The sequence below is a fragment of the Moschus berezovskii genome, chromosome 9, assembly GCF_049115385.1.
Source record: "Moschus berezovskii isolate FMDL1 chromosome 9, NW_MosBer_1.0, whole genome shotgun sequence".
Lineage (NCBI taxonomy): Eukaryota > Metazoa > Chordata > Mammalia > Artiodactyla > Moschidae > Moschus > Moschus berezovskii.
In genome coordinates this window covers 91,765,833-91,887,728 of record NC_142468.1, presented here as the reverse complement: position 1 = coordinate 91,887,728, position 121,896 = coordinate 91,765,833, and the positions used below count along the sequence as shown (strand labels likewise).

The window sequence follows — 121,896 nt, the reverse complement described above, 5'->3', positions numbered from 1 at the left end:
AAAAGTAGACTTTTTCCTTTCTCCTAAAGGGAGAAGTTTGAGGAGAGAGACACTTTTAGAGTATGGCTTCAAGGTCAAGGTTTTGTAATTCAGACAATCCTGGGTTTAAATTCTGTGCACAGTGGCTCAGTCATGTCTGACCCCTTTGCGACACCATGGACTGTAGCCTGCCAGCCTCCTCTGTCCATGAAATTTTCCAAGCATGAATACTGGAGTGGATTGCCATTTCCTCCTCCAGTGTATCTTCCCGACCCAGAGATCAAAATTGTGTCTCTTGGATCTCATTGGTAGGTGGATTCTTTACCACTAGCACCACCTGGGAAGCCCCAGGTTTAAATTCTAATTCCTCTATTTAAAAGCTATGTGACATGTGGGCCAAATCTCATCTCTCCGAGATCATTGCCTTGTATGAAAAATGGGGATAATCATACTAACCTTCCAGGATTAAAGTGAGGCTCAAATGAAATAACGCAGGTTAAAACATACAGCGCAGAGCCAGACTGAGGGTCCTGGGACCACCACCACAACCTGTTCGGTGTGTGCACGGCAGGAGCAGCAAGGCCCAGGCTCCAGCTGTCAGTGGAGACCCAGGCGGCTGCAGCCTCCTGTACGTTCTCTTCTCTGGCACTACCTTAACTTTTACCTTCTTCCCGCTTGCTTTTCTGATGGCTCCAAGGCCTGTGGGAGAGATCCTGAGGACACCCATCTCAAGTCGGACACCCATCTCAAGTCAGCCACCCAAGCTTCTTTCAAGATTGCCCATCAGGCCACCTCCCCATCCGTTCTTCTTTCAGTTGATAGGTACCGAGTACCCACAGGTACCAAGCTCTGTTCTAGGCACTGAGGACAAGAAGCAAGTGAAACAGAAGAAAACTCCTGTCATCATGTGCCAACATAATGACTGAATCCTTTGATCAGCCAACCCATCTGACTGTGGGCAGGAGCCCTGCCAAAGAACCCTGTGAGCCCACTCCTGACCCAAATGAACTATGAGATGACTACGACTTTTAACTGTGAGGTCCAAGAGAATTGTATCATGGCAGCTCTCCAAGGGACCATAATCATGCCCTCATCAGGTCCCAAGGGGCTGAAGTCTAGAGGTGGATGGCGAGTTATCTAAGGAGCATGAGGTTGAGTCAAGGCTAGAACAGAACACAGTTCCAGAACTTAAAGTCGACCTGCAGATCTCAATGAACACCAACCAATTGAATTTCTCCTCTTACAGGGTAAAGGAGCCAGTTGGCTCTTGCCCTTCGAGAAATCCAGCCTCCCTGGAGAGAGAGAATACAGGGGCATGAAAAATCAGAACTTATATCATGTTCTCATAGGCTATTTTATTTATCCTCACACAGCTCTCAGTCAAGCATCATGAGCCCATTTTACAGACAGGAAGGTTGAAGACCAGAAGTTAAGTAGTAGGCCATTGCTAATTCTGCCTTTCCTCCACGTTACATGCAGAAGAGTAGAAAACTGAGATTCACTGTTCTTACTCGTGCACATCCTTACCCACACACTTTTGATTATTTTTTCATTTTTAACCTTCCATTGTAAGCATATTCCCATGTTTTTAACTATTCCTTGATACATGCTTTTAAAAATGTATTCTACAACATAAATATACCCTATTTTATCAATCTCTTCTTGCCATATGCTTCAATGACTTCCAATATTTAAGTTTGATAAATAATGTTGTGATGGGGACTTCCCCAGTGGTCCAGTGGTTATGGCTCTGAGCTCCCAATGCAGAGGGCCCAGGTTCAATCCCTGGTCAGGGAACTAAATCCCACGTGCTGCAACTAAGAGTTCACATGCTGCAACTAAGACCCCACACAGCCAAATAAATAAAACAATAATAATAATGTTGTGATGAGAATTCTGACTCATCACTGTTTTCTTATGACGAATTCCTAGAAATAGGACTATTGAGTCAAAAAATAGTAAGACTGTTGAAATTCTTCCAGACTGTGACAATTTATGTTCCAGTTTCATCACATGGTCACTAATATTTATTTCATCATCATCATCATCAATCTCAACAATTGAACAGGTGAAAATGGAATCTTGTTTTATTTTGCATTTTTTGACAAACAGTAAAATTAAACATTTTTTCATAACGTAAGTCATTTGCATGTATTATTCTGTGAATGTTTTTGCCAATTTTTCTACTGGGATTTTAGTTTTTTTAGACTTTGTAAGAGCTCTTTATATAAGAAGGCTGTTAACCTTTTGTCATATTTGTTGGCAATATTTTTTTCAATTTGTCATTTATGTTTTTATTTTTTAATGTCTTTTAAAATATATTTTTAGAAGTTTTGTGTAGGTAATTTCCTTTGCGATTTCTTCCATTTCTTTTAAGTTTAGATAGGTGTTTCCCACTCTAAGATGATTTAAATATTCACTTCTGTTTGCTTCTGTTGTGGTGGGATTCTTTGTGTTTAATGCCATAAATTTATCTGAAATTTACTTGAGGAAAATATCTAAAGTGATTGTCTAACAATTAAGTAAACTTTCTCAACATAATTGTTAATCTAACCCTTCCCCGTTGATTTGCAATGCTTCCTTTTATCTCATGTGACTTTTATACCCACAGAAGGGTTGTTTTTACAGCAATGGATTATGTACTATTGATACTGGCTTGCTCTGGAGCCAGTGCCTTGCTGTACAGTCACTGCAGCTTTGAAACACATTTGAATATTGTTAAACAAATCATGTTTTCTTGCTCTTTCAAATATTTCTTAGCTATTTTTAGCTTGTTATCCTATCAGGTTCATTACCAAATTGCCAAAAGTTTCCATTGAGATTTTGATTGTAATTTTGCTAGCTCTCATATTAATTCAGGAAGAAAGAATGTCTCCTTCTTGTTCCTTTTTCTCAGCCAAAAACATGTTACATTTCTCCATTTATTCAAATCTTCTCTTACACAAAACGAATCAAGTTTTGTGGCTTTCTGCATGAAAGTCCCACAGAATTCTGAGAATCATTCAAAGGCAAATGATGTTTTTGATTGCTTTTATCTTCAGACTGGTTATTGTGGGTATATAAGAAATTGATTTGTTTTTGTATATTCTAGCTTGCATATCAGGGGGGAGACTATATTCACTAGCAATGTCCCCAGTGATTATTCACAAGAAGATTAGTGAGAGCAAAGAAGGGTTATGCTCCCAAGGGATTCAGTCCTCCCTTCACTGTGGGTGTGGGGACAACCAGAAGACACAAGATGCCACTCCTCCAGCCATCTTCAAGTCTCAGACACGGGGCAGTGGGGTCCACTGGTAAAGGAGAAAATGTAGGTGGGAGAAGAGACCACAATGATGAAAGCACCAGCTGAATGGAGGGGTGCCAGGGGACGAACTGTCACCATGAAGGTGTAGCTTCTGGAAGAGGAAAGAACGTCTAGAGAATTTCTGGAAAACATTCTGTTTGTGTGGATGTGTAAGTCCTTTGGGCATAGCTAGCCCTCTTAAGAAATTCTGCAATAAAACTCTGCATGATTCTTCAGGGTTCCTGCAGTCAAACTTAGGTTTCCTTCGACTATAACTGTGTTCTGAGACTGAGCCACATGGACCCTGAGATTATTAATGTTACCATTCCTTTGGCCACTTTAGCAAACTCTATTATAAATTCTAAAGCGGTCTCTATTGATTCTCCATGTTTTCTAGATATATGATTATATACCCTAGAATCTATAATAATTTTCTCTTTTTCAATAGAGAAAAAGGTGCTTTCCACCACCACCACCACCACCACCCTTGCAACTTAATGAAATTTTGCCTTAATGAAATTTGTGCTAGGAAAATGTTTTAAACAATATTATTGATGGAGGATGTCTTTGTCTTATTCCTATCTTCAGATAGGTTTTCTTTATCAGATTAGAGAGCGATCTTCTCTCCTGGCTCTTTTGAGTTGTATGCATCTTGTATTTTTCCCCACTGAGAATGGATGCTTCCATGGTCATTTCAGTAGGAGAGGAAGGGAAGCAAGTCTCTGACAACTGCTGCAGCTTTGCCTCTGCAGGTTACAGAGGAAGCACGGAAGTGTTCTGATCCCCAGGGAGACCGTGCTGATGGACCAGAGGGAGAGGACCCCAGACAGCTGGTGCTTTGTCTCCCTGCAAACGTAGAAACAGCCATCTGGTGGTCTTCCCTGGTAGTCCAGTGGCTGGGACTCAGCTCCCAATTCAGGGTACCCAGGTTCCATCCTTGATCAGGAAACGGGATCCACATACAGCAAATTATCCCAACACTACCTAAAGATCCCATAGCCCTAACAAAAGACTTTGCATGCCACAGCTAAGACTTGGCACAGCCAAAATAAAAATAAATGTTAAGAAAGAAAGAGGCATCTGGAAAGGCAGTTGATTTTGTGATTAACCCTGGGAAGTTGGTCCTTCTGTGGCACTTTGATTCTGAGAGATCCAGATGTGTATCCCAAGTATTCGGGGTACATAGCCAAAGCTCTCAGGAGGATGAAGCAGAGGCCAGTGGCTTTTCACTCTCTTGATTCTCTGTTTTCTTTCCTTTTCTTGTTCTCCTTTCTCTCTTCTCTCTTTTCTTTTCTCTCTTCTCTCCCTCTTCTCCATTTCCTTCTGCCATCTCTCATCAGGCTTCCCAGGTGACTCAGTAGTAAAGAATCCACCTGCCAATACAGGAGATGCAGGTTCGATCTCTGGGTTGGGAAGATGCCCTGGAGGAGGAGATAGCAACCCACTCCAGTATTCCTGCCTGGGAAATCCCATGGACAGCAGAGCCTGGAGGGCTACAGTCCATGGAGTGGCAAAAAGTCGGATACAACCGAGCACGCACGCACATACGTACCCATCTCCTCTTCCTCCTTTCCCCTCATTTTTCCTTTTCTCCTGTCTCCCTCTTCCAGCCTCCCTGTTCCTGTATCACTTCTCTGCCCATTACTTTGTCTTCCCTCTACTTCAAGATCTTAACTTCTCCGTACGTCACCTGTTCCTTTTCCTCCCTTCTCCCCTCTCTTTCTCTCTGCTTCTTCACAGTTTTTTACTTTCTCTCTTTCCTACAGAAAAAAGAAAATTATAATGGAGAAAGAAAACAATTTGATAATGTGTAGACTGCCAAAGACTGAAAGAGGCCAAGGCCATTTTGTCACCCAAAGAGCAGCGCCCACATTTCTTGTCAAAGCTGGAGGGAAAATTACCAAACTGTTGCCTACTCACATTTCAGGTTCAAGGCCAAACAGTCAAGTGCAGAAGGGCCAGAGGCAGGTTCCAACACAATGTCCTGACCATTAACCTCCGCCTCCCCACCCCCTACCCATGCCTGCCCACTTGCTCACCTCTTCCCCTCACCCTCCCCACAATACCTGGCCCAGCCACCTCTCCAGAGCTCCACAAACATGTGCAAACCCTCACTCTTCTCCTACCATCCTTGGCCTATGCTCCCTCATCTTCATCTTCACAAATCCTCCCCAACCTCCCAAGCTGAGTTCAAATCCCACCTCTTCCAAGAAGCTATCCCTGACCACTCCAGCTGTCAGAAACTTCCTTTCTCTAAACTCCTGCTGAACCACAGGATCCCAGAACTGCAGGCACATAAAACTCAGCATCTTCCCTACCAAAACACACCTGGGACTTCAGGAACTTAATGACTTACAGAAGTCAGTAGCATCGATCAACCCTTAGTGGTAAGAACAAATGAAAATATATCCTCTGTGACTGGGAAATCGTGTATTATACTCTTTCCCATAGCTGCTCAGAGTTTAAGCTTCTCAAAGTCAAAAATCACAGTTTAGCATCTTTCTTATTTCCTGAAGCAGCCAAATTCAAGGACATGAATGAATGAATGAACTGCTAAATGATGGAATGAGCAACTGAATAAATGGAGTGAGTATGTAAGCAAAGGAGTGATTCAGAGAATGAGAGAATAAATGAATGTCTATCTATGGACGTGAGTTTGAGTGAACTCCAGGAGTTGGTGATGGACAGGGAGGCCTGGCGTGCTCATGGGGTCGCAGGGAGTCGGACACGACTGAGCGACTGAACTGAACTGATAGGAACAAATCATTAAACTGATGTGTTAATAACTCAGGCAGGATAAGAAACGCCAAGGAAACATCATCAGTAATGGTCCCCGTTTCAGCGAGGGAGAAGTATGAAATGAGGAGCAGACTGAGGTTGGGAGGTCTTGGAGTGGAGAGTGAAGAGTACTGGATTTAGACTCCAAAGACCTGGAGTGGTCTCTGCCTGCCTCCCTCCTAGTGTGGCATGAGATCATGGATAGGAAAGCATTGGGCAAACTCAGAAGTGTTGTACATAGACTTTATTGTGTCTTTTGATTGTGAAATGAGGCCAGAGGGAGCCAGTGATGGGCCAGGCCTTGTCTGCATGCGAGCAGGAGTCAGACGCACATCACTGACCAGGAGTGACCTTATCCACACAGGTGCTGCCTGTGTCCTGCCTTGGCTGCTCTCCAAACCTCAGACACTTGGGACAAGAAGAGACATGCAAGGGCCGCAGAGCACATGGACTGACCAGGGACATATTCCTAGGAAGCGTTGCAGGCAGGAAGGCTCTTCACCCAGAGCGTACTGCCCATGGTGGAAATGCTGGTGCCCACCCAGCCCTCCACTCTCGCCCACATCCCCTTTGGACTGTGGAACTTTTAGCATCTGCATTTCGCTGAAGCACACACCTATAACTTCTTATGAAAGAGCATATTGGGCAGAGGAAATGGAAATCCTGGGGTCTGATTCACACTTGCCAATACTCAGAAAGTCCCCAAGACAGCCTGAGACCCACTCACTCACCCAGCCAGCTGCCCCAACTACCTCGTGATGGAGGTCCCAATTTGCTAATGATGGCCCCACGAAAGGCACAACCATGTGGAGCTCTGCAGGATGGCTCTTTTCACTGTAGCCAGGAAGGCATATATTTCTCCAGAGCCCTGGACCCCAGACATCAGCTACACCAGAAGCTGTCAAGTACTTTTTAAGTAATGGAAATCATTCTTTGATTAGAAGCCTGTATGAAATCCCAGTCGTTAGAATGGATAGATGTAAGTGAAGCTGCTGCCACCTGGATTGGAGGAGAAAAGGCCTGAATCCCCTCCTCCCCACCCCTAAAGCCACACACATACTTGGAGTCAAGTATGCCACACCTTGAAGGTACCTGAGACATTTCTACAAATTTCTAGGACAGTGCCAAACACAGACCTGTTTTTCAGGGTGGGGCAACTGAGACCTGAAGGGAAGACGATTCTGGGTCAAGATCAAGCAGCATATTCATGAGTGGGAATCCTGGCCATCTGTCAGCCCAAGGGTGATGTGGAGGCGGGAGGGCTATGCCCATAAGAATGACCGGAGTCAGGGTGAGGGGATGATGAAGCACCCATAGGGGTCGCATCAGGCAGTCTGCTTGGACCACGTGATCTGACCTCACAGCCTGCTCCTAATTGCAATGCTTGTGAGTGCCTTGGCATCCTGAATTACTCAAGGGATCAATTAATCAACGGGAACATGGGAGCCAAGAGCCTATGTTCTAGCTTCTACTCTTCCTCTCACCTGCCAGAAACCTTGGGCCACTGCCTGCCTGATTTGAGTTTGACTCATCCTCTTCAGGATCCCTTCCAGCTTCCATTCTCCACACACAGGCAATGAGGCAAAGCTTTATCACCTACAGCGGGTACCAGAATTCCTCTAAGGAGCAGAAGGTCTCTATCTGAAGAGATACCTTAAAGAGCAGATGGTGAGGTCTGAAAAGCATGGGTATGTGCCAGATCCAAGGCCACGGGGGCACAGGTCAGCCTGTTCTGCAGGAAATGAGGTAAGGATTGAGGATTGCTTAAAACGGGGAAAGGGAGAGAGAATCAGAGATGGGAGGAATTGGGGAGCACAAGGTCCTACAAAAGCTGTGACTGACTAGAGTAAAAGGCAAGGGAGAAGCATCAGTGGTGGGATGGCCAGAGGGCATTTTAAGATCAGAAACACCTAATGTTCAACTTGAAGTTTTTTGCCTTGCCTGACCCCACAACTGCTTTGTGCCAGAGTTGTTCTATGGAACATGAGACGAGGCTCTTCCTTTCTGGGCCCATGAGCCGTGGGATAAAGAGAGTAGGTGTGAAATCAGGAGTCTTCGGGAAGCAAGAGCCAATCATATGATCTACCAGAGGATCTCAGGAATTTGGGGGTCACTGTATGCCCACAGGGCTTTGGAGGTCTAATCAATCTTAACTGGATCTCAAGAGGCAGAGAAGACCACATGTAACATACAACCTGATTTTAATCATAAGAAATATTTATGTTGTACCTTTTATGTGTCCAACTCAGAAGGGGAAGGCAGTGGCCATGACATTTTAGTGATTAATCGGGACCTTGGGGACTTGTTAAAGATGAAGCTTCCTAGGCTCCTCATCGTAGATCTCAATTCTATGGAACTTAGACAAACACTAGGATGAGATGGTGATATGATCCCAACCCTCGGGAGCTTGCAATGCCCTTGACTATTTTAGAGGCAGGATTCACCTGAAGGCCTCTGTCCATTCTCTGGCCAGTTTCTGTTGGTCAAGAGCCCCCAGGCCTAGCACAGAGCAACCAGCCTCCGCTGAGAGATACCACTTTGCTTTGGGATATGAGTTCCAGATGCCAGTGCTACTGTCATTGGCGTGGTGGTTCTTTGTCAATGATACCCCTTGGGAATGCTCTACCATCTAAATGGAAAAACCGATTGACTCCAGTTCTAAAATCCTGATCTTTCATGCCTGATCTCACAGCTCCAGTGTCCTGGCCTATTTCCAGCACCTGATTCCTTTCCTACCTGGACCAATGATGCCATCTGTCCTTCTCTGCCTCAGCTGGCCCCTCTGGAATAACCTTGGCCAGCCTTCCTTACAGCCCTTCTTCTTCTGCTGCTGCTGCTGCTAAGTCACTTCAGTCGTGTCCGACTCTGTGTGACCCCATAGACGGAAGCCCACCAGGCTCCCCCATCCCTGGGATTCTCCAGGCAAGAACACTGGAGTGGGTTGCCATTTCCTTCTCCGATGTGTGAAAGTGAAAAGTGAAAGTGAAGTCGCTCAGTCGTGTCCGACCCTTAGCGACCCCACAGACTGCAGCCTACCAGGCTCCTCCATCCATGGGATTTTCTAGGCAAGAGTACTGGAGTGGCTTGCCATTGCCTTCTCCGAGCCCTTCTTCTAGGACCAACTTAATTGGGGGAAATAAGACAAAGAGGGTTAAAAGAGAGGATTTCTCCAACATATCTAAGCACAGCCTGGGAGGCTGAAGCCAGGTAGAGATCAGAGCATCCAGAGGCACAACCAGGAGATCAGCCCAATGAGAGAGAGCCCAACTGGCTGGAGGGGTTTCTGAGAAGGAAGTTAAAAAGGAACTGAAATGCGGAAACATAAATTTTATTCATTCATTCATTCACACAACAACACGTGCTGAGGCCCTCTGCCTTAGAGTAACAAATGTAAACTAGTTCTCCCTTTGTCTTCAGGACTGTGCCATCTAGCAGGGGATGGAACTGGTCCTTGAAAGTCAACAAGATTCTGGATAGTCAAAAGTCGGCCAAAGTGCATTCCAAGCAGGAGGAACAGATGTATAGAACAGTCTTTTGGACTCTGTGGGAGAGGGCAAGGGTGGGATGATTTGGGAGAATGGCATTGAAACATGTATATTATCATATGTGAAATGAATCGCCAGTCCAGGTTCAATGCATGATACAGGATGCTCGGGGCTGGTGCACGGGGATGACCCAGAGGGATGGGATGGGGAGGGAGGTGGAAGGGGGGTTCAAGATGGGGAACACATGTACACCCGGGGTGGATTCATGTCAATGTAAGGCAAAACCAATACAATATTGTAAAGTAATTAGCCTCCAATTAAAAATTTTTTTTTAAAAAAAGAAATATTTTTAAAAAAGAAATAAACATTAAAAAAAGAAGAAGAAATATCCTTTTTCCAAATGCTAACCAATACAACAACAACAACAAAAAAGTGTGGAAGCAAAATGGCAGAGTTGAGAACCAGTGGGTTGACCACCTTAAGTGAAACAGAAGTGCAGGGAATTACATTCTTACTCAACAGATCTTTTCTGTGGGGCTGGGCCCAAACTAGGTGCTAGAGACATTAAGGTGAATAACACAATCTCTGCCCTGAATTGCTAGAACCTGTGTTAGCATTCCAGAAAGTACCAAGGAGCCACATGGCGGGTGCCTACTCTCACAAAGCATTGCAAGCTATCAGTGTGGGTGACACCACAGACCCAGGTAGCCTCATCTCCCAGCAGAAGGACAGATTGGCTGATGATCTAAATAGATCCAGGAGAGAGGGCTCGAGTGGACTGAAGAGAGATGAAATTTAGTTTGGGGAGATAAACAACCCTGAGCTACAATCAAGTTCCTGATTCTGCCTGGGGGAGGCAGAGCCTTAACGAAAATCACCCAAGAAAAACAAGTAGGAGGGCTGGCACACTTGAAGACAGTCTAACCTAAATAGACAAACATAAAGCACCTATGAAGGCAGGGTGGGGTGAGATCACCAGATGTGATGCTTTATCCTGCAGAGTGATCCTGGGCAGGGCAGCCGGTGGCGAAATGCCTCTCTCTGATTTGTACAGTAAAGACTGCTCAGGTCAGGGATGGAAATAACAGAGATTTTTATTACTTTCTGATTTTGTTGCTTTTCTGCTTCTTTTGTTCTCAGTGAGGTCTGAAAAGTCAAGGGAGTTCTAGAAGGTTTGGAGGAAAACACCCTGTCCTGAGAATCAGAGAAAGTCTGGCCCTGATAAACTGCGTGACCTTGGGCAAGTCCCTTCCCCTCTCTGGGCCCACTCCTCAGCTAACTGTCTACCTCACCATATTAAGTGAGGGTCCATAACTATAAGAATAAGACATTATTCCTTTCAAAGAAGTAGAGAGAGAGGAAGAGGGGCAGGAACAAAGCTCTAGGCAAAGTGGAAGCTTCTGGAAGCAGATCCTAATGCTTTGCCAGCTTAACTGAATGTTGTGAGAAAATGGGTCTATGGCAGGAGGAATTTTGAAGGGTAGTTACCCTAGAAACCAGCTGTGTGGGGTGAGGTGTGCATTTCATTTGGCTTGGGAGTAGAGCGTGATTTCTAGCTCCTCCCCACCAGCCCAGGCTGGAGGTGAAACAACACCCTCTGTGAGTGCTGACCAACCAGCTGAGGACCTCTAAGTGCCCCTGGTACCAAGTGCTATGGAAGTGGAAATCAGAAGGACAATTCAACAGCATTTCCTCCATGCGGAGGGAGGGGAGGTCCTAGAACTTTCTCTTTACTCTCTTGCCAGTAGATGTTTAAAATACACACACACACATCTCATCAACAAACAAATGGATAAATAAGATGTGCCGCATATATACAATGAAATATTACTCCACCAAAAAGAGTGAAATAATGCCATTTGCAGCAACATGGATGGACCTAGAGATTATCATACTAAGTGAAGTAAGAAAGAGGACAAGCATTGCATGGTATCACTTATACGTGGAATCTAAAATATGATACGAATGAGCTTCTTCACAAGACGGAAACAGACTCACAGACATAAAGAACAAACTTTTGGTTACGAAGTGAAGTGAAGCGAAGTCGCTCAGTCGTGTCCGACTCTTTGCAACCCCATGGACTGTAGCCTACCGTGCTCCTCCGTCCATGGGATTTTCCAGGCAAGAGTACTGGAGTGGGATGCCATTGCCTTCTCCAGAGGCTCTTCCCAACCCAGGGATCGAACCTGGGTCTCCCACATTGTAGGCAGACGCTTTACCATCTGAGCCAACAAAAGGGATAGATTAGGAGTTTGAGATAAAATACGTGCATAACAAGAATTTCCAGGAGATCAAACCAGTCAATCCTAAAGGAAATCTTCCCTGAATATTCATTGGAAGGACCGATGCTGACGCTGAAGCTCCAATACTTTGGCCACCTGATTTGAAGAGCCGACTCAGTGGAACAGAACTTCATGCTAGGAAAGATTGAAGGCAAAAGGAGAAGGGAGTGGCAGATAGAATCACCAACTCAACAAACATGAATTTAAGCAAACTCCAGGAGATACTGGAGGACAGAGGAGCCTGGAGTGCTTCAGTCCATGAAGTCATAAACAGTCAGACATGACTTAATGACTCAACAACAACAAAGAATTGTATTCAATATCTTGTAATAACCTGTAATGGAAAAGACTGAAGAAATATAGGTACAACTGAATCATTTTGCTGTATACCTGAAACTAACACAATATTAAAACTTAACTATACTTCCATTTAAAAAGATAAAAACCCATTATACCTTACTCTGGGGTTTCTGCAGTCACTCAAAGAGCTAGTGGAATGAAGCCTTCCCCACAGGCCCGCCTGCCCCTGCCCAGCAGTCAACACTCACTGACATTCCCTGAGCCCCTCAGCCTCAGCCTCAACCCCAAATCCACTTCAGGAATTAGATTCTCCCCAAAACAGAACATTCTCAAAGACTAGACGAAGGTCAAGAACGCTGGCTTTGGAAAGTCTCCCCGCAGTCTCTCTCCATTGCCTTGGTCTGGGTCCTTGACAGAGTCCAAATGAAGCCTTCATCTCCTGCTCCAAGGGGGTCTGGGTGACGGTCAAGCCTCGTGAAAACCAACAGTCACATATTAATATTTTCTAGCACCAGCTCTGTATTGAGGTTTCACATGGCCATCGCTCCATGAGGGACTTACCACAGAGTCTCTCCCCCATGGGGGATGTAGAACTCTGGACAGGGGGCCACAGTCAGGCGGGAAGGAACACAGTTGGCTGTGAGCACCCCTGCCAGATTCTGCATAGGGGAGACAGGACTGCCTTCCTGAGAGGGCCGTCCCACTCCCTGGGGAGAACAAAGCTGACCTGCAGCCCAAGGGAGCGTCTCTCCGGTGCAGACCATTAAGTAGCCCAAGTAGGGGTCTTTGAACTCAAAAGCATATTTAAAGGTAATGATGTACGTGGAACTAGCAGGCACTCAAAACATATCCAGAAGAGTGACAGAGTGATCAAGAAGAGGAGGGATGTAATAAGACATAAATAACTAATGAGAACCTACTGTATAGCACAGGGAACTCTACTCAATGTTCTGTGGTGACCTATAGAGAAGGAAACTCAAAACAGAGGTGATATATGTATGCTACCGCTGACTCACTTTGCTGTACAGTAGAAAAGGACACAATATCGTACAGCAGCTATACTCCAGTAAAAACTAAAATTAAAGAAAAGAGAGAAGAAGGAAGGAGGGGAGGGAAAGAAAGAGGGAGGGAGGGAAGGAGGGAAGGGGAGGGAAGGAGAGGAGGGAGGGAGGGAGGGGAGGAAGGAAGGAGAAAGTCACTTCGCTTCCAAAAAACTCAGTTTCACCATCTGTAAAATGGGAATACTATCACCCACATCAGGCTTGTTGTGAGAATAGAAGGTATAGCTTCTGTGAAACCTCAATACAGAGCTGGTGCTAGAAAATATTAAAGAGCTGAAGGACCTGCCCAGCTGACACCCAGCTCCTACTACAGCCAAGACTGGAGACCAGGGAAATCTGAGTCTAAAATCAGAACTTCCCACAGCAAACTGCCACACCCGACCTGCTTGGAGATAGTCACTGAATCTAACACTTAGTCAACATTGTCTTTTCAGACAATGGGTGGTGACTCCCACCCAGGGTAGTCAAAATTCCCCCACAGACCCAAATAATAACCCAGGGAAAAACAGCTCATGATGGGATTCACCAGAGGAAATAACCTGTTGAGAGGCTGGAGGAGGAGGTGGGGGGAAACCAGTGCACCCAGGTTTCTCTTCAGGCTAATGTCACTCACTTCAGGCTGCAGAGGAACTTGGAGTCACTGCCTCGGGAGCCTCCCAGTCTTCATCGCCACCCTCCCACTACCCCAGGACTAAAGGGGTTCTCACACATTGTTCTCTATCCTTTAAACCATCTCAGTGCCTTCCTCCCCGGTTCCATCATCCAGACGCTGGCAAGCAGACCATGTGGTCACCAGGGAGGTAGGGAGCCAGGATCCAACTCTGGGGGAGGCTGGGAGGTATGATGAGGTTTGGGAGTCTGTCCCTCTGCAGTTCTAGTTTATCTCAGTCAATTAAGGAAGAAATAAGAGACTTTCCAATCAAGGTAGAAATTAACATCAGTTGTGTAACTCCCAGGACACAACTTCAGTTTCCTTGAACATGTGTGGTGCAAACAATGAGTTCCTTCCCTTTCACTCACAGAAAGATCAGGGTGATCAGGAAGCTATCTGGAGTGGGAACAAGGCATGTTTACTGAGGGCATCCCTGTGTTATGGGTCCTAAATTCCCATTCAATCCTCAAGACTACCCACAGGGCAGGGAGGGCTTAGTCTCTTTCAGTTAAAGAACCTGAAATTCCAAGAGTACAAATGATTTCTCCAGGACATAGATTCTACTTTCTAGCTGCATGTAGTCAAAAGCCAGGCATGGTCTCACTGCTTCCTTTCTGAGTTTTTCAAGTCTCCTCAAGCAAGAGCTAGTCTCTTCCCTCTGCATCCAAGGTCATGGTTCTCCTTAAATCTCCTGGATTCTAGTCCTCTACCAGCTCTGCTCTTAATTAAAGACAAAGATCGAACGTTCCTGGATTTGTTTTCAAGACCCCCGTGGAGGCAAGAATGTTAAAGTCAATAATCAGGGCTGAAGAAATTATCAATGTTTTTATTACAGTTTATCAAAATTGATGTGCCAATTAACAACCAAGCGTCAGTCTGGGCTCATGCTAACTTGAAGCAGGATTCAAATGAAGCCCAAGATGATGTTCTTAGCAGCCTGGCTGGTTAGATAAGACATAGGAAATGGCAAAGAACAACGTGTGACAGTTTTAACCAAGAACACAGAAACAGCTTCACCACTGCGAACAGTTTCACCACTGCGTGACATCAGGCAAATGCTTTCATCTCTCTGAGGCTCCATTTCCTTATCTGCAAAATGGGAACAATGATGCTACCTGCCTACAGAGTTATTGTGCAGATTAAGCGAGACAATCACAATAAACTGTTTAGCACAGCGCCAGCAGAAACAGATCTTAATAAACGAAGCTCTTAACGATTTTAACAGCATTGTTGTCGCAAGGGAGGTTGGGAACTGAAATTTATTAAACAGCTCATGTAGCACATCTGACCTAAAGACAACTTTCAATCCTCAATCAAGTTCAGTTCAGTTCAGTCGCTCAGTCATGTCCGACTCTCCGCAACCCCATGAATCACAGCACGCCAGGCCTCCCTGTCCATCACCAACTCATGCAACGAGTTGACTCACTGGGAAAGACTCTGATGCTGGGAAAGTTTGGGGGCGAGAGGAGAAGGGGACGACAGAGAATGAGATGGCTGGATGGCATCAATCAAGTTAGTCCTCTATTATTATCTTAATTTTCTAGATGAAAAAACTCAAGACTCATCACGTGCTGACTCACTAGCAAAGTGAAGATTTGAAACCAGGTCTCTGTGATAGTAAGACAGATACGAACAGATCAAAGTAAACAAACAGATTTATGAGGGGTTGGCATTGTTGGGACCCTAAAATCTCCAGGACCCTCTGGAGTAGGCTGTACAATAGAATATTCTATGATGGTGAAAATGTTCTAACTTGCACTGAACAACACAGTAGAAGTACTTGAAATGTGTCTAATGAGACCAAGGAACTGAATTTTTAATTTTAGTAAAGTTTAGTTAATTTAAATGGAAATAGCCACACATGGCCAGTGGCTGCCATATTGAATATCAAGGTCTAGACTACAGCTCTGGCACCCTCTCTAAACTTGCATCCAAACCTCCTCCCCACCCCTCCTGATGTTGCCCTGATGGTGACTTGCTTGCTCAGGTCCCCCCTGGCCCTGTGTTCCCAACTCACATCCCATTTCAACCCCTCTCTCTGATCTCTGGCTTTTGGTGACACTCCCTGCCCCCCTCACACCAGCTGCTCCTCCTGAGTTCAACTTTAGCTTGTCTATCAATTGTTGTGCTCTGGTTTCCTGCTGTGTCTGGTGAAAGTTCCCCAAACCAGGCCCAGGACCCTCAGAATCTTCAGCCTTACCTGAATATCCACCAACATCCCAGGCCCAGGTCCAGATGCCCTGGGGAGGCAACAAAGGAAAAGAACACTCAAAACTGGCATGACCAAGAAATCCCAGGATGTTTGGTTGCTTCCATATGAGAAAAGCACAAAGGATAAGTGAAGGTGCCCATGTCAGGGAGTAAGTGAGGAGACAGGATACACTGAAAATACCAAAAGGTGTTCCAGTTCCTCCAGGGTCAAACGTGCTCCTGGGCAGGCGGGGACAAGAGAGCCACCTCCTGGCTTGGATTCCCTTGGGAGAGGGAGAGGGCACTCCCTGTCCAGTCTCCAGCCTCCTTCGCCCTGCTCTGACCTCTGAAGGCAGCATGGAGGACATGGTCTCCTCTACCACCAAGCTGCACCACTGCCAGGTCGAGCCACAGCAGAGCTGAAGAACAGAGCAGGTCCCCACGTTCCGCTGCTGGATAGAGCATTGGCAGTGACCAGCTTCCTCTAGTGAAGGTGTGAGTCGTGCTTGCAGCTGTGCTTCTCTCGTGCTTCTAGTAAACACTCCCTCCTCTCGCCCCTTCCAGCCAGGAATGGTAGCAGCTCCCAGCTGCCAGCACACCCTGAGGGCTGCAGTAGCTCTTGTTTTTCCCCTGAGCCCAAGCCACCCCCTTAAATGGTCCCTTCTCTAGAGCTCTTCAATTGTTCTGTCTGATGCATCATCTGTCAGTTTCTTGCCAGGACCCTGACTGATACAGGGTCTATGCTGTGTCTTAAAGGATAAGTAGGGTTAATGCAGCAGAGAAGAGAAACTCAGAAAACAGAAGACCAGACAGAGGAATAGAGGCAGAACAGTCAAGTCCTGCTCAGGATGGCGAGGCCCTGGAGAGGGACTCTGGGTCAGGGGAGTTGCAGCTGGAGCTGGAGCTTCTCCACCAGGCAAGGGAGGCTTTCATCATAGGAGTCAGAACTGTGAGAGTGGGAAACCAAGGGACCCATGTCAAACTAGGATAAGGCCCTATTTCAGGGTCCCTTGTGCTTTGAAAGTTTCCATAGAACCAGCCCTTTAAGAGTCTCATGATGTAGCTGGGTGACCGCACAACTGTGGCTTTTATATACACATGACACAACTGGTGAATAAACAAAGCTCTAGTTGAGTAGATTTCCTCTCTGGCTTCCATGACAATCAAATGAGAAAAATTCCATTAATATTCAAGCTTATCTATCCCGTTGCCAATTACCTATGGAGTCATAAATATATACCTCAGTCTGTTAGACAGGAACATTCAAATCCTGCCTCTTTGTATCTTATTGGCTAAGCAAATGCAAGAACACATTACATAGTACCCAAGTGTAGATATATCACCGTGATCACTGTACTTGTCAATTCTTCCCTGCATAATTCAGATCTACTTCAGTTTGGAAAGAAAATGTTTCTAATACATATTTTATACCAGATGCCATTTGAACAGAGTATGGCATGCCTGAAATGCTACATGTAATGAGACTAGGGCTATTCTTCTGCCATACTTAGCAGCTCCTGGGCTTCCCTGGTGGCTCAGATGGTAAAGAATCTGCCTGCAATGCAGCAGACCTGAGTTCAGTCCCTGGGTTGGGAAGTTCCCCTGGAGAAGGAAATGGCAACCCACTCCAGTATTCTTGCCAGGAGAATCCCATGGACAGAGGAGCCTGGCGAGCTACAACCCATGGGGTCACTGAGAGTCGAACACAAGTGAGTGACAAACACATTCACTTTCACAGCAGTTCCTAGGAAAGCATAGTGACCTCTGCTGCCTTCATACCTAAGAGAATGTGGGCACCTGAGTTGGCATTTGCAGAGACACAGCTAGCAGAGCTACCATTGCTCCCTTACCTGAAAGGACACAGAATTCTTTATTGGAATCATGAATTCATACATACAGAACTATGATAATATCTTAAAAGACAAGTGAAAATTCTGTATTTGTCAAATTTTAAAAACAAAGAAAGACTGCTTTGGCGGATATTGTGCCAAAATACCACGATAACAAGATTTTTGCATCATTTGCTTCTACCTGTTTATTTGCTGAGTGTTGTGATGAGGGTACTTTGATTGTCAGCAATGTTTTTTAAAGATCTTATAAGGCTTGGGCTTCCCTTGTGGCTCAGGTGGTAAAGAATCCACCTGCAATGCATGGGACCTGGGTTTAATCCCTGGGTTGGGAAGATCTCCTGGAGAAGGGAAAGGCTACCCACTCCTGTATTCTGGCCTGGAGAATTCCATGGGCTGTATAATCCACGGGGTCGCAAAGAGTTGGACACGACTGAGTGTGACTTTCACTTACTTATAAGGCTTATCCTTTTCCTACAAGTTAATTGATAAACTTAATTACCTAAATAGACCTAAAATTTCAGGGCTAAATGCAATGGCTGACTTATTTGCATTTTTTCTGCCATGCTAATTAATTCACATGGGTGAAAAGTCCACAGTGAAGAACACACAGAAGGTGAAAAGCAAATGTCCCAGTGATCCATTAGAAGCATTACCAATTAAACCACTGCTTTGTGAAAAATCATTAACCAGTGAAATCGATAAAACTGAAAATATCCATGTATTTACCAAGGGAGTATAAAGAATGGTACAGCACATCTACATGTTTTTCCATAGAATATTATCTGTTCCTTCTATTTTTGACAATCCCTGCCCCTGTATCTTAAGCAGAACATTCTTTCTCTAAATTAAAACCAATTAAAAACTATTTAAGGAACACTGTGACAACAAAGTTTAGCAGAAATAACAGCACTCACTGCAGATACAAAACAGCAGAAGTTGAGAAATTTGTCGATGGTTTTGCTAATGTCACAACGGAGACATTTGAAGTTTGCTTCTCATTTTCAGATTTGTCTGTATTGACTGAATATCTCGCGATCCTGACATGTTTTACTTTAAAGTATAAGTTTTGACATTTGTTTAAATAGTTATTTTTTTGTTCTACAGGAAAGAATGGTATTTAGTGCTTAATACAATTTCCTGTTTTATTGTATGTGGGTGAGGTGCCACATTAAACTACTTTGAACCCAGTTTTACAGATAATGCCATTGAATTGAAAGAGAATCTAAAATGGTTATGTTTGTGCAGTGAATAGCAAAAACTAAACCATTACAGTTTTCAGAAGGGCAAAAGGGGGAAATTGAGCATTCCATCTGCACTATGCCCCATATCATCCATTTTACTGCATTATTAATTTCCATCTTCCCAACAACTTTGCAAGGCGAGAATGTTTACCATCCTCTTCTAGCAAGTGAGAGGCCCTTCACTCAGGGAGGTTTAGCAACTTGCTCAAGGTCAAATAATATGGCTAGATTCCGACCTGGGTCTGTCTGGCTCCAAAACCCTCATAAGGTCAAAGAGGGCTCTTTCCCAGGAACCCAGGATCACGGGATGTTTCCTGCCAGCCTTAATGACCATCGAAAATGGTGGAGCCAGTGGTCACCGAGGCAGAACTTGGCTTTCTGATGTGATCTGAGGGCACATTTGGCATCAGGCCAATACCCTAGCACAGCTCCAAGAGCTGCCCCATTTGAGTTGAGGGCGCTCGCACCATTAGTCCTACGATTCCATTTCTGTGTTAGGTCCTCAAAGGGCCAGGTAGGTGCAGGGGTGAGTCCCAGCTCTGCCGTGTATAGACCCTGGGCTAAGCAGTAAAACCCACAGCACCTGCAAAATAGCTTAAAACTCAAAAAAAAAAAAAAAATGGGTAGTGGGTGGGAAATAATCTATCCAACATGAAAAGACTGTCTGAAGGAATAAATTAAATGATCTGTGAAAAATCCTTGGAAAGGCGCATATACACAGAAGGTGCTTAATGAACGTTGGCTGCACGTGGAAGCCATTAAGGCTGCAGTGAAGGGGCGCGGCCGCAGGTCCAGAGCGCTGCCTTGGATCCACTGTTCAAAGTGCAGCCCCCAGACCAGTAGTTTCGCCATCACCCGGGAGATGTAGGCCCTACCCTAGACCTACGGATTCCTTTCTAACAAGATTCAAGTGTACACATTCAAGTTTGAGGAGCACTGCTTTAGGCCTCGTAGTCTGGCTCTCTAGATCTCAGCCTCCAGAGAGAGAGGTTAGCAATTACTCCTTATCACAAAAATAGAATCAAAGGTCCTCTGAAGCTCATCCAATCCAGGAATGGTGAATACCTGGCATGGGTGCTGCCATTCCATTCCCAGCAACCAGGGCAGACATTGCTAATCAGTCAGGGAGTGCTTTGTCACTGAGTTCAGAAGGAGCTGCTTCGTCTTTCACAATGCACTCCAGGAACTCACTCTTTCTCTTGGAGTTAATATGAACACGAAACCTACTTCCTACCCACTCCCACCATGCTTTATTCATAGGTGGGCCTTATCTTCCTTTTAAGGCTGTTTTCCCAATTTTCCAACCAATTTAACATTTACGCCCTACAAAAATACACAATTATCTAGTCACACTGATTCAGCAGAACCTGAACGCCACCAAGGTTAAATGACATTCCCAAAGTGGAGAGTCCTATTCCTCTGGGTCAACTCTTCTCTTTTCGTCCAGGTCCATCTCCGTTCCACCATTCACATCAGTGCTTCAGACCAAGGGAAGGAAAACTTGAAACCTCACAAAGAACCTAGGACATCATGCTGAGGCACTCAAAAACTAAGACAGAAAGACAACCGGAAGTTTTTTTAAGGCTTTGAGACCTTGAACCTCTCCTACATGCCCTGGCAACTCCGCCCTGTCTCCTGCTGAGAGCTGGAGCCAGCAACTTCGCTAAAAGGAAAGGATGGTGGGCCAAGTCAGGCTCGGTCTCACGGCCTTCACCCAGTTTCCCCAGTCGCATGCCTCAAATCAATTTGCAAGAAGCTCTGAAATAGGAGCAATTTGCTGAACTTCATTTTTGTTCACATGGAATAGGAGACGGATGCCCCCACTAAGTTGTGGTGCCAATCAGCCAGTGGGAAGCAGCCCATGTTTTAGGAAGGCAAATCATTAAGAACTGGAATAAAGGGTAGGCATACATACCAGCTGGATCCAATTTTAAGTGAAAATTAATGGCAAATTCTTGTAAACCACATTAAGGGCCATTGTCGTTCATTTGAAATCAGTTAAACATGGAAACAATATGAAAACCATCTTGAGTTCATGGAATATAAATATTTGTCTATGTTTTTTCGCCAGTGCCCCAGAGAGACTAGGAGAGGTTGGCAGATCAGTATTCTGTAAACACGTTTACAAAGACAAAAAAAAAATAGGAACCTGAGTCTTGTTGGGTTAAACTATTTGTCAACTTTTCCATTTCCTCAGTCAGAAGATAATTAAACAGTAAGCAGATGTCAGAATCTAATTGTTTCAAGGAAAGATTGCTTAACGACTTACGTTGCTTATAATTTCTGTGTATTGTCTGCAAACAACACTTTGGTGGGTACAAGAAGCAGAAAGGCACCCAGTTAGTTGCTCTCTCCCTGGAAGCAGAGGGTCTGCCAATAAATAGATCCACGTAGCCACTCTTAATATTAAGAAACAAGCAAGAAAGTCCCTGAAACAATGCTTTGGGTGTATCAGACTGGAGAGAAGTTTGGCTTTTCAGAAAAAGGAGAGAGGGGGAGATGGGGATGAGAGGGTGGAGAGGAGGAGAAGGAAGAGCTGGAGAAGGAGGGAGAGGAAAAATAGGAGAAGATACGGAAAAGAGCAGTGTTTGTGGAGGGAGGGGACCAGACATGGTACCATCCAAAGGGCCTGGTCTGCAGAGTCAAGCCCGCTGTTTGGTTCCATCACTTTCCACATTTGGGAGCTTGGACCATTTATTTGACCTCCCTGAATTCATTTCCTCATCAGACAATTGGGTGGATGCAATAATCCCTGCCCTGGCTCTATCACAAGCATGTTGTGTAAAAAAGTAATATGTATGAATGTCTCAAAATTGTGAAACACTACAATTACTTTAATTTTTCATTAAAAAGTAGAGGGAAATTGGGTGGAGAGTTAAAACAAAGTGAGGTGTGTTGGGGTAAAGGAGGGTCTTCTCTCTGTTTTATGGGGTGCACTCTTGTAGGGGTCCCACTGCAGCACTGCTTGGGATCCAAGGTGTCTCAGAATTTAATAGTACAGCTCCATCACATTCTACTGCAGATCCCTCCCCTTAAAATACACACACACACACACACACACGCCTACTATCCTCCATGGGACTCAAGTATGTGTCCGGGGAACAAGGTATGGCACAGGCTTGAGAAACCAGGCCCCACTCTGCATTCCTAACCTCTGATCAGTTACAGCTGGGTCAAAGGCATTGCTAATGACCACTCCCTTCATGATGAATCTCTTCCCTGGGAGCTGTCAACCACCCCTTAAAAATAGACCCCGCTCAACTAGGGCATCTCACTGGTTACCAAGCATGGCCATTGAGGCCAGTAAGACTTCAACTCAGAATCCTATAATGTAATTTATTATGTAGTGATTTCAAGGAACCAACTTATTAATGAACTGTGAGGCTCACACTCACTCTGAGCTCATCCCTGACACTCCCTTACTGTGTGGTCCCAGACCAGCATCAATCCTCTCTGGGCTTCCGTGTTCCCATCTGTAAAATGAAGCTGAACAGCTTGATCTTAAGAAACTTTCTCTTTGTAACTTTCAGCATTCTCACCACTTACCCATTGGAAGTCTAAGGTATAAAGCATGTCCAGGCTCCTGTCTGCCCTCCCACACTCAGTGGTCTGTCCTGGGGGGAGGGTTATGGGGACTACAGAATGGGCGCCCCTGCCCTCCAGATTCTTCATGGCCTCAGCCAACAGCAAGCCCCAGCAGGAGCCGGAAAATGGAGGCTGAGGTCCAGGTGTTCCATCTCCTCCTCACTCCCCAAGAGCTCTCCCCCAGCAGACTGCCTCTCTTCTGGAAACTCACAACCCCTTTTTCTCCACGGGACTCTCCCCTTGCAATTGTTGTGAGCAGCTTTTTCCCCTCATTTCTGCAGGCCTAGGAGTGGCAATAGCCCTACTGTGACTAGCCCCGGGTAACTGTATAACCCGCTGTGGTTCTCCCATCCCTGACAGCACCTTGGCAAATGGCCCCTTTGTAAATAACCCTCCTCAGTGGGGGAAGTCACAGGTGGTCAGACTGACCCATGGAAGGCATGGGTGGTCCAGTGGGGCCAGGAGTGAATGAGTAAAGGGACCAAGGAAGGAGTGGGCAGGACCAAAGTTTGAGGTCTGGGAAAACAAGAAGTTTAGACAGATAAGGAGGGGATGGGAGAGGGCCTTTTAACCACAGTTTGCTGTGGGTAGAGCTGTGATGCCGGCGCCCTCTGTGAAAGGAGGCAGACCTGTCTGCCTGGAGGTACGACGTTGGTGGACAAGGAATGAGCGATATGGTTGGAAAAGCTGATGAAGGCCAAATTGTAGGGAGGTTGAAGGTGAAACTGAAGCCAGGGACGTTATTCCAAGGGTGACAAGAGATTTTGGATTGTTTTAGAGCCAAGGAATGGCCCAACAGCACCGAGCCATTTTAGGAATAATAATCTAGCTGAGGGGAGCAGACCATAATGTTTCCAGTGGGGCAGCCCTAAGCAAAGGGCAAAAAGGATGAGGCCAAAAGTGACTCAGCCACCCCCCACCTCCAGTGAGCAGTGAGGGCGGAAGCAGCCCGGGTGTTACCCCGACTCCCCCAAGCCTCACACTCACGTCAGCCTCAAAAGAGCAGGGAGTGAAGTGCATCGCGTCCTGAAGATGAAAGGGAAAACACATTCTTGGAAGAGAGCCACTCTCAAAGCCGTCCACCCACAGCCCCCAAAATAAGGGGTAGGCAATCTGCTTCTCCTGGCGTCTGATGCATCGTGCTCCTGAGGCCAAGAGGCCCTAAAAGCAGACCTCTGCTCGTCGGCATGAGAACAGCCCAACGGGGACCATCTGTCTCAGGATAGGGCCAACGTGTGGGTGGAAACAGTAGCCCCCCAAGGGGTGCTATTTCAGAGCTTCCAGGAAAGAGCCCTGGTGATTATCCCCAGCCACTAATTGGGGGTCTCTCTTTAGCTCTCCGCTGAGTTCTCTGCTAAATGGGAAGCTCTGCCCCCTGGATGGTGGGGACCACTTTCTAAGGGGTTCTGTCCCTGGCATCTCAGGGTGGACATGTCTTGGGGAGGAAGGAGCCCAAGGGCTCTGATCTCCTGAGACAATGCATACCGAATGAACAAGAAAAGTCAAAAGGATGCAGATTTGAGAGGCGGAGGCCCCTCAAACTACCCACAAACATTTCTGCTCAGGATTAGCCCTACATCTCCCCCTTGAGAAGGTTCCTTTTAGTCCTGATGGACCCGGGAAGGGGCCTTCCTTCCTCAGAGGGGCTCCACAGCCTACCCTAGGGTCCACTTCCTTGGCCATCCCCTGATGATGTGAGGGTCATTGTAGTGTTCCCCAGGGGGTCACGATGGTTGCATGGACCAGGGAGGAAGCAGTTGAAGAGTTTCGATGAAGACAGTAGGGGGCTTAGATCCAAGCTTTGGAACATTCAAACATTTAGAGGTCCAGTAGAAGAGATGGAGCCAGCCAAAGAGGGAGGAATCGGTGAGTTAGAAGGAAAACCAAGAAGTGAGTGTCATAAAAGCTAGGAGAAGCAAAGGAGGAGGAAGTGGTCAGTTGCCTTCTATTCCCCAGCGGGGGTGAGTATCGTGATGACAGCTGCGGAGGTCAGTGATGATCTCAACAAGACCAGTTTCAGTAGGATGCAGGAAACAGAAGACTGATGTTAGCATCTCTCCTACCTTCCAAGGGAAATACGATTATCCCATTTTATGGATAAGGAAGTTGAAGCTGAGAGAGATGATATGATTTCCCCAAAGCCTAGTTACCCATCAGACTGCTCCCCAGCTGCCAGTGAGCACGGGGCCCCTGGCGGGACGCCGTAGATGAGGCAGACAGAGACTTCAGTGCTGCTGAAGGTGGTAACGATGCTCATGCTCTTGGTAACGTGGATGGTGATGATGCCAGGGATGTTGCTGGTGGCTGTTCAGATGGGGAAGTTGATAATGACAGTGATGTGAAAGTTGACTGGTCTGTGGAATCAGACAAGTCCAGATCTATACCCCAAACAGTCAGAAGCACGTAAGCTTTTCACCTTCAGAGCTTTAGTGTTCCTGGCTGTGAAATGGAGATAATATTTCCTGCCTCAGAGAACTGTTGTGAGAATGACATTTTTGGGAAACCACCTTGAAGCACCGGTCCCCTAGCAGGCTTTCGATAAACGCTTGTTTGTTTCATTTGTCTCCAGGACAAATTTACAGTGAACAGTGCTGTCTGAACCTTACCTTTCCAGCTGGACCCTTCCCTCTCAGGGTTAACTCCACTCCCCCATCAGAGTTAACTCTACCCTCAAGGTGAACCGTAGCCATCTCGGTGGCTACCTACTTCCCTTCCCCCCCACTTTTTGCCCACACCTTTCTCTAAGGATGAGTCCTGCCCTCATGTCTGCCAACTCCCCACCTCCTCAAGTGGATGAGTGCCCAGAAGACCCTAAAAGGAAGAAGGATGGGAGTGAAACACGCAAACACCAAGCACTATCATGCATCCAACACCTGGTCTCATTCATCTGGGAGTGTAGGCTTATGAGTTTGGGCTTTGGAATCAAACATGCCTTGAATTAAGCACCTCTCCTACTTCAAGTCCTTACTTAAATTTCAGTTTCCCCAGGAGGCCTGCCCTGACTACCCTGTTTATACTGCAATTCCCCTCTATAAGACCTTCCTCTTATCCTGCTTGATTTTTCAGCTCTCTTTTCACTTGCTACGTATTTTTCTTATGTTTTATGTTTGCCTGACTTCTTCAACTGGAACGTTGTTCCAAGGGCAGAGATCATTAACAAGAAGCTTACCCGTAACTCAAGTTCACCAGATCTGTCTGGCTCTAGACCCAGGGCCCTTGCACACCCACCAATTTCATTTTCTTCCTGGTCACAGCCCATCCACCCAACCCCACCCATCATCTCTAGAACACTTTCATCTTGAAGTCTCTCTCTTACCTCAGTCCACTGAGGTATTACATGGTCAGGCTGCTATTTGAAGAAGATGGAACGCTTCCTAACCCCAAGAGGTCCCCAGGCCCAGCTCAGGCACCTCATACAGAGATAGGAACACGTGCTTTGAGGTGAACCAGCAAGAACGGCCTGACCCATGCCGGCCTGTCTTGAGGGAAGCCCTTTCCCTTTAAACGATATAAACACTCACACTCCACGGTCAACTCAGGTCCAAGGGGCAAGAGGAAAAGCTACTCCATGTTTGCTCCAAGGGGTCCACCTACTGGGAAAACGCAGGTAAGTCAAACAAGCCTGTTTGTTCTCCCAGTACAGCAAACAAAAACCAGGACTAATTCTCCTCCAAGGCCTCCCTGCTGGACCAGGGAGGCATGATTAAAGTAATGGGAAGATAAATATTTTCTTGGAGAAAATGATAGAAGTGAAGGCAGGAAAACCAAACAGCATCTTCAAAAGGGCAGCTGTGGAGGTGGTGCGGAGCTGCTCCAGGAGCAGTTAGAGAAGGTTCTAGAAGCGGGGGAAGTGTGTGGCCTGTGGGCTCCTGGCTCAGAGGAATGGACTGAGGAAAGAGACGGCTTTTCTGAAAGCAACTGACATATCCAGCACAGGGGAAAGTAGTAGAATTTATCCTCCCATCGTTAGGATTTTATTATTCTTTTGGAGGTGGAGAGAATTCAGATGACCCGGTTCAGGACCAACCAGAGCTTGAGCTGAGAAACAGACATGTTGGGTTTAAATTCTATCATTCATTCACTCACTCACTTATTCACTCCTGTGGTCAGTCATCAGCCCTTTATTTCCTCCACACAGAGTACCTACTGTGCCCCAGGCTCTGACCAGTGCTGTGTGGCCTTCAGTGAGTCCTCCATCCTCTTAGAGCTCCCTGTTCTCATCTGTAAAACAAGCTGCTGCAGGATTGTTGGGAACCCTCCTGCGTGTCCCAGTTTGCTTTGTTTCCTCAGGACTGTAGCTGGGAAAACATCTTCCTCCTTTCCTTTCTGGTCTCATGTTTCCTGTATGTGCATGTGTGCTCAGTTTTGTCCAACTCTTTGCAAACCTGTGGACTGTAGCCTGCCAGGCTTCTCTGTCAATGGAACTCTCCAGACAAGAATGATCATTCAATAATCATGTATCCTACCAAGATCTTAAAACTCCACTTCAACACTTCTTCTTCCAGGAAGCCCTCCTTGACTACCTGTCTTCCCTGTGCTGCATCCCAGAGCACCCAGGCTTAACTTGGCCAGCACAGCACTCCATCTGACCTGATCCTGCCTCTCAATCTCATGGTAAACTCCTCCAGACCCAGGAAGGTGGTGCATTGATCTCTGTGTCCTCAAGGTCAAGAATAGGGCTTGGAGGATTCAAGAAAGACTTGTGACTCACAACTCAAGGCTAGGCCCTAGAGCTGAGACAAGAGGTGGGGCTCTGACAACATGTGACAAGGGGACTCACTCCCATCAACTGGGGCGAGAGTGGGGAGAAGGGTATCAAGGACAACTGCTGAGAGGAGGAAATGCTCTCGGAGTGGAAGGAAAGGAAAGAATTAGCCAGAAACAGGGAGTGGGGAGGGGGCCCCAGGCAGAGGGAAAAGCATGTGCAAATGCCCAGAGGAAGCTCTGATGGCCCCTCAAGCATTGTGGGCGACTGTGGCCAACAGACTTCTGAAGGTCTCTCTGGACCTTATCTTCCAGGAATGAAAAGACCCTGGGGATCCTGAAATAGGGTGGAGCCTGATCACACTGAGTTTTAGAAAAACCCCATAGCTCTGTGGATGGACATGGGGGTCAGGAGCTGTCACACTCTTACCTTGTTGTCATATTAGCTCCAACCATGTAATCCACGGTCCTAACAAATGTCAATGCCTGCATTTGGGTTCAAAGTGATGAACAACCCCAGGAGCATCATGACTTGGCTGCAGTCCATGTGAAAAAGACCCAAGGGTTTTAGGCAGCCTCAGAGAATCACATGAGCCCACGCAGGGATGCTTCAGAAGTGAATGTCATCCTGGGATGGAAGTGAGAGGAATAGAGTTCCGGCCAACAGAGGTGATAAGTCTGGGCTATGGACTTCGTTTGGAAAATCGCCATTTCACTAGGAGCACAGACTGAGTGTGTCCCCAGAGAGGTGAGAGGTCAGAGCGCTACTGACTAGGGTTCTGGCCTTCCCCGGTCCACGGAAATCAACCATAGGCCAGACAGGAAATTCAGGCAAGGCTTTCCCGGGGCGCCTGCTGCAGCAGGGCAGACTGAGAATAAACAGATTTCCTCACTGGTTTGCTCTCCGAGTAGGGCGTGAGCTGGTTCCTTATATGGGATGAGGATAGGGGTATGTCCAAGGGTCAGGCCAGAGGGGTGACTTAAGTGCTTTGCCCATCCCTTAGAGAGTATTGCGAGCAGAGGACATGCTCAGTACCCAGCTTTTGCTCCAGGCTCTTTGAAAGTGGCAGCTGGTTTTTTGGTCTCTTTGTATGTGTTACACAGAAATTGCCCTAATTGCCCATGCCTGTGTGCTAAATTGCTTCAGTCATGGCCGACTCTTTGCCACCCTATGGGTTGTAGCCCTCCAGGATCCTCTGTCCATGGGATTCTCCAGGCAAGAATACTGGACTGGGTTGCCATCGCTCCTCCAGGGAATCTTTCCAACCCAGAGATCAAACAGGTGTCTCCTGCGTCTCCTGCATTGCAAGTGGATTCTTTACCACTGAGCCACTGTGGAAGCCCCTTGCAGACAGCTGTTTTTAGTCCCATATAGTTTCTTTGTATTTTGTTGCCAGAGAAGAGGTGTGTACAAGTATGAGCATTTCAGCACTGTAGCAAAGGGTCCCGGGGCCCAGGTCTCAGCCTGTCTCATGAGAACCTGGCTTCTTAAAAAGGTAGCTAGAGAAAATTTGATCACAGGCCCAGACAGGGAAAGGAAAAGCATGGTTCAATGTGGGGTGTGTGCGCGTGTGCTCAGTCATGTCCAGCTCTTTGCAACGCTATGGACTGTAGCCTGTCAGGCGCCTCTGTCCCTGGAATTTTCCAGGCAAGAACACTGGAGTGGGTGGCCATTCCTACTTCAGGGGACTCTTTCCCCCCCAGGGATTGAACCCGCATCTCTTGTGTCTCCTGCATTAGCAGGAAGATACTTTTACCACTGTGCCACCTGGGAAGCCCAAAAAAATACTAGAGTGGGTTGCCATTTCCTTTTTCAGGGGATCTTCCCAACCCAGGGGTAAAACCTGTGTCCCTTGCGTCAGCAGGCAGGTTCTTTACCACCGAGCCACCTGCAAAGCCCCTGAGTGTGAGTGCCATCTTCAAATACCCGTCATGGGCCTGAGCCAGCCTAGAGAGGCCAACCCACGTCCACATGCCAGCCCCACCCCTACTGAGCCAGAGGACCTCCGCAGGTTACTCAATTTCCCTGAGCCTCAGTTTCTCCATTTGCAATATGGAATACAGAGTTGTTGTGAAAGTGAAGAGACGGCAGAGCTGGACCCACAGCAGTGCTCGATACAGCGTACCCTCCTTGCTTCTTTAAGACGTTGAAGGCCTGTGTTGAGAGGAAGAGCAGGACTGTGGGGCAGGTGGGGAAAGGGTAGCCAGTATCTGCTTATCAGTACGTTTGCGGAGGGCACGTTTGTCCCAGGGAAACGTCCACCAGGATTGAGGGGCCCCAGAAGCTCTGCAGGAGGGACACAGGGTACAAGTACCAAGGACTGGATGCTGCAGGTGAGGAGGGGGGACCCAGGGAGTCAGGGTTCACTGAAGACAAATCTGCTTCAGAACCCCCTCAAGGGCCCATCGCTCCTCCCCATCCACTCTGCCATCACCCTCAGATCAACCCTATGGCCCCATTGAAACAGTCACCTCCAACAGTTTTGGTTTGCGTCCCCCTAAGAAACAGACCAGAGATTCCCTGGTGGCTCAGTGGTAAAGAATCTGCCTGCAATGCCAGAGATGCAGGAGACACAGGTTTGATCCCTGGGTCGGGAAGATCCCCTGGAAAAGGGAATGGCAACCCACTCCAGCATTGTTGCCTGGAGAATCCCATGGACAGAGGAGCCTGGTGGGCTACAGTCCACGGGGTCACAAGGAGTCGGACACGACTGAGTGACTAAGCACACAGCACACACAGGAGCAGATCCTGAACAAGGAGACAGGTACACAATTCGGAAGTGATCCCATGAAGTGAGGATGGGAGTGAGGGGTTTCGGAGGAATGGGACAGGGAAGGAAGAAAAGCCAAACAATTAAGGAGTTGGTCACCACCATGGTCCACTGAGAGCCATCCTGTGAGTCCCTTCTGGGGAACTGAGTGTACTAAACTCCAAGGGGTGAGGAGGCTGGGACACCGAACCCCCACAGCATTCCCCAGTGGTGGGAGTTGCCTGCGGACATTCCCTGCATCTCCAGGTTGTACCTGCCTGCAGTCAATCTATGTTACGAACAGCCCTCGGGCAGAGAAGCAGAGACTTGCCGGGCTATCACCGTTCTCCAGGAACAGCCTACAGTGGCAGGACGACTGCGGAGACCCCAGAGAGGGTCTGGTAAGGAGTCTACCATTTGGCCAGGGTCACCACTGACCCCAGATGGCAACCAATGGTCTCTTCTCTATGTGCCCCTACAGCTCCTCACTGAACTGCCACCCCACGAGACCCCTGTGATACCACCCCAGGCCCATCTTCCTCCTGCTCATCTGTCCCTTCTCGGATGTGTTTGCTGGCTTCTGTCTTCCCTCACCCTTAGTGTTGAGATCCCTGGGGCCGGCCCCTGGACCCTCTCCCCACTTCACCCTCCTTCAGTGTGTGTCACAGGTCTCACTGTGTGAGACCCTGCAGGGGAGCATGTCAAAATGCAGGTTCCCAGACCCTGCCCTCCCTCAGACCTACTGAACCAGACTCTCTGAAAATGGAGCCCATGAAAATGCCTGTTAACAAGGTTTCAAAGCTGAGTTGCAAGTTAAAATTTAGGATGTCCAAAGGTGCATGCCACATCTGGAGACATACTAAAAAAATTCCTTGTTGATCATCTGAAATTCACATTTAATGGGGTATCCTGTGTTTTCATTTGCTAAATCCACCAACCCTATCCCAAGAGGATTCTGCTGCTGCTGCTGCTGCTGCTAAGTCGCTTTAGTCATGTCCAATTCTGTGTGACCCCATAGACAGCAGCCCACCAGGCTCCCCCATCCCTGGGATTCTCCAGGGAAGAACACTGGAGTGAGTTGCCATTTCCTTCTCCAATGCATGAAAGTGAAAAGTGAAAGTGAAGTCGTTCAGTCGTGTCCAACTCAGCAACCCCATGGACTGCAGCCTACCAGGCTCCTCCATCCATGGGATTTTCCAGGCAAGAGTACTCTGATGTACCATAAAGTTCAAAGACATTTCTTTCTGTGTTCTTCCTGAGTTACTGTATCCATGTCCCCAATTTCAATTACCAACTACATGTTAGTGACTAGGGTTTCTTTCTTGCCCAGACCCCTGTCCTGAATTCCATAGATCTGAAAGCCCAGAGAACATCTCAAATTTGATGTGTTCAACATAGCACTCATTGCTTTCCACCTCTCCTACACCTGCTCCCCAAGTCTGCATTTCTTCCTCCTCTCTCTCAGGCAGTTGCCCCGCAATCTACTTGCCCAAGCCAGTAATCAAGGGGTTATCTCAACCACTCCTTTCTCGCTCCCCTCATGCCCTTGTCAGTCTCCAAATGTACGGTCTACATCTCACAAAATCCCTTGCATCCTGTGGTGGGCTGCCTTCCAAATATATCCACCTCCTAATCCTTGGAACCTGTGAATGTTAATTGATATGGTAAAAGAGAATGTGCATATGTGACTAAATTAAGGCCTTGAGATAAGAGATAATCCTGGATTGTAGGATATCCACTGTCCTTGTAAGCAGGATGTAGGAGGCTCAGAGTCAGACAGAAGATGAAGTGATGATGGAAGCAAAGACTGAAATGATGTGGAGTGATTTGTTACAGCAGCAAAAAGAATCTAATACAGTCCATCAGCTTTCTCCTTTCACATTGCCCCTGCCCATCAGGTTTCTCCTTTCACATTGCCCCTGCCTGGCTTCTGTCCTCCATCCACTGCAATCTTTCCATGAGAGTCTCCTGCCACAAGACCAACAAAGTGGTCTTTCCCCTCCTTCATGCCCTTGGATGCCCCCCTTCATGAAGGTAAAGTCCTGACCCATCACTAGCTCAGCTTTCTGGGTTGGACCCCACCCCTGTTTCTCCTCATCTACCTCAATACCTTTAGACTGCTGGCTTCTGAACTCATCTCCAAGTTTAATAAACCCTTGTTCTCCTTCTTTCTGACAGGAGTGTTTTCCCCTACTTTTTTCTTTTTTGCCAAACTCCTATTAATATAGCAAAACCCAATGCAGATATAACTTGCTCCAGGAAGCCTTCCTTGACTTTCTCCCCAACCACAAGAGGATTAATGAGAGCCCACTCTAACTTCATACAACATATGTTCCTTGACCAAATTCCCACTGTGTAATTTCCCCAATAATCCTTCTCCCTACAAGACTCTGAGCTCCTTGAGGACTGAAGCAGTTTCTTGTTTGCTTTTGAATCCCCAGGACCTAGGAAATACTCCATGCATGTTTGTTGAATGAGAGCAAATAAACGTTTCTCTCAATTTCAACATCCTGTGATTTTATGCTACTGTTTCTTAGACTTTTCTCCAAATCAGCTGTTCCCTACAAAGGAGCAGAAAGACAATTATTTTTTTTCCATTGCTAGTTCCTGTTAATTCACTCAAGATAAATAAAAATTAATAGGCACTCATTTGTCATGTGGACTTAATAATCCAAAATTACATTTGTCTTGGCCCAGAGTGTTAATACATCGCATAATATTTGTAATTTATGAAGAAAAATTTATGATCCAGTGTCTCTCTCACTTGAATGAATACACACATGCACACAGATCCTGGTTGGGGTCTGCAGGAGCTAGAGCAGGAACACAGCACCAAAGTGTGGACTCCAAGAATCCCTAAGGAAGGCCCCTCCCTCACCAGAACACGGGTCATCAGCAATGTCCCCAGTCCTCAGGCCAAAGCTATTCGAGGAAAAGATGTAGCCAAAGGAACAAAGCTGTTTTTAGCTCCATTCCTAGATATTACACCTCGAGGCCGCACTCCTTTCCAAAGACGTATGGTCACTGCCCTAGAAAAAGGTTTTTTTGTTGGTACTTCTCTCCCACAGTCCCCTGCCACTTGCCAGGATTCTCTGGGCTGATAGGAAGCATCTTGCCCCCACCCCCACCACACTTCTGCTTGCTGTTTTCCAGAACCTGTTGTTACCCACCCCTGCCCAGAGAGGATAGAAGAGGGGCGGTCAGCATGGTGCCCAGCAGTCCCTCAGGACCCTCTGTGTAGAGTGGGACTATGTATAATGTTTGAATGAAGGATTCTGCTTCTAAAAGAACCTCAAAAACCACAGATTGGAAACTGACACTTCTGATGTTTTAGTCTGATCCTATAGTGAGTGTTCTTTCAGAAGAAGGAAAGGGCATGAAGGTTTCATCCACAGTCAGTGGCCCACAGCCTTTCACATCCTCTGATGGTTGCAAGGATTTCAGACGATTCTCAAGAGGCAGGGGCAAGAAAGACACAAGTTCTTTACCAGGATGTTGGACAGGGGTCAGTGTGATTTGGGAAATGAAGCAGAGGATGTGCAGGCCTGCAGATCTAAGTTCAGACCCCAGCCTTGCCCCGCAGCAGACACACTGGACTGACGGTTATCACTTAGACATTCTGCCACCCTGATGCACAGTCTCCCCCAGGAACAGGGAGCTCCCAGGTTCCCCTTCTGCACCGGGTCTTGATGAGATGCTCTGCCAATGATATCCTCATGTGCTTTTTCGGAAGCGAAGGAGGGGAGAGGACATTCTTCCCTGGAGGCGCTGGAGGCAGACCCGCTGGTGATGTGAGCATTGCAGACGCTTCCTAGCCAGCGCCACCCCGACCTGCTCATAGCTAAAGGGTCAGCACGAGCCTCCAGAAAGTTCCACCCAGCTTCTAGACAGGCTCTGGAGAACCATCCATTCTGGAACCTGCAGGATGACCTTCAGGGATGGCATTGCTACCTCGGCCTCTAATGCCCTGAATGAACACCCTTCACACTTGGAATACATGGCATGAGTACAGCAATTCTGCTCTGACCTGGCCTATCCTCCCCTACCAGGCTCCTGTTCTCTGCCCTTTTACCTGCTCCCCCCCCAAGCCCACCCCACCCACAAAGGTAAATAGCCATAATTTTATTTATGGCTGGTTCTTTGTGAGGGACTTCCCTGGTGGCTCAGATGGTAAAGAATATGCCTGCAATTCAGGAGACTGGAGTTCGATCCCTGGATCAGGAAGATCCCCTGGCTAAGTGAATGGCTACTGACTCCAGTATTCTTGCCTGGAGAATCCCATGGACAGAGGAGCCCGGCAGACTACAGTCCATGGGGTCACAAAGAGCTGGACATAACAGTGACTAATACTTTCACTTTGCTTTTTTCTTTGTGAGTAATCTTGTTCATGAGACTGACCTGCATGAGGTTCAGCAAACAGTTAATATTATGACCAATCAAAAAAATGGAAGAGATGGAGCCGAAAGGGATGAGGCAATGAAAAAGAAGAGGTTGGACTTTTGAGAGAGGACCTGATCCCTGACAGGCCTGGCAGGGAAGGGGAGATCCAGGAGGCAGGGGAGGGAGAGTGTGATGGTAAAGGAGGAAGGGCTCCTCCTCCAGCAAGGAAACAAACAAGGAGGCCAGGGCTGGCCCCGCAGGTGTGCAAACAGAGTGGGGCTGGTTGTTGAAAGCAGTTTCCACCTAATGGCTTCATTTTCCTGCAAGGCAGGCAGCCAAGCGTTGCACTTGGCCTTCTCACAACCAGAGACTGATGATGATCGCTGGTCTGCTCCTCACTTTAGGCCTCTGTAGGGCAAGGGCCCTGTCTGACTTGCTCAGGACACAGTGGGTGCACAAGGTGTGGGGTGCTGGCATGGAGGTTGAAGGTCACACTGGAAGCTAGAAATGGCTGTGGAGGGGACTAGGAGATGGGGGTGACAACTCAGGAGAGGACTGCCAGGCAGCCCAAAGAAGCCAAGGGGGTGTGGATTCCTTGCATGTTTGTGATGCAGCAGTTCCAGGGGATTGTAAGAGTGGAGAGGGCTGCCCTTTGGCTGCATTGACAGGGGCAGTGAGAAGCAAGCGGGGATAAAGGACCAGGGTATGGGCTCCCACAGTCCAGGCTGATGCAACAGGCATTTAGTAAGAGAGGAGGAAACTGAGGGGCGAGAAGAAAACTGAGGATCAGAAGCCTGGACAACTGGGTGAGGAGGCTGAGTGCGGCCAGGAAGGGGCCTGGAGGCGGCCCATGGGGCAGCGGATAGGCTGCTGTCAGGCTGAATTCCAGAAAGCACCACAAAAGAGGGTGGCAAAACCCAGGGGTCCCTAACCTGGCGGATTGTCAGCATGCCAAGTCAAATCCAGTGTCCCATTTCTGGAGTTTCTGGTTCCTGGGAATCTACATTTTATAACCTTTAAGTGGTGCTGATGGCAGCCAGCTTTGGGATCCCTGGCATTTAGGGTAGAACTGGAGGTGTGAGTGGTGGCATGAAGTGGAGATGGTGGCCATCAGATCTGAGAAGGTTTAGGAGGCCCAGGAGGTGTGCTGATGTCACACACAAGGAGGCCGAAGGCCCCTGGGATGACGGCAGGCCCTTGGGAGGAGAAAGACTGTGATCAGGTGCCAAAGCCCTAGATGAATCCAGGGGCACATAATCACAGGGATGGTGGAGATGAGAAGTGTCATTGCAGCCTGAGCCTCCATATAAAGATGGAACTGAGAGGAAGCAAAGAGCATCATGCAGAGCTGCCCATCCCCTCAGAGTTACAGCCAGTCCCACAAGGCCATACAAGGCAGAGACTCTGCACCAGCCCTTGTGAGATCCCACGGAACTTCAGGAAGGGAGCACGTGGGCACTGCATTGGAGGCGATGCATCTAGTGGGGAAGGGACGGCATCTGTGTCCTGTCCAGTCCTTGGGCAATTTTCAGCTCCAGTAGCATAAGGTGTCCGCCAGAGGCCTTGAGGAGCTTTTAGCCTGAGGTCCTCCCTAGCACTTTGTGCACTTTTAGGGCCCAGTGGCAACTGTAAAACCAAGCTGTGCAGAGCAGCCGCCCCATGTTCTCCCTGGGATCTCACCCCCACCTGACACGGCTTAGTGGCAGACATACCCCGGGCAATACCCTCGTCACAGGCGATGGCTGCAACCACGGACAAGATGGGGTGGGGCAGGAGGAACTGAGTGGTGACTGCAGTGTGATGTCTCCACAGGGGGAGACCCCAGTCACGCCTGAGAAGACTCTGCCGGCTGCTCTGCCTGAGCGCATAGACAGAAGGGCGGGGTGCCATGTGGGATCCTCATGGGTACCACTTGGTGAGGGCCCTGGGACGCTGAGGCCCCACACACACTATGTCATTTCTCAGTGGGTTGTCCATGTCACAAGCCCTCACCTGCTTACCTAGAATGCAGATTCTCAGGCTCCACTCAGACCAACGGCTTCAGGAGCTCTGGGCAGAAGAGCCAAGAAATCTGCACCATTATGCCAGCCTCTCTAAAGCACTGCTTTGCCCTGAGGTCTTGTTACCTCTGAGGAAAGTATCATTGGACCCATTCTACAGATGAAGACACAAAAGCTCAGAGAGGTTACCTGACCTGATGTCTTACAGCTATTAAGTGCCTGAGTTGAAATTCAAAGCCGAGTCTTTTGATCTCATGTTCTTTCTATTAGTCTCTATCTCTCAAAGAAGGAAGAGTTGATTGAGGGCTGGAGAAGGGAAACTCCCTGTAGAGCTGAACATAGGCTGGGCCGTGAAGCCGGGCAGGGTCAGGCGGGTGACGCATGAGGGGCCTGGAGGATGGACGTTTACTGAGCACCTGTGGCATTTTGCACAGCACCATTACCAGACACACAGGCCACCTCATTGCATTCTCATAACAACGTGGTGGACTGAATGTTACTACTCTCACATTGCAAGCAGGACAACTAATGCTCAGAACACTTAGATCACCTTAGGGAATACGGCCAGTAAGTGGAGGGACATGGATGAGAACTCAGTTACCCCTGGCTTGAGAGTCAAATCATTTTCTACTACAACTACAACTGCTCTTTTTTAAACAGAAGCCTCTACTCAGCTGAAACCTAACGCGGAATCTCGGGATGCAAGAGAGAGAGCAGCAAGGGTCTCTGGCTGGAGCCATCATGCCGAACCCAGAGCCGCCTTCCCCATCCCCCTTGCTACCTGCCCCGAGCTTTTCCATCCACAACCACAGTGCCACCTGCCCTCTTGTTCTTGGCCACACTGAGTGGCACAAGAGATGTTAGTTCTCTGATCAGTGATCAAACTGGTGCCCCCTGCAGTGGAAGCACAAAATCTTAACCAGTGGATTACTAAGGAAGTCCCAAAACAGCCCCTCTGCACACCACCTTCCCAACAGGAAGAGAAAAACACCAGCAGGGAGTCAGAAACAGGCCAAACTGTCTCCAGCCAAGTTTATAAAGAAATCAGGCAGTGGGTCTGAGAAATTCTGAAGGACTTCCATGGCCCTGTGAGACATCACCCTTTGGGATGTCCATGTATTCAGCAAGATTCTCACACCCCTTCTCCTGTCCCGTCTAAGGGGGCAGGAGATGAGAGTGAGGCCCCCTCTCTTGGGGTGCTTCAAGGAGAAGTGTGTGTGTTGACTTTGGAAAAAGAAAAAAAGCCAAAACAAAACCTTTCTTCTCTTCTGTAGCTGCTTAAACACACTGAAACTGCTCAACTCCGGCTCTGCTCTAAATGCCCATGTCTTCCTTCCTAACTAAAAATATTTCCTTCCTTCGAAATATCTGAGCACATAGGAGCCTTCCCTCCTCCTGAGATGCCACTTCCCTGGAGCCAAAACCAATGAGTACGGTGGGCAGGCCCCACATCATCCTTGCTGCCCAGGGATGGCCTTCTGCCTCCTGCTCCCATCCCAGTAAAGGGACCAACATGCAGGAAAGGAATGTCCCCCCAGGCTCACTTAATGGCAGATGTCATCATTGTCATTGCCCACCCACCCCAGCCATGCCATATTGAGACCCCAGCCTGGAGAAGAAGGCTCCAGGCTGGGTTGCATGGCCAGATGTGGCCAGAGCTGTTCTGCGCGGGCTCTCTGGCCATCTTTCTGCCCTAAGGGCCAGCAGCAAGAACAGTGGTTATGACAGAAAGCCCCCACAGCCCATGCGAGCCCCAGGCTCTAAACACTTCCTCTCTCAACCTCCGAAGGGAGAACCAAAGGTGAGCCTGGAGGTGACTCTGCAGAGCAGCCTGTGCCCAGGGAGGCCCCTGTAGCCAGCGTGCCCTTCCCCAGGGCCCCAACCTTGGCTTCTTGCAGGACTCAAAAGCCCACAGGTCAACTCCTGGGTGTCAAAGAGCAGGACAGGGAGAAAGAGATGGAGTGTTATAAATAGGCGGGTGTGACTGAGAAGGTCCCCGGCCAGAGTGAAACATGCCAGAAACTCTATGAGAGGGAGACAGATGTAAAGTAACTGAGTGTCCAACAACCTCTCTCTCAGGGTGGAAAACTGAGGGTTCCAAGACAGGACAAGGGTGAGGAGGTGACCACAGACACCCAGCCAGTGGCTGAAAGGCCTCTTGCACTGAAGAGGCACTTGGACGTGGCGTTTATTTCTTAAAGAAGCTGGCTTTGGGGGGCACTCACGAGAGACTGGCCACCCGAGATGGAGAAGGGCAGGACCTCACCCTTCACCCCCTCCCGTTCCTCCACTGGGTCTCTGCGCAAGGAGATGGCTCCTCAGGGACATTTGGCAACGTCTAGAGACATTTCTGTTTGTCACGTCTGAGGAGGGGGAGCTACCGGCATCCAGAGAGTGGAGGCTGGGGATGCTGCTCAACGCCCTATAACACACAGGACAGGCAACCCACAGCAAAGAAGGATCCAGCCCCAACTGTCAATAGCTCTGGCCTAGCCCTCCCCGCCAACCCCTCCGCCTCCAGACACCACCTCCTTTCTCGTTCATTTCCAAGGGCCCTGTCGAGGCAGCCGGAGCCACAAGTACGCATAGCTACGCAAATAGCAACTCCTTACTCACCCTGTTTGCTCAGCCAATATTGACTTTGCAGCCTAACACTGGTGCTATTGAGCCGGGGTTATTCTCAATATTGTTTGAGCAGCATTAGAACAGCCTGTGATAACCGGCAGCAGAACAGGAAGCTGCAGGCACCCCCTCCACCCCCCTGCCTCCCGCAGCCCCCCTTCCCAGCCGCGCCCCCTCCGGAGGACACTCCTGTGCAGGCAGAGGAACCTGTGTGCTCGCGGAGTCAAGCGGACCTAATGCCTGCTCCTCTGCTGAGCAAACACACAGAGGTTAGAGAGGGAGCACGCTCTCCGCTCTCCGCCTAAGTCAACACTCCAGGGAAGCTGGAGCAACTGAAAAGGTTACAGGGGAGGCTGACCTTTGAAGAGGGCAGTGAAAAATGATGGTGAGGCAGCCTCGGGCTTTATGCCAAAGCCTGTGGTTGGAAAAGGCCCACAGGGACTTTCAAGGCCCAAGGTTCTTCAGTTCTGGTGACGAAGCAGAATGTTGGTGAATCCATCCATCAACAAAGCTCCCATTAGGTAAAGGCCTACTAGGTGTCAGACGTTGTACAGATTAGGACCGGAAGCTTGGAATGAGAGGGCCCTTGTGAACAAGCTAATGCAGCCGCCGTGTTGGAATGATGAAGGCCTAGGCAAACAGCCACCATCTTGGGGCTGGTCTTTGTAGGGGAACAACCAGCCACTGGGCATGAGTTCAGAACTGAGAACAACCTGGTCCTCAGAAAACAGTCTCCTTGCCAGCTGGATTCAAGTCCCCTTAACAGGAGCCAACAGTGAATATACTGGACTTCCCAGGTGGCGCTGGTAGTAAAGAACCTGCCTGCCAATGCAGGAGATAGAAGAGATGCAGGTTCAATCCCTGAGTTGGGAAGATCCCCTGGAGAAGGAAATGGCAACCCACTCCAGTATTGCCTGGAGAATTCCATGGACTGAGGAGCCTAGCACACTCTGGTCCACAGGGTCGCAAAGAGTCGGACGTGACTGAAGCGACTTAGCAATATCACTAGCACTAACGGTGAAAATGCCATAGTGACAGGCCTTAAACCAAGTCCAGGAGAGGAGCTACAGTCGTCTCTGTTTGAATATATCTGGGTGTAAGGAGATAGTTGCTAGGTTCTTCCTGAGAGCTGTCTTGGAGGGGCAGAGGGAACACGGGAGAGAAACCAGTAGCCAGGTCTGCACAAACCACGTGGATGATAGAAGAGGAAGGCATGTCTCCGGCATTCCAGAGGGGAATAAAACTAAACTATGAAACTGATGTGGCATCAGGGCTCCTGAGGGATTTTAATGAGAATCATGACCACGGCCACCTCATATGGTTTTGTACCACCTGCCCAACAGCAACCAACAGCTCCACATAAGAACAGACAAGCCAGAGAATGTTCACAGATGAGAAATCCACATGGAGTAAATGGGGCAGCTTTTCCTTGTCCACAGTAAAGCAAATCTAGGCTTAGCCGTACGTCTGGATCGGCGCCCATGGCATGTCTCTAGGTCAACATTAAGCAAGTTGCCAGAATCATCAAGGGGGCATTCTGAAAATTAGCTCTGGCTGGCCCTAGTGGCCTGGGAGCACCAAAATGGTCATTTGCTAAAATTAGTCATTAACATTTTCTACTAACTGCTCTCTCCAAAGACTTAGAAAATGAAGAGGGAAACTCCTCAAAAATCAGTTATCATGTAGCCCTTAAGATGACCCCAACTCTAAGCTTCAGAAACTATTCATTTTTTTTAAAGTGCATGCTGGGCCTATCCTGCACATGGTGGAATATTTTCTTCAATAGCCAAGTCATTCCACTCTTTCCCTAAAGCAGGCATGTTAGCCAATGTGCCTGCCAGGTCTGTGCCCCCCTCTCTGAGGAACACCTTCCCACACGTGGGAGCCGCCTCTGTTGCCATATTTATCACCTGAATGCATTCTGTTGGAACAGAGGCAGATACCTGACTAAACAGAGACACCTCATTGGCTGGCCACTGACCAATCAGATTCCTTCCTCTGGGACTTAGGATTTAGACTCTTGATATCAGGTCGGTGAGCTGAGAGATCACGTCCCTTTTTGGACCTAGAGAAGGCCAGTCTGCAGAGAAAAAAAAATAAAACAGACCAAATGAGAGAGACTAGGTAAAAGACCACAAGGTGCCAGAGAACGAGGGACACCGAGTACAGGCAAGCAGCTGTCTGGGGCTCTGGTAACTTTCCAGTAGTTCCACCTTGAGCTTCTCATGGGGACTGGTGTCATCCCTACCCTTGGGTTCACTGAGATTCCTCACAGCCTTCCAAAAAAATTATTTTTATCATTACTATTACTGAGAGCTAATTCCATAATAACTCTGTTTCTTGCAGCAAACAGTTATTGACCAAGTCACCTGTTAAGAAATGGCTTGTTTTCTGGACTAAATGTGCTCATCACTGAGCATTTCACCCCATCTTCTTCCCCACCCTTGTTCTAATTTGATTCCTTCCTCTCCTAGGATTTCCATGGAGATTTCTCATGCTTCCTTTGAGTGTCTTGGGTTATGATAACCCACAGTGTGCCCCGGTGATCAGCAGATGAATAAGCTGTGTAACCTAGACACCACGTTCCACTCAGTGGTTTGTTTGCTCAGCCTGCTTCAACAGAGGCTGTTAGACTACCAGTCAATAATTAGTCACTCAACAAATATCCATGAAGCTATAGCCCAGCCCCACCAAAGACATGCTGAAAACACAAACTTTTAAAGACCACAGAGCAAATGTAAGCACATTTTTCTATTTTCCTGTCACAGAAGAGGAAAATTTTGATGTGCTATCAGCCCTAATGTGGCTAAAAGCTATGTTACAGCAACCATCCGATCGGAATAAGATGTGACAACACAGGCACAGCTTTTTCTTTGCTAACTCTGCAGGGGTATTAGCTGTTGTTGCCCGTGAAGAGAAACAAATCATGGCCAGTTAATCCTCAAGATCAGTGGAAATATAGCTGGACCACCTGAAGTATCAGGGTGTCCCTCAGGGTCTGCCCACTGCCTTGACCTCCGCCAACAGGAGAAGACCTACAGGGCATTCATCCATCCTATTTTTATTGGGTATCCTTTTATTACGTGATAAGGAATCTCAAGGAAACATCTCCCTTCTCTACAAGTTTTAGTATTGTTCTACGTCTCAATTGTATTATTATTATAAGATTATAACCGTTAACATAGTAAGATAAAACCACCTAACAAATCATCAGTCTTGCCCTTAATGCAATAAAATCTTTTTATATATATATTACCTTCTACAGGTACTTTTACACAGCTATGACCCTAGCAAACATATCAGGTTGTGATTTGCTGTTTGGTCTTACCTGCCACTTTTCTACGAGTAAGCGATGTTTCCCAGGCTTGTGTTCCCCATACGTGACCTCGCAACCCACTGAAATCTCCATCCAGTCATGCCTACGTGGGGTGCCCGTCTTCCCCTCTGCTTCCCCAGCTCCTGTTTGGTGCCTCTGCTCTTGCAGAGCTGCAGGATGGCACTGCACTGCTTCTCCCAGGGCCTTCTCCCAGGGCCAAGAAGACTTCTCCTAGCAGGGAGCGATTCTCCCTGCTGCCTGCTGCCCACCATCCCTCCTGCCTGCATGCTTTACCCATGCCCATCAGCTACCACTGCCTTCCTGCTGCTGCTGCTGCTAAGTCACTTCAGTCGTGTCCGACTCTGTGCGACCCCATAGACGGCAGCCAACAGGCTCCACTTCCCTGGGATTCTCCAGGCAAGAACACTGGAGTGGGTTGCCATTTCCTTCTCCAATGCATGGAAGTGAATAGTGAAAGTGAAGCCGCTCAGTCGTGTCCCAACATTTCCCCAGAGTGCTCTAGCCTTTGCAGGGGCCATCTCTGTCTTTTCTATCTTTGAACACCCAGCACCTGACACAGAACATAACGCAGAACAGATTTCAAAAATCCTGGGTGAAAAAACTGAGTGAATAAATGAATGAGCGGTTTGTGACGAACTGATGAGCAACTGGGGCCCCCGCTTCCTCCTTCGGCCCTCCTTCCCCTCTCAGTCTGGCCAAAGTGTGTCCTTTGAAAGCTCATTCCTCAGACACCCATGCCCAGATCCTGTAACTTGCACTCACAAGAAGGGTCAGCCTGCAGGGAATTGGGGCTGGTTCAGTTCACATGGCCTTGACAGAGAAAGGAGCATCCCAGGGCTCTTCCCACAGTCGCTTGTTCCCTCTCCTCCTTCCAGTCCCAGTTCTAGCTTCCTTTCCCATCTTGCTAAGAACTCCTCCTATCACATCTGGGCATTTCCCTTCCCTCATCCTCACTGCAGGCAGATTCTTTACCATCTGAGCCACCAGGAAAGTCTGTCTTCAAAGGTGAATCCTCACCTGCATAGGAGACCCCACACAGGCTCTCAAACCCAATGGGAATTGGAAGCTCTCCTCTCTCCCAAGAAGGGTCAAGGTTGCAATAAAGTACATGCTTGCTGGGAGTTCAGGAAAAGTACAAAGGTAAGGAAGACACAGAAAAGGAACCTGAAAGTTCCAGTGACACGCTTTCACAGGCAGGATCAGCTCCAGGGGGGATGAGCAGAGGTGCTGGCTGATACATCCAGATCTCTGCCTCCCACCCCATCTCATGACCTTGTGCCCTGAACGAAGTCAAAGGCCTCATCCCCGACCATCAGTAGAACTCTCATCCTGTAAGGGGATCTGGAGCCCTGGAGTCTGACCTGCTCAGTTTACAGCTGGAGAAACTCAGCTTAAAGAAAAGCCAAAGGACTGAGTCTCTCTTTCTCTTTAATTTTACACTGACTCCTGTTTTGCAAGGGGCCACTGGGACATATTTATCTCCCCCGATCAAATAATTCCATTTCTGAGACTCTCCTTTGAGGAACTAGTCATCCTAAGCACAGGAAATTTTGGGCTCAAAGATGGTCATCATAGCATCATTCTACCTAAAAATGCCAGACAAGGGGGCAGGCAAGTGATTCCCCTGTATGGAAAACAGGTTGTGGATGATCCACTAAAAATGATAGTTCAGTCCAGCTTTTAATAAATGGGAAGATTCTGTTATGATATTGGAGGGGAAGAAAAGATACCAATTTTTATATGAGCCAAACTATGTGAGAAAAGCAGCTAGCTGCAGAGAAGCAAGATCAAGAAAGGAAAAAAAATGGTTTTCTTGTGTATTTTGTACCTGGTGTATTTTTAAGTCGCTATCTAGTATAGGTAATGAGTTATAGGAGAGTCCCCTCAAAGAGACAGAGTGGGAAAAAAAGGTAAATTATATATATATATTTTTTTTTTTTTTACTTTTTACTTGTTTTTATTTTTTCACTTTATTTCAATATCTAGTACAGTTTCTTGCTCTTTGTAAGCCCCTAAGGCTATTTTTTTTTCTTTTTTCATGTTTTAATAAACACTTCGTCTTTTTGTATTGTTTTCTTTTTCATCACAAATAGAAATATAACACCATATATCACTGTAAAACACATTTCCACATAAATGCTGATAAGCACAAAATATTTTTCATCATTTACATTTTAACTGTAATAATATATGGCAGGATTAAAGCTGCATCCATCATGTGTCTAACTAACCCTGCTGTAATGAATTTTTTTTTTAAACTTTTAACAATATATAAAAGACTGTGCTGTTTATTTTTTATTTTTTTTAAATCAAATAATCCAATTTTATTTATTTTTTTCAAGTTGAACAGACTAAATTTCTTTAAACAAACTTACTTATACTCCAGAGTCCTTTAAAAACTTAATAGCATTTATACATTGAAGGTATTTGATTTTCTTGTAACTAGCACTTCAAATGCAACAAGCATTTGAAGCAACAAGCATTTGACCCAACAAGTAAAACTTCCTACAGTTCATAACTTTAATAAATAAAATAAATTAAATGTACAGTGAATAAGTTCTCTGAAATATTTCAATATTTCTGCAGGTTTAGTAACATCGTAAAATACATTTCAATTAAAATTCACAAATCTAAAAACCTGTTAGGCATTTTTAGGCGTTTTAAGTTGGAAATGAAGACCAATGTTACATTGTAATATGCCAATTACAAATAGTACTTCAAATAGCAAATACTACAGTTTGTCCCAAACTTTAAAAACTATTCATGAACTCAACACTGAACTATTGATGGCTATGAGAATTGTTTCCTAGCCTTTTTGAAAATATCAACCCATTTACGTTTAAGGTAATTATTGATAAGTACGATCCCGTAGCCATTTTCTTTATTGCTTTGGGTTCAAGTTTATACACTCTTTCTGTGTTTCCTATCTATAGAAGATCCTTTAGCATTTGTTGGAGAGCTGGTTTGGTGATGCTGAATTCCCTCAGCTTTTGCTTGTCTGTAAAGCTTTTGATTTCTCCTTCATATTTGAATGAGATCCTTGCTGGGTATAGTAATCTGGGCTGTAGGGTATTTTCTTTCATCACGTTAAGTATGTCTTGCCACTCCCTTCTGGCCTGAAGAGTTTCTGTTGAAAGATCAGCTGTTATCCTTATGGGAATCCCCTTATGTGTTATTTGCTGCTTTTCCCTTGCTGCTTTTAATATTTGTTCTTTGTGTTTGATCTTTGTTAATTTGATTAATATGTGTCTTGGAGTATTTCGCCTTGGGTTTATCCTGTTGGGGACTCTCTGGGTTTCTTGGACTTGGGTGATTATTTCTTTCTCCATTTTAGGGAAGTTTTCAACTATTATCTCCTCAAATATTCTCTCATGGTCTTTCTTTTTGTCTTCTTCTTCTGGGACTCCTATGATTCAAATGTTGGAGCGTTTAACATTGTCCCAGAGGGCTCTAATATTGTCCTCATTTCTTTTAATTCGTTTTTCTTTTTTCCTCTCTGTTTCATTTATTTCTACAATTCTATCTTCTAGTTCGCTTATCCTGTCTTCTGCCTCTGTTATTCTACTGTTTGTTCCCTCCAGAGTGTTTCTGATCTCATCTATTGCATTATTCATTGTATATTGACTCTTTTTTATTTCTTCTAAGTCCTTATTAAATCTTTCTTCCATCTTCTCAATCCTTTTCTCCAGGTTATTTATCTGTAACTCCATTTTGCTTTCAAGATTTTGAATCATTTTCACCATCAAAATTTGAAATTCTTTATCAGGTAAATTCCCTATATCTTCTTCTTTTGTTTGTGTTGGTGGGCAATTATCTTGTTCCTTTACTTGCTGGATATTTCTCTGCCTCTTCATCTTGCTTATATTGCTTTGCTTGGGGTGGCCTTTCCCTCTTCTTGCAGTTTGTGGAGTTCTCTTTATTATGTAGTTTCTTCGCTGTGTGTGGGGTTGGACGGGTGACTTGTCCGGGTTCCCTGGTTAGGGAAGCATGTGTCAGTGTTCTGGTGGGTGCAGCTGGATTTCTTCTCTCTCCTTTAGAAGACAATGGGCTGCTTTTCTGGGAGCCTGATGTCCTCTGCCAGTATTCAGAAGTTGTTTTGTGGACTTTACTCCGCGTTCAAATGTTCTTTTGATGAATTTGTGGGGGAGAAAGTGGTCTTGCCATCTTATCCCTCCGCCATCTTGTTCCTTCCTCCCCAGAACACTGGATTCTTATATTCCACTTGGTCGTGAAGTATCTCTTCCCAGCTGCTCCAGCAAGGCGCAGCCGCTGTACCTTACCTTGGACGAGGGGTATCTCCTCAAGGCCGCCCCTCCTGCTTTGAATGTGGATCAGCTCCTCTCGGCCCTCCAGTGCCCAAGCAGCCACCGCCTCCTGGACGTGGTACAGCTCCTCTTGGCCACCGCCCTAACCCTGGGCGCGGGGTAGCTCATCTCAGCCACGATTCTGCACGTGGTCGGTTACGCTGGAGCCGGGCGTCTCCCGCGTCTGCGCCTGCGCCGCCGGAGCCAGGCGTCTCCCGCGTCTGCGCCTGCGCCGCCGGAGCCGGGCGTCTCCCGCGTCTGCGCCTGCGCCGCCGGAGCCGGGCGTCTCCCGCGTCTGCGCCTGCGCCGCCGGAGCCGGGCGTCTCCCACGTCTGCGCCGTCGGACTAAATTATATTTTTAAATGATGATGTTGGATAGCCAGTTTACTAGGAAAAGTAGTCGCTGGCAACCTGAGCAATTAAAGTTGCTTATCATAATTATTGCAAAGGCCACTGTCAGAGCCGCTCTTTCCTCTAATCACCCTGTAGGACCCTCGCTAGACACCACATCCTCATTGGAATGTATTCATGCAAGAAAACTAAGTCCCTACTGGCACAGTGTCAGGCACTGTGTTGGTTGCTGGGAATACAGGAGTAAACAAGGCAGATGGGGTCTCTGCCCTCATCAAGCATACTGTCTAATGATCAAGATATTAAAAAGGTCTGCACATAACTAGCATCAACTATGATAAGCACAACAAAGAACGTTCTATCAATCGGGATTGAGTTTGGCTGCCGGGAATAGAAATTCAACAATAGTGATGAAAGCAAATGAAGGTTTTACCTCTTACATAAAACAAGTCCAGAAGTAGGCAGCCCAGGGCTGGAGTGATGGCTTCCATAAAGCCCTCAGGGACCCAAACTCTTGCTATGCTTCTGATCTAACATATGAGCATCCTTAATATTCTTAACCTAAAGGTCCAAGATAGCTGCTAGAGCTCTAATCATTACATCTCTGTTCCCAAAATAATAAAGCAAAGACACAAATTGCAAAATGCAAAGGAAAACATAGTCAGCTGTTTCTCGATTTCTCAGAAGCCCTACCCAGCAATTTCCTGTCGGGAAGGCTATGAGAAGTAGTCTTTTAACTGTACATATTGCTTCCCTGTTAAATTGGGATTTGATAAAACAAGAAGGTAATCATGTACATCAGGAAAAGACCAGCAATCTCTGCCCCAGATGACGTTGTGAGAGCAAAACACAGAAAGATTCCACCTGGTCAAGGAGGGAACTTAAAGCCATAATGTTTAAGCTGAGGCCCAAAGAATACAGGGGAGCAAAATAAGCAAAGGGTAGGAGAAGAATTCCAAGCAGAGGGCCAGAAGCTCAACCTAATGAACAATTCTGCTGTAAAATCAGCAAGGCCGCAGGGAGAGCCTGAAGTGAGATCAGAAGACATGACTTTACGTCCTGACTCTGGAAAACAGCACATCCCCCTCTGAGCCTCTCCAGCTGTAAAGTGAGCACTCTGAACTAGGATGCTATGAAATATTGATCAGGCCACTGCTGGGTTATACTAGGGCAGGAAGAGGACACACCACTTCCGTAGCCCCATTCTCTCTCTCGGGGCCTTCGGACAAGACGGACAGAGGAAACTCATACAATCTGAAAGCTGTCAGGGGAGAACTGGATCAGGCAAAGAAACCCAGCCTCACTGGAGGGTTCAGAGGAGTTCACATCTGAGCAACGTCAGGCTCACATCAACTCTGGGACCTCCCACTGCAGAGACCACAGTTCTGTTTGCAGGGGGGCCGGGAAGGCTGCAGGCCCCACCGAGGGCCTCCAATTGAGTGAATTCTAGATGATGCCACATGCTGGGGTGGGCAGTAGTGGCGGCACGGGGAGGACCGCCACTTCCTAAGCATGCTCTTCAGGCTGCGCGCTGGGCAACTTTGCATTTGTTACATCCTTCCAATCGAGCTGCTGGATCATATGAGCTATTTCCATTGCACAAATGAGAAAGCCGAGGCTTCCAGAAGTCATTTGTTCACATGATGATTCAGAGTGATGGGAAACACTGGTGAAGTCACAGTGGGGAGAGTCCTTTGAAAACCCAGCTCTCTTCCCAGGACCATGTGACTTCAGTTAAGCTTCCCCTTGGGGTTCAGTTTCCTCATCTGTAGCACAGGGTCAGTTTCCTTTCCTACTTACAGCTGTCGCAGCTCTGGCGCCTCTGGTGTCTGCCACGTGCAACCACCCTCCCCTTGGCATTTCATTGCATGTCCATGATGGCCCTTCCAGGTATGTGCTGTTCACCCCGGGCCACGGACGAGGATCTGACTGGGCTCCTCTCAGCTCTCTCCACCATGACGGGCTGCCCCGTGGCAATCCAGAAAAGACAGTTCCCTGTGCTAGGTGGACGCTGCCCCTTGCTTGACCTTTGTCCTCGCGAACATCTGGAGCAGGGTGGGGATGCACAGACAGGCCCATGGCTCATGGGCCAGCCGTGGGAAGACACTAAAGGAGGCCCGTCACAGTGTTGCTATTCAGGTCAAAACACCTCCCTGTGTTTAAACAATTACAATCCATAATTAGTTGCCATCACAGTGGAACAAGCCCACTGTGGCTTCAAAATCACAGTGACTGCTTTATTTAGCTGAATCGACCGCAGCTGGGGACCACTGGATTCTTTGTTAAAGAAAGTGTCTCGGCTTTGGCTTACCAACCTTCTCTTAGCCCGTCTCTCCTGGTCCCGCAGGCACACACCCAGCCCTCCCACGCCCCCCACTACACCACTGTCTCAAACTGGGCTCCTCACACCCATCCTTGAGCTCTTCCTTAGCTTATCCCTCTTCCTCAATGTTTCTTCATTCTCTGTCCATCCTTTAAAGCCCAACCTGGGGCCTCCCCCTCCAGGAAGGCTGCTTTGACTACTGGAGCCCCATTGGCCTCTCCCCCAAGCCCACTCCCATTGCTTCTTCACACATTAGTTGGCTCACTGATCTCCCGGGGGTCGGGGAGGGGGCGCTGGGAGGAGAGAAAGATGTGCCACGATGCAGGCCTTAGTACCACACGCCTGTCTCCTATGCTACAGGGATAGGGAGCCAGGCTGGGTGGGAGGGGGAGGCTGATAGAGCCAGGCCAATGGGTCCTTCAGATGTCCTAGGGGTGTCAGCAGGACTCAAGCTATCTCTGAAGGAAGAGATGATCAGGGCAGATATATGATCACGGAGGAGAGGCTGGAGATGGGGCACAGCTAGGTTCGCCCTTAGTGATGCTGAGTGAAGACGGGGTTTTTCTCTCAAAGGCCAGGACTTACAAGACATCAGGGGTGAGGACAACAGATTCCCATGGTGCTGAGAAACATCCAGTCACTCCCTCACTCCCTCACCAAATGTTAGAGGAAATGTGGAATTTTTCTCGAGAGAGAACAGCTCAGTGTGTTTCCTCCCAGTAGGGCTTTTCTAACAGGAATCTAGTGATGGAGTTGGACATCAGGGCTTGGAATCCTTGTTACTCTGAGTGAGAGGTGGAAACACAAATAGTCAGCCTGGCCCAGGGAGGCTGGGATAGGCGGCCAGTCAGAGAGGGGCCCAAGAGAAGCTGATGTCTCTCCCCCTTGCCCAGGGGGCGACCCCTCCCACACTGCTCACTTTTGGATGCCTTTAAGAGCCTCCCATTACTTCCCTCCCAGGCTCCAAAGCAGACACACCTAAAATTACAGGCTGACTTCAGAAATCAGGCAGCTCAGCCCTCATCTCATCATGAAACCCTTCACAGCCTCCCTGATGAGTAGTGGTCCAGGGACAAGACTATTATCCCATTCAACAGATGAGGAAACTGAGGCTCTGAAAGGGAGGACAACTCTTAGAAGGTTGTGAGGAGTCCCATGCTGTTTTGATTTTTGGCTGTGCCCCACTTCTCATTCCTGTGGGGTCTGAAGCTCAGCTGCTAGCCCATTGACCATACCTGCCCCCCAAAATATGACACCTAACAATGGCTTAAGGCATCAGGGCCAATATTTCTGAACCAAAGGCATGCACCACTAATGTATGATGTGTGGGTCAGGGATCTCAGTTTACCGCGTGGGGTCTGAGCCTCCTTCTCTTGTAACTATCAGGTTAAACTAGTCTCATTTCAGCTCCAGTCTTTTCTGGTTCTCTGAAATATTTTTTAAGGGGGTGGGGGAGGGGAACATAACCAGTTCTATACATTATCCACTTACTTTTTACATGTTTCATATTCTTTTAAATTTTTATATCCAGGGACACAGGGGTGGGGAGGGAGCTGATGTGGAGTCAGCTTACTGCCCTCTGAAGCAGCTGAAGGCCAGGAATTGGATTAAAGAGGTGAGGGGCCTATAAGAAACCAGAGGATGAGGTCTTCCTCCTTCCCAGTCCTCGGGGGGTCTGCAGCTGGAGACTCATAGGGCTTCAGTCCACTCCCTACCCACCTCACCCACCAGTCCTCACGTACTGGCAGGAGGTCTCTCGGGTTCAGGAAGCCCTTCTCCCTGAAGGGCCAGGTTAACTGCAGGCTCTGCCAAGCTAGGGGGCTTGCTCCCCCAGGCTGCCCTGTCCTGAACCAGCCATCATGCTGACTGTGAACGGGACAGGGTGAGGTCCTCGTGAGGCTGCTGACCGAGCCAGTCAGCCTCCCCCTGAGCTTCATTCACTCAGACTGCAAGTCCCAGATGGTTCGTGTGGCCCTCCCAATGAGCCCGCTGCCCAGAGCTGCCCTCTTCTCAGAGAACCTTATATTATGTGTCCCCCCAGGCTGCCCGCTGTTCCGCCTCATGGCATGTTTGCTGATAGGCACACTTAGACCCCAGAGTAGAGGCCAAGACCTGAACTGGGGACAGACCTAAGAGAGAAATTAAACCAAGCTCCACTGGGCAGTGCCAGGATGAGTCAAAAAGAGAAGCATCCCGCAGACATTCATCCTCCCCTGCCCTGCTATCCCAATCTCATTCATTCATTCATTCAAAAGTGCTTACCTAACACCCTCTATGTACCAAGCTCAATGCTAAATGCTGGGCCACCACAGAGAACAAGACACAGCCTCTGACTTCATAGTGTTTATAGATCAGTCAAAAGGGCAGACGTTAAACAAATAATTACACAATGAGTTAATTAAGTGCTGTTGTAACTGATTCTGTGACGAATAAGTAAGGGCAGGTGCTAAGAGAGAACACTTGCCAGGAGGAGTTTACCTGTGGGAGGGTCACAGAAAGTTCACAGAAGAAGCGATATCTTAGCAAAGCCCTAAAGATGGTCTTTAGAGGGGAGAGGGCAAAACAGAACCAAACTGTGCAAAGGCCCCGAGGCAGGAAGGAGGAGGGCACAGTCTAGAAATCTGTGGAGAGTCAGTGTGGCTGGAGCTCAGAGCCATGCGGGGAAGAAGGGGCGCTGTGATGAGGTTGGAAGAGCAACAAAGAATCGGGTGTGGGTGGATGAGGAGCCCATGAAGAATCTTAACAAAGAAAGAGCTCTCTGCTTTTGAACTTGGCCATGGCAAATTTTCCTCCTGGCCTAAACCATCTCTCTTCTAAAAGGCAACAGACATTGGGACTTGCTCTTCCCAACCTGAAATCAAACCACATTAACAGCCTACATCTGCATCACTCCATCAATGATTACAGCACTTTGCCACCCATTATTTCTTTCCATACTCACAGAAACCTCATCAAGGAAGCATTCTTAGCCCTACTTTGCAGATGAAGACGTTAAGACTTGGTGAAATTAATGAACATGCCCAGAGGTCACCTGCACAGTGTTCTGCTTAAGAGAACTACCAAATGTTACCAAGCAATAGAAAGTGTCAGGCATTCCAAAACAAATGAAAATATTCAGGATTAATCTGCTTTCCTGAATTTCCCACTAATAAATATAGGTATAGGAACAGATGTAGAAACAGAAAATAGCTGTAGAATACCAAGAGTTGAAAGAACTTTTTCTTTCCCTATAACTCTAGATCTTGTTGTTGTTTAGTTGCTAAGTCATATCTGACTCTTTTGTGATGCCATGGACTGTAGACCAACAAGATCCTTTGTCAATGGGATTTTCCTTGAAAGGGTTGCCATTTCCTTCTCCAGGGGATCTTCCTGACTCAGGGATCAAATCCAAGTCTCCTGCATTGGCAGGTAGATTCTTTACCACTGAGTCACCTGGGAAACCAAACACTAGATCTTAAGCTGCTCATTTTGGGTGATGAGCGAATTTTATGATCCTATGTGCAAGCAATGAGCAGGTTCTAAACTAAATTTCAATTCTTAGATTTAATAAATAAATAGGTTAGGGGCTTCTCTGGTGGGCCAGTGGTTAAGATACACCTTCCAATGCAGGGACACACATTTGAACTCTGGTTGGGGACCTAAAACCCCACATGCCAAGGGACAACTAAGCCCATGTACCACAACTACCAAGCCTGAGCACCATAGCTAAGACCCAATGCAGCCAAAAATAAGTAAATAATATATACATACAAACAAGGTTAAAGCTCTTCACTTAGAAATACTACCTCAATGTCTGTTGCAACGTGAATTAAAATGATAATAAGTAATAACAAAGGCATGAATCCTAAATCAGAAACCGACGTGTGCAAGAGGTGCCACTTTCTTCCATTCTTCTAATGACCCCAGTCCAGGATCCTGAGCCTCCTCAGAGGAAGGGTTTGAGCCTCCACTCTATCGTGGATCCACTCTTACTGCCCATGTTCAAGGGCAGACATGGAGGAGGCTTGAAAAAAAGAGAGAAACAGACACTGTGTTGGAAAAGAAACCCCCTCCCCGCAGAAAGCAAAGCAGGCGGAGATAGGTTTGGAGGCAGGGGTAGGGGCTGGGCAAGCCTATCCTTTCCACATAAAACCCTGGGCACTGGGGTCAGGCTCAGCGTTAAATATCTTACACTCATGCAAAATTCTGCTGCCAAAACTGCTGTGCAAAGGCACAGGGAACCTGAAATTTAAAAACTAAATCCTCAGTCCTACGGCAAATGAGTCATTCAACAAATTGGAGTCATTTGGCAAACTGACTTTTAGTAAATTGATTTCGGAAGGCTGTCCACTGGCCAGTAGAGTGTGCAGAATCTGGTGGAGGAGAACACAGCTCCCAGGGAGCAGACCTCTTCCCTCTACCCGCCCCCCAACAGGAGATACCTCCAGGTGCCGCAGAGGCCCCCAAGGAGACGTAATGTCAGGGGATGTGGGCAAGCCTGGCTGCCTTTCAGGGCAGCCTTATGTCTGAGCCCATGAGAAGCACCTCTCCCACCCACAAAATGGACCTTGAAGTCATTTATGGATAGTTAAACCTCAGAACTTAATCTGTGAAACCCACTGATCCTCTGCACCTCTTAAACTTCTGCTGGTCCACCCGAATCTGAACATCTGCTTGGCTGCCAGCTGATGGATGGGGTGCACCTCTGCAGGGTCCATCTCTTGGCCCACACCCACCTTGGTTCCCCAGAGTCATTCAGTGCAGAAGGTTGGCAAAGCCTACTCACACTCAAGGGGAATCATCTAAGCAATCATTGATCCACCTGATCTTTACACCCAGAGTGCATGCTCTCCAAGGCTTCCTCCTGCTCTGATGTTTTGAGATTCTGAGGCAACAAATCCTTTCCTTTGGGTTATAACCTTCAGTTTCTTTTATTTTAGTCCCTCAGTCATGTCCGACTCTTTGCGACCTCATGGACTGGGGCCCACCAGGCTCCTCATTCCACGGAGAAATGAGGCAAGACTATTGGAGTATGTTGCCATTCCCTTCTCCAGGGATCTTCCTGACCCAGGAACTGAACTAGGTCTCCTGCATTGCCAGTGTATTCTTTACCATCTGAGCCACCAGGGAAGCCTCCATAAATTACAATAAAATAGTCATGGCATTAAGTCAGCAAATCTTGCCCAGCCAGCCACTCAGCGGTCATTTAGATCCACAGCGTGATAAGTGGGGGACACATATTAATGAAGGTCCTACTGAGTGGACACACTACAGAGGGTCCATCAGAAGAAGGGAAGAACCGCATGGAGCCCAGAACGGTGGGCCAGTGATGACAACGGTGATGAACTGATGTTAATGGAAGATGAGGCCATAGAGGAAGAGGCCTCTTTGCAATACTCAAAATTCTCTCACAACCTCACCTTAACTTCACAAGGCACATAGGGAAGGTATTGAGTCCCATATTACGGAAGGCGGGGGTGAGTCCCATCAAGGTAAATAACACCTTGTCCAAGTTCACCTACCCAATTTGAACCCAAGTCTTTCACATTCATATCCAGGAGCCATCTAGGTCCACCCAGTTGCCTCTGATGACCACCTTCTACCCTGGAATCCTTTCACATGCAGAAAGGACAGTGACTTGGCCCATGTCAAAGACCAAAGTGCCTTTGCTACCAGATAACAAAGGAGGCATCCTCTGGTGTCAAGATGACAAAGCAGGAAAACGATCCTAGACCCTATTTAGTACAAACTCTTCCCCACAACAACAGAGAGAGAAAGAGTTCCCAGCCTCACAGAGTCCCATGCAACAGAGCCTATGGACTCTAGTGCAGGATCAGGGCTGGTGCCCCCTCCCTGGTCTGGAACACTGATGCCCGCCGACCCAATCAGCTCCATCCTTCCCTTTCTGCTGCAGACAGTGAGAAACTGGCATAAATACGGCCAGAGACAGGCTCTTATCACAAACTCTGCCTGCTTGTTCTACCCCCAAACGTAGCATTTCATAATCGTAGCAGCCAGTGATCCTCGTCACTCTTTGTTGAATGAATGCATGCATGTATCCATGAATGAATGAAGAAAACTCTGGCCTACATACAGCATGTCCTCCTTTTCACAGCACCTTTGCATCCATTATCCCACCTTACCCTCAGGCTACCCAGGTGAATACAGTATTGGAATCCCTGCTATACAGATGGGACAACGGAGGCTCAGAGCACGAGCCTGGCAGAGCCTGGCCTAGAATCCCAGCCAGGGTTCCCTATGCTGGCTGCTGACCTGGGCTACAATCTCCAAAGAGAGGAGTTTTGCCTCCAGAGCCCAGCACGCTGCAGCATCCCTGGTCACCCAGCTCACCACCAGAGGTCACCCAGGAGGCTAGAACTACAGGAAAACCCCCAAAGAAAAGGAGTTCTCACCTCTTGGCCAGGGAGCACTTGTGACTTTCCAAACAGTCCTCCATGTTTTCCCCAAGTTAGCTCATAATTTCCGGATCCAGAGGAGGACCGGAAATCCCCCACCCCATCCATTACCTCCCTCATCCTGACTCAGTCTGGGGGCAAGGAAGTGGGAGGGGTAAGATGTCCAAATTTCAAGTCTCACCAGCCTTTGGGGTTTTCTTTTCCTGATGGTCTTATATTTTTTAAAACAGTTGTATTGAGATATAATTCATAGACCACACAACTCATCCATGTAAAGTACATAATTTGGGACTTCCCTGGCAGTTCACTGGGTTAAGACCCTGTATTTCCAATGTAGGGAGTGCAGGTTCGATCCCTGATTGGGGAAAGAAGATCCTGCATGCTGCTCAGTGCATCCAAAATAATAATAAACATTTTAAAAACAAATAAACAAAAATAAAGAGTACATTTAGCAGAAACCAATCCAATATTGTAGAGCAATTACCCTTCAGTTAAAAATACATAAATTTAATTATAAAAAAGAAAAAAAGAAAGTGTACAATTCAGTGTCTTTCAATATCTTCACAGTCAATTTTAATCGTTCAATGACCCCAAAAAGAAACCCCACACTCCTTAATGTCCCAGCCGATGACCCAGCCTTATATGACCACTCATCTACATTTTGTTCCATAGATTTGCCCGTTCAATTCTCATCAATCTTTAAAACAAAAAGCCTCTTCTTAGACCCCACAGTCATTCATTCATCAAAGCTTTCCTGACCACACGCTCCCCCAGGAACTGATTGCCCAGTGCTGTGTTCAGAGCCATGCAGGCAGGGTGGACATGGCAGCCCGACATGTAGGGGTCAGCCCGAAGCTGACATCCTCTCCTGCCACTCCACTGCCTTGCTCAGGCCAGGCGTGCCAATGACCTTCCTGCCAGGGCTCCACCCCAGCTTCTCTGCCTTAGTCTTGGACATGTTAATTCTCCTTCACCTTGACCTCCATCACACCATCCTCAGACTCCATGGCCCCCCTCTTCCTTGCATACTCATGCTTAATCCCTCAGTTGTGTCAGACTCTTTGTGACCCCATGGGCTGCAGCCCACCAGACTCCTCTGTCCATGAGGATGCTCCAGATGAGAATACTGGAGTGGGCTGCCATGCCCTCCTTCAGGGGATCTTCCCTACCCAGGGATGGAACCCAGGTCTCCTGCATTGTAGGCAGATTCTTTACCATCTGAGCCACAGGGAAGCCCACTTGCATCCTCTGTCCCCTCGTTAAATGCCAGTGTTCCTCAGAGCTTGCCCTGGCTCTTTTCTTTTATCTCCCTTTATTCATCCCCTTTTAATCATCTCACTGACCCTGTAGGGATTCAGACACTTCCCAGATGCTGAGGATACCCATGTCAGTTCTCCAAACTCTAAACCAAATGCTTGTTGGTGTAGAGGTGGCCTCTCCTGAGATGGCCACCGGAATCCCAAATTCAGGGTATCCATACCTGAATCCCCCCTTAGGTCCCACACCCAACCTGCTGCTCTTCTCCCCAGTCTGGTGAGGGAGGCGTAGCCCGCAAACATCAGCCACTAGAGTCAGGAACCTGGAGGCCAGCCTCAGCTGCTCCTTATTCCACACCACCTTGTCCAAAAGGGCATCTGGTTGGTTGGCTTCTACCTACCCAGTGTCTCTCAGAGCTGTTCCTCAGCTCCACCCCTGCCCGCCTCAAACGACCTCCTCCTCCTCCTCCCTTCTGAGCTAGAACACTCATCTCTATATGGCCTACCAGCCACAGCTAGGCTGCCTGCTCTAGTCTGCACCCCAAGGCCCTCCCTAATCCGAGGTCCACCTTCTTCTCAGCCTCATCCTTACTCACATGCATTTGCTCCAGCAGCACTGAAGGCTTCAGTCCCGGAACACACCCAAGTTGGTTGTGTATTTCACCGCCCTCCTGGAAAATTCTCTCCCAGCCCTCAACCGCCAACTCTTACTACTTTTCCCTCAACAACCAATCCAAACCTCACCTTCTTGTGAGAGCCCCACCCGCAGGCCCCTCACATGCAGGGCACCCTGAATCGCAAGACCCACTCAACTCAACCCCTTCAAGGACTGTGTTCTGCTCCTTCATCTCTATGTGTCTAGTCCCTGGTAATGTTATGTCCATGCCGCCTCCACGAATGTCTGAAAGAATGAGTGAATGAGTAATCCAGGTGGGTGGACTTGATGGGACACAGAGCTATTCACCAGGGACAGAGCATGACAGCACCCGCAAGTCAGGAGAAGGGAGAAATGCCCAAACCGTCTGCCTCGCCCTAAGCAGTTTACAACCAGCTCGTGGGAGACCAGATTCTCAACACAGCTGATGCACCAGAATAGCTTACAGGTAGCACTGAGCTTCGGAGAAGGCAATGGGAAGCCACTCCAGTACTCTTGCCTAGAAAATCGCATGGACAGAGGAGCCTGGTGGGCTGCAGTCCATGGGGTCGCTACTAGTCAGACACAACTGAGCGACTTCACTGTCACTTTTCACTTTCACACATTGGAGAAGGAAATGGCAACCCATGGCAACCCACTCCAGTGTTCTTGCCTGGAGAATCCCAGGGACGGGGGAGCCTGCTAGGCTGCCGTCTCTGGGGTCGCACAGAGTCGGACACGACTAAAGCGACTTAGCAGCAGCAGCAGCACTGAGCTTACAGGCAGTGCACTCAATCCCCCTAGAGCTCAGAGGAGCCAGATACTGGGGAGAGTGGAAGAAGTCTTCAGAAGTGGCCTGTCTCTGGGCCTCGCCCCAGCCTTCTAGGATCTGAACCGAATGAAGGTTGAAGGGTTGAAGGAGACAGTGCTTCTCCAGGGAAATCCCACCCAGAAGGCACTTTCCAGAGCTCCAGGACTCTTGCTGGGAAAAGCTTAGCGCCTCCTTTTCACCCGGAAGCCTGACTAGCTAGTAAGAGTCAGGAAAGGAGCAAAAAGGCATTTCAAAGCATAATGGGGATGTTCCCTATCCCATTATTCCCCTCGAGGTCATGGCTTGGAGTTCATCTGCTTGACCTTCTAGAAGACAGGCCTGACTAGGGTTCCAGAGACCAGGCCAGATCCCCTGTCCAAGTGGGAGGGAAGCAGCCCCAGGAGACTCAGGAGGTAGAAGCAGCGCCTAAAGGAGACTAGGGACTTCCCTGGTTGTCCAGTGGTTAGGACTCCCTGCTTCCAATGCAGAGGACACACAGATTCAATCCCTAGTTGGGGAACGAAGATCCCACATACCACATAGCACAGAAACGGGGGTAGGGGGGAGCGGGTGGAATTTAATAAATAAAAGTTAAGAAAGGAGGCTGGGAGGAAGGCTGGAGACTTAGGTGCCACTGGCAACCTCTTCTGTTTGACTTCGGCCAGCCAAGGTGAGATGTAATGGTCTGACCTGACTTCAGTCTTTATATCTGGAGGAATGTAAACATGGAAACACGCCAACACAAAAGGAAAGCACGTGGACACAGGCAATCCAACCGCTCCTGGAAAATGTCCCATCCAGCCAGTGACTCTCAGTGGCCCAGGTTCCCTCTCCCACCCCCGTCTGCAGCCTTTGCCTTCCTGGTAGCTCTCTCTTCTCTCCCTCCCACCCCTTCCACAGTGCTGGGCTTTGTCCCCATTCCTGAGTGGCAAAACTTGCTCCCAGAAGCATAGTTTCCTGGCCCCAATCTCTTTCTTACAGCCAAGGAAACTGAGGCCCAGGGAGGGACTTGGAGGCACCACACAGCTGCCTGCCCACCCCCGCAGGATAAAGTTCTTTGTACCGATCAGGTTCCCAGGTCCTCCCCTCGCTGTGCTGCGAGTCTAGGAACAGCTGCTCTTCGCCCTGCCCTCTCCAACCTCCACTGCCTCCTTCCACCAAAAAGAGAAACAGGGCTGCATTTGAGCACAAACAAAAGCTGTGTGATGAAGAGACGGAAGTCTAGCTTGAGAATTCAAGGCTTGGAGAGCAGCAGCCTCAGGGAAGGCCTGGTGCACCCTGCCCTGTGCCATGTGGGCGGCTGTGTGTAAGCCGAGCCCAGCACACTCCGTCCTTCTCCCAGCTGCCCCTTCCAGCCTGATGCCGGGCCTGATGTCCAACAACGAAAGCAGAGTCTGGGCCAAGAGGTGAGTGGAAGACTTGCTCTCCAGAAGCCTCAGGGAGTGAGGCCCCTTCCCTGCTGTTCCCTGGTGTTCTCTGAAGCCTCCTGGGGGGTGAGGCTGCCTCGTGCAGACACCTGCCCACAACTGCAGTGCCGTGAAAGAGGAGCAGGCCCTGAGATCGCCCCTGCTTAGGCCCAAGTCCCACCTGCCTCCAGGGCCAACTCCCCCGACACCAGCACCCTGGATGGCACCAAGATGAGAGAGCAGGCACAGGTCTCTGGTGCCCTCTGCTGTTCAGCACTCCTGTCCCACAGTCTGAGGGACAGCCCTGAGGCTGGTGGGGAGACACTCAAGGAATGTCATCAGTCCCTGAGGTAGCCCTAGCTCACAGCAGCCCGTCCATCTACCTTCCCAAAAGAAGCCAGGACAAACGCCATGCATAAGCCCTGGAAAAAGCAACGTTATTAGTCAGAATGCACCAGGGTGCATCATGGTAACAAACACTCCCCAATGTGGAACAGCTTGTAACAATTTCTATTTCTTGGAACTGGGTTGTCTGGGGGTGATGCTCCTTATTTCTTCCTCCAGGATCCAGAACATGGAACAGCCATTGTCTTTAATGTTGCCAGTGAGAGAAGGCAGGAGACTGAGATCTTTAAAACTTCCGCTCATAATTCATTGTCCAGATCAGGTCTCATGGCCCTGCCCTACCCCAGGGGCCTGGACGTGCAGCCCTAGCAGGTTGCAGTAACCTGCAGAAGTCCAAAGCTGGAACTATTCAGAGAACAATGTGATGACTAGCGGTCAGTTTCCTCTCAGGGTCATCAAACATTTGGCTCGTCCTCCCTCCGTGCGGCCCCAAATTCCCTTCCGGCATACCAGCAGCACCATCAGCGCTGTCAGGGCGGCACGTCGGGGCGTCCTCGTCAGCGGTGAGATGCCGTAACTCCTTTATCACTCACACATGGGGCCTCTATCGATTTCAGGTTGTTACCTGAAAATTAAAGTTATCTGCCTCCCTTAAATTCAACATTCAGTGAAATAGCAAGGACAAGGTACCATCAACGATACACCCAGTTAGAAAGAGTGTAATTGGGAGTCGCATCCTGGCAGATGGTGCTCCACGGTTATCCTGACATCCCACGGGCAGACATTTTAAGGGTCCCTGCCCTGGATTGGGGTATCTTCCTTGCTCAGGGATCGGACCTGTTCCTTGGGTATCTCTCCCCGGGGTTCTTTGTGCCTCTGCTCCCTTCTCCTCTGGCTGACTGGCTCCCTGGGTTTCTTCTTACTCAGAAACTTGGGGTGTTTATAGCCCTGTAATGGCCACACCACCCTTGAGTCTACTGGACCTCTGAGTTCCAGTGTGACCCAGTTGCAATGTCCCTTAGGTCTCAGTTTGAATTCCAGAGAGAGAGAGCCTGATTGGCCTAGTTATATTTTTTAGAACCAGGCAAAGGAGTCATGATTACCCTCCAGCTTATGCATGGATGTGCTTGAGAAGGGACCACATGCTGCCCTCATAGGCTGGGTTGCCCGAAAGGTAAGAACAGGCAAGACAATGGATGCTTATTTTCTCTGAGACAAATTGCTTGGAGTTGCCTTTGAATGACTCTGAAGAAAACACACAATAAGGGGTGAGAAAGCGGGGTTTGGCCTTCTCCCACCTCAGACTGCTAATTGTTTTCTTTATTTCTCCAAGTCTCAGTTTCCTCATCTGGAAAATGGGACAACAATCTCTGTTTCCCCACTCACCCCTTTTGTTCCCTCAGGTACCCAGTGGAAACAATTGCGTCTGGGATTGCCTGAACTGGAACACAGTCTGGATTTACCTGTCACCTCTCTCAGGAAGTTTTGCATTTGTAACAGAAAACTCTCAGAGACTGAATAACCAGAGAAAGGCACTTCTCTCTCTCTCTTGTTTTTTGGTGACACCCCGGGGCACGTGGATCTTAGTTCCCCAACCAGGGATCGAACCTGCACCCCGTGCATTGAAAGGCAGAGTCTGGACCCCTGGGGAAGTCCAGAATTCATCTCTAATAGTGAAATTAGCTGAAGAGGTGAAAGGGGGAAATAGTTCAGTAGAAGGGAGGGAGGAGAGATGGGGCACTCAAGATCACCTAGATATGAAGTCTGTTCTCTCTTGCTGACTTTCCATTTCCTTCTTTGTGGGAGAAATGAGTCAAGGCTGATCTTGAATGACAACTCTTTTTACCAGAATCCTTGGGTCATTTTCGGTGGTAAACTTGCGTTTGGACCATGTGTGGGGGCGTGGTGCCCACCGCACTCTCCTCCTCCATCCCCTGTCTTCTAAATTCTACCCAGAAGTGATTCCGGCATAGTGTTGATGATAGCAGAACTATTACAGCCCACATTTCTCAACCTCAGGGAACGTGATTGCTGGGGGTTTTCTTCGAGAAACTCATTCCTTCCCTGGTCTGTGATAGTCTGAAGATCTGCTGTGTATGTTTATTTCACCCTATTTCCAAAGCAGAAGTCACATACAAGGGATGATGAGCACCGTCTGTGTGTCCTTGCACTCAGAGCCCCAACACGGGTTTTAGCAAATATCTTTTGTAGGGCGTATCAAAAAATAACAACAGGGCTTCCCTGGTGGCTCATTGGTAAAGAATCCACTTACCAATGCAGGAGACCTGGGTTCAATCACTGGTCTAGGAAAATCCCACATGCCGTGGCTCAACTAAGACCATACACAACTATTGAGACTGTCCTAGAGCCTGGGAACGGCAACTACTGAAGCCCTAGAGCCCTAGAGCCTGTTTTCTGCAACAGGAGAAGCCACTACAATGAGAAGCCTGCACATGACAACAAAGAGTAGCCCCCCACTTGACACAACTAGAGAAAAGCCCATGCAGCAAAGAAGACCCAGCACAGCCAAAATAAATAAATAAATAAAATTATTTTTTAAATAGCAGTAACTAATATTGGTACAATGCTTTTCAGTCTATGAAACATGCCCACACTTATTATTTTATTTAAGACTACTGATAACTCCAAAAGAGTAATTATTTCACAGAAGCATAAACCGAGGTTCAGAGAGGTTAGGTGACTTGTCTAAGATCACACAGCTAGTAATATAAATAATAATTGAGGTTAAAATTCAGGTAGTCAGACCAAGTTCCCCTTCCACCTAATCAGATGGTGTCTCTCCCTTACCCCCAGTTTGATGGCCACAATCCTTATTCCCCAGGAAGAGCATCTTTTATGCCAGAATCAGTAAGAATAGACTTAGGGCATAACTTCCCCTCACTTCCCTGGGAAAGGGGACAGAGAGTCACAGCATCACCACAAAATGAGTCACCTGGATTTTATTGAACTGGGGGAAAAAGGGGGGAAAAAGATTTTAAAGCCTGTCCACATGCTCTCCTATCACTGGCCTGGCTGCCTTTGGAGCAGCTGGACTGGTTCTACTTTGCAAGGCCAGGCTAAGTGGTACTCTGTCCACCCACAGTGGCAGAACCTCCCTGGGACCAATGCCTACAGACCTCTCCTCTCTGCACTCCAGTTTGGCACTGTCAGGAGCTAGCTGCACCTTCTCTACACCTCTCCACACCCTTCTCTATCTGTAAAACGGGAATCATCTCCACTTTCCCGCCACCATTCTCCACGGGGAATGCAGAGGAAGACAAAAGGACACAAGCCACAGTTTCTTAAAGAATTTGGTCTTTTTACAGAGGTGATGACTGAATGAAAGCTGAGAGCAAGGGTGGCCTCAGTGCCGTGTGGCAAGAGGACTCCAGAGGAGAAATTAATTCCATGGGATATTCTAGGAAACCAGGTCTTCTCCTTTTTTAGTTTCTGGCCATACCTCGCAGCATGCAGGATCCTAGTCCCTGACCAGGAATCAAACTCATGCTCCCTGCATTGGATAGCAAAGTCCTAACCACTGGACTTCCAGGGAAGTCCCATGGGGAACCAAGTCTTCTAAATGATTCGAAGCTCTTTTGATTACAACTCTTGTGGCTACAAACCCTTCTATTCCGGAAAGAGAGCCTTTCTAGGGTCATGACTGGAGACGACTTTGCTCTTGTGGATTCTGCCCAGGGCCCCCTTCCCAGGGTGAGACCAGGGGTGACTGTGGGAGACAGTGCCACGTGGACCTGGAGCTCAGATAGATTCCATGGTAGCTAGTTCTGAGTCCATAGTTCCTTAGTTCCTTTGGTGTCTTTCTCAAAATGGTCAAGTATGGTAAAATCTCAGTTGCATAGAGGCAGTATTTCATTGTATCACAGCCATAGAAAAATGTACTGAAATGTGTATGAATAACTGCCATTATTTCTGTGGATACATCTTACCAGTCACCATGATCTGGTACCTTTGTCACTTTGATAAAAAGCTCTCAGAGACATGGTTTCCCTATCTGAACAATGAAAGAGTTGCATTTCATTGTCTTTGAGGCCCCCTCCAGAGTGAATACTTGCTTGGAATGATAAAACATCAGAGCCTTTAAGACTCAGGGGGGAAAAAATTCACCACCACTCATCCAGGTTTAGTGGGAATAGATGATGTTGTGTGGATGAACCATCTTTGCCTGTTTCCCTCCCTATTGTCCTTCCTTTGAGAGTCCTAACACATAACCCAACGTTGCCACTGCTTACACAAAAACTGGCCATCATATTGAAACCCTAGGCTGTTTCCTATTATTGTCTGCTTCTCTGCTGATGATCCCCCAGGAACTTGCTAACATGTGAGCTTCCTGAGGCCAGGAGTCGCATCTACATCTGTATTAGGGCTTTCTAGAAAATGAATTAAAGGCAATAGGATAGATAGATAGATAGGCACATATGCATATATGTGTGCATATGTGTATCTGTACACATACTGGGGGCTGGGGATGTGAGGGAGGGAGAGAGAGATAAGTTTATTTTAAGGAATTGGTTTATATAGAAACAGGCTGGCAGGTCCAAAATCCATAGAGTACGCTGACAGGCCAGACATTTAGGTAAGAGTTAATGTTGCAATCTCCCATTTAAATTCCACAGGCTATCAGGCTGGCAACTTGGGCAGCAATTCTACAGTGAGTCTTGAGAATTCCTTCTGGGAAACTCAACTTTTGCTCTAAGGCCTTCAACTGATTAGATAAGACCCACCCATTGGATGAAGGGTATTCTGCTTCACTCATTAACTTAAAGGTTAATTACACTAATAAATAATTACAGCAACATCTAGACTGATGTTTGATCAAATGGCTAGTCGTCATAACCTGGCCAAGTTGACATAAAATTAACCATCCATACCACCTCTTGTTCACCTTTGTGTGCCCACTTGGCTCTAAGGGGTGGCCAAGCCTGAGCAGATAAACAATGAGGAGTCCTCAGGGGGCCAGGATATGTCCTGACTTCTCTCTGCTCTAATATTTCTTACCTTCCCATTTTTAATAACTCAGGTCTCCTGAGTCAAAGACTCAGCCCCATTCAGCACCACCCACTGCTCATCCCTTGACCACAATCAGTGGAGGTTGCAGAAAGAGGTGTTAAGCCTGGACTTCATCCTTGGCTCCACCACTCATTAGCCCAGGGACCCTAAGCAGGGAGTTTAATCCCTTAGAGCGTGAGTTCCATATCTGTGAAGTGGGGCATGTGACACCCAGGATGTGGTGGGATTTTTGTGAAACTCAACGGTACGACGCGCATGACATCCTAGTTCAGTGTCTGCCATGAATGAAGCACCCCATCATCTTAGTAATGATTATTTTATTGCTTCTTCACACACAATTAAAACTCACTAATTCAGACCTATCAGAGAGGGCAGTCAATGGCTGGAAAGTCCACATTAAAAAATAATTTAAAAATAATGTCATTTTATTACTTTAAAATATATTACTCAATCCAGGCTAATAAAGTGTTGCATGGTGAGCCCTTGGGGGACTCATGTTAATGAACAAATAAGAACAATTTGAGGTTACTCTATCAATTATTGGTGTGGAAAAAGGTGTCTTGGAAAGTACTTGAAAACAGTGTACTATCCTCTGTAGATTAAGTGTTTCTCTTGCAATCATCTTAATGCATTTTATTAATTCAACAGCTTCTCCCAACCTTGAGAGCCCTCCAGGCAATTTGGGTGCAGGACTGACTGGGTTTCTACAAATTCTGACTCGGCAGTAACTGAGTATAAGTTATTTCACTAAGTTAGATCAAGACCTTTATTTTACGTTCTTGCTTTTTCTTAGAATTCTATAGATGACCATCTTCGTCTACAACTCCCAGAGGTAGAACAGTTTTTATCAACTAGCAAAGATGCTAGACCTGCAAACCTGGACACTGGACTCGGACAGATCTGGGCTCAAATCCCAGCTCTGGCTTTTGTAAGCTGTGTGAGCTCAGGCAAGCCACTTACCTTCTCTGAGCCACAGTAAAGTGGAGATAAGGTGACCTCCCTCACAGGGATGCTTTGGAATTCAATTGAGTGATACAACCAAAGTTGCTGAAATATTGGCCCTGGTACAGGTGCCAGTCTAAAGATGAGTCAGGGATTATGGGCGTAGTCTGAATGAGGCTCTAGGGATAAGGAATGTTGAATTATTCATCTGCATGCTGGGCCAGTCCTTGGGTGAATGACTAAAGTTACCTGTAGACGGACTATGATCCTAGGGCAGAAGCCCAGGAATTATTGTTATTATTATTAGCAATAAAAATGACAATTTATAGCTTATAAGAGCTATCCAGCTTCTCCCCAAAGTTCCACTGAGACGATTTATATTTGAGGAAGCTGTACAAGGGCCATGGCATTTGTCTGTTCCTCTAGGCATTCCAAGTCTGGATTAGTTTCACTCCCAGAGACGCACGTGCCCCAGGTCAACTCAGTCCCTGCAGAAAGGCTCTCTCTGAGTGCAGGTAAGGGTTGAGCCTTTGATTGTACCATGCATCAGGGTCAAGAACCACCAGCAAAGGGGAGTCTCACGGAGACCTGGGAACAGGACATCAGTACTTCCTCTGGGGAGGGGCGGGAGCTCTACAATCACCTTAGTCTGTCCCCACTTCATCTGGCCAGGAAGTTGGGTTAGAATCCCCTGCCTTGGTTTCTCAGGGGAGGGAACTCTGAGTGCTAGAATGCAAGGGGACCTGTTCAAGGTCACACAGCTGATGAGCACAGCGTGTCAGCCTCCAAAGGTTCTCTTCCTGTCTCAGATTGTGCAAAGGCTCCCAGCTTTCTGTGAGACCCTTCGGGCCAAGTTCTCTCACCCTCCTTTAACAGCCCAGACCATTGCCACTGGCCTCTCTCTTGGAACTGCCTCTGCCCTTTCTCTGATTCCTGTCACGCTCCTGAATGTCATAGCGCCCCACGAAGGCAGTCCTGGATCTTGTCTGCTTTTGCTGATCCTTGGTCAGCACAGGACTGGGCCTAAAGAATGGACTTAATAGCTGTCTGTTGAGTGTGTTGACAAAGTTAATAAGAATTTCCCAGAGACTTCACTGGTTGTCCAGTGGCTATGAATCCACCTTCCAATGCAGGGGACATGGATTCCATCCCTGGTCAGGGAACTAAGATCCTACATGCCATGGGGTAACTAAGCCCATGCACTGCAATTACTGAGCCCGCGTTACACAACTAGAGAGCCCGTGTGCCACAGTTAAAACCTGATGCAGCCACATAAATAAATAATTTTTTTTTAAATGTCCCAGGGGCCTATGGAGAAGCAGTGGATCTGTTTGCCTCTGTTAGATGACTCCATTCTAAACACAGCTGACTAAAGGTGGACGGAGGGGCTACTTCGAGCTGGGCAACCCCAGGGACAGGTGACACCCCCCCTCCCAGGTCTCCCTGCCCTGTCCCCTCAGGGCCAGGCCGCAGGAGAAGAGAGGATATTGAGCAGCCAAGTACCACTGATTTGAGCCAGGCTACATGGGTGCTGCTCCTTATAACAAAAGAGCCCCAAAAGAGGTTCTTCTCAAGGGAGTTGGAGCCAGTTAAGGAAGAGGGTTTCATGGTAACTGACTTTGCCCCTCCTTGGCCCCTGACTAAGGACACCTCCCGCCCCCATGCAGCCCAAGTAGTCCAAACAGAGAGGGCAAATCAGTGCTGTAACTAGACTGCTTGACATCCGATCATGTTTTTAACTCGAATCTCTTCCATACAACATAATTATTTCCCATAAGAAACATGAAATGCAATGAATAACAATAACATAGGTGCACTAGATAGGCCCATTAGCATTTCTTCAGAATTTTGTTAACTACACATGATTTTGAAAGCAGTACCTACTTTTAGTATCTCCAGACATGGTTTCAATTGCCTCCTCTTTGGCTCTTTTCATTTTTCTTAGTTGAGCTCCACTGAATTCATATCATTTATGGCTGGCACAGGTGCCCCACTTGAAATTTCTTTAGACCCTCAGAAAAATGATGAACCAGTTGCCATTTTCCCAGGAATGCAAGACATTGCAAGTTACCCCAAATTCCTGAGACAAAATGGCACGATTATTTACACAGTGGTTTTTATACATGCCTACCAGCTTGAACTTTAATCCTTTGGTTGCTGATGTAATAATAACAATTTATGTAAACAATTACCCAGTTACCGATAAGAGCATTTTAATAAAGCTAAAATGTCAACAAAAGGTACAGTTTATTGATAAATCCACTTTCTGGATTTTGTTCTGTCTTTTTAAAATAATTAAAAAATAAGCTTCAGTTTAAAAGATCTTATCAAAACTCAGTAAAATATTTCCAGCATGAGCTGGAAAATCTACTGGAAATATCTACTTACTAAACAAAAACATGACACCTCACAGTTCACACTGTTGTACTGTTCAAATTTTCAGCAAAAATAAACCAGTGATCACCTAGTTGAAGTAAAGAACTCAGGTTACCTTTTTCTATCTTTACAATCACTGCATCATCATTGTTCATTTCTGATCTACTTCTTAAGCACAGGAATGGGCAATACCACAGGAGGCTGGAGGTACAAACTGTACCCGCAGAGAAAGCAAACAATTCTGTAGCCTGACTCTCAGAACAAATGCATATGGGTGGGTCCACGTTTGGAGAGCCAGTTCTATAACCAGTTCTCCAAATTAACTTCTGTGTACAATAAAATGTTTGTTAAGGGACAAGGAATAAAACTGTCCTAACGTGAAGGATTTATTATTATTATTATTAAACTCCACCATACTACGATTGTTTACAGCTTAGGCCAAGGAAAGAGTTTTCACGGAGGAGAATTTCATCACTGACGTTGGTTACAATGGCCAGTGTTCAATGGCAATGAAGGCAGACCAAATTTCAGTCAAACGTGTTGGTTTCTTTAAACTCCTCTGTACCTGCCCATCGCCTGCTCTAGAGGACGGTGCCGCTCGCCCCCCGCTCAGTGCACAGACCAAGATGCCCTAAATAAAGCCCCCCAAGGTGTCTTTCCGAGCTGGCTAGCAGGAACTGCTATGTATTTTTCCTTCGTAAACAGTGGAAAGCGTGAAACTGATTGTGTTGCCCTTACTACTTTGGCACCAAGAAGCTCAGAACCAAATTTATGACACACCTTGTGGGACCTTATGGAATTTTAACTTCTCCCCTTTAATGCCACCCCCCAAGTGCTTAGATGTCAACCTAATGTATACCTTTCCAGTTCTAATATTCAACTTACTATTGTGTTTCCAAGTTTTCAAAATGACTTCCCACACAGCCTCATTACCGCGCAGCCCCCTTCTGTTTAGACTTTTCCTTTTGCACTTCAGCGGCTTTAGACGGGGTTCGCAGCCTCCAGGTGACCACAGTCCCCACCACTCGCCCTGTCCTGCCCTGTAGCCCGTCTCGTTCACATCTTCTCTGCTTGGCCTCTTGACAGCCTCTGACTTCACAACCCATGTGTGTGTTCTTGTTTATAGATTTTTTCAGGTCAATTCCTCTCCTCTGTGGAGTGGAGAGGGAACTTAGTCCAGCCAGTCTGGTGTGAGCCATGCCGAGATCTGGAAAGAGGGGCCCTGTGTATCTGGCACCATGCCAGGCTCTTTTGCATCCTCTCATTTAACCCCTCAATAACTTGTGAGAAAAGCACTGGTACCATTCTTTAAGTGAGGCATCCAGGCTCCAAGGAGTGAAGCACCTCATCCCAAGTCACAGAAACAGGACAGAAAGCCAGGGGGTCTGGAGCCTGCTCTGATGAGGGCGGAAGAGGACTGGAATTCTCCCGGAGGGAGCAGGAATGCCTAGGGAAGAGGAGCCCCCACCACTTCCTGGCTCCACACAGCTCCTGCAGAGATACCCACCAGGAGGCCCAACAGTGCCCGCCCCAGGGTCACTGCACAGCCAGCAATCTCTGCAGTCTCTCAGGCCCTGTCCTCAGAGGGACGCCTGCTGGGCTTAACACTCTGCTGTTGACATCCGGAATTTCTTAATTTTTGGATAAGGAGCCACATCACCCCCACCTAGACTGTCAAATGACAGCAGCAAGATGGCCCTGCCACCACCAGGCTCCCCTGTTCATGGCGTACGGAGGACCCCTTGCACAAGCAAAGGCTTCTGAGAAGCACCACTCATAGACCCCAGGTCCTCATCCTCCTAGACTGTTTACAGCCAGAGTGCCTTGGTGTCACTGATACCCTAAGCTGTCTGCGCTTTGCTCTAGATGGTCACCACGGCAACCAGAGGTTAGCCTCGGCCACCGAATGAATCAGCAAATATTTATCAAGCACTGTGCTAACTCTATGGGGGAAGACGAGCAGCTCCACTGGACAGTCCAGTTTTTTAAAGTACTTTTTATAATAAATGCCCTAGAAGCAAGGGGGATGGTAACGTTTGTAAGACTCTTTCTCTCCCACCCTGGAAGCCATGAGGGTCACACAATGGATAGTTTTACAGGCCCAGACCTTGAAGCCAGAGACTTTGGGGTTCATGCCCCAGCCCCCCATCAACGGCAGCTGTGCATACTCTCTAAGCCTCAGTTTCCCCTTTACAATGCGAGGACACTCACCCCGCCACCTCACATGGCTCTCTCTTTAAGGACAAAGTGAGCTCATGTATAACAAAGAGCTTTGTTGACTGTGCAAATGTTAGGTTGTTCTTTCAATAAACATTTATTAAGCATTTTCTCTGAGCCAAAGCCTGAGTTAGGCATTGCTGCTTCTCAAATGTAAACATTCTGGGATCACTGGGATTCACTCTCTTTTTTTCCACTGAGGTGAAAGGTCACGTCACATAAAAGTAACCAATATAAAGTGAGCACTTCGGAGGCGTTTAGTGTGTCCACACACTTAGCAAGTTCTAAAATGGGAGACGCCTGTGCCCATTACACACCCCCCTCTTAAGGGTGTGTTTTCTCTCTATTACTTTTTATTTTATATTGGAGTATAGAATCCTCCTGCCAAGCAGGAGATGCAGGTTCGATCCCTGGGTCGGGAAGACCCCCTGGAAAAAGAAACGGCAACCCATTCCAGTATTCTTGCCTGGGAAATCCCATGGACAGAAAAACCTGGAGGGCTACTCTCCATGGGGTGGCAAAGAGTTGGACACAACTTAGCAACTAAGCCACAGAAACAATAGTCAATTAACAATGTTGTGATAGTTTCAAGGGCACAGCATAGTGACTCAGCCATGCATATACATGTATCCTTTCTCTTCGAAACTCCCCTCCCATCCAGGCTGCACATAACCTTGAGCAGAGTTCCCTGTGCTGTACAGTAGGACCTCGTTGGCCATCCACTTTAAATATAGCAGCATGTACCTATGATCCCAAACTCCCTGATCATCCCTTCCCTCATCCTTCCCTCATCCTTCCCTCAGGATTTATTTTCTCTTGCTATCATTTTGTTCTTCTTGGGAGTTGATTTCCTGTGCTTGATAATATCCTGATGTCCCTCTGATCACCTATGACTCCAAGTCAACCCCTGGATCCAACCTGAAGCTTCATAAGATAAAACCCAGTTTCCTTTGCCTGGGCTGGGGAAAACAGAGCCCCAAGCTGGCCATTTTTAATTACACCAGAGCTGGATGAGCAGGTAATCGCTGTGTACGGCAGTAAATTACCTCTCATAAAAAAGCTATCATGTTTGCTCATGTGCCCTGCTTTCCTGGAATCAGTTCCCTGCCTGCTGCCATCACCTCTTCCCAGTATCCTGTGCTCTTGGCGAATGTCCGTCTTGTCAAACCAAGGAGAGTCAGGTGCAGCGGGAGGGGGAGGCATTTGGGCAAATATTGGACTTGGCCACACTTGCTGTCCGTATCAGGAACCCGATTGGCCGTATTGATTGACAGATGCGGGGACCAACTGTTTGGAAAGCTGAGCCCCCTCGGATTGGGGTAGGTGTTTCGGCAAACAGCCCTAATACTGGGCAAACAGGCCTGTTGGAAGAAGTGCCCGGCATGTTAGCAGAGCAAACCCAACGCTGAGCAAACAGCTTAAAAGAATGTGACCACCTCCACGTAACCTCAGCCAAGGTATTGATCCCACTGGAGGCAGAAGAGGGGCTGAGCAGGGAACAGAGAGACACAAACCCCGGCAGAATGTAAATGTTATCTTTAAGCTGCGGTTGTTAGGGCCCTAATGGGCATCTGTTTGGAATTTGTCTTCCTGCAAATCTTTAAATCCAGGTCAGGGCCACGCGCAGAATTTAATAACAACTTTTCAGAGAGATCGGGGCTTGGGACTGATTTCATTTTTCATAAGCCCAACTGGGACTTTCTGCTCTTCTTGGAGGTAACAGCCTCACACAGAAACTTTCTAGGTGCAAGTTCCAAGCCAGGTAGAGGCAGATCTTCTGAACATTAGTCTGTAGGTTACCAGAGAGGAGAAAATCCAGAAATAAAGGTTCTTTCTCTGACCCATGGACTGGCCATGCATGGGAGCTGATCGAATGGAAAGAATCATGGAATCGGTACAAAAGAAACGAGGACTGGCTATAGCTGCTAGCTCCACCTGGCTGGGCCTTCTATCATCACCTCCTGAGGCCTCAGCTCCTGCATCTTCCAAGTGGAGGAAGCAGACCTTGCTAGGGATACAGGAGGGCTCAGGTTAGACAAGACCACTCTGAGGACACTCTTGCCTGAAAACACTTCCTCCATGTAAGGTATTGGGCTGTTTGCTGTGAGACTCTGAAGGATGCACTTCCTGGACCCAAGACCCTCTGAGATCACCATGTAACAATGAAATGGACCACAGCCTTGGCTATCATCTGTTGTTTTAGACAAGTGGCTACTTGGGGGTCAATCCTAGAAGCTGGGCAGGAAGAAGGAAATATACAATGTTTGCACATTCCTTGAAAATCTAAAAACCGTGCTTGCTTGTTTTTTAATATTTCTATAAAAGAGCACAGTGGGCAGTACCTGCTCCTCAGTGTCCAAATGACATAAGAGGGCTGGAATCACATGTCACTATTGTTCCACAATTTCTAAGAATAGTCACAGAAAGAATAAAACCTTACCCTCCATCTCCATTCCCAGACTGGTCTGGTCCCCCTGAAACTGGGCCTACCTCAGCTATGCATATTCAAACAAGGAGAGGACATACCTGTGCTGGGTCTTAGCCTATTCAGAGGACTCACTCCTGTCTTCAGTAGAGGCCTTGAGCAGTGTGGGTATCCCAGGGTATTACTTTTCACTGCATTGACTACGAAAGAGTAAAAGGAGCTTATAAACCATTTTGCCATCTCTGACTTCTGGCATTTAGCTTTACGGTGATGAGAAGAATCAAAGAAGGCCGTGGCTCAGAGAAAGGAGCGTTACTAATGGATCTCTAAGCAGACACTTACTGAAAGGCTGTAGGATGCCAACTGGTTAAGTGCGAGCGTGGGCCTCAAAATAGAGTGCCTGGGCTAGGACCCCCAGCTCTGCCACTCACTAGCTGTGTGGTCTTGGGCAAGTCACCTACTTTCTCTGAATGTAATATTCCTCCCTGTAAAATGGAAATACTAATCAAACTGACCAGAGTTCTTGATCTTCCTCAATCAACAGAGATTGATGGGAAGCCAGACAAGAAATTCAGGCAAGGCTTAACTGAGGCTCCTGCTGCAGCACGGGGGGCAGTGAAAACAAATAGATTCCCTTGCTGGCTTTCTCCCCAGGGCATGCTGGGGATGAGCTGGTTCCTTATTGGGGTGAGGATAATGGTGTGTCCAGGGGTCGAGTTGGAGGGGTGGCTTAGGTGGTTTGCCCATACTTTAGGTGGTGTTGTTCCGGGTGAGGTTGGGGGGCATAGGCAGTACCCTGTTTTCACTCCTGGCTCTTCCAAAGTGGAAGTTGGGTTTTTCAATCTCTTTGTATCTTTTGTCCAGAATTTGTCCCAACTGTGCATACACGCAGTTATTTTTAGTCCCATATGGTTTCTCTGTATTTTGTTGCTGGAGGAGAGGTGTGTCCAGGTAAAAGCATTGCAGCACTGCAGCAAAGGGTCCAGGTCGCAGCCTGTCTCACTAATACACCCCCGAAAGGATTGTTGTGAGGATTCAATGGGTACCTGTGTATTGGCTCCTTGGTGCAGCCCCTCACCTATGTAACCCCTCAGGAAACAGTAGGGACTCATTATTTCCATGACACGAGCATGACAGGCCGTAAGGAGAACACCCTGTTACTGTCCATATGCGACTGTGGGAGGACATCCTTTTCTCAGTGAGGAAGCCCACCAGTCTTGCCTGGAAAACCGACTGTCCGCCTGGGGTAAGCATGGAGATTGCACCAGGAGAGTCGGGAAAGTCACTAAGTTTCTAAGAGCATAGCCTGTGAGAGCTTTTCAGATGCACTTGCTCCCCAGAGAGATACTCCAAGGCCTCCTGCTCCTGCACGCTCAGCCCCACCTGGACTCTAGGCAGCCAGAAGGCTGCTTGCAGTGGAGGCTAAATGTGCTTGAGAGAAACGAGCCGCTCTGCTATCCTCTGATTAGAGATGCGGCAGAGGAAGCCCCCAGCAAGGAAGGGACTTGCCCAAAGGTCTATGCAGCTAAGCAGCTGCCCAACAAGTTCTCTGTGACAATAAGGAAACAGGTGATTAGACTGGGTCTCCTAAGGCAGGAGCGCTGGCAGGTTATCAGGGAGAAAGGAGAGCTGGCCTTCAGAGAGGACCAGATGGTGACCTAATTGACTCCCCTCTCCAGAAAGTTCTGAATTCATCAGAGTTCCCTCACTGCAAGTAGAAACAAATAAGTAAGCTGCCCGTGTTGACACTCCTGCCTGGTGATTAAGCCGCCCTCGGTGACACGTGTGTACCCACGAGCTTGTCTCCAGACCATTCACCCTGGGGACAGAGAGTATAACACAGGTAAACACTAAGGTAGGGGCATATTCCTTCAGTAGTGACAACAGGGCTTCCCAGATCTGCACGGCCTGACGTCTGACATCAACACAGTGAGTGCGTGAGTGAGAGTCGCTCAGTCATGTCCAGTTCTTTGCGACACCATGGACTGTAGCCCACCAGGTTCCTCTGCCCATGGGCTTCTGCTAAGAATAGAGGAGTGGGTTACCATTCCCTTCTCTAGGAGATCTTCCCGACCTAGGGATTGAATCCGGATCTCCTGCATTGCAGGCAGATTCTCTACCATCTGAGCCACCAGAAAGCCCAAATACAGAAGATCCTTCCCCCACCACCCCCCGTTAAGGAGAAAGCTCTTAGCCAAGGTCATGAATTTGGCCAAAATCCACCATGGCCATCCCGCCTCCCAGACCTCAGGTGCCTGGATTGCCCTAGTGGCCCTGGAGCTCAGGCAGAGGCTGCAAGGTTCCAGGCCCGTCGGACGCCCACTGTCCCTCCCTTCCCGCTCTCCCCTCAGCTCTTCAGAACCATGACATGATTAAAGGTAAAAAGGGGAATATTTGTTCAGTGAAACCACTGCTGTTTTCAAGGTCCAGGAAGCATCCCTCACTGGCCTAGAGGTAGGGAACCAGGGTACACGCCCATCACCCCCGACCCCTTGCCCTAACCATCCTCAGGTTCCAGGCCTTACTCTCACTTCTGCTGGACAAAGTCCTCTTTTCCTGAATGGGGAGATGTCAGCTGCTGTGCAGACCTGGCAGAGCTTCTTTTTGGAGGCGGAAGGCCAGCTGAGCATGAACTTGGTAAGGGTTTCTGGGCACTTCAGCCCAGATTGGATTAAGGAAAAGATAGGGACAGTTCAGGGGCTTCCCCAGTGGCTCAGCAGTAAAGAATCCACTTGCAATGCAGGAGACACAGGTTCCATCCCTGGGTCAGAAAGATCTCCTGGAGAAGAAAATGGCAACCCACTCCAGTATTCCTGGGAAATCCCAGGGACAGAGGAGCCTGATGGGTTACAGTCCATGGGGTTGCAGAGAGTCAGACATGACATAGCTACTAAAGAGCAACAACAGAGACAATTCAGAGTGAGTCTTTAACCCAGCGGTCCCCAACCTTTTCGGCACCAGGGACCTGATTCATAGAAGGCAATTTTTCCAAGGACCAGGGGAAGGGGAGATGGTTTCGGGATGCTTCAAGTGCATTGCATTTACTGTGAGCTCTGTGCCAGTGCCAAGTCACTCTCTTTGCCACCCTGTGGACTGCAGCCCGCCAGGCTCCTCTATCCATTGGGTTCTCCAGGCAAGAATACTGGAGTGGGCTGCCATGCCCTCTTTATTTCTCATGTAATGCCACCACTGATATGACAGGAGGTACTGGTCCACGGCTGGCCAGTTGGGGACCCCTGTTCTAAACCCTCCTCCATCCACGTTTGGTCACAGGAGCCTAGAAAGTCTTTATCTGGTGCCTGCTTTGTCTCACCTGCAGGGACCACCCCCTCTGAAAGAGGAAGGGAAAACCTCGCCCCCTGATTCTGCTGCTGCCGCGGTCTCCAGGCACAAACCACATTCCTGCAGCTGCTGAAGATGCAGGCTTGAAATCAGGAGCCATGTTTCCCTTCTACGTCCCCACCATCTCCTGCCATCGCTGTACTCATAATTACCAAATGTTTACAGCAAAGGCAATTAGACTGAATCCCCTGATAGAAGGGGTTAATTGTTACGAGCCAGGAAAAGAGGGACTTATTGTAAGCGGACCCCCATCTACCTGAACACATAGTAACTAGCACGGCTTTTAAAGCACCCAGGTTAGAAGAGGGTTTTCGTTTGAGAAGCCCCAGCTAATTACAACCATAATGTGAACTACACAGCAGAAACACTGTTGATGAATCATTGAAAAGGCTGGAATGATGCTGAGAATGTTCAATTAATGATTCACTTCTGTAAAAACGTACTCCACAGCTCAGTGTCCATCTCTGGTGCGTTATACTAAACTCACAATCTTGCCTTAAACCACTGAACCTTCCGTACAGATTCCAAATATCTTCGGAACTTGGAACTTTGGAATAAGTAAATACAAATATTCACTGAACCAGGACCGACCTCGTGAGTCATGGGTCTGTGATCCGTACAGCCACTCAGGGCTGGAGCTCAGGAAGGGCCCCTCACATGGTTTAACACTCTGCTGTCACTCTCGTGACATTCTTAATAATTTCTGAGAAGGGAAATTATTTTCCCCCAGCATTTTCACTTTAAATGGGGACCTGCAAAATGATGTCACCAGTCTTGCATCAAACTCTTATTGAAGAAAAAAAAAGACGACCCTAAGAAAAAGCGAAACATGGGAATCCATACATCAAGCCCCTTTGCTATCATTTGAATCAAAATGCTCCATTCTTTGACATTTCTGAGCAAGAGAACATCTGAGCTGCAGAATCCCTTTTTGAAGAAAAGAATTTATTACATTAAAAATTCCTAATGAGCAAGTCTGACCCTGTCCTCCAAACTAAGCCCTTTCCTCCTGAACAGCTGCTGTCAGGAAAGCACCTTTCTGACCTGTTGTATCTGCAAGTCGAAGTCAGGGAGAGTCAGCCTTTGCCAGCCTGCTTCTCAGTTGTTCAAAAATATCCACCCAGGGTTTCCCTGGTGGCTCAGTGATAAAGAATCTGCATATAATGCAGGAGACTCACATTCAATCCCTGATCTGGGAAGATCCTACAGGCTGAGGAGCATTTAAGCCCCTGTGCCACAACTATTGAGCCTGTGCTCTAGAGCCCAGGAGCAACAAATGCAGAGCCCACGTGCCTCAATTATAAAAACCCACACCCCCTGGAACCTGCACTCCACGAGAGAAGGCACTGCAATGAGAAACCCAAGCACTACAACTAGAGAAAAGCCTGTATAGCAATGAAGACCCAGCACAGCCAAAAATAAATGCAATTTTTAAAAAATATTCACCCAGAATCTCTATAGCAAAACAACTTTTGGAAACTCTAGGTCAAAGAAAGTTAATGTTCTGAATTGCAAGACTTCTCAGAACCTTTAAAGGGTTACCAGGATTCTCCACGGCTACACAGACAGCACTTCCCAAGCTTATTTGACTACATCAGTCCACACACCCACCCACCCACTCAGGGGACTATTTACCATCAGATTCATGGAACTTAAACTTCAGAGTCTCTCATCTGCCTAGGTCATTCCTAGGCTCTAGAAGGATCCTATCAAAGTGTTCATCGTGTCATCTGTTTATGTAACCTTCGAAGAAGTAAGATCTTGCTGTCTCTATCTTCTTAGAGAGCATTCCCAAAACTGTACACGTTTTGGACCCCACAAAATGTGCATCCTCCTCTGAGCTCATTCCCACATCCAGAGGCCCCATCCCTATATTATGTCAAACATCTTAAAATGCACTCACATCCTTCCCCGCTTTGATGTAATTTATTTTTTTTATTTTTTACTTTGAGGTAATTTATAAGTAACTCTAGGAGTTGAGTCAGAGATAGCATAATGTCATTTGCTTCCGTTCCGTTCCGTCGCTCAGTCGTGTCCGACTCTATGCGACCCCGTGGACTGTAGCCTACCAGGCTTCTCCATCCATGGGATTCTCCAGGCAAGAGTACTGGAGTGGGTTACCGTTTCCTTCTTAGTAGACTTTTAATTAAACACTCTTTCAAATTGGTTTTGCTCAGTTGCAAGGAATGTTAATTTTGGAGGCAACATTTTTTGCATTTCCATGTGGCAATCATTTTCTCAGGCCCTGGGGAAGGTAGGGGCCCTGAGTACCAGGCCTATAATACACAATGCATAAGATGGTGCTGTATTAGACTTCCCTGGTAGTCCAGTGGTTAAGACTTTATCTTCCAATGCAGGGGGTATTGGTTTGAGCCCTGGTGGAGGAGCTAAGAGTCCACGTGTTTAATAGCCAAAAAAAAAATATATAAGTAGAAGCGATAATCTAATAAATCCAATGAAGACTTTAAAAAATATTTTTTTAAAAAGTTCCATATTATAAAAAAAAAATTTTAATGGTGTTGTACTTACCAGTCTCAACAATTTGAGAAATGCTGCCTTAGATTATTTTCATAGTCTTTCCAATTCAGAGGAAATATCTATCTAGCATCTAATTCAGACTAGAGGGAGATTAGAGTGGTGAGGAGAGAGGAGTCTGGATTATAGAAATGGAATTTTTTATTGTCAAGAATCAGCAGGTTTCCTTGAACTGGGTTAACAAGGTGCTATCTAACGAGACCTGAGGGGCTGCTTTAACATTAGGACAAGATTGTTGTGCAATTAGCTTCTCAAGTCTGTATATGGAAATGAAGGCTTTTAAAATTCTTGAAAACGGCTCTTGCTCTTAAGTAATTGAACTGTTTCCCCTTGTTGCAATTCAGTCTCTCCTGCTTGGACACTGCTTCCTTTAACTAAACATTAACAGAAATCCACCTTGTGAGAAGCACTCTACCCAGGGGGTAAAATATGAATAAGACCCAGTCCCTACCCTCTACCAACCAACTGTCTAATCAAGAATTGGCACCCTTTCTCTGCAAAGGGCCAGATAGTAACTGTGTATGGCTTTACAGACCGTCTCCGTGGCAAGAACCCAGCTGGGCCCTTCTAGCACAAAGGCAGCCCGAGACCACGGACAAATGAATGAGTGGAGCTATGCTCCATTAAACTTTCATTTCACAAAAACTACCTGGGCTATAGCGTGCTGACCCGTGGTCTACTACGGAGACAGACACATAAAGAATTTACTATATGAAGGTAAAACCTGAGTCTGTGCTAGCCAGGGACTGTGGATTGCAGATGGGAGGGAAGAAGCAACTGATTGCCAGGGGAAGGAAGGACAGAGGCTTCCTGGAAGAGGTGTCTGAGTTTATGGAGCCATCGTGTCTCAGTTTTGGCCTTTATTCTCTGGTTGCTTTGTTCTTGCCTGATTTTTCTCCCCAGCAAGGCTGGCATTTCTGAGAGCTGGTATCTTCTCTTATCATTCAAGAGGCTTAAATAAAATGGGTGCATGTGTCCTGCCTACAAAGTCAGCATCCAGTCACATAAAGTCAATGTCGTAAAAAGGAAACCCTGACACCAGGCTCTGTCCCCCAGGCTTCAGATAACCATTTCTTGTTTGGGAAACCTAACCACCTGTGCCTTTGAGGGAAATTAAGCAATGCAACCTCCTCCTGTACTGCAACCTTGGCTGTAATTCCTTTATTGTTCTAGAGACACTTTCTCTTTGCATTCTCAATATCCACATGTCATGTAGTTTATTGGGACTTGTTCGCTCAAGGCTGTGCAAACACAAGAACAAAGGCGGCTCTGAGTGTCACCCCAGTCTTTGCCATCACTTCTCTCGCTGTGAGCTCAGCGGTCTTCAGCACCCCATCCCCTTCCAGCCTGTGGTGATTGAGAAGTGGGGCCATCAGGACTGGACAGGAGATGAGGCATTCTCTGAATAGGCCTCCTGAGAGCATATCTTAAATCCACCAGGAACTGGGAAAATGATGACACCCTGGCCATAACAGCAGGTAAATGATTTCTGCACCCATTACAATGGATGGAACTGATAACAGCAAGACCCAGTGGTGGTTGGGTCAGAGATCTCAGCAAGAGACAGCTAAGGAGTTTGGTCCCTGCATCACCGTCGTCAGCCCCTCTGCAAAGCCTCTCCGTATTAACATCTAATCTACCTGTGAATGCAGCGTGTGAGGTATACCTTCCCTGAGCTCCTTCTTCAGAGACAGTCTGGAGCCCCCAGTGTCCATTCACGCCTGGTATACACTCCCTGGGGAAACAACCCTCACTTGGGTGACTCCTCGCCAACACACAGGGGACTCTCCAGGAAGCAAGAGGAGGTCAAATGCAAAAATGCTGGATCTCAAATGCACTTCCTTTCAGGGTTTCAAAAGCAGTTAGCACATGCGAGCATCCTGTCCCTCCCCTCCTAACCAGCTAGCACCCCGAGCTGCAGTTTTCTCATCTGCAAGAGAAAGCAAGTATCCGACAGGACTGACCAACTAAGCACACACAGCACACATCTGTGACAAGCAGTTCTCCAGTTTCGAACCCCAGACCCTGGGTTGTGGCAAGATGTAGCTGAGCAGTCAGCACAGCCCCTGACTGAACCCAGCTCCTTCTCCTTCTAACACCGGCCAGGGTAGTCAGACGTCCACAGAGGAATCTCCCTACCAAGATGGCCCTCCTGCTTCCTCTCCACCTTCACAGGGGTTGCCCACCCTTCAAGCTCTGGTTCCAGGCTGCCTCTTCCAGGAAGCCTTCCCATTACCCTAGCTCTCCCACACCACCTCCCTCTGAATAACCTTTTCTCACTTTCAGGCAGGCTCACACAACTTCAAACTTAATAACACCCTGTCCAAGCCTGCAGTCTCATTACTCTGCATGTGTTCATTATCTCCCCAGAGTGTGAGTTCGTTGACTGGAAACTATGCCTTCTCTTTTAACCCCCTAAATGCACTGCACAGAGCCAGACAAACAGCAGGTGCCCAATATAAAGATTTGCTAATATAAATCCCAGGGATTTTAAAAAGATCTGATCTCAATTTCCTCCTCTTTTAAAAGACATGATCATAGCTGTAACCAATACCTATAAGGCATTGCATATTTAAAAGATATGCCACATGCATTATCTCACTTAATCCACAACCCAGGGAGGTAAGTGAAATTAATCCCACAAGGCAGATGTGAAAACTGACAGCCAGTGCGTGATTTGCCTGAGAGCACAGCCAGTAAGTGACAATGTCAAAATATGAACCTAGATCTTATGACTTCACAAGCCCACTCCTTTTTTTTTTTTCCCCATCATATGGGGTTGTGAGCCTTCAAAACCAAGAGAGGGTTCAAGGGATGACCACCAGTTCTGCTATAGAGGAATGACAACCGTCTTTACAGGGACCTCAGAGAAGGCAAGTTTTCCACCAGACTTCAAAAAAAATGTTGGAATCTGGATCAAAAGAGAAGTCAGAGGCGAAGCAGCAGGAGCAAAGGCATAGAGGGAGCAAGCAGGGGCATTCGAGGCAGATGGTGGATACCACCCAGCTCCATGGCTGGAGCTGGGCTTGTGGAGGAGCTGTAAGTAAAAGACAAAGCCAGAGGGGAGTAATGCACAGTCAAACCATAAGCATCCCTGGTGGTTCAGTGGTTAAGACTCCGGTTTGCAATGCTGGGGGCACGGGTTCGATCCCTGGTCGGGGAACTAAGATCCCACATGCCGTGCAGCATGGCCAAAAGATAAAGAATAAAAACTCAGACTGTCTCAAATCCCAAGTAGAAGATTGTGAGGATGAGATGAGCAGAGAGGAGACAGAAGGTGGGAGGCACTGGTGAGCAACCACTCTTCAGGACTCGAGAGGGACTAGTTGGGGAGAGAAGCAAGTAAGAATAAGCCAAGGTCATTCCAAGCTCCCAGGGCAGAGAGATTGCTAAAGTGTAGGTGCCATTAGCTGACATGAGGGTGGCAAAAATTGCCACTGATTTTGACTGGGAAGGAAACAGGCAGTATCACACAATGTCAAATTTAATAATATACTGTCGCCAGGCACTATCTCATTATTCCACACATGTTCATTATCTCCCCAGATTGTGTGCTAGCTGGCTTTTAGAAACTGTGTCTTCTCTTTTAGCCTCCACAGCTCCTTGTGCAGGGCTGAGCAGATAGCAGGGACCCAAGGAATACCAGCAGACATACATTTCCAGACCACAAAATAGACCGAAACCCCAAGGTCACGAGAGGGCATTACAGAGAGACAAAAACCCAATATATTCTTAAAAGAGCTTTGCAGTAGCAACCAGAAGCATCCAACAAAGCCCAGTGATGAAATGCCGCCCATCGAGGTAGAAAGCTCCCCTTCATGTGTGGTATCCAAGTAGAAACTAGACAATCATCAGCGGTTTCATGAAAGGAATCCCTGCATGGGGAGGGAGACCAGACAGAACAGCTCCTTCAGCCCCCTCCATCTCTCAGACGCGATCGTTCAAAAATGCTGTGAATTTGATCTCCGGTTTCTTTGGCATGTCCCATTCAGAAATAGCCAGACTGATTTAAAAAAAGAAATCTCCATGCCTCTTTCTATTTCTTTCAAACCCTTTAAATGTCAAGTTCCAGACCACTGCTCTGCCTTGCCGGGTGGTTGGATACCAAACGCATGAGTGCTGGGCTTAGAATAGCACGCCTGGCGTGGCCAGAGGAGGGGTCTGACTTCATGCATTCCTAATGCATGTCTATTTTTACCTCCATGAGACATGTCGCCTTCCTTCGCTGTTCACATCAATATCACACAGGGACGCTGACACAGGGCCATCTGTCCCCGCAGACACATTTTTGCGGGAGAGGAGGCAGAGGGAACCAGAGAGAGATAGATACACGTTTTTGCTCAAGTCTGAAAATTGATTGGGGATATGATAGCTCCAGACTCGAGCTGGCCAGAGACGCCTTCTGTAGATACCTCTTGGGAATAGAATGTCTTGTTTTTTCACTTCCTCCTGAAGTTTAGCGCAGTCAGTCAGTCCACCTACCCACCCATTTATTCATTCTTTCCCTTATTCACTCATTCACTCGCCTAGGCTTCCAGCTCTGAGCCACACATAGCTCTCATCATGCTTGACTTTTCTGGAAGACGATCTAGGGATGACTTTAAAGAGCCACAGTGGGAGCCTGCATATGTGAGGCTTCTTATGGACTCCAGTTCTTAAAGCCTTTGAGGACCCCTCCCACTTTCCTATCTCCCTTCTCTGATAATGCGGCCACCTTTCCCTTGATGTGCTGCTCCCCGATCCCTGGGGGTCCTGGTGGACCTGTCAATCATATGAATCCACCTTCCCTTGGTAATGATGAGGTTCCAGGCCCAGTCAATCAGAATAGCCCTCCACAAGGCACTACTGTGATTAATCCAAGGAGGCACAAATGCTCCTGGTATGGTCAGTTAGAGGCTGCCCCTGGGACGTTTCTGCCAGAGCTAACAAGGAAAATAAACCGTCTCAATTGTTGTTGCTAAATTGAGAGAATGTGAGTCTGAAACCACCCGTCACCCTCTTGCCTGCTCCATAGTGAAGGGACTTGTATGTGGAATAGAACCAGTCACAGAGCACACAGGCCAGGAAGGAGGAGGAGAGAGAGAGTCCTGATGATTCAACGGGCCCCTGGGTCCCCTCTGCAGAAGTCAACCCAAACACAGCTATTTACATAAGCCAGTACATTCTTTTCCCCCTTGTCCTCAAATGAATTTGATTTGAACTTGCAACAGACAACTTCCTCATTGATTTGCATTGACAATGTCCCTGGCCAGATGAGGCATTAAAGAATAGAACCACAGGATGACTGCACTAGCCCTCTTTGCATCCAGAACTCTGATCTGGAAGGTTCCCTGGGTCAGGACACAGTACCAGGGTTCTTGGTCCAGTCTCAGGCAATGCTCCTCAGCCCTGTCACAGGCACCACACTCCAGCAAGGCAGCTGCAGCCCACAGAGCATCTTCTTAGACCCCGCCCCAGACTGCAGCTGTCCTTGACTTGAAGAGAGCCTGGGTGGTACTGCAGTTTTTAGATGCCTGGAGCATCTTTTGGCCCTTTTGTGCCAGATCTGAGAGTGGACTGGCCTGGCCCCTTGTAAGGCTAGGGGATGCCCAGACATTTGAGAGAAGGGAATCTGAGAAGCAGGGCTCCTGGTCACCTGAGCTTGTGGAGACCAAAACCTTGCTCTTTTGGCCATTCCTGGGAAGGGCATTACTTTGGCTCTGAAGTTAGTTACCTCATCAGATCCGCCGGACCACAAGGAAGAGGTCAAGCCTCCAGGCTGTGAGTTGGACCTCTTACAACATTTAGGAACGGGGAGGTAACTGAAAGCCACAGGACATATATAGATGAAAACAAGACAAGATAGTCTTGCCCTCTAGGAGCCCATGACCCTTGGTTAGAAGACCCTCTTCCAAACAGAAAACTACAATGCAGTGTGGACTGAGGCACATCTTTTTATTTACTTTTATTTACTTTTTATTTTACTTTATTTATTTTGTGGTAAAATATACATAAACATAAAATTTACTATTTTAACCATTTTTGTGGGGGTTTTTTGGGGGAGGGGTGGGGATATACTGTGCATCGTATAGGATCTTAGTTCCCTGACCAGGGATTGAACCCACGTTTCTGCATTGGAAGAGCAGAGACTTAACCACTAGACTTCCAGGGAAGTCCTTATTTTATTTTAACCATTTTAAAGTGTTCTGGCATTAAGTATATTCAGAATGTTGTATATCGCTCACCACTATATATATCCAGAAGTTTTTCATCATAGATATGGCAACAGGCCTGAGTACAGAGAGCACTAGGGGTCAAATAACCTGGGCAGACGTGGCCCACAGTAGCTGGGTGACATTGGGCAAGTTACTCTTCAATAACTCTGTTATCACAAGTACTATTCAACCTGAGGGTCATTAGGGGATATTGCAATGAGAATATATTATTGCTGTTATGTGTGAGTTAGCTGTTCTGGCCCGTCTGTCCTCAGTGGGAACTCTGTAATGTCTTTTGAATAAAACTTGTAAAATGAAACACAACTGAAAATGGAAAAATCCCTGGCTGGAGCAGCTCAATTTCCAATGGCCTGGGACATCAAAGTGGCCCCAGTGTCTGGGGATTGCTAAAGTACTCTAAATAAAATAGACATTGAACTCCAGCAGCTCATTTCCTTAACAAAGATTGGAGCGAACAGAGAAATGACACTGCAGGAATCTATTTTACAGACCAAGATTGGAAAAATAAGAGAAAATGAAATTCCATCCCTTCAATCTGCAAATTGAAGTTTTTCAACAACCTGGCCAAGAGTAATTGCACTGTGTCTGCTTATCATGCAGCCAGGTCTAGTTAGCTGAGCTCCCCTCCAGAAAGGTCAGCTCACCCCAGGAGCCTCCAGGCTCTTGCTGGCCCAGCCAGGGTCTGGAGTGCTTTGACCCACAACAGATAGTCCCCTGGGGCAATCCTTTGAAATTTCTCCAGAAATGCTGGCCCCTGGCACAGACAATCTTCCCCCAATGGCTTTCACAATCTGACGCCATTCTAGGGCCGTATGCCTAAGGGACTCTATTCACCTACTCCCTATCACCCAAATGGAAAAGGGTTGGACACATAATAGCCAGCTCCATGACAGTCTTTAAAACATATTGATTCTCTGAACTATGCATATGATCTAAACCTGTATGCTGCTGCTGCTGCTGCTGCTAAGTCGCTTCAGTCGTGTCCGACTCTGTGTGACCCCATAGACGGCAGCCCACGAGGCTCCACCATCCCTGGGATTCTGCAGGCAAGAACACTGGAGTGGGTTGCCATTTCCTTCACCCTATGAGCCAGCAAGTCCTTCCTGGGTTTTGTTAGTGTGTATTAGTTAGCTACTGCTGCATAACAAACTGCCTCAAAATTTAATGGTTTAAAACAATGATAAACATCCTTGATCTCAGTTTCTGTAGGTCAGGGTAGTTTTGTGCAGTTTTGTTGGATGCTTCTAGCTTATGTGAGTTTGCAGTCAAGACATTAGTTGAGGCTCAGTCATCTGAAGGCTAGACTGAGGCTGAAGGACCCAGTGCAAGGCATTTCACTCACACAAAGAGCAAGCCAATGCTGGCTGTTGACAGGATGCCTGCTTCTCTCCAGATGCATGTGCAGCTAGTGCCTTCACAGCATAGCGGCTGCTGTCCTCCAAGTGAGTGATCCAAGAGTGAAGCATGTTTGTAGTATCATTTATGACTTCACCTTGGAAGTCACATTCCAGCTTTTCTGCAAAACCCTACTGGTACACAGGCCAGCCCTGTTCAAAGTGGGAGGGTGTGAATTTCAGGAGGCAAGAAACACTGGGTCGTCTTGGAGGATGACAGCGACGCAGACACACATCCCACAAAAGTCCTCACCAGGATTGTAAGTTGACGTGTGCAAGAGATGCGGAGGACACACATGATGGGTACTGTGTAGCAAGTCAAAGAAAGGGGTTCAGTGAGCACATGGCAACATGGATGCACCTTAAAAACACGGTACTTTGTTAAAAAAAGGAAAGTAAACTACAGAGTGAGTTCTATAGCGCCATTCCATTTAACATCAGTTAAAACAACAAAACATTTTGCAGGGACACACACAGACTACAACATACAAATTAAACCTATTAAAAATAGCTACCTGGAGCACAGGTAGAAAAGAGAAATGGAAGGTTTTTTTGTCATGCTGCACAGCATGTGGGCTCTTAGTTCCCCCACCAGGCATAGAATCTGTGCTCTCTGTAGTGGAAGCACAAAGTCTTAACCACTGGACTGCCAGGGAAGTCCTGGAGATGGAGATTAACGGGACTAAATAGCAAATGCAAACAAATGGATAGGGCTTTATGGGGACTGGTAAGAGGTGTGACATTCAGTTCAGTTCAGTTCAGTTGCTCAGTCGTGTCCGACTCTCTGTGACCCCATGAGTCACAGCACTCCAGGCCTCCCTGTCTATCACCAACTCCCGGAGTTCACTCAAACTCATGTCCATCGAGTCGGTGATGCCATCCAGCCATCTCATTCTCTGTCGTCCCCTTCTCCTCCTGCCCCCAATCCCTCCCAGTATCAGAGTCTTTTCCAATGAGTCAACTCGTCGCATGAGGTGGCCAAAGTATTGGAGTTTCAGCTTTAGCATCAGTCCTTCCAATGAACACCTAGGATTGATCTCCTTTACAATGGACTGATTGGATCTCCTTGCAGTCCAAGGGACTCTCAAGAGTCTTCTCCAGCACCACCTCTGCCCCTGAGACTCAAAAGTTTTCCTTGGGTCCCTCGCACAAGGAAAGATACCCCTTTCCCTACAGCTGAGTGACCTGGAATGACCCTGTCTACTACACAGCTCCCTTCAGAGTAGCTGATTTGTTGCTGTTGGTTGGTTGGTTTTGCTTTGCATCCAAACCTTTGTCTCCAATCCACGTTTCCCTTAAAATTCCAAACTCCATTCCCACCTGGGCATTACACAAACCAGTTCTCTCTCAGGGCAGGGCCCCACCATCCTCCCAGCCACGCCATCAGAAACCATGCTAGCCTCCATTCTCCTGCCCTCTCACTCAGCCCCATGTCTCGTGGGGCACCCTGTACATAGCAGTTCAAACTGGCATCATCCCTTGCTTAACAGATAGAACCTTTCTGTCTGCAACATGGAAACATGACTGATACTTGTCTTTTTATCAGCTAAGACACTTTGAGTTGCACGTAACATACAAATAAACTGGTTCCAGCAAAAACAAGCAAACGGGTCACCAGGCTTTGGTTTCTACCTTCAGACTGTGCTCTGAGCTCCCCCTTGGGAAGATATCACCTACCCAGAGCTCTCAGAGAGGCTCTCTGCTCATGGTCACAAGCTCGAGGCAGAAACTCCTGGTCTATCCTTTCAACCTCTCATCCTTGAGGGAAGAGTCAGATCTTGTTCCCAAGAATCATTGGCTCTCCTTGGGTCATGTGACCATCCCTGAAACAACCACCATGGCCAGGGAAATGCTCTGATTGGCCACGTCTGAGTCATATGTCACACCTCTGCACTGGGGTAGAGTCACCTCCTAAAACACAAGGAATGAGAATTGGGGAGGATGGCAGGACACATTGACCAGCTAAGTGGCAGATGGATCCTGGGTGGCTCCAGAGTTGACAATCACCACGACCTCGTGGAGTGTCATGAGGATGCAAGGAGAACATGTGCCTTGCACATAGAACATTCTCAGCAAATGTGACTCTCGCCAGAACCTACCTCAGTATCAGCATTATTAACTTCAGTTAATATTTGAGCATACTGATATTTTTAAAAGCTAGAAATTCGAAAATTTGGCAGCCCAAGTATATACAAACCCTCAATGTCTTTAAAACTTTTCAGCAACTTTAGATAACGGCCAATCAGTACCACCCATAATTCTATTTTGCTTCCATAAATTAAAAAGCTTTTACATGTCACAGCTTTCTAATGAGTACATGCAGTATCCCAGAAAGCATCTCTGTTTTCAGTGTAAAACACTGTACTAAAGTGAATCAAAGTCTTGGGAAGAAGAAATATTCCCATTTATCAGAACTCCTGTAGCTCTTCTGGTTGGTTCCACAGGCATAAGTCAGGCCCAAAATTTTATCCAGGATCTTGTCTTGTTCTTCAAGTTTTTCTATGTCAAAATCTTCCCACTTCAACTAAAACCTGAGCTCCAAGAAGCTGAGAGCTTATCTACGCTTACCCCAAGTCCCCTGAAACAGTCTTCCTGGGTGAATGTTCTGATTTGGCCGGCTGGCTGACTGGTAGTCTGGCTGGCCAGCCCACTGTCTGGCCGTTCGGCTGACTGACAGTGCAGCCTGGATCCCGGTAGCTGGCAGAATTCCCATCTGTCTGCACAGCCCACACCCCCCCAGCCCCCTGCCAACCAGGGCTTAGGCTCCGGCCTTTAGAGACTCCATTTGTGCCATTAACGGCAACTTCAGCGACAGCTGCCGGCAGCAGGTGCAAAGCCAAACAGAGCCCGGCTCTGGAGAGAAATCTTTCACTCGTCAAGCCAGCTGTAGAGACAGTGAAGAGAAGTGGGAGGGGGAACAGTTCTTCCTGAAAGCCAGCTCAGAGCAGGGAAAGTTTGGTCTGGGCCTTTTTCATCACTACGTCAACCAGTCGGATGGGCCAGCTGGATGGCCACCCAGCCACACCAGAGCCAAACACCCCTCATCACGGGAACTAGGATCATCCCACCTGCTCCTCTCACTGCCAAGGAGCCCTTGTCCCACCTCCAAATCCAGATCACCCTCCTTATAGAGAGAGGAGGGGACACCTGAGACTGAAGCAAAAGGACAAGCATTTAGAGCCTCCAGCCATTACCTGAAGCCTTGCACATGAGAAATGCAGAGTCCCAGTCTCCACCCCAGACCTCTTGAGTCAGAATCTGCAGTTTAACAATTTCCCCAGAGGATACATATGCACATCCAAGTCTGAGAAGCACTGATTTGGAGACTCAGGCAGTTATTTAATCCTTAAAAAAAATTTTTTTAAAGTATTTGTTTATTTGGCTGCACTGAATCTTAGTTACAGCCTTCAGGATCCTTCGTTGTGGCATGCCAGGTGATGCAAGTGGTAAAGAACCCGTCTGCCAATGCAGGAGACATAAAACACACGAGTTCAACCCCTGGGTCAGGAAGCTCCCTGGGGGAGGGCATGGCAACCCATGCCTGGAGAATCCCATGGACAGAGGAGCCTGGTGGGCTACAGTCTATAGGATCTCAAAAAGTCGGACATGACTGCAGTGACTTGCCACCACGCACATGAATTCTTAGTTGAGGCATGTGGGATCTAGTACCCTGACCGGGGATTGAACCCTGGCCCCCTGCATTGGGATTGTGAAGTTTTAGCCACTGGACCACCAGGGAAGACCCTAATGCTTCAGACTTTTTATGGAGCTTCCGCTCTGTACCTGGCAGTGTTGTAGGCTCCATGGGTACCTTAGTGACAAGAGAAAATGCCTCAGCTCTGTGCAGCTTACTTTCTAGTGGAGAGAAACACAACCAATGAGGTAAATATATAAAAGAGACAGCATGCCAGTGGGTGATAACTTTTAAGAGGAAAAACCAACAGGAAGAGCAACAAGCAGAGGATGCAAGCTGGGAAGGGAGCAGTTGTCAGGAGAATGCCTTGCTGAGAGGTGGTGATGGAGGGAGGACCCAGCAGGAAGTCAGTCCAAGAGGAGGGCTGGGGAGCGACCAGATAGTTGCAGGGAGGGAATTCCCAAGAGTAGGACTTCCTATTTTAAAATCAAAGCAGGGGCTTCCCTCGTGGCTCAGTAATAAAGAATCAGCCTGCCAATGTAGGAATCACAGGTTCAATCTCTGATCCAGGAAGTTCCCATGTGCAGTGCCACAGAGCAACTGACCCCCTGCAGAACTACTGAGCCCAGGAACCACAACTACTGAAGCCAGTGCGCCCTGGAGCCCATGCTCCGCAACAAGAGAAGCCACCGCAGTGAGAAGCCCGCGCACCACAGCTATATAATAGCCCCTACTCTCTGCGACTAGAGAAAAGCCCTGAAGCAATAAAGACCCAGTGGAGCTATAAATAAATAAGTACAATTTGAAAGTAAATAAGTAAATAAAACCAAGGCAGTCCCGGGCAAACAGGGACAGATGGTTACCCTGGAATGAGGGAAAGGGTACTAGATGCACTCAGAATAGGGGGCACCTTCCTGGAGACTTACTGCTCACAGTGTGGTCCTCGTCTGCACAGCATCACATCCATGGGGGATAGGGGTGTCTTATTGTTAGAAATGCAGAATCTCAAGCCTTGCCCCAGACCTCCTGAATCAGAATCTGAATTTCCTAGGACCCCCCCAGGGAGTCCAGTTGCATGTAAGCTCCTTCTAGACATCTTTTCTAGTTAGTTTGAATTGAAATATAGTTGCTTTACAATGAGGTGTTTGTTTCTACTGTACAGAAAAGTGAATCGGCTATAGGTACACATATACCCCCTCCTTTTTGGATTTCCTTCCCATTTATGTCACCACAGAGCACTGAGTTCCCTGAGATATACAGTAGGTTCTCATTAGCTATCCATTTTATCAATGGTATCAATAGTGTATGGACCTCCCTATAGCTCAGACGGTAAAGAATCTGCCTGCAATGCAGGAGGCCTGGGTTTGATCCCTGGGTCAGGAAGATCCTCTGGAGAAGGGACTGGCAACCCACTCCAGTATTCTGGCCTGGAGAATCCCATGAACAGAGGAGCCTGGCGGGCTACAGTCTGTGGAGTCTCAAAGAGTCAGATACCACCGAGCGACTAACACTACTGTCGATAATGTATATGTGTCAATCTTAAAATCCTAATCTCCCAATTCACCCCTTCCCCCACTTATAAAAAGTCTAGAAATCTAGAAGATAAAGCTCTTCTAGACTTCTTATAAGGACTTTGACACTTCTTTTGAGCTGGGAAACCATCACCCATGATATGATTTAGCATTTAACAGGCTGCTGAGTTGAAAATAGACTGAGAGGGGAGGGGGGCCAATTAAGAGAGGCCTGAATCATGCATCGAACCTGGACTAGCGATTCGTTTCACATATGATAATATACATGTTTCAGTGTCATTCTCCCAGATCATCCCACCCTCGCCCTCTCCCACAGAGCCCAAAAGACTGTTATATACATCTGTGTCTCTTTTGCTGTCTCGTATAAATAAATTTTTAAAAAAATAAAAAAGAACTTGAATAGCAAAAATAAAAAGGCCTGATTACAATCCAGGTGAACACATGGCGACTGCTGTTCTCCAGCCGGTCATGATAGAGGTTGTGAAAGCAGTCGGATTCTAAACGTATTTTTAAAGGTGAGTGTGGGTTTAGCATGTGGAAACCAAGTCTCTGAGGAGATAAGTACATGAGCTACTTTTCACAACATGCTTTCTCTTAAGTTCACCTCCCTTGTATTTCTTGCAGTAATTTCCTTCCTTTGCCAACATTTGGCAGGGGCCGGGGAGAAGACTGGTTGCTGAAAATCCCCGTGTTGCTGGAATGAGGCCGGGTTCATGTGATATGCTCTCTGGAGAAGAAAACCCCAGGGACTCCAGAAGTCCAAGGGAAAAACCACTCAGTCTGGGTAGGGGTGGGGTTCAGGGAAATGTTCTCCCAAAGGACTTGTTTTCACAGCAAAGCTAAATCTCAAGGAACCTGAGGTGAAGGATGTTGCAGATGCAGGAAGCAGCCCCTGCAAGTCCCCAAGGGCAGGAGAGAAGAACATTCCCAGATGTGGGATCAATGGGGTCACTCTGGCTCTGGGTCCTCAAGTCCCCGCAGCCTCCCCAGTGTCCATAGAAACAAATGCAATCTCTGTAGCCTGAAGTTCAGTGCCATCCTCATTCAAGACTAAATATATTTTCAATTTTATTTCCCAGCTCTCCCTTCCAGATCTAACTCACCTCTGTGACCCCACGTGGACATTCACTCCTGGCTCCCCGCCAGTACCAGACCTCCACCTGGGCAAGAAGACCACTGCCCTGGACTCAGCTCTTCCTGTGGCCCCTCTCTGCCCATACCCCTCTCCTTGGAGTGGGCAGTCTGTGGGGTCACAAGGAAGTGTCCACCTGAGCCCACATGCCCCCTCAATGCTGTTACCAACCCAGGTCCTTGGGCTCTTTAATCAATAGCAATTGATAAGAGGCCAGACAAGAAATTCAGGCTCGGCTTTCCTGGGACTCGTGCTGCAGATGGGGCAAAAACAGGTAACAGGTGCCCTTGCTTGCTCTCTACTCTCTGAGGAAGGCGGCCTCCTTCCTTAAGTGGCATAAAGGTGGGGTGAATTGGTGGGTCTGGGTCGGGTGAAGGGGCAGCTTAGGTGGTCTGCCCACCCCCATGGTGGTGCTGAGTGCAGGGATCACATGCAGCACCCTGCTTTTGCTCCCCGCATCTCAGAAATGGGAGTTCATCGATGGCCTTTCCGTATCTTATTGTCCATGATTGCCTGGACTGCGCATGCGTGCAGTTATTTGTAGTCCCTTATAGATTCTTTTGTATTGTTGCTTGAGGAGATGTTTGTCCAGGTGCAAGCACACAAGTAGAGGGTCTCAGGTCTTAACCTATCTCAGTGCCACATTTCAACATCTGGAGCCACAGAATTCACTGCTCAGACAGCCCCAGCCTTCTTCCATGGCCTGCACAGGCCTCTTTCCAGGCCAGTGCCCTGAAGGTGAACAGGAAGGGTCAGCATTACACCCCAGGCCAGCCATTTGCAAGGATTCAGACATTGATGTATGTGTGCTGAGGTGTCTACTCAATGTGGGAGGGAGTCGGGGTGAAAAGAGAAAGTGGAAGGCTACGGGCTTGCTCTGCTCCATCTCACTGCAGTGCAAAATTCCAAAGATGGTGAAAATTCTAAACAGGAACATGCCTTCAGGTCATTATGAAGGTCCATGCATCCAGACGAGCATAGAAATGTGTTTTATTTAACAGATTGATAGTGGGAGTTTGACTCTTTAATATTTAGCCGTATGGCCTGTGGCCTCCATTTGGGCTCTTGTCTTGGGCCCCACAAAGGTTCCAGTCAGGCCTGTACCATAGGTACAACCCTGCTGCTCTCCTGCAGGGATGCTCCTCCCCTTCTCCACTTCTGTCTGAACCTAAAATGCACTCAAGGCCCATGTGGACATCATCTGTGACTTTAGACTGCCATCAATCCTATCTCCTTTTGACTCAGCTGGTACCTGAAACTTTCTCTTCTGGAAGAAACCCATTCCTTTTGGTTTAGATGGGGCTGAGCAACGAGGGACTATCAAAAAAAGACTATCTCCCATGATGGAGAGACAAGCCAGCACAGGGAGAGGAAAGCACAAACCACTGTGGAGGAGGAGGGAGACTGAGCTCAAGGGACATTTGGCAGCTCCTGGATCCATCCATACCTGATGCTAGAACTCCCTTGGCCTTCACAATTACCTCCAATAAATGCGCCCCCCCCCTTTTTGATTAAGCTGGTTGGAGTTGGATTTCTGTTACTGGAACCTGAAAAGAGCCTTACTAATCATTCTAATTCATAGACTCGGGTGTCAGAGCCTGAAGGAGTCTTAGAAACCATCTGCCCAACTTCCACTATTCAACATGTAACAAATCTGGGACTCAGAAAGGTGAAGTAGCTTGGCCCAGTTCACAGAGTAAATCCAGGCCAGAACTGAGACAGGAATATAGATCTTATTTTGAAGCCATGACCCCATGTTTCCTCTCCAAGTCCCCTTCCTCAAGTGGCCCAGACCAGAACTGTGCGACCTCCTTCCTCTCAGCTTGAGGTGTGTTCCCATGTATCTCTGGATCTTGTCCTGCATTTGGATTATCACTTCATTGGTCCCCGTGGGTGCTGTATCCAAATTCTAACAGCAGATCCCCTAAGGGAGGAATCCCTGCGTTCCCTCATTCTGAAACACCCCACTGGTCCAAGCACCCAGCCCAGGGTAGGCACTGAATGAGCCCTTGATGATTTGCCAGTCAAAGGCCTTGATGCTTGATTGACAAATCCAGCCTCCTTTTCCATCCAAGGCTCCATCTTTGCATTAATGTTTCTTGGAGGCAAGACTTTCTCAATTCAACAGGCTACTTCCCAGGCCACTAGGAGCGGCTACAATCAGGGGTAGCACTGCTCTGTGACATTTTTCTCCGTTTCCTTTTGTTTTCAATTTTATGCCTGTGGAGTCTTTTTTTTTTTCTTCCTCCTTCTTTAACAGCCCAACTTGCTAAATTGCACATCGCCAGCAACTCCTGTGAGTTTAGTCCTTAAGTGTTACATTTCTGTAACAGATACTCCAAAAGCAGCACTTATTTTCAGGAGGGGGTTGGTGAGGCACGCTAAAATTACATTTCCATTTCTGTTCCTATGTTTTTAAGCTGTTATTTTAGCATTTCTGACTAGTTCACAGTTGACACCTACTGATGGAAAATTAAATGAAACTTGGCCAAGAAGGAGCCTTCTCTCTCCTCCCCAGGCTGAGAACTAGCTCCTTTTTTAACGAGACACAGCTGTGGAGGGGCCAAAAGACTTGTAGTTTTGAAAATGCAAGATCCTGCTGTCCTGTCCCAGCTCTGCTGCTCACTAGTTCTTGGACCTGGATTGAGAACCAGGTGATTCAGAGGAATCACCTATACTCTCAGAACCTTGTTTGTCTTCTCTGTCAAATGGGAATCATACCTGCAGAAACTGGGTTATCATGAGGCTTTCTGTTATGTGAAAATATCTGTCCAGACACTGACAACATGAATCCAACACCATGAAGATTCTTGGCACACAGTACGTGCTCGATGGATGTTAGCTTTTTGCAGGTCTTAGTTCTTTTATCCTTAGCCATTTGATATCGTTTGAGTTGGCTTATGCTCCAAACTGGCTACCCAGGTTGTGCTAGTGGTAAAGAACCCACCTGCCAATGCAGGAGACCAAAGAGACATGGGTTCAACCCCTGGGTTGGGAAGATCCCCTAGAGGAAGGCATGGCAACCCACTCCATATTCTTGCCTGGAGAATCCCATGGACAGAGGAGCCTGGCAGTCTACAGTCCATAGGGTCACAAAGAGTCTGACATGACTGAAAGGACTTATCATTCACCAAATTGGCCAAGTGATTAAATATGGACGTTTTTTAAGTATATTTATTAATTTGGCTGCACTGTGTCTTAGTTGAGGCCAGTGGGATCTTTAGTTGCAGCTTACGAGATCTTTACTTGCGGCATGGGAACTCTTACTTGCAGCATGTGGGATCTAGTTCCCTGACCAGGTATAGAGCTTGGGCACCCTGCATTGGGAGCATGGATTCTTAACCACTGGACCACCAGGGAAGTACCTCAATATGGGAATTATGGGATTCCTCCCCTTCTCATTTAAATTAGCAAACTATGCCCCCAAATACAGGCGACACTAAGGCCATGGGGTCAGGCTCAGTTAAAACCCTTCAGCCTCACCCTACTGTTCTGGAGATCAAGCCTAGAATCTGTAACACTATGCACGAAAGAGGCAGCTCCCACCTTCCTCCTCCTCTCCTGCCACAGCCCCACCTGGAATCTTTGTTCATACATTTCCACCTGCCCAGTAGGCCCTTTCCCTGGCTAACTCCCCTTCAGACTGCAGGACAGTTTCATTACACCTTGTCTTTGGGCTTCCACCATGCCTTGCACCTCCCTTTTAGGACTAATATTGATGGTCTTGTCTGTCTGTGCCTCCCACTAGACTTTGAACCTAGCTGGAAAGAATTGTGCCCTGTTCATCTTTTATCTTTGGTGCCAGCAAAATGCTTGGCATACATAGGAGCTCAAAAAATATTAAAGAATAAGCAGATTAATACATGAAAAATAAGTAAGGTAGCTTCCATAAATAAAATCTGAAAACCTCCTGCAATAAATATATAAATTCAATGTAACTCTAACCTATATTCTAATGGGGTTTTAATTCTGAAGTTTGTCTAAAGAGTAAATTCTTAAGAAAAAGCAAAATAAACTTGAAAACATATTCTGCAAAACATCAAAATATGTTATAAGGCTTTACCAATTAAAACAGTTGATTTTGGTAGAAGAGTGGGCAAGCAGATTGATGAATGTAACTCAAGAGTCCAGTTACTAATATATGTTAGTTGCTTAGTTGTATCCAACTCTTTGCAACCCCATGGACTAGTGCCCACCAAGCTCTTCTGTCCGTGGGATTACCCAGGCCAGAATACTGCCATTCCCTTCTCCAGGGGATCTTCCTGACCCAGGGATTGAACCTAGGTCTCCTGCATTGCAGGCAAACTCTTTACCATCTAAGCCACCAGAGGGTTCTTAGGTTCATAGGTATATACTAAAATATATACCTATGAATATATGAGAATTGAGGAAGTGATAAGCATGGCGTTTTATGTCAGTAGGAAAAGATGGCTTATTTTTAAAAAATAGAAAATCAATATTCAGCTGTCCATATGGGAAAAAGCAAAGGTATCAGTCACAATAGGCTATACTGTGCTGTGGTAATAAACGGCCTCAAAACCTCAGTGACCTTAAACACTGAAGGCTGAGTCATGGCTCAGGGCACATGTCTGTTTGCATGTTGGTAGGGTGGCTCTGCGGAGAAGGCAATGGCAAGCCACTCCAGTACTCTTGCCTAGAAAATCCCATGGATGGAGGAGCCTGGTAGGCTGCAGTCCGTAGGGTCGCTAAGGGTCGGACACGACTGAGCGACTTCACTTTCACTTTTCACTTTCACACAATGGAGAAGGAAATGGCAACCCACTCCAGTGTTCTTGCTTGGAGAATCCCAGGGAGGGGGGAGCCTGGTGGGCTTCCGTCTATGGGGTCACACAGAGTCGGACACGACTGAAGTGACTTAGCAGCAGCAGCAGCAGTGTGGCTCTGCTCATTGAAATAGCACACCAACCAGCTGATGAAGCAGCTGCCATCTCAAACGTTGCCGTGGAAGTGCTGGGCATGGACTGGAAGGTCTTGCATTAGCAATTAAGGGCTTGGTCCTGAAGTGACCCCATCAATTCTGCTTACAACTAGGGCTAGAGCCAGTCACACAGCCCCACCTGACCACAAGGAGTGCAGGAAGTGGAATTCAACCGTATGCTGTGAAGAGAAGAGAACCAAAAGTTTGCTGTGGTGGAGATCACAGTGACTATGGACTACCTTCCCCAGTTAATGCTTTGATCCCTCAACAAAGTACTTCTAATTGTTTTAAAGCATTAGAAAATACAGGGTACATTTTTTTCTTTTGGAAAGGAAGATGCCTTCCTATTCAAGTCATTAAATTCAGAAGCTTTTGCATGTCAAAATATAAATGAAGATAAGGGATAAGTAATAGACCAGAGAAAACATTTGTACCATCATGCATAACTGACAAAGGGTATATGGCCATAATATACAAAAAGTTCTTGAAAATCAATAAGAAGAATCAGTATGTAGAAAAATAGGCACAGGGTCAGTTCAGTTCAGTTCAGTCACTCAGTCGTGTCCAGCTCTTTGCGACCCCATGAATCACAGCACACCAGGCCTCCCTGTCCATCACCAACTCCCGGAGTTCACTCAAACTCATGTCCATCGAGTCGGTGATGCCATCCAGCCATCTCATCCTCTGTTGTCCCCTTCTCCTCATGCCCCCAATCCCTCCCAGCTTCAGGGTCTTTTCCAATGAGTCAACCCTTTGCATGAGGTGGTCAAAGTATTGGAGTTTCAGCTTCAACATCAGTCCTTCCAGTGAACACCCAGGACTGATCTCCTTTAGGATGGACTGGTTGGATCTTCTTGCAGTACAAGGGACTCTCAAGAGTCTTCTCCGACACCACAGTTCAAAAGCATCAATTCTTCGGCGATCAGCTTTCTTCACAGTCCAACTCTCACATCCATACATGACCACTGGAAAAACCATAGCCTTGACTAGACGGACCTTTGTTGGCAAAGTCATGTCTCTGCTTTTTAATATGCTATCTAGGTTGGTCATAACTTTCCTTCCAAGGAGTAAGCGTCTTTCAATTTCATGGCTGCAAGCAGCATCCGCACTGATTTTGGAGCCCAAAAAAGTAAAGTCTGACACTGTTTCCCCATCTATTTCCCATGAAGTGATGGCACAGGGTAAATGGCCTTATTTAGAAGATTTAGAAAAATAGATATGTTCATATATTTGTTAGAAGTAAAGTGATTTTTTTTCTTTTTCGGGAGTAGTTTGAAAGTACCTATGAACACGTTAAAGGTACATACATTTAATGCCGTAATTCCTCCAAGTCCTCATACAAAATACTATCTGTAAATGTGTAGTGCACAATGTTATCAAACAAAATATCATTTACAAACGTATTTAGACCCTGCTGATCATTACAGAATTACCAGTAATGGGAAAAAAGTATTACTTTTAAAACAAAATTTTTAAATTAATTAATTTATTGTTTTTGACTGTGCTAGGCCTTTGTTGCTGCATGGGCTTTTCTCTAGTTGCAGCGATCTGGGTCTACTCCTGAGTTGCAATGTGAGGGCTTCTCATTGCAGTGGCTTCTCTTGTTGCAGAGCACAGGCTCTAGAGCTCACAGGCTTCAGTAGTTGCAGCACGTGGGCTCAGTAGCTATGGAACATGAGCTTGGTTGCTCCGAGGCATATGGGATCTCCCCAGACCTGGGAGCAAACCCGTGTCTTCTGCATTGACGGGTGGATTCTTTACCAGTGAGTCATCAGGGAAACCCCAAAAGTATTACCTTTAAAAGGACAAAAAGCCAAATATACTGCTTTTAAACAAATATGGTACCTGCATGCTTTGGAATACTATTCCGGCATTAGAAGTGTGACGTAGTGTCATAAGTATGGGCATGAGAAAATGTTCATGATACACTTATTGTGTGAAGTTTCTGGAACTCTCTGATCACCCCTCCTACCCTCCAATTTCTAGCATAGTTGTAAAGAATCCTAAGATCCAAGTAAGATCAGCTGTATTGACAATGGGGTGAGAGGACTCAGTGAAGTGTCCAACCACATCCCATGGGCCCAGACCTGACTCTTTACAAATTAGAAATCAGTTTTGGCTTTTTTCAAGAAGTCCCTATAATTATAATATTAGTTCTTCTGGAATTTTTAAACATAGGAAAAAGAGGGCTCCAGGGGCCACTTAGCCTTGGTATAAAATGATATAATTAATTAGCTGACGTAGGGTCACCCACCAGGTGAGTGGCAGACAGGGATTCAAATTCAGATCCGATCATTGGACGCCTCAAGGCACTTTCTCACTTCTAGGTTCCTTGTGTTAAGACAAATCACCAGGAAGCTGCATTCCTGGGGTCAAGTCTTTGATAGATATCCTTCCTCCAAACCAAGTTCTGACCTTAACAGTGTGATTTGACCTTCGTGACTATTACCTCTGCTTTTGCTCTAAAAACTGAACTGACCCTGTGCCTATTTTTCTACATACTGGTGTCACTTCCATGTGGCCCAGGTAGCCAGGGCTGAAGCCCAGCTCCATGAGACCTAGGAAGGTTCAGTTTTTTTTGCCTCAGTTTCCCCGTCTGTACAATAGGAGTGGTCGTCACAGTATCTCCCATAAAGGTTAAAATCACTTATTTTATTCCAAATGGTTGAATGTGGCAGTTTCATGTCACAAAAAAACCTAACTGCTTTTTTGACCAAAGTCAGCAGGCTATGCGGCTTCCCTGGTGGCTCAGCAGTAAGGAATCCACCTACCAGTGCAGGAGACATGGGTTTGGTCCCTGGGTCAGGAAGATCCCCTGGAGGTGGAAATGGAAACCCACTCCAGTATTCTTACCAGGGAAATCACATGGAGGAGCCTGGTGGGCTGTAGTCCACGGGGTCGCAAAAGAGTCAGACAACAACTCAAAAACAACAAACAACAGTAGGCTGTAAATAAAGGCGATGCACTTTCTCTTTTCTTGTGTAATTTTTATTTTCTCTTGGAGTATAGTTGATTTACAGTATTGTATTAGTTTCGGGTGTACAGAAAATTGATTCAGTTATATCTGTTCTTTTTCAGATTCTTTTCCTAGATGGTTATTAGAGTATTGAGCAGAGTTCCCTGTGCTATACGGTAGGTCCTTATTGATTGTCTATTTTATGTATAGTAATGTGGATATGTTACTCCCAACCTCCTAATTTATGCCGCCTCCACTTTTCCCCTTTGGTAACTGCAAGTCTGTTCTCTAAGTCTATGAGTCTGTTTCTGTTTTGTAAATTTATCTGTATCATTTTTTAGATTTCATATATTTGATACCATGCTATTTGTCTTTGGCTTACTTCACTTAGTATGATCATCTCTAGGTCCATCCATGTTGCTGCAAATGGCATTATTTCATTATTTTTATGTCTGAGTGATATTCCATTGTATACATGTACCGCATCTTCTTAATCCACTCCTCTGTTGATGGACATTAAGCTTGTTTCCATGTCCCGGCTATTGTAAAGAGTACTGCAATAAACATCGGGGTGTATGTATGTTTTCGAATTTTCGTTTTCCCTGGGCATGTGCCCAGGCATGGGATTGCTGGGTCATGAAGTAGGTCTCTGTTTTTAGTTTTTTAAGGGTCATGCAGTATTGCTATTTTAGTTTTTTAAAGAGCTTCATACTGTTTTCCATAGTGGCTGTTCTAATTTATATTCCCATCAATAGTGTAGGAGGGTTCCCTTTTCTCCACATCCTTTCCAATATTTATTGTTTATAGATTTTTTAATGATGACCCTTCTAACTGGTGTGAGATGTTACTTCAGTATAGCTTTGATTTACATTTCTCTAATAATTAGCAGTGTTAAGCATCTTTTCATGTGCTTTTTGGCCATCTGTAAGTCTTCTTTGGAGAAATGTCTATTTAGATGTTTTTTCTCCCATTCTGTGGGTTGTCGCTTTGTTTTCCTTATGGTTTCCTTTGCTAGCAAAAGCTTTTGAATTTAATTCATTTCCTTTTGCTTATTTTTGTTTTTGTTTTCATTACTCTAGAAAGTGGATCCAAAAAAATATTCCTGTGATTTGTGTCTAAGAGTGTTCTGCCTAAGTTCTCCTCTAAGACTTTTATAGTATCCAGTCTTACATTTAGGTCTTTAATCCATTTTGAGTTTATTTTTGATATGGTGTTAGAAAATGTTCTAATTTCATTCTTTTACATGTAACTGTCCAGTTTTCCTAGCATCATGTATTGAAAAAACTCTTTTCTCCATTGTATATTCTCATCCGCTTTGTCATAGATTATCTGACCATAACTGTGTGGGTTTATTTCTGGGCTTTCTGTCCTGTTCATTGATCTCTAGGTCTGTCTTTGTGCCAGGACCATACTGTTTTGTTTACTGTCATTTTATAGCATAGTGTCAGGTCAGGGTGCCTGATTATTCCAGCTCCATTTTTCTTCCTCAAGATTGCTTTGGTTATTTGGCATCTTTTGTGCTTTCATAAAAATTTTAAGATTTTTTTACTCTACATCTGCAAAACTTGCCATTGGTAATTTGTTAGGGATTGCACTGAATCTGTAGATTTCCTTGGGCAGTATAGTAATTTTGACACTATTGATTCTTTCAGTCTAAGAACATGGTATATCTTTCCTCTATTTGTGTCATCTTTAATTTCTTTCATCAGCATCTTACGGTTTTCAGAGTGTAGGTCTTTTGCTTGCTTAAATAGGTTTGTTTCTAGGTATTTTATTCTTTTGAGGCAATGGTAAATGGGATTGTTTCCTTAGTTTCTCTTTGTGATCTTTTGTTGTTAGTGTACGGAATTACAACAGTTTTCTCTAGTGATTTTGTATCCTGCAACCTTACTAAAGCCATTAATGAACTCTAGTAGTTTTCCGCTGGCATCTTTAGGATTCTTTATGTATAGTATCATGTCATCTGCAAACAGGGACAGTTTTACTTCTTTTCCCATTTGGATCCCTTTTATTTTTCTTCTCTGATTACCATGGCTAGGACTTCTAAAACTATGTTGAATAAAAGTGGTGATTGTAGACATCCCCTTGTCTTATTCCTGATCTCAGAGGAAATGCTTTCAGCTTTTCACCACTGAGTATGATGTTATCTCGCCTTGTCATATATGGCCTTTATTGTTTTAAGGTATGGTCCCTCTTTGTATAGTTTCTGGAGAGTTTTTATCATAACCCAGTGTTGAACTTTGTCAAATGCTTTTTCTGCATCTATTGAGATGATCAGAGGATTTTTATTCTTCAGTTTGCTAATGCGGAGTACCACACTGACTGATTTGAAGACACTGAAAAACCCTTGTATCTCTGGCATAAATCCCACTTGATCATGGTGTATGACTCTTTCAATGTACTGTTGGATTCAGTTTGCTCGTATTTTGTTGAGAATTTTTGCATCTATGTTCATCAGTGATGTTGGGCTGTAATTTTCTTTGTGTGTGTGTGATATCTTTGCCTGGTTTTGCTACCAGGGTGATAGTGGCCTCACAGAATGAGTTTGGGAAGGTGATTCACTTCCCATCCCATCAGTCATTGTTGGACATAGATGGTTTCCTATTTGGTAACTTTGGAGGCCTGGCACACCTTGCCGTGACCTGGGGATCGGAAGGAGGGGCAGCCAGGGGGCAGCTGAGAACCTGAGGACAGGAGATAGCAGGCTCTGGAGGGACCCTGGGAAGCAGCAAAGGAAAGCTTTCTCAGTCGGGTGTTGCCCAACGCATCCTAAACCCTGAGCTGCTTCTTCTCCAGTAGTTCCCAAAGCCTGCCCAAATCCCAGCTGGTCTTCCAAAGGCAACTTACCCGGCCACACTTAGCCTTGCCACCCCCCGGGTGTATGCCTCACTCCCCGCACACCCAGAGCATGGCTTTGCAAGGGGCCAGGATCTCTACCCTCTGACAAGTGCGCCCGCCTCCCCACGGATGGTGCGCTAGGACATGCAGACCCCTGCGCCACCTGTGTAGCCCCCTAAGGCTTAGCTTGGCGACTGGAACAGAGCAAGGACTTAGAAAACGGTTGCTGAAATGAAACTTCACTGAGCTCACAGTTTTCCCTGGGGGCCAGTCCTATCGTCCTAGTGGGATATTAATCTTATAAAACTGTTCCACTTGGGAGGAAGGGAGGGAGCAGGGAAGGGAGATAAAAGAACTCCTGTAGGCAGGCACCAGAGGCAGCTCAGAAATTTCTATCCAGAGAACTGAGGGGCACTCCCAGTTGGGAAGGGGTTTACTTAGAACTTGTCTCAAAGCCACATGGACATAGCAAGCTGACTGCTTTAACTTAGATGGCATGTTTATTTGGGGTGGCTTGGAGGGCAGCTGATAGAAACTGCAGCTGGAGCCACCAACCCTTCCCCCAGCCATCCAGGCTCACAACCTGAAATGCATTCTTTAACAGCTAAATGTTAATGCAATACTTTCCCTGGCAGGAACCCTCCAGTGATTTTAGATAACAAGCGCCAGCCTCTGATGGTAAACCAGGCTTCATCTTGGCCCCATCCATGCCAGGTGACCTTGGCAAACCCACTTAACCCCTGGGACCTCAATTTCCCCAGCTGTAAATTGAGCTCAGCTTCTGTGGCCCTCCTTCTCTGCATCTTGAACCAAGCCCAAGAATCCTGCAACCCACCTCCTTGGAAACCTTAGCACAAAAGGGAGCGATTTAGAACTGGAGCCCTGGTCTATGGTATCATGGATCTGAGACAGCATTCCACCCCTGTGAGAGGCATAGGCTGCAGCTGGGGGATTACAGAGCCGCCTCCAGAGGCCACCACCGGTGGCACCGCCAGCCGAAGAGGCCCCACTCTTGTCAGAATATTAACACCCTGGGCGCATTTGTGTGTTACTCATGATTGCGACCACGGTTCCAAAAGGATTATGCAGCATGCATATTTATGAGACAAGCCCAGACAAAGACTACCACATTTTAAAAGATGCAATTATCTCTAAAAAGTTCAGCTTTATTTTCATGCTAATGAATACAATATTTTTAAGCAAACCTAATTGGTTTGCCTGGGCTCCCATAAAAGCTCTCAACTCATTAGAGCTCCGAGGTCCCCTTCAAAGGGGGCTTTAGAGGGAGATGGGGGACCAAGGAGGGGGCTGGCACCCAGGCAGCATGTTTTCAGAACTTTTCAGCCCATGCATGCTGCAGACCCCCACCTCCTCCCCTTCCCAAACCCTCCCGCTGGGTGGATGGCTGGTGAGGCCTTTCAGGATGGGCCACCCCAGGGGTCTGGACCCTGGGAATGTGGAGAGCCTGGGGGCAAAGGGAAATGTCCTCCCTTCTCTTTGCAGAGGGAGCAAAGCCAGTGTCCCCATTCTACCCCGCCACCCCCACAACACTCACCACTGTCACAAAACCTCTGGCCCCCTGGTGGATGCTGGAATTCCACCCAGAGACAGGGTCTTCCACCCGGCCATCGGCTCAGTCCTCAGGTTGGGAGAGAGGCAGAAGTAGCGCTCCTCAGACCCTAAGCCTCCATCCCAGATACCCCTGTGCTGTGACATCAGATCATTAGCTTTGACGTCCCTGGCTTTTCTAGCCTTCTATTAGGTTAGCCATAAAGCCCATTTGGGTTTTTCCATAAGATTGTACAAGAAACCAGGATTTTTTTGGCCAACCCAATACTTCTCAAGCACTTTCACAGCTATTTTCTCATTGCTGCTACTGCTAAGTCACATCAGTGGTGTCCGACTCTGTGCGACCCCATAGACAGCAGCCCACCAGGCTCCCGTCCCTGGGATTCTCCAGGCAAGAATACTGGAGTGGTTTGCCATTTCCTTCTCCAATTTTCTCATTACCTGCCCTTGTAAATTACATATTGTTTTCACCGTCTTAAAATGAGGAACTTGAGCCCAGAAACTGCAGAGTAAGTTTGTGCCCACCTGCAGACTCCAGGTGCTCCCCTTGACAAGCCGGATGCAGGGCTCTCTGAAAGAAAGGCTGTCTCGTCTTATTTCCCGCCTGAGTTCTTGTCCAGCTTCTTTCCTTGTCTTCGCTACCTCCCTGCACTTGGGTTGGGTCTTTTCTTTACATGCTTATGTATCCCCACTGGTTTGCAGGGCACAGTGTATAGCTGTGTGGGCAGTGCAGTGTGCAATGCCAGGGGACAGAATAGTCTATGAGTGGCGCCCCCTAGAGTTGTGTGGCACTGCTGCTGCTGCTAAGTTGATTCAGTCGTGTCCAACTCTGTGCGACCCCATAGACAGCAGCCCACCAGGCTCCTCCGTCCCTGGGATTCTCCAGGCAAGAACACTGGAGTGGGTTGCCATTTCCTTCTCCGTGTGGCACTATGTCCTCCCTGAAATGCACCCATGAAATTAAAAGACGCTTGCTCCTTGGAAGAAAAGCTATGACCAACCTAAACAGCATATTTAAAAGCAGAGTCATTACTTTGCTGACAAAGGTCCATCTATTCAAAGCTATAGTTTTTCCAGTAGTCATGTATGGATGTGAGAGTTGGACCATAAAGAAAGCTGATCGCCGAAGAATTGATACTTTTGAACTGTGTTGGAGAAGACTCTTGAGAGTCCCTTGGACTGCCAGGAGGTCCAACCAGTCAATCCTAAAGAAAATCAGTCCTGAATATTCATTGGAAGGACTGATGCTGAAGTTGAAGCTGCAATACTTTGGCCACCTGATGCAAAGAACTGACTCATTTGAAAAGACCCTGATGCTGGGAAAGATTGAAGGCAGGAGAAGGGGATGGCAGAGGATGAGATGGTTGAATGGCATCACCAACTCAATGGACATGAGTTTGAGCAAGGTCCAGGAGTTAGTGATGGACAGGGAAGCCTGGCATGCTGCAGTCCATGGGGTCGCAAAGAGCTGGACACGATTGAGCGACTAAACTGAACTGGACTGAATGTCCTCCCTACTCATAGTCCTTACCTTCCACTGGCTTCCTGCTGGGTCATTTGGGGATCTTGGGCCTGTGAGTTGAACAGGAAATCCAGGCAGCTGGATTTCAGAGTATTGTTCAAGCAATGACCGGCAGGCTCAGCAAAGGGCAAAGAAGAATTGGAACAGAACAGAAACAATGGAAAATACAGTCTGGGGTAAATTCTGGCCCAGAAGTGAAGAGATAAGGGAGCCAGGCCTGACCCCACCACTAAGTGGCTTCATGACTCCATTTCCCACTCCATGAATAAGAACATTGGGCCTGCTGATCTCTGAAAGCCCATCCAAAGGAAACATTTTTTAAAAAATAATATTTATTTATTTATTTATTTGGCTGTGTTGAGTTTTAGTTGAGCCACACAGGATCTTTCATTGCAGCCCAAGGGCTTACTTGCTCCGTGCAATGTGAGATCTTAGTTCCCCAAACCAGGGATCAAACCTGCATCCCCTGCATTGGAAGACAAATTCTTAACTACTGGACCACCAGGGAAGTCCCTAGAAGAGACATCTTTTGATTCTACAACAGATTTTCCAGACAGTCCCTGAAAGAAACAATGACATAAAGCTAGAATGTTTTATGCCTTATGAATTAACCACCACGTGGAGTATGATTCCATATACCCATCCCCACTCCTGGCTGGGAACACAATTCCAAGGCCAGGCTCAGGGAGGTGGCCCAGGGGCCAGCAGAGCAAGTAGCAGAAGTGTCTGGGAAGGTGGACTCTGACTGAGACTGAAAACCTAAGCCGGTTAACCCGAGAGGAGCAGGTAGGATGTTCCAGAGAGGGCTGCACGGCCCCAGCAAGAAGGGTGATCCAGAAATGGTGGTAAGCTGAGTGGCCAGGCCAGGAAAGCTGACCAGCTGCTAAGAAAGGGGGAGAGAGCAGCAGGGAAGCCTCAGCGGGGGGCTGTGTTTTCTAAAGCCCCATAGTCATAATCTCTGATCCTCACAACTGTCTGAGAAGGAAACTACTGTGTTTCTCATTTTATAAGGGAGTAAATGGAAGCCCATGGGGTTGCAAAGAGTCGGAAACGGCTGATCTATAACACACACACGAATGGAAAGACAAAGAGGTGAAGGGCCTGAGAGGACTCAGCACGGGCTGACCCCCACTTTTGTCATCATTTTCCCTACCAGGGGACCAGATCCGAAGGGTCTTGAATAATAAGATCAAGGTTTGTGATACAATAGAGGCTTATGAGCAATAGGGAGACCCTGAAAGTCTTTGAGGAGAGAAAAGACCTGGTAACCCAGAGTTTAGGAATGAGCACGAATGGCTGGAAGGGTAGCAAGAAAAACAGAGGCAAGCCTACTTAGGAGGAAAGTTGTTTTGGATTTAGTGAGAGATCTGTCCAAGGCCCTGTACGGTTTTGCCTTGGAGAAGCTAAGTTACGTGCTCTCCCTTGGGCCTTCAAGAGGTTCCCGGGGCATGGCCCAAAGGGCTTAGAAACTGAATTCTGGACCCAGGATGTCACTGTAGGGACCCAACCTAAGCTCAGAACCAAGCCCACACCCTAGTTGCTATGCCACCTAATTGGCTTAGATTTATCAAAGTAATTTTTAAGGGAGAATTTTATATGAAGGTAATTACGCTCAGCTGAACTAATTTTATTAAACAATGCTGCCTTAATGACAAACAAATCTGTTATTAATTTGTAACCAAGCAGCTATTTCATTCAATTTGTAGCATCAGTAATGAGCCCTGTGGCCAGAACAGCCCATAAGCACCCCTTTCGAAACAAGGCAGCATGACCTGGAGGCCAGAACCACAATCTGGCCCAGTTCAGCTGTGGACTGGGTGTAGCTCTCCCTGGCCCTCTTCTCTCTGGGCTGTCTCTCTGTAAAATCAGGACTTGGAAAAGTTTCCAGAAGAAATTCTCACTTAGCCGCTTCAGGGCCTGAGAGTCTGTTTGGATTGCCAGTACTTTCTGAGTGCCTCAGTCTTCTCATCTGTAAAGTGGGGAGAATAATAGTGCCCATCTCAGAGGATAATTGTGAGGATTGATTTAGTCCATGTAAAGCGTTTCAGCCAGTGCCTAGGCATGTTGTTTTGTTGTTGTTTAGTCACTAAGTCATGTCCAACTCTTTGCGACCCCGTAGACTGTAGTCCACCAGGCTTTTCTGTCCCTTAAATTCTCCAGGCAAGAATGCTAGAGTGGGTTGCCATTTCCTTCTCCAGGGGATCTTCTCGACCCAGGGATCGAAACTGCATCTCTTGTGTCTCCTGCACTGGCAGGCAGATTCTTTACCTCTGAACAACTGGAAAGCCCAGACTCATTGTATAAACATTTCTTATTTTCATTAATATTCCCAGAAGCAGGAATGTGGCCTGGGAAAGGCCCAGAGCCCACTGCCATGGATGGTATGAGTGAGTGCTCCTGATTTCCCTAATAGCTATCATCTCTTGATTCTGGGCTTTCCTAGCTCCAAGGCCTCCCACCTGCTCCTAGGAGGGTGAGGAGCCTCACTACGGCCAGTGGAGACTGGTGAGGGAATGAGGTTGGAGACTGGTGAGGGAATGAGGTTCGAGATTCTACCCTGTCCTCAGGTGACCCTGGGCATTGCCTTGGCCTCTTTAGCTCTCCCATGTGGGTTGACCACCCTGCCTGCCTAATTGCTGAACCATCCCAGGGCACGACAGGCTCTTCGGGTGGCACTTGAATGTGCAGAGTGGGTCAGGATAACCCGGAGCACTTATAGGAAAATGCGGATTCCTAAGCCTTGTCCCAAGAGTCTTGATGCCATGGATGCACCCCAGATTTATGCACCTGGTATACCTTCTTGAGAACCACTGCACTTCTGAACCACACCTTCCTGTAGGTCTACAGGGCACTCCATACCCACTGCCTTGGGGTCTTACTGCCCACGTTCAGTTGAGGAAAGAGTAGCTTCTCGGAGTTAACGAACTTGAATAGATACAGGTAAGTGGGGGGCAATATCCATCGCCAGATCCATGGGTTCCCCATCCTCCAGAAAGCACTGGAGTGGGAAATGGGCAGGAAGTTTGTGTAGATTTCAGTCACCTTGGGGCTACACTAACATGACTCCTCTGAGTCCACATGCCTTTCAGACCCACAGTCTTGGTGGCTGCAGAGCATGAACCACTTGAAAGTCAGCCTTTTAGTTAGTGGCTATTTCCATTCCATCCATGGACTGCCACACAGTCTCCTATCCTGGGTCCCAAGAGCCCCCAGGCCATCACAGTGCCTGACCTTCTGCAGTTAGGGGAGGAATATTATATCTCTATTCCATCCCAAGATATAAATGCACATATACCATTTAGCCCCATAGCAAGATCTGAGTTTTGTCCAGAAAATTCTTCCTGAAGTTCATTGCCGAGAGCCACACAGAGATGTAGAGCCAGCTTCACACAGCACCCTTTACCCAAATGGAAAGTGAACTCTGCTCAAGAGCATAGGCTGAGGTTGAAAGAGCAAATAGAGACTCCCACTGACCCCTCTGCACTGGGGACAAGAAATGGACCATAAGAATTTGGGGGCATTTCACCTCAGCCGGGACCACTCTGCCATCAGAGTTTTCCCACAAGGCCCTGGCAGTCTTTTCATCTTGTGCAATTGGCTGGAAATGAGGCCGGCAGACGCCTCCAAACCTGTCACTGGCAAAGGAAGACAGGAACTCTATGACTGGCTTGGACCAATCATGCATCTTCCAAGATCTGCCCTGAGAAAGGTGCTTGCTTACTTCGCTCTGAGTTTTGTCCCTTGGGGTGGCATGGTTTCAGATGCAGAGGACCTGGCATGGAGTCCCTGCGCTATTACATCGGCTACACGAGCCTAGACCACAGGGTTGCCTGTGCAACCCAAAGCAAGTTCAGTTATCCTCTTTGTGAGAATTCCTACTTCACAGCATTCTGAGGACTAGTTGAATGTGCTTTATAATCTGTTGAGTATTAGTCCCATGTACATTCCGATCACTGCCATTTGCCCTGGGTTTGGGTGAGGGGCCAGATACCACCAGAGGTTGTTTTGTCCCCTCTTTCTTCTCATCTCTAATTTCCAACACAGAGCACTCAGCCAAAAAGAGGAGAATTGGGCACAGAGGCCAAATCCCCAGCATAGAAACAGTAGTGCCATTGTAAATGCCTCCAGCAACGGCACCCCACCCAGCTGAGGGAGCCTCGTTCCCAACCCCGCTTAACAACGCGCAGCCTGATTTAATACGAGCAGCTGATCTCATTGCTTCCATAGCAAGTTTAATTTGCTGGGAAAGCGAGTTGGTGAAGTTCTAATAATGCAGAGCTGCAAATAATACCAAAGAGAGTTTGCATTATGATAACTTTCCAATTAAAATGGATTAATGGAGGAGAAACGGCAGCGGTAGTGTCTAGACAACATATTACTAAATCCTTGGAGAGGGAGATGGAAAGGAGTTGGGGGAACGGGAGAAATAAACAGGGGGACTTCATGAGTTGGAGGCACCCTTGTGTGATGTGACAGGAGGTACCAGGAGTGGGTGCCTTGTCCCTGGTACCCTATCTGTTACAGGGCCTAGAGTTGCCATCAGATGGGAGAATCAGCCTTTCAGGACTCAAACAAAGGCCTTTGGTCTTTGGACATCCTTCATTAACATGTAAATAGCACCTTTAGTTTCCTTGGCTGGGCTGTCACTGGGATTAGACTGCTGCAGTGACCCGACAGCGCCGCGAGCACCAGAGCAAAGGCCCTGACTGAGTCAGGGGGCCAGCCTAGGCAGAAGTGCACACCTGTGGGGGCAGATGTGTCTGGGCGTCACCGTAGTAACTCCTCCACCTCTGCTTCGTGATGCTGACCCCTGACCCCTGCTGAGTGATCCTGGAGGGTCCATTCAGGACCTCTCTCCCAGGGACCTGTGTCTATAACCTGAGAGATACAAGGCCTAGAAGGACCTGGAGGCAGGGCTTGGTCAGGGAGGGGCTTCCAGGAGACAAAGGACCACAGCTACCTGTGGTTCTTATGCAGCCTCGGGCCCCAGCCTTCCGGGCCAAGCCAGTCGACTCTTTTGCCATTCCGTAATATGCCCCAGGATCCTTTCCTCCCCTTTGTTTAAGTTAACTAGTCATTTCTATAGTCTGCAAACAAAAGAAATGTAACTTCTTATCTGTGGGACCTAGAGAAAGTCACTTAATCTCTCTGAGTCTCCATTTTCTCTTCTGTAAAATGGGGATACACACACACCTGCCTTACCAGGTTGCTCGCCCCGTGATTTGGTTAAAATATATTAGGATTAGCTCTCCATCCAGGTTCCTCTCAGGTCTGAAACTCGGAGATTTTATAAGTGAATCCTCGAGGGACTAGAAAAGAGGTTGCCTGGAATCGCAGGCACCAAGAAGCCCAGGAGCCCAGTTTAATCAGCGTCACTACCTTACAGGGCAGAATCATGAGTGTCTCAACATTAGAACTGAGGTTCCTTCCAGAAATCCTCAATGTTCCCCTGTGCCTGGGAAGTTTCTTGATTTCTTGCAAAGCCCAAAGGCCCCTGAGCCAGTCCCTCATGGTGAAGTACTGGCCAGGTGCTGCCCTCTGCAGGCCTCCATTTCTCATCAAATAAGCAAAGAAAAGGCCTATTGGATTGAATACAGTCACATGTGTAGTGTTTGGCATGTAATGTCATCCCCCATTTTATCTCATTCTCCCAAGTCCTTCACTGTCCACAGGTGGATATGAAACTACCATTGAAAACAAATAATTCTGAGGATAAGGGAAAATCAGTTCAGTAGCTCAGTCGTGTCCAACTCTTTGCGACCCCAAGGACTGCAGCACACCAGGCTCCCTGTCCCTCACCAGCTCCTGGAGCTTGCCCAAACTCATGTCCATCGAGTCGGTCCATCTATCGATGCCATCCAACAATCTCATCCCCTGTCGACCCCTTCTCCTCCTGCCTTCAATCTTTCCCAGCATCAGGGTCTTTCTTTTCCAATGAATCAGTTCTTTGCAAACTGGAGTTTCAGCTTTAGCATCAGTCCTTCCAACGAATAGTCAGGACTGATTTCCTTTAGGATTGACTGGTTGGATCTCCTTGCAGTCCAAGGGACTCTCAAGAGTCTTCCCCAACACCACAATTCAAAAGCATCAATTCTTCGGCGCTCAGTTCTTCTTTATAGCCCAACTCTCACATCCATACATGACTACTGGAAAAGCCATTCCATTCCGTTCCGTTCAGTCGCTCAGTCGTGTCCGACTCTTTGCGACCCCGTGGACTGTAGCCTACCAGGCTTCTCCATCCATGGGATTCTCCAGGCAACAATACTGGAGTGGGTTACCATTTCCTTCTCCAGGGGATCTTCCCGACCCAGGGATCAAACCCGGGTCTCCCGCATTGGAGGCAGACGCTTTAGCTTTGACTAAATGAACTTTTGTCAGCAAAGGTCTACTTTTTAATGTGCTGTCTAGGTTGGTCATAGCTTTTCTTCCAAGGAGCAAGTGTCTTTTAATTTCATGGCTGCAATCACTACGTGTAGTGATTTTGGAGCCCAAGGAAATAAAGCCCCTTACTGTTTCCATTGTTTCCCTGTTTGCCATGAAGCGATGGGACTGGATGCCATGATCTTAGGTTTTTTAATGTTAAGATTTAAGCCAACTTTTTCACTCTCCTCTTTCACTTTCATTAAGAGGCTCTTTAGTTCTTCTTCACTTTCTGCCATAAGGGAGGTGTCATCTGCATATCTGAGGTTATTGACACTTCTCCCGGCAATCTTGATTCCAGCTTGTGCTTCATCCAGTCCGGCACTTCACGTGATGTACTCTCCGTATAAGTTAAATAGGCAGGGTGACAATATACAGCCTTGACGTACTCCTTTCCTGATTTGGAACCAGTCTGCTGTTCCATGTCCAGTTCTAACTATTGCTTCTTGACCTGCACACAGATTTCCAAGGAGGCAAATCAGGTGGTCTGGTATTCCCATCTCTTTAAGAATTTTCCACAGTTTGTTGTGATCCACACAGTCAAGGGCTTTGGCTTTCTCATAAGAGAAAACATGAGATAAGTGGAGCAGTCTTTTGGGCTCTGTGGGAGAGTGCGAGGGTGGGATAATTTGGGAGAATGGATTGAAACATGTATAGTATCATATGTGAAATGAATCTGACATGGTTGGGGGCTCCCCACCTCAACACTCTGTGGATTTAAGAGGCCATTCCTTCTGGAAGTGTATAAATTAGCCTGGGATAGAACCTGCACGCTGAATTTACTAATTAAGAAATGAGAAACCAGAACTATAAAGGTGGCATAGAAATACAAGAAATTATTCTTAAGTAATCTTTTAAAACTTTGAACAGAGTTACAGATTTTGCCATTTGTTATAAACTGGTATATGTAATTTAACCAGAACCATGAGAAAGTTGGTATTGTGTGAATTCTGGGGCACTTTCGACATGTTGTAGGAGTGATGTGGACTTCCTTGAGTTTTACACATTCATAAGTGAATGGTCTGTATCTCGTGCCTTTGTTGGTTTTCTGTGAGCTGTAGTTTCTGGGAAGTGAGCAGCTCTCATTCCTGTAACTCTTGTAACCCAGTCATTCGTGTGCCTCCTTCATGAGGATCCAGTGCGGCTGTGGTGCTGTTATCCCTCTGATAGGAACTCTAATTCAGTGTAAAGCCCCAAAGATCTGTTACTTATTTTTATTTTATATTGTACTATATTTTATTTACAGTGTGTTTGTTTCAGGTGTATAGCAAAATGATACAGTCATATATATTTATATATGAATTAACAAAAGCAGTTCCCATCTTTTGATGGGGAGCTCGTGGTTTATAATATAAATGGTATTATTTTGAGAGAGGGATAACTTGGGTATGGCATTGGGTTTTTTTTCTTTTTGCAGCTTGAGGCAGTTGTAAAATAACTTAATGTAGCTTTTTGCAACTGTGTATTCTATAGTATTTTTTTTCATTTGGTGAAATTTTAACTGTTAATGTTTATGGCATTGTGCTTTATACCATTTATTAAATAAAAATTAAAAAAAAAAGAAATCCCGAGGGGACAAAGATCCCCACTTACTTCATATTTAAGTCACCCCATTATCCCATCTACACACACATATACACACTGAGTCAGAACTGGGTCCAGTGCAGCCTTGAGGGGGAGAGAGGGGTCCCATTCATTGCACACCTGCTCTGAGTCATGCATGATATCCTCCATCATCTCATTGCTGGCATGATCTTTCAAGACAGGTAACACCAATCCCCATTTTACCGATGTTGAAACTGAGGCTCAGAGCAGTGAACTTGCCCAAGGTCAAGCAGTTCACAAACACATGATGTGTTTGAATTCAAATACTTTCCTCTTCACCAAAGGTTTTTGACTTTTTAAATGTACAGGATGTGTTCGCAAATTAAATCTCAGGCCCAGTGCATAAAGAAATAATGAAAGCAGAACTCTAGTTGACTGGGTTGGTGGTTGTCTGCAGAAGTGAAGAGGAGAGCTTATCCACCCCACCTCTCTCTCAGCCCTCCCCTATCCTGTGTCGCTTGGGTTCATATGCTGGGACTCACAGTTTACGGGGAGAAAGTCTGCTTCCCTGCCAGGCAGGTTTTGTTGGAGGTCCTAGATCAAACCAACAAGGTTTTCCAATTAACCAGAAAGAAAGAACTCCAGCTTTGGGGATCTAGGTTGAAATTCTGGTTCTGCCACTTACTAGCTATGCAAGTTTCTCAGCTAACCTGAGCTTCCTCAGAATACTGTACTATCAATAGAAAGATAATATGAGCCGTGTACATATAATTTTAAATTTTCTAGTAGCTTCATTTTTTAAAAAGGCAAACAGGGATTTCCCTGACTATCCAGTGGTTAGGGCTCTGTGCTTCCACTTTCCACTGGGGCACAGGTTTGATCCCTGGTCGGGAAACTAAGATCTCACAAGCTGTACTCCAAGGCCAAAAAAAAAATGCAAAAAGGTGAGATCAAGATTAATAATATTTTTATTTAACCCTATTTAAAACATTATGTCACCATGTAACCAGTACATAAAATTATGAGTGAGCTATTTCACACTTTCTCATATTAAGTCTTCAAAATTTGATACATGCTTTACCCAGTACATCTCAACTCAGACTCTAAATTGGCAATGGAAATCTTTGATCTGGACTTAGATTTTGTAAAATTTGCAGTGAAAGAAGTAAATTCAAGAAACCAAGTTGTTCCAAACAATTTTTAAAGTTTTCCAATAACTGGAGGAACTATTTGTTTTTAAGTAGAGATTAAAATTTTAAAAAATTTGTTTGAGGCAAGAAACAGAGACCCTCTAACAATGTCTTCCTACAATGGTCTGAGGGTGGGGAGGCTCCAGGAAGCTGCCATGGGGACCCAGCATAGGAGTTGAAGTCCAGTTGAGCCTTCGATAACTCTGGAGAAGGTAGGGGCAGGTAAGGACATACTGAGTCAGCGCTTCTGACTCTGGGGGTACCACCAGCTCCTCACATGCCTTTGACCCATCCCCAGAGGTCTCTAGATACTACCTCCAGATTGCTCAGTTTCCCCAGTAAGTGCTGCTGTCCTAGCCAACCAGCACGTTCACAATAGCTGAAGAATATTGCAGAAAGGCTCCACTTTTGAATAATGGGCTCCTCTTCTGCTTGTTTGCTTTTTTTTTTTTCAGTGTTTAAAAATTGTAGTAAAGTATACATAAAATTGGGCTTCTCCAGTGGCTCAGCAGTAAAGAATCTGCAATGCAGGAGATGTGCATGTGCGTTCATCCTTACATCAGGAAGATCCCCTGGAGGAGGGCATCTCAACCCACTCCAGGATTCTTGCCTGGAAAATCCCATGGACAGAGGAACCTGGAGGGCCATGGTCCATGGGTTGCAAAAAGTTAGACATGACTGAAGTGATTGGGCAAGCATGGGCATTCATAAAATTGACCATTGTAACCATTTTCAGGGGTACAGTTCTGTTTCATTGGGTATATTCACATTGTTGTGCAACCATCACCCTCTCCAAAACTCTTCCATCTTTCCCAATTGAAATGCCATATCTGTTAAACTCAAACTGCCCCTTCCTCCTCCTTCTAGCCCTCAGCAACCATCCATCTATTTCCAGTTTCTATGGATTTGACTATTCTAAGTACCTCATACAATGGAATCATGCAATATTTGCCCTTATTTCACTTAGCATAATGTCTTGAAAATTCATCCATGGTATAGTATGTGTCATAACTTCTTTCCTTTTAAAGGTTGAATAGTATTCCATTGTTTGCATAAGTTACAATTTGTTTTTCCATTCATCCATCAGGGGATACTTGGATTTCTTCTACTTTTTAACTAGTGTGATAGTGCTTCTATAAATATCTATGTATAAATATGTGGTTGAGAGCTTGTTTTCAATTCTGTGGGGTATATACCCACAGTGAAATTGCAAGATCATGTGATAATTCCATGTTTAATTTACTGAGGACTTGTCATACTACTTTTCACAACGGGAGCACCATTTTCATTCCCAAAAGCAATGCATAAGGGTTCCTATTTCCCCACATCCTTGTCATCACTTATTTTCTGTTTTTTTCTTTTTTTTTTAAATAAAACTGCTGTGGTACTCTGGAGAAGGGAATGGCAAACCACTTCAGTATTCTTGCCTTGAGAACCCCATGAACAGCATATAAAGACAGAAAGATAGGACACTGAAGATGAACTCCCCAGGTCGGTAGGTACCCAATATGCTACTGGAGATCAGTGGAGAAATAACTCCAGAAAGAATGAAGGGATGGAGCCAAAGCAAAAACAACACCCAGTTATGGATGTGACTGGTGGTGGAAGTAAAGTCTAATGCTGTGAAAAACAATATTGCATAGGAACCTGGAATGTTAGGTCCATGAATCAAGGTACATTGGAAATGGTCAAACAGGAGATGGAAAGAGTGAATATCGGCATTTTAGGAATCAGTGAATGAAAATGGACTGGATGGGCGAATTTAACTCAGATGACCATAATATCCACTACTGTGGGCAAGAATCCCATAGAAGTAATGGAGTAGGCATCATAGTCAACAGAAGAGTCTGAAATGCAGTACTTGGGTGCAATCTCAAAAATGACAGAATGATCTCTGTTTGTTTCCAAGGCAAACCATTCAATATCACAGTAATCCAAGTCTATGCCCCAACCATTAATACCGAAGAGGCTGAAGTTGAATGGTTCTATGAAAACCTACAAGACCTTCTAGAACTAACACGCCAAAAAGATGGCCTTTTAATCATAGGGGACAGGAATGCAAAAGTAGGAAGTCAAGAGATACCTGGAGTAACAGGCAAATTTGGCCTCGGAGTACAAAATGGAGTGGGGCAAAGGCTAATAGAGTTTTGCCAAGAGAACACACTGGTCATAGCAAACATCCTTTTCCAACAACACAAGTTCAGTTCAGTTCAGTTCAGTCGCTCAGTCGTGTCCGACTCTCTGCGACCCCATGAATCACAGCACGCCAGGCCTCCCTGTCCATCACCAACTCCCAGAGTTCATTCAAACTCATGTCCACAGAGTCGGTGATGCCATCCAGCCATCTCATTCTCTGTCATCCCCTTCTCCTCCCTCCCCTAACCTTTCCCAGCATCAGAGTCTTTTCCAGTGAGTCAACTCGTCACATGAGATGACCAAAGTATTGCAGTTTCAGCTTTAGCATCAGTCCCTCCAATGAACATCCAGGATTGATCTCCTCTAGAATGGACTGGTTGGATCTCCTTGCAGTCCAAGGGACTCTCAAGAATCTTCTCCATCACCACAGTTCAAAAGCATCAATTCTTCGGCAATCAGCTTTCTTCACAGTCCAACTCTCACATCCATACATGACCACGGGAAAAACCATAGCCTTGACTAGACGGACCTTTGTTGGCAAAGTGATGTCTCTGCTTTTTAATATACTATCAAGGTTGGTCATAACTTTCCTTCCAAGGAGTAAGCGTCTTTTAATTTTATGGCTGCAATCAGCATCTGCAGTGATTTTGGAGCCCAAAAAATAAAATCTGACACTGTTTCCACTGTTTTTCCATCTATGTCCCATGAAGTGATGGGACCAGATGTCATTATCTTCGTTTTCTGAATGTTGAGCTTCAAGCCAACCCTTTCACTCTCCTCTTTCACTTTTATCAAGAGGGTTTTGAGTTCCTCTTCACTTTCTGCCATAAGGGTAGTGTCATCTACATATCTGAGGTTATTGATATTTCTCCCAGCAATCTTGATTCCAGCTTGTGCTTCTTCAAGCCCAGCGTTCCTCATGATGTACTCTGCATACAAGTTAAATAAATGCAAAGATGGGATCGATAAAGGACAGAAATGGTATGGAACTAACAGAAGCAGAAGATATTAAGAAGAGGTAGCAAGAATACACAGAAGAACTGTACAAAAAAGATCTTCACGACCAAGATAGTCACGATAACGTGATCACTGACCTAGAGCCAGACATCTTGGAATGTGAAGTCAAGTGGGCCTTAGAAAGCATCACTGCGAACAAAGCTAGTGGAGGTGATGAAATTCCAGTTGAGCTATTTCAAATCTTGAAAGATGATGCTGTGAGAGTGCTGCACTCAATATGCCAGCAAATTTGGAAAACTCAGCAGTGGCCACAGGACTGGAAAAGGTCAGTCTTCATTCCAATCCCAAAGAAAGGGAATGCTAAAGAATGCTCAAACTACCGCACAATTGCACTCATCTCACACGCTAGTAAAGTCATGCTCAAAATTCTCCAAGCCAGGCTTCAGCAATATGTGAACCGTGAACTCCCAGATGTTGAGGCAGGTTTTAGAAAAGGCAGAGGCGCCAGAGATCAAATTGCCAACATGCGCTGGATCATGGAGAAAGCAAGAGAGTTCCAGAAAAACATCTATTTCTGCTTCATTGACTATGCCAAAGCCTTTGACTGTGTGGATCACAATAAACTGTGGAACATTCTGAAAGAGATGGGAATCCCAGACCACCTGACCTGCCTCTTGAGAAACCTGTATGCAGGTCAGGAAGCAGCAGTCAGAACTGTACATGGAACAACAGACTGGTTCCAGATTGGAAAAGGAGTACGTCAAGGCTGTATATTGTCACCTTGCTTATTTAACAACACAAGAGACGACTCTAAACATGGACATCACCAGATGTTCGATACCGAAATCAGATTGATTATATTCTTGGCAGCCAAAGATGGAGAAGCTCTAAACGGTTAGCAAAAACAAGACCGGGAGCTGACTGTGACTCAGATCGTGAACTCCTTATTGCAAAATTCAGACTTAAATTGAAGAAAGTGGGAAAACCACCAGACCATTCAGGTATGACCTAAATCAAATCCCTGACGATTATATAGTAGAAGTGACAAACAGATTCAAGGGATTCGATTTGATAGAGTGCCTGAAGACCTATGGACGGAGGTCCATGACATTGTACAGAAGGCAGGGATCAAGACCACCCCCAAGAAAAAGAATGCAAAAAGGCAAAATGGTTGTCTGAGGAGGCCTTTCAAATAGCTGAGAAAAGAAGGGAAGCTAAAGGCAAAGGAGAAAAGGAAAGACATACCAATCTGAATGCAGAAAAAAAAAATGACAAGGAGAGGTAAGAAAGCTTTCCTCAGTGATCAGTACAAAGAAATAAAGGAAAACTATAGAATGGGAAAGACTAGAGATCTCTTCAAGAAAATTAGAGATAGCAGGGGAATGTTTCATGCAAAGATGGGCACAATAAAGGACAGAAATGGTATGAACCTAACAGAAGCAGAAGATATTAAGAAGAGGTGACAAGGATACACAGAAGAACTGTACAAAGAAGATCTTAATGACCCAGATAACCATGATGGTGTGATCACTCACCTAGAGTCAGACATCCTGGAGTGCGAAGTCAAGTGGGACTTAGGAAACATCACTACGAACAAAGCTAGTGGAGGTGATGAATTTCAGTTGAGCTATTTCAAATCCTAAAAGATGATGCTGTGAAAGTGCTGCACTTGATATGGCAGCAAATTTGGAAAACTCAGCAGTGGCCATAAGACTGGAAAAGGTCAGTTTTCATTCCAATCCCAAAGAAAGGCGATGCCAAAGAATGCTCAAACTACCACACAATTGCTCTCATCTCACAGGCTAGCAAAGTAATGCTCAAAATTCTCCAAGCCAGGCTTCAATAGCACGTGAACCGTGAACTTCCAGATATTCAAGCTGGTTTTAGACAAGGCAGAGGAACAAGAGATCAAATTGCCAACATCCAATGGATCATCAAAAAAGCGAGAGAGTTTCAGAAAAGCATCTACTTCTCTTTGTTGACTACACCAAAGCCTTTGTCTGTGTGGATCACAACATTTGTGGAAAATTGTTAAATTGATGGGAATACCAGACCACCTTACCTGCCTCCTGAGAAATCTGTATGCAGGTCAAGAAGGAACAATTAGAACTAGACATGAAACAATAGACTGGTTCCATATTGAGAAAGGAGTACATCAAGGCTGTATATTTTCATCATGCTTGTTTAACTTATATGCAGAGTACATCATGCAGAATGCCAGGCTGGATCAAGCTGGAATCAAGATTGTCAGGAGAAATGTCAGTAACCTCAGATATGCAGATGACACCATCCTTATGGCAGAAAGTAAAGAAGAACTAAAGAGCCTCTTGAGGAAAGTGAAAGAGGAAAGTGAAAAAGTTGGCTTAAATCTCAACATTCAAAAGATCATGGTGTCCAGTCCCATCGCTTCATGGCAAATATATGGGGAAGCAATGGGAACAATGACAGACTTTATGTACTTGGGCTCCAAAATCACTGCAGAAGGCAACTGAAGCCATGAGATTAAAAGACGCTTGCTCATTGGAAGAAAAGCTATGACCAACCTAGACAGCGTATTAAAAAAGCAGAGACACTACTTTGCCAACAAAAGTCCGTCTAGTCAAAGCTATGGCTTTTCCAGTAGTCCTGTATGGGTATGAGAGTTGGACTATAAAGAAAGCTGAGCACTGAAGAACTGACACTTTTGAACTGTCAGAATGTTGGAGAAGGCTCTTGAGAGTCCCTTGGACTGCAAGGAGATCAAACCAG

At 46.9% G+C, this 121,896-nt stretch overlaps 1 long non-coding RNA gene across 1 annotated transcript; it reads right to left on the bottom strand.

The window, feature by feature from the left end:
- Positions 1–720: 720 nt before the first annotated feature.
- Positions 721–68,496, bottom strand: LOC148776613 (uncharacterized). The gene is made up of 3 exons (XR_016038283.1): positions 68,159–68,496; positions 16,021–16,060; positions 721–4,635 (listed from the first exon to the last, which is right to left on the bottom strand). It is a non-coding gene; the product is annotated as an uncharacterized LOC148776613 (long non-coding RNA).
- Between the last annotated feature and the right edge of the window lie 53,400 nt (positions 68,497–121,896).